Consider the following 138190-nt stretch of genomic DNA (forward strand, 5'->3'; position numbering starts at 1 on the left):
CTTAAAGTTGAGAAGCTAGAAGCTATCCTACTAAGACTGGGAACAAGGAAAAGAAGAGCCCTCTCACCACAGCCTCTCAACGTTGTACTGGATGTTCTAGCTAATGCAATAAGACAAATAATAATAATAAAGGCACACAGATTAAAAAGGAAGCCCTGTTGTTGTTCGAAGATAACAGTGTTCTATGTGGAGCCTGGATGCAATCTTCTTCCCCAAGGTCCTATCCTGAAAGGGAAACTCCATGCTGCATGCTGGGCAGACTGGATAGGACCAGAAGAATCGGCCCCTGTGGGATCCCAAGCTTTCCCTCTAGCCACAGTCACCTTTCTCTGCACATACCTGTGTTTCAGGTCAGCCAGACAGAACCCGCATGAAGCTGAAAGCAGAGTGGAAATGTGAAACCTGAAGTGGTGGGCAGCAAGGCCACAAGAAAGTGTGTGGGAGGTCAAGCCGCACACATTTTATATGAAGGAGGAAGGTCCTAAGCTCCACAGAGCCCCAGATGGTGTGGGTGAAGGGTCTGTGTGGGATGTAAACAATTGGGGCTAGGAGTGAGCAGAAAGCATGTAATGCAATGCACCATACAGTCCACCTGCCCAGGAAAGTCTCATGTGGTGGAAGTCAGAGATGTACAAACTGTTAGGGTTTTGCTTAGGGGTTCAAATTAAAAGGATACTGAGCTGTAAGGCTAGACAGGAACCACCTGTGAGACAAGAAGAGAGGCGCTGGGAACTTCAGGGACTGGCTCATTTCCTGCGACTCTCCATATTCTGGCTCCTCTGTGTCTATGGGGCCAAGGAGACATGCTACAGAAAAACACCCCCCCACACACACACACAAACATATATATGCTATTTGATTGCATTTAAATGTGATCATTCTTCAGAAAACACATGCTGCTTTGCTACTTCAGCTGTCACAAGATAATCATCTACACCTTTCTGAAACCTTGAAAGTGGCCTGGTGACCTAACTGAAAAACTGACAACACACATCACTGAAGGGAAACCAAAGCCTGGTGACAAAGAGGATAAATGTCAATGAATGTAAACTGGGCTACCACAGGAGCTGTGGTGATGATTTTCTTGCTGGCAATCAGGGCTGAGGGCCACACCTGTGTGATAAACACGGCTCAGACTGATCACTCTGATGTGCATAAACTTCAAACAGCCCCAGGGCTATCTTCCATGGCCTGTGGGTGGCTTCTCTCTCACCTCTGAGGCCTTATAGCTGCTGAGGGCTGGGCTGCCTTAGTTCTTCTCCACATGGCCTCTCTCACAAGAGGGGGCAGGACCTTCCCTACTGCAGGGCAGCTGGGGTCCCCAATGGCAAGTGCTTGTCAAACCTCTGCTTGCCTTGTTCTTGCTAATGTCCCATTGGCTAGAACAGGTCACATGGACAATTCTAGAGTCCCTGTGGGAAGGGGCTACACGGCAGGGGGAAGGCTGGGCAGCCTGGCTGTCTGTGGGCCCCAGGTACAGACTCCACACAGTGCTCTGAAGCAGAGCAGCAGACATTTGGAGAAGCACATGCCAATGCTCCTGCTGGTGGGACTCACACTGAGCATCTGTACACAGGATTTCACAACTAGGTATGTCCATTGCCATTGTCATGGTGTCTGTGGGTGGTCATTTTCTGCCACCCTATGCCAGGACTCCAGTGAGGCAGGGTCTGATTTAAAATGTCCCAGAGCACTGCCAATGCCTGGAGTTTCATCAATTTGGGGACACAGGAATCTACTTTGGTGGAGAGCGACAGATCTACTGTTGAGGTCCCCCTGTGGGAGCTGTTGCTTTGACACCCTGACATCTGGGACAGTGTACTGTTTGCTGTGTACAGCTTGGCCAATGCACAAATGGTGGTGCCGAGGTCACTGTCAGTAGCCTGGCTTGACCTCATTGATTGGGAAAGTGGGGGTGGCCTTGCAGGAATGAGTATTTAGAGGTGGGGCAATATTTCCCCATTCAACCTTCAAATCTGATCTTAATCTTTACTTTTCAGAGAAGTTCCCTAGACAAAGTTATTTTTAATGCACAGACATATCCTTTTCCTTTTATTTTAAATTGCATTGCTCTTACCAATTCAGTGTGTGCATTCCTGCTTGCTAATCAGCTCTGGGACAGAAGAATCATGAATTTACTCATCACAGTATCTCCAGGTCCTAGCACTATGGGGTTGAAATTGAAAATTAATGAGAGTTTTCCTTTTTTGCCTTCTACCACTTCTCCTTTCCCCCAAATCCCCCTTTATCTTTGAAACTGCTGACTAAGAAGCAAAAGGCTAATGACCTTGGTCTTCTGTGACCAGGCCCCAAGTAAGAACTGGGTTGAAGGGGCAGAGGCCACTGCATGTAGTATTTGGTAGAATGATGTAAACCCTGGCCTTTGACATCCTCATGTAACTCAAATGTCAGCTGGAGCCATACCATCCCTGAGAGTCAAATTACACGGGTTTAACCCCCGCCCCTCCCGATTCCTTGCATAAAGAAAATGCAACCAACTTCTGGATTTCAATGTGGCTTCTCGAAAGTTGGATATTTTGCTGGGTCCTGTCACATTCTGATTTCTTTCTTCCTGAATTTTTCTGCCGTCTTTCATATTGTAGCTGTTCCTTTCTTACTAAACTTAATACACCCAGAGAGTTTGAGCTCCTTTGCCTTACTTCTTGTAAGTAGCACTCATTCAAAGGCCATTACATACCTTATTAGAGGCTCAATGTCCCTGTATGGGAGTGGGAGTGGAGGAGTTATATAGAAAACAGCACAACTCAACAGACTATTAGATATCATTAGTCTTGAAGCCCTTTAGGACCCCTTTACCCAGGCCCCCAACTCAACCTGGTGGAAAAGCTGTCAACGGGTCTTCTTTTTGAACTGTCTTCAACCTCCTTGCTTCCATTCTGGCTCACCTCTTCACCTCTCCACTGCCCAAACAAATCTTGCCTTTTTTTTTTTTAAGTTCCAAGTAATTTCCTTTTAAAATTATTTTATTTTTTGAAGATTTTCCCAAGTTTATTGAGATGGAGTTGAAGTTCACTAAACCATACATATTTAATACATATAATTCTATTGGTTTTGACATATGCATGCCCATGAAACCACCAGCTCTCAAAGTACACTTTTACCACCCTCCCACCCTTCAGAGTTTCTTTGTGTTCTTTTTGATCCATTCCTCCCTCAAGCCCATCCCCAGGCAACCAGTGTCTAGACTCTCTATATAGATGTTAGTATGTATTTTTAATATATAGATCATGAATTATGTTCTCTATTTTTGCCTGGCTTCTCTCCCTCATTAGAATGATTCTGATATTCTTCAATGTTGTTGTTTGAGTTAATAGTTTACTGGTTTTTATTGCTAAGTAATATTCCATTGTATGATTATATTACAATTTGTTTATTCATTCATTTATGGTGTTAGTCTGTTTTATGTTACTATAATGAAATGTCAAAGAAAAGAGGTTTATTTAGCTCACGGTTTTGAAGGTTTAGGGTATAGTGATAGAACGATCTCATTTTAGGAGAAGTCCTGGCAGATGAAAAACAAAATGGTGAGACAGGGAGAAATCATGTCACAAGATTGTGAGGCAGAGCAAGAAGAGCCAGCTTTGTTCTTTTATTGAAAACTCTTTCAGGTCAACCAACTCAGCGTCCTATGGACATTCTAGGGACAATGACCTCCCCCACTCAGTCCCACCTCTTAAACATCCAACACCTCCCAGCATGACTACGCTGAGGTCTAAGCTCCCAACACATGAACCCTTGGGGGACAAACTTGGACCTTATCCAAACCATGACATCTTCTGGTGGATTTGAAGTGGTTGATTTTTTACTATAACAAATAAAGCTCCTATGAATATCCATGCATAAGACTTTGGGTTTCATGCTTTCAATGTTGTTACCTGTAAGTGTAATTGTGGGTTGTATGATTTGTGTACACTTAACTTTTTAAGAAATTGCTGAAGTGGTTTCCAAAGTGGTTGTATCCACTTACACTCCCACTGGCAATGTGTGACAGTTTCATTTGCTCCACACGCTCTGAGCATTTGATATGGTCTATGTATTTGATATGACCAACATTAGATATATTCATGTTAAAGTTAGTCATCTCAGGTGTGTGTGTGTGTGTGTGTGTGTGTATTTGATGCACCTCTGTTTAGTTACCTCTTGGCTTCATTTCTTTTTCTTGTTTATTCTCTCACTCTCTGTTTTTTCTTTTCTCTCTTGATTTTATTTCTAACGAAGGAAAGCATATGCTTAGATTTATGGAGGATAATACCAGATTATTGCTATTGTTCCAGGGAAATTATGAATATGTCCCTTCTTATTTCCAAATGTCCTGGCTTGGATAATAAAATATATGGTTTCTCTTCTTATGGCCCAACAGCCATGTCCCAGGCTGTTCAACACAGGGCTCATCAAGGCATTCTTCAGCTCAGTGACAATTATTCTTTCCTCTAAAAGGAGCTTTTCTGAAACTTTTTTTTTTTCCAGCTCACGTCAGGATTTCAGGGGATAGAGTTACTGTATGTAGCTTCACACTTGTATGGGAGGGTCTTGTGGGAGGTGAAGAGGGGGTATTCTTGCCAACATCCGAAATAGCTTGCTTGAGAATGAAACCAAAAGAAAAGAAGGTGGAGCCAGAGGTGGGGAGTCAGATCTTGCCTGAGGACTTTGAGCTGGATGCAGCCTAGCTTGAGGCTAAAATCTATTCCTTAACTTATCTCCAAGAAAGTAGGAAATCCCATCAATCACCCTCCCCTTCCCGCTTTTAAATCTAAGCTAATTTAACCTGGTTTTTGTCATTTGCAATTATTAGGGCCTTAATATCCCCAGCAGGAGAAGGTGCCTCAGCATTTTGCAAAACCTAGGTTGCCGCTCATTTCAATCTGAAATACCTTCTGCCTTCGGTGAGAATTACCCTTTCTTCTGATCTGATCCCTGGAATTCAGAGCAGAAGCAATTGGTCACATTGGTTGGGTAAAATCTATTTCTTCAGAGGACACTAACGGCCTAGGGTCAAAGTATTCAGTGGTATCTCCACATGGTTTGTTTAATCGAATACTCTAGCTCCAGGTATCCATTCTCATGCAGCAGGCTCTTTAATCTTTAACTAGATTATAATTTTGCAACCTGATTCAAAATCAGTTCTGAATTTGGGGATGCAGCTTGCATTTCCTAATAACAGAAACGTATCCTTATTTACTTAGAGTGCTAAATGTACAAAAGAGGAACACTGTTGTGTGCGACCCATGTAAACATACAGAGGAGAGGGCGCGAGACCTCTTTAGGGGCACAGAGAGATGGCTGTGGCATTACTGGATGGAGGACATCTTTCTGAGCAGAACCCAGGTAATACGCTAGTGGAAGAAAAGGAGGCAAGCAGGGTAGAAATTAAGATCCCAGTCAGTATCCTCTCTGAACGTTCTGCAGAACCGAACCAAGCCTGGACCCTAAGGGATGCCTCTCTCAATGGGAGTGTCCCGGCCTTGGTTCTCACGCCCCAAAGGCGGACGAAAAGCGGCCGGGCAGGTCTCGTCTCGGACAATAGAAAACAGCCTTTATCCAGCACAACCAGCCCTTCGTCCCGAGTGGAAAGGGAACCCTGGTACCCCAGCAGCAGAGGATAAGACAGTATTCCAGTGAGCTGCCCGCGCCGCTGCGGCGTAAGCCCCGCCCCCCAGAACATAAGTCCGGCCCCTGCCCCCCGGAGTCCGCCCCCGCGCGCCAGGGCCCCGCCCCTGTGCTCTAGGGTTCGCTCCCCGCCTCCTGGCGCTCAGGGCCGGTCCGGGGGCTCTATGGCTCCGCCTCTNCCGCGCGGGAGGAGGCGTGGTTATGCCCGCGGAGGCGCGGGCGGCGCAGCCGGGACTTTGGCTTTGACACAGACTGCGAGCGGCTGCTCTAGTGCTGGGGTCTGGACGCGCTCTGCGAATCCCGCGCCCGAGTTGGGTGCAGACTTTTTGCCTGGATAAACGCAACCGCGGCGACGCCGCAAGTCTTGGTGCAGTAGCAAGTCTTGGTGCAGCTTCAGCAGCCGGATTTCGCCACCCCTACCGCCGCCTGCGACCAACCCTGCAGCTCCTGCCTGCTCCGGGAGAGCGACGCTGAGAGTTTCTCCCGCAGAAAGACAGGGACGCGCGGACCAAGGCCCGGCCACTGCCCCGCACCCGCGTGGGCGCCAGGGCTGGAGGTAGGGGCCCGCGCTGTCCTTGGCCGGTCTCAGGCTTCCGAGCCGCAGGTGGAAGAGAGACGAACCCCCCTCCCCCCTGCAGAGCGGCCCAGAGATTGGGATCGCGACCGGAGGCGGGTCTGGTGAGGGTCCATAAACCTCTTCTCGGTGTCCGCACAGGCAAGCACAGAGTTCCTAAGTTGCAGGCGGCGCTGAGTGTCAGGCGCGGAGTCAGTCCATGTGGGGGCGACTAAAGTGAGGAGGCAGCCCTGGCTCTGCTAGAGTTGAAAGGCAGAGAGGTGTGATACCGATGCAGATAGCTCTCGAGAAAGGTGGCTTATAGCCTTTTGGATCGCGGTATGACAAAAAACCCAGGCGTCTCCGAGGAAAATCTGAATGGGCCATCCTTACTGTGCGTTTTCAGTTCACCTGCAGCCACTGGCCTGGAAATCTGGTAATGAACTCCAGCACTAGGTAAGGAGTGCTAATAGCAGATTGTCTCACTCAGTCAATTCATGTGTTAATTTCTTTTCTAGGTGGCCAAGTGAAAGATAATTTTGGACACTCTAGCCATGGAAGATTTGGCCTTTGTCTGCAGCAACCTCTTCGGCCCCTAAATTCTGCATTTTGTTCTTTTTGTGCTTATAAGGTCAACGGGGCATCTCCCCTAGCCAGAGTTCTGCAGTGGTGAGGCCTTCCTGGGCTCCCGATATTAGCTGGCCATGGGGAGTACCCTGGGTTGCCACCGCTCCATCCCCAGGGACCCCTCGGACCTGTCCCATAGCCGCAAGTTTAGCGCAGCCTGCAACTTCAGCAACATCCTGGTGAATCAGGAGCGGCTCAACATCAACACTGCTACAGAGGAGGAACTGATGACCCTCCCTGGGGTGACACGTGCTGTGGCTCGAAGCATCGTGGAATACCGAGAATACATTGGTGGCTTCAAGAAAGTGGAGGACCTAGCACTGGTCAGTGGTGTGGGTGCCACAAAACTGGAGCAGGTCAAGTTTGAGATCTGTGTGAGCAGCAAGGGTAGCTCTGCACAGCACTCTCCTAGCTCCTTGCGGAGGGACCTCCTGGCTGAGCAGCAGCCTCACCATCTAGCCACTACTGTGCCCCTCACACCACGTGTCAATATCAACACAGCCACCCCAGCTCAGCTCATGAGTGTGCGAGGCCTCACCGAGAAGATGGCCCTCAGTATTGTGGACTACCGCCGGGAACATGGCCCCTTTCGCAGTATTGAGGATCTGGTCAGGATGGATGGTATTAATGCTGCCTTCCTGGACAGGATACGACACCAGGTATTTGCTGAGAAGTCCAGGCCCCCCTCCACCCACACCAATGGGGGTCTGACCTTCACTGCCAAGCCTCACCCTAGCCCTACCTCACTGAGCCTGCAGAGTGAGGACTTGGACCTGCCACCAGGGGGGCCCACACAGATTATCTCCACTCGCCCCTCAGTAGAGGCCTTTGGAGGCACGAGGGATGGGCGGCCTGTGCTGAGGCTGGCCACCTGGAACTTGCAGGGCTGCTCTGTGGAGAAGGCCAACAACCCTGGAGTGCGAGAGGTGGTATGCATGACACTCCTGGAAAACAGGTGAGGACTGGAACCACCAAGGGGGCCAGGGGGCTGGGTGTGCAGACAGCTCGGACTGGCCTCATCTGTGGATGCAAATGAGTGGACTTTTGGGGAGGGGGCAAAAGTAAAAAGTCAGTGTATTTGATGCCCCCACCAATACTGTCACTTGAGGCTGAGCTCTCTTTCTGCTCCAGATTTTTCTGAATACAGCTGTCAAGGTTTATGGCTTATGTCTTGAGTGTGATACATCAGAGATGGATTCTTAATTTGCGGTACTTGGAGGTTATTAGTGGTGCTGCCTTTGAGAAGGTCTGTGACTCACAAAAGGCTTCATAGGGTTTATACTGAATCAGACACTCAACCTTGGAAACTGGTATACAGTTTTACATATGAGAAAGAACTAATTGGATTTTTCTTTTATTAATGGGAGGGAAACTCACATTTGTTCCATCACATGTACCTATTTGTGTGCACAAAATCATACAAAAGACCAGATACACACTGGCTGTATTTATCAAAAGGCTGTGAATGAATCACTCTTCATTCATTTTCTTATTTAACCCAAAGTTGTTTTTCAGTGTGTTACCTCTGTTGTCCCATTGCCAGAAAAGGCCAAACTGACATGTAAACTGACGTGTGTGTGTGTGTGTGTGTGTGTGAGAGAGAGAGAGAGAGAGAGAGAGAGAATATTGCCCAGATTTCCCTGTTTGAGCTGAAGAACAAACTCCTAGGATAGGCTGTTATCAGAGAGTGTTTACATCATTCACAACACTGTTCTCTGTAGGAGCTTCCATTAACTCCCTATAAAACAAAATCATATATTGTGGCAGGAGCTCCTGCTGTTAGTAAACAGTATGGTCTATAATATAATCGGTTTGGGGAAGGAAAGAAATATTTGTAATTGTCCCTTCTGGGTCAGAGATCCCCTGATTTGGTCTTGTGGGCTCTTGCCCTGCCAGTCACCAGAGGTGAATGTTAGTGGCTACTTGATGCCTTCTCTTGCATTGGGTGGTTGGTGAGGCTGGCAGTGTGACAGTTGGTGACATGAAGTGAGCTCTCAGCGGGAAATCACAGTGCATTGTGGCAGATCATCAGGACGAATTAGTGAGGAGAAAAACAGGTCACAGTGTTTCCCTGGCACCATCCCAGTGGGCACACACTCGTTGCTGATGAGAGAGAAACTGTGCACTGGGTCAGAGGACTGGACCAGAGGAGTCCTTGAGTGCTCTTCTTGCACTGCCTTGTCCCGTTTGGCACCCTAACAGAATCCTTTTGCAAAATATCTTGTACACAGGGGAAAACTGGACTCAGCCCTGGGAGATACTTCTCATGAGTGGCTTGATAATAGTTTGCGTCCTCAGACTATGGGCAGATGAATGGGAAAAGGGGAGGGAAGGGGAAGTGAGTGAGACAAACTCACAAAAGGCTTCATAGCCTTAGTGAGACAGCTGCCTAGTTCCTGTGAGTTTTCTTAAGGCTCAGTTTGGGGTGAAGAGATGATATGTCATGAGCTTTGTAATGTTTTGAACAACTAATTAAAAAAAAAAAAAAAGAGGGGATGAATCAGAATCTGAAGTTGCCTGGTGGAAATGACAGCCTGAGCAGTTCTTGCTCATTTATTTAGTGTTTTCATTCACGGGGCACCTGGACCAGCACTATCAGCTGCTACACATGCAAACTCTACATTTCTGTGTTTAACACCCCCTCCAGGTGTTTCTGATGTATACTAGTTCAAGAACCTCATACTAGGAGTTGGGCACTTGTTGTCCCTCTGGGGTTCTCTTGCCCCTCCCCCCTATACTGCCTTTTCTGGCAAGGCCAGTGATTTTTTTGTTTGGAGGTTTCCAGGTACTTCCCCCCCGCCCCGCCCCGCTTTGATTGTTTTGATCATCCCTATAGTTTATTCAATCCCATGATGTTCTTTCTGGCCATGGTTTGAAAAGCTTATTCAACGTCTAGGACTTACCAATGTGAAGGGTAGGAAATGGGAGGGTAAAACCTGGCATAGTGGTGTACGCCTGTAGTCCCAGCTACTTTGCAGTGTGGAGATGGGGCCTCTGGGAGATGCAGTGCTTGCTGGGGGTTCAATGTGGGGGCACTAACACCTCTTGTCCAAGGTGGAGTTGATGGGGTTTGTTTTGTTTCTCTCCTTTAAATTTCCTAAAGAGATGAGGACTTGTTGAAGACATCTAACTGCTGGTGTTCAAGCAAGAGTGCAGGAAAAGCTTACCCAAACCCAGCACACCTGTGAGCAGTGGGAAGGGTGGCCTGCACCTCCATTACTTCACACACATGGCCACGTGTGTTGTCCTGTCCAATGCATTCTGTGTTCTGGGCACTCCTAGCACATTGTGAGTGTCTGGTAAACATAAACAGGCTTAGGGCCTGATCTTCCCCAGAGCTGGGATGGACACATTTGCCTGTGTGACTGTCTTGAAGCACTTAAAAACTGTCACAGAATGGATCTCATATACTCAGTGTTCATCCTGATTCACAGAAGTCACTTACAATCCAGTTGTTCCCTTTATTAGTATGAGGAAACATATTTAGCATGAGCAAGAGTGAAGACAGGTAATTTTCTGGGTGTTTCTTATTTTTATACGTGTTCACATACGACAGAAGAGGTCCCTGCCTTCTGGATATGACTTTGTATTGTCTAACAGCTTTCACATTAATTTGATTTCCCGTAACTCCAGGAAGTAATACTTGCTCTTTATTAATGCTTCTCCATCTCTGGGTGAGGAAGTCAAAACCCAAGAAGTTGAATGGCTTGTCTCTGAGACACAGCTCACTAGTGACTCAGCTGGGACAAGGACCCAGGTTCTTTGTATCTTTATCCTGCCTTGTTTGGTTATCTCCCTCTCTGTTGAATAAAGGGCATTTGCCAAATTGTGTGCCAATCACAGTTTCTTAAATTGTGTCCATTAAAGCAGCCCTTGGGCAATTTTGGAAAGGAATAACAGACTTCTAAGTTTGCTTTCTGCAAGTTTGCATTAGTAGGTGCATTTTCTTAATGCTAAAGGGTCCCTGTATGGGATGGGAGTTGGAGTTCTTTCTTTTTTTTTAATGTTTATTTTTTAGTTTTAGGTGGACATAATACCTTTATTTATTTTATTTCTATGTGGTGCTGAGGATTGAACCCAGTGCCTCACGCATGCCAGGTGAGCCACATCCCCAGCCCTGAAGTTCTTTCTTGACCTCGAATGCTGGTGTTTTGGTGGATGGGCAAGTATGAGCTCCAAGAAACTGTTTTACACGTGAAACCTGAGGTAGGACAGCACAGAGCTAGATAATTATAGTCACCAGGAACCTTGAGGGACACCATTGCTAGTGTCACAGAACTGACAGGTTTCATCAGATTTCTTTTGCCAAACCTCAGTCTTAGGCAATGTTCTTCCTTGTTCAGCAAGACTGATAGAAGAATGCTTCTGCTAAATATCCTTGCAAAATGTGGTGATAGCCTATGTACAGAATGACGATCATTTCGTTTGTATTTATTTTTTGCTGAATAATCATGCTATTTTGGAAAAAACCCTTTGGTTACTGAAGGTATAAACCCTGGAGGAGCTGACAGATAATCTCCAAAAAGAATGAGGAGATTTAACATACAAGTTGCTTATTTTCCCCACAGCCTGCATCAGAAGGAAACTCCAATGTCAGAGTTGTTAGCCTTATAATGGTTTAAATCTGATTTCTTGCTGCGTCTGCACTATTGAAGTGCAAGGTGGATTAGTGCCTGGCAACATGCACTGATTGTGAAAAAAGAGATTTCACTTTATCAGAGTTGATTGTGGGATCAATCTTGACGCAACCCATCTTGTTATTTGGTTCATTCATTGAAAAATATGTATCAAATGCCTGCTATGCACATGTGTAAGCTAGATTCAGGGATCAGCTTGGCCCAGTTACTTAATACAATTAAGTAAATGTGGACCAGTCTGCATGGCTCAGCATCAAAACAGTCTGGTAAACCCAGACTTTGGAGGGCAAGTCACAGAGCATGATTGACATCTGGGTGTATTTTTCCCAAATGAATAACAGACTCATCCTGGGGATTGAAGGGTGTGTGGATGCAGCCAGATTAGAACATCTGGGGATAAAATGCGCAGCCATCCTCTTAAAGTAGAAATTATGAAATCCCTTTTGACAGCTCTGGAAACTGAGGCTCTGAGAGATTAAATAGTATCTGTGTCCTTCAGAAATGTAGATGTTGGAGTCAGTATTTGAAGCCAGGGCATGTTGATGTCAAAGCCAAGACTGGGTGTGTTTTTCCCATACTTTATGTCCTCCCATGTCCTGCCTCTGACCCTTGCCTGCCCATAGTCCACCCACTGTTTCCTCCCTGTCTTGGGTCTTAGGCTGGACAGGTATCAGGGTTTTTGGGGAAGGAGGCTTCACCTAACCCCTGGGACTGTCTCAGGCCCCTGGTGGCCTCTGCTCCTTTCCTGTTTTTGTTCCTCCAAGGATGGGGCTTGTGGCCAGGCACAGAGCAAATCCAAAGGGCGTCAAGGCTCCTCCACCCGGCCCTCTGCTGTGAGTCTGCAACCTTGGGCCCGACTCCAAGGTGGAGTTCCGGTTTTGTGAGCCAAGGAGTTCTGGGTCATTTCCAAAGAAAAAGGTGGTCAGCAACAAGAGAGCTGTGAATTCATAAGAGAGTGTTAGGGGAAGTTCCCATGTGGGCACCATTTGTAGTTTATTTTACTAAAGGGAAAGGAGTTACTTTTATGTTTTGAGAAAGTCAGGCCCATTTGGGGTCTGATTTCAAGGCTCTATGGGGTTTGATAGTGTTGATTCTCCCAGGAGATAGCTATTCCTGCCTGCCTCCATTCATTCAGAAGAGGTTTTGGAGCTTTTCTGGGTACCAGGTTCTGTGTCAGGCTCTGGTCATAAAGTGGAGAAGTGAATCTTGCTAAGGGGTGTGGAAGTGCAGACATAAGGCTCTGCTCCAAGGTTGGGTGACAAACAGGTTACAACAGATCAGTCTCTCCAGGTCAGTGCTAATGCTAAGGGTGATGGAGGCGAGTTGAAGAGAAGTATTTGGATAGATGGGGTTAAGGAAGGCCTCAGCTGCTTGTTAGTGCATGAGGAGCTAGGCATGGAAAAGAGTGGCCCACAGAGGAACCAGCAAGTGCAACAGCCTGAGGGTAGATGGCCAGAGTTCAAGAGTACAGGTGAGGCTTGGGAGGGGGGGTTGCAGAGGGAGGCGCGGCCAGATCAGGTGGGCCCTCTAAGGCTTTTATTTTAACCTCAGAAAGAGGCCACAGAGGTTGGAACCAGAGACCAGTGAAATTACGTCTTGCCAGGTTGCTCTAGGTGCTGGGGCCTGCATGGTGAGCCCTGGGAGTTAAGTGAAGAGGCAGTTGGAGGATTCCAGAGTAGTGACTGGGGAGAAGTGGATGGAGACAAGGGACTCTTGTAGAGGTAAAAACTGGAAACACTTGTTTGTATTTGGGATAATGTGAGGGTTAAGTGGGGAGCTTGCCGGAAATGCTCTGAGATTCCTAGAAGGCAGGCTCAGAGGCGTTTAAGAAATCCTGAGACTGACTCGCATTCTTCTGCATTGTGGCAACATGACACAGCTTGCTGTCCTCACCCTTCCCCCTGTGACTGCTGTTCTCCACCTTGGAGTCAGGTGTGGGGTCTCAGGTCCATAACAAGAGTAAGAGGCCCTGGTTTGTGTGCTGAGCAGATAGTGCATCTGACAAGGCCACATATGCTTTTTAGCATCAATAGCATATAGATGAGGGCATACTTGGGGATTTTATGTAACTATTTTTTTTTTTTTTTTTTTTGTACTGGAAATTGGACGCAGGGGTGTTTTACTGCTGAGCTACATCTCCAGGCTTTTTCTTTGTTTTAATTTTTTTTTTAAATTTTGAGACGGGATCTTGCTAAGTTACCCAGGCTGGCCTTGAACTTGCCATCCTCTTGTTTTATGTAATTTAAAAAATTTTTTTTTAGTTGTAAATGAACACAATGCCTTTATTTGTTTATTTTTATGTGGTGCTGAGGATCAAACCCAGTGCCTCACACATGTGAGGCAAGTGCTCTACAGCTGAGCCACAATCCTAGCCCCTTATGTAATTATATTTATTAGAAGGTATTTACATCAATTCAGTTGCTTATTGATTGAACATCTGCTTTGTGCTCTCTACCAGATGAGGTCAGAGGCACAGGGAGACCCCACTCCACCTTGTGGTCAGGGAGCTCACAGTTTCAGAAGGGGACCCACACTCCACAGGTACTTAACATGGTGATGCATGGGATGAGGGAGGAAGTGAATCTTGCTAAGGAGTCTGGAAGTGCAGACATCAGGTACTAGTTTGCTTGGCTCTGCAGGTATATAGATGCCTCAGCCTCAGGGGGAGGATGAGGAGAGAGAACCAAGTCAGGTGGTTGGGAGGGAGGTCAGGGTCTGAGAGACAGGATTGAATGCTGAAAGTCCACACTCGCTCTCCACCACACACACATTCAGCTGAGGAGCAGAAGATAGTAGATTATAATTTATAGTACTCACACAAGGGCACAGAAGGCTCCGGAATCAGGATATGAATACCTCACCTGTGAAGCAAAGTGGTTTATCTCAGAATTCCTTAACAGTCTCTGCCAGTAGCAAATACAGTGATGCATTTCATGAAAATTTGATTTGCTCATCATAGACATCCTGTGTGTTGTAATGGATAGCAAGGTGAAATTCCACATCCGTGACACCTCACATCAAAACATCCAGGAGATGCCACAAAAATGCCTTGCTCTCTGACAGCCTGTTGGTCCTCATGAAGTACTTGGAATTCTTTGCAGCTCACTGGCCCTATTCCACACCACTGTGCATAGGCCTGTTTCTGGACCAGGATTGTTAGTGTGGTGGTTTGATTGACAGCTGGCAAACAGTTGCCAAACATGTGGACTCTAGTGGCTAGGAACCCCGTGGAGGTGTCCTCAGAGTAAACATGTCATTATAAAAAGAAATATGGAATCCTTCTTCCAAGCTCCTTGGTAAAGAAACCCTGGATTTGTTTTACTGGCTACAGTTCTCCAACTAATGTTAATTTGTTGCTTGTTTCCAACCAGACCTTGTTTCCTGAGGATTCTATTTTGGTTCAGCCATTACCAGATTAAGCTGTTAAGCTGGGCCTTCAATTGTTTTATCTAGAAGCTGCTATGAGCTCCTATAATGGAGTGCTTTGCTGAAGGAACCTTGTTCCTGTGGCCACATTTGGCTATTCTAGGGACCTACAATCTTGTTTGCTCACCACCAAACTGGAGGGTCAAATTGGTACTTTGTCTTTCTCAGTTTCTGCTAAATAAAAAATGTGTCTTTTAAAGCAGTGGCTGGTTGGGGGAGGGTCTCAGGTGAATTGTTTAAAATATTGATCTAATATCCCATTCAAAGAAAAATTCTTTGGAATGTATTCTCCATTAATCAAATTCAGTCTTGTATTTAAAAAAATTTTAAATTTATTTATTTTTTAGCGATCCCTGAATGAGGGAAAAATAAAAATATGCATGGCCTCAAAGTACCAGTGATTGGCTTTTGGTCTTGGATTTTTGGCTTTAGGTCTCTGGTGTTAGGTTGTGGGCCTGGGGCTGGTTCCTTCCTTTCCTTCCTTTAGATCATCCTATCATTTGACTGGTCAGTTTGTTTTATTTTGTTCTACAGAGTGATCCCCAGTCATTTAAAATTGGAGGTCTCATTTTAAATAGCAGAATACTTCATGTCCCTCTCTCCTGGAGGGTGGTTGGGCTTATAGTGTCCATTTGGTTGTACTAGTTGGTACTAAGAACAAAACACTAATAGTTAACACAGGTCGTTGCTGTGACTGAGATCCAGGGCTAAGCAGCTTGAGCTGTGGCAGTGTCATTGTTCTTGCTTTACACAGAAGGGACAGCCCACAGAAGCTGGGGAACTTTACGCAGGTGGAGCCTGGACTGCAGTTCAAGCTGTTAGTCTCCAGAGCTTGATGATGAAAAGCTTCTCTGAGTCCAACAGAGTTCTTTCTTCTGCATGTTTGCATTTTACTTCTCACCCAACCAGCTCACTGGACTAGACATGTCTTAACCAACTTTAGAGATGAGTTCCCAAGGATATTAATATATATAACAATATCCTCAGGTATGGGTGCGCTAGTGTGTGTTTCTTCAAAGTGGAGCAAAGATATTTGCAAAGCAAACTGAGTGCAGGATACTGAATTTTTTATGGCTTTTCAGTCTTACAGTTTTCTTGACCACACCCATTTTGATAGCAATTTCTCATACAACTTGCTTTTATAGATGTTTTCCAAGCGTCATCTTCATCTTCTTAGGAAAAGCTTCTCTTCTTAGGTTTCCAGCTCATCAATTGCTTCACATTTTAGTAAAATGTATAGCTGAATTCATAATCTGGGGACAGACGCAGTTGACTTGCGGTAACTGATTATAATGTCAAGAATTCATTAGCACATTATCTCAATTTTTCCTAAAAACACCTCTATCAAGTTTTACAAGTAAAAAATACAAAGTAGCAATGAGCTTTTATTTTGACTCAACACCTCTACTAGTCAGCATTTTCTTTAGTGATGTGGGTGGACTGCTTACAGAACCCATGAATAACTGTGAACTGGGAGGGATTTAAAGAGGAGGCTGATAAGAAACATTTTTGAGTTTTCAACTCCACGCTTTCCAAAAAATATTCTGAATTGAATTTTAAAGTTTGTTGATTTTTTTTTTTTTTTTTGGTACCTGGGATTGAATTCAGGGACACTCAACCACTGAGCCACATCCCCAGCCCTATTTTGTATTTTATTTAGAGACAGGGTCTCACTGAGTTGCTCAGCACCTCACCATTGCTGAGGCTGGCTTTGGACTCGCCCATTCTCCTGCCTCAACCTCCTGAGCCACTGGGATTACAGGTGTGTGCCACTGTGCCTGGCTAAAGTTCTCCATCCATGTGAGACTGCACAGGAGACTGTACGTAGTATTACAGAACACTCGTGTTGAACTCAGCTGCAAGACAGATAATTTAGAACCTGGTATTATGTTATTGTCAAGGCTTCCCATATTTATGATAAAAATGAGAGTAGTGGACTTTTGACATGGAAAAAAGTTGTTTTTGCCTTTCAAACTTTGGGGTAAATGTAATTGAACAGAATCTGTGATTATATGATGTGGTTTGAAATGTTCCATTTGCAACCACTTGTCGATGAAAATCTGGAATTTCTTGTCATTGGTCAACCAGAGCAAGACACAGAAATAAACTGGATGGTAAGAGACAAGACCTCAAAATCGTCCGTAATCCCTCACTTCAAATACAGTGTTTGTGGTCATCAAAACAGCTGTGGTATTTTGGTTGATGGATTCTGCTGATAAAGGTTATATACTTAAATGTATACCTTTCTTCCATATCACATGAGTTTCTTCCAACCCTGAGCCTTTTTCCATTAAAAGGGAAAATGACCACTATTTCTATCAAGTATTTTTGAATTCTGGGAAGGAAGAGGTATTGTCCCTGTAGATAAGATGCATGTTAGTTTGCTGGGACTCCCATCAAAAGTATCACAGACTGGGTGAATTAAAATACAGGAATTTATTGTCTCACAGTTCTGGAGGCTGGATCCAAGGTGAAGGTATCAGCAGGAGTGGTGTTTTTCTGAGGGCCTTTCCCTGCCATCAGAAAAACTACCATCTCCCTGTGTCTTCACGCCTACATCCAAACTTCCTCTTCTTATAAGAACACCAGTCAAATTAGATTAGGGCCACCCTGACAGCCTCATTTTATTTTAATTACCTCTTTAAAGATCCCTTTTCCAAAAACAGGTGCATTATGAGGTATTGGGGGTTAGAACTTAAACATATGAATTTTGGAGGGACACAATTTAGCCTATAGGAAAATGATTTAGTGAACACTGTGTAGGGCGTTCCTTCTTGGCTGTTTGTGAGGAACATTGCTCCTCTGAGATTTTCCTGGAGAGATGATTTTAAGGTGTTCATGTCCCATTTTTTGTTCGTTTGTTTGTTTGGTACTAGGAATCAAACCCAGGGGCGCTTAACCCCAGCCCTTTTTGTTTTATATTTTGAGACAAGAGTTTTACTAAGTTGCTTAGGACCTTGCTAAGCAAGGCTGGCCGTGAATTTGCAATCCTCCTGCCTCAGCCTCCCAAGTTGGTGGGCTTAAAGAGGTGAGCCAGTGCACCCAGCTTCATGTCCCGGTTTGAAGACTAAAGAAAGCTGCCTTTAAGTTACTGGAGTGACACTGATCTGAAGAACAGCTCTCTTGTGGAAACACAGCAGGTAAGGCCAGGCTCTTACTTAGGAGCTGGCTTCAGGTTCCCCCGGCACTTCTCTCCTTCAAACTTGCCAGTCCTGGGTTTGACTCCTGAAACTATAGCAGGGACGCCAGGCCTTGGCACCGCCCCTTCCCTCAGGCACAGCCTCCCTTTGCCAAGGCTTTCTTTGGCTACAGGTAATGTTGACATAGGAGTCTGCCAAACGCTGGGCACCACTTTCAGGTAGGGATTTAGTGCCCGTCCACTGTGCATAACGTAGTGCCCTTCAGAATTGCTGGGGAGAGGTGAGACTCAGATGGCAGTCAGGATGCTGGCTCGACTCTTGCTTTCCTTGACTTCTGCTGTGAAGCACCAGCTAGGGCCTCCCTTGTCCTGTCGATTTCTTTCCCTTCTGTCACGGTCACTGTTGTCATTGCCCATCAGTGCTGTCTGCCCTCCTAGACAGAAGGTTTCACGAGGGCAGGGTCCTGTCTGTACAGCATGGTTTCTGCACAGGAATCTTGGGAATTTGTGGGGAGGATATAGGACTGCTCACGTTTACTGTACTTTGCCTCAAGCGCTGTTGCTAAGCCTTTTCTGTTATTTAAGTAACTTCCTCCTCACTCTGCCCCCTTGAGGTGGGTGAAATAGCTCTACTTGACACACAAGGAAACTTAAAAGAATTGAAGTAAACTCACAGGGGCTCACCTGGTTGGTGAGTGTGGAGCAGAATTACCCCAAGCCCGAACACTTTTAGATACAGAGGTAGTGAATCCATGAACCTGGAATGGGAGAGGAGTCAAAGAAAGGGAACCAATTCTAAAACTAGAAAGCAAGAAGGGGCATGGTGAACTGGGGGAAAGGACCCTGTCTCTTGGAGGTCCTGCGCCCTGCTGTGGTGCTTACCCCGGCATTTGATGAAATCATTTGGTTCTGTCATCTAGTGAAGTCTGGCTGAGCCATGCAACAACTGGATATTTCAATATTGAAATATGGTTTCCATGCCCTACAGATCACCCCCTTCACAGTGTAAAATGGGGTGTTTTTAGTGTATTCAACTATTAGCACTGATTCTAGAACATTTTTATCAGTGCAAAAGAAACTCTGTACCTATTGGTAGTCACTTTTTACCCCCAGCTCTGGGCAACCATGAGTGTCTCTCTCTCTCTCTCTCTCTCTCTCTCTCTCTCTCTCTCTGGACTTGACTATTCTGGATATTTCATATAAGTGGAATTATGCAATACATGGCCTTTTGTGTTGGACTTCTTTCAGTTAGCATGATGTTTTCAAGCCTCTTCCACATTGTAAAGCATGTGTGAATATTTCTTTTACTTTCTTCATGGCTGATGTACCACATTTTCTTTATTCATTCATCAGTTGGTGGATATTAGCGTTATTTCTACTTTTTGGCTGTTAGGAATAATGCTGCCATGAACATTCATTTACCTCTTTTTATAGGGACATGTATTTACATTTTCCTTGAATATATACCTAGGAGGGGTCATATGAGAATTCTGCATTCAGCATCTTGAAGGACTGCTAGACTGTTTTCCAGAGCAGCTGTACCATTTTACATTCCCATTGGCAGTATATGAAGGCTCCTATTTCTCCACAGCCTTGCCAACACTTGTTATTATCTATCTTTTTGATTATAGCCATTTATTGCATGTGAAGTGGTATATCATTTGGAATTTGAATTTCATTTCTCTAATAACTGGTAATTTTTGCATCTTGTTGTGTTTTTATTGGCTGTTATTTCTCTTTGTTGGAGAAATTTTTACACAGATCTGAGTGGACTGTTTTCAAACCTGTTTCCAAGTTGAAGAAAAGAGACATGATCCTTGTGCTGACTCGATCCCTCTTGCCCTGTAGTCATGGAATCATTATACCAGGACATTACCTCCATAGGTAATAGGAAAAATTGCCCACCATCCTACAGAAAGAAACCCTTATTTGGGAAGGAGCCTGGAAAATTCCATGTGAGGTGCTCTATGATTCTGACTGAAGCATGATGTGAATAAGGCTTTAAGCAGGGTCCATGAGAAATGCTCTGGGTCTTCTGATGTTCACACTCAAGTTATGTGTTTTGGATGGAAGTTGATCACTTTTTATCTGAAGCTAAAATGTAATCGACAGCAGGCCAAGATTCGCAATGAGAAGTGAACTTTGGAAATTGTATCATAGTCTTTGCAAATCACAGGCCCCTGGGTCAGGAAAGAACTCAAAGAAGCACCTGTTACAGGACACTGCCAAGGCCATCACAGACAGATGAAATCACACGTGCAATGTTGATTTCCCTATTCTTTTGAGCCCCAGCTGTGGAGAGTGAGTCATTGCACTCTTCATTTCAAGGCACCCTGTCATTGGCCAGTGCAATATTTTTTAAATGTCTTTTCTTCTTCACCCACCTCCCATAGATTCCCATTGGAAAGTGTTAGATATATGACCCTGGACATGTCATTGGAAAACATGGTGTTTCTAATCTACAAAAATGTTGTGTTCTTAACATTTCCAACAAGTTTTGGCTTTTGACAGTGGCTTGCTCAGAAGAACTAAGTTCATGCTGGGCATCTACCACATTGACCCACCCAGCCCTCTGAATAGAGATCCAGTCTAGTTATAGTAGTTCTTGTTACCAGAGTGCTCTTCTCCCCTTCCTGTGTGTCTTTTATGTCTTAGTCTGTATTCTGCTGCTATAGCAGAATCCCTGAGACTAGTAGTTTATAATAAACAGAATAGGTTTGCATCATGGTTCTGGAGCTGGGAAGCCCAAGCAAATGGCACCAGCATCTGGCAAAGGCCTTTGTGCTGCATCATCTCATGGCAGAAGGTGGAAAAGCAAGAGAGAAAGGAACTTGCTTTTATACCAACCTTGTTCTCTCTATAATAATCTACTCCCATAATAACAACATTAATCCATTCATAAAGGCAGGATCCTCATGACCTAATCACCTCTTATTAGGCCCCACCTCCCAGCACCATTTCATTGGGGATGAAGTTTCCAACTTTGGAGGACAGTTTCACATCATACCACTTTATCTGTAATTTAGTCCCATTTTCCAAACCCTTTCCTTGTGATAAAACCAGTCGGTCAGAACCTCTTGGGGGTTCTCTTATATATTTGGTGACTTCAATTCAAATCCCTTCCATCTCTCATTCTTACCCTAATTAATTTTAGTTCATTTTTTCTTTTCCCACATTTCACATATTAAAAGGCATGACTCAGTTTTCGTGGCTGCACTCTGAAGTTCAGATTGTCCAGCTACATTCTTTTTTTTTTTTTTAATATTTTTTAGTTATCAATGGATCTTTTATTTTACTAATTTATATGTGGTGCTGAGGATCGAATCCAGGGCCTTACACATGCCAAGCAAGCACTCTACCACTGAGCTATATCTCCAGCCCCTGTCCAGGTACATTCTTGCATGAGAAGATCTGTGAACACAAGTAGACCTAGTAGAAAAGCCAAAATATATGTTGCCAACTGAAGACAACCCTCCCCTCCTATGAATGTTTAAATTCAAAGTTAATTTTATTTGTGCAAAACAATTCTAGCATTGAGTCAGATTTTGTCACAGATAAACTTTGAGATCAGCAACCTTGGAATTATCTTTCATAGTTCAAACACCATTGATCGAGTCTTGTTTTTATAGATCTTTTTTGCTTCTCACATGTCCATGGATTCGTACATGTCTGACCATAGACATATGCTTGTACTTGTCTCCACCCACAGAGTGTCTGAGTATGTGTGTTATAAATATACCCATCTTTTAAAATAGATCTTTATCTTTAATGTTAATTGCATCTTCCACTTTCTCAGTGTGTAAGAAGGGTTGGGAAGACCCATCTATAGTTGTCTGTATACTTCCTTCTGGCTAATTATTTGTGAATTCTTATCTATAGTTGGTTTTAGCCAAGCCCACTGGTTCCTGGCATCTGATTTAATCTAAAAGTGACCCAGGTGACAATTAGAAGTGTCTCTTATTCTCACCAGGCTTCTAAATGATCTGGTGGCTGAAAAAAATAAGGCCAGGTGCCTTTTGAACACATAATTCAAGGACAAACTGTGAAATTCATTTTTGGTGCTGTTAGTAGGGGCTATAGGTTTTTGTATGAAATGTTTAAAACATACAAAAAGTATAAATAATACTTCAGTCCTTTTCCCACTTTTGTCCATGCATTTTACTTTCTTGGGGACTCAGTGCCCTTCTATAGCACTGGGATTCTTTTAGATTCCTTTCTGTGCTTGGAAAAATTTCCTTCCTTATGGGATTCGATGGGCAGCAGCATCTACCATCCCTTGGGAAAGAATGCAAGATTCACCTTCCCAGCATCCTTTGCAGCAAGGACCCAGGATCCACAGTTTGATATATCACTGTTAATCTCTGATTGAGGGTCAGTGTCACCAAAAGCACAGGGCCTATGGGAACAAGCTGCACAGGATTAGGTCCTTGAGGCAGCAGACACTATGTGGCTATGTGGTACTATGACTATGACTATGTGGTACCCAGGGCTGGTGCTGTTGTTGTACAGGCTACAGCATCATGTACTGGACATTACAGCTTGTGAATCCTAACTAGACCAGTTCTGGGAGTGTTTGCATCTTGTTCCTGATTGGCCACCCCTCGCTCCTCAATATCCTTTTAACTAAGTTCTTTTCTGCATTAGTTCACCAGTGTTGACTTCTGTTTCTTGCAATTAAGAATCTTGATGATATATCCTGATATACAGGCCCTGGACCACTGACTTTAAAACTCTTTTTAGCCAAGCAATCCTTTCCTTAAAGGAAATCTTATGGGGAAGCACAACTCGGGAAGCTGATAAGAAGTGCCGCTCTGGGTTGGGGCATGGGAGGAACCAGCAATAGGTAAGCCATGGGTAAAATCCATTGTCCTGGACATTTTGTGATTTGAGTCAAGGACAACTTCCCTGTTCCTGTTACCAGGTCCTATTTTCTTCCAGGCAGTCCCTGGACAAACACTGGGTAATGTTTACTGCTGGTTCTTCACCAGTTTGCATTTTTAGGGCTCTTTGTATGCTGTTCATTTCCTCCAAGACTTCTGGTAGCTTACACTGGGCAAACGCTTATATACCTTCCCACATTCAGACCCTGCACAAGTGTGGCTACCTGGATTGAAGAGATCCAATGTTACTGTGCACTGTGCTGCACACCTGTAAACCCAGCTACTTGGGGGACTCAGGCAGGAGGATCTCAAGTTTGAGACCAGCCTAGGTAACTTAGCAAGACCCTCTTGCAAAATCAAATTTTAAAAAGGACTGGGGATATACTGAGCCCAGTGGTAGAATTTGCTTAGCATGTGCAAGGCCCTTGGTTTGATCCCTAGCACTGAAAAAAAAAAAAAAAAAAAAAAGTGTTCTATGTCTCAGTCCATTTCTATGATTTAAAAAAAACTCTCACAGCCACCTAATCAGCACATGCTGCCATTTGTCCTCATGTGTAGAAGAACGTGCTGCATGGCAGCTCTCTCAGCCTCACCACTATTGACATATGTTTTTTTTTAAGTTTTCATTTTGAGATAATTGTAGATTCACATTCTGTTGACATTTTGGGCCAGGCCATTCTTGGCTGCGGAGGCTGGCCTGTGTTTTGCAGGATGTTTAATGAGTCTCTGGTCCCTACTCACTACACGTCACCAGGACCCCTTTTCCACAACTAGAAATGTCTCCAGACATTGCCATGTGAATGTCCCTTTGGGGGCAGATAACCCTGGTTGAAAGCGACTTCTCCAGAGCCATTTTAAAGGTACATAAAGTGGTATACCAGTGTGGGGACCATACCTTGGCCAAACTGATTGTCCCTGGCTAGAAGAAGCTTTGGGCCCTGGGGCCTCAGCCGGACAAGGAAGCAGGTGAGGTCAGGGGACTGAGCTGGGATTTTAGAATACTCATGGGCACGTGATCATAGTGGGGCCTTGGAGGCAGTAGGCCTTGGGTCTACCTTTTAGCCATGGAATCTATGACATGGATGGAACTAAGTGACGTGGGTGGAGTAGAGTGAAGAGATCGGGAAGTGAGACCTAAGAAACTTTCAGCTGTCCCGGTCCCTCACTGAGATTCACTGAGTAAAGAAAGAACTTGGGAACTACAAAAAAGATTTATGTCACTTGCGATCAGGGTGAGTCCAGGTTGGGGATGGTGGATAGCAGAGAGGGTAAGAAAAGGGCCCGAGGGACAGAAGATTCCTAAAGAAGCCTCTTTAGGAATCTAAAAGGTGGGGGCTGAGGACTGTTTAATGCACTTGGAAGATAGCAGTCCCTTCAGGAGTGACCTGAAAATAATCATATCCCTCTGAGAAAGAGCAAAGTTTGGAGAACAGAAGGAGTAGGATTTCTTAACCCTGTGTTGCAAATTTTAGGATACCAAACTAGGTTTCATGGAAGCCTGGTGAATTCAACATGTTCTCAGGGATGATGGGTGCCCGAATAGGATTATTTCTCTTCAGATGCTCTGAGGAATCACTAGTACAATTATGAACAGAAAAGTACTAGCAGGGTTTGAGATACTCACTTATTAGTGGTGATTAATACTCAAGTATGACTTCTGTGTGATTATCATTTTTCTTGGTAATGTTCCCCATAAAAGTGAAAGCTTTAATGGGAATAAATTGTTATTTTTTTTTACATCCATCAAAACATCTGAAATTTAAAAGATACTATATTTGATGTTAATATCATGCTAATTTGGTATATGTTTGACTCTTATTATAAATACAATCTAAAATAAACTGCTTATGCCAAAATGCAGAACGCCTCATTTTCAGTGAGGAAAAAGAGGTGGGAGGGAAATAGCATATGGTATGAAGTAGTACATGCTAAAAATAAAGCTGCCTGTTTCTCCTCAAGTATCTCCTAGGTACTTTGGATGTCTTTGATGGAAAGAAAAATAATAAAGCCAAACAAGAAGCAACACATTTTGACGTCAAACATTATCACATATGTTTTTAGAGACAGAAATGGTTCAGGGGTGAGAACAGGGATCAATTGAAAGTGGGCAAAGGAAGCTTGTGGGATGATGTTGGTTGTACAGCTATAAATTCACTAAAAACCATTGAATTCTATGATATGTAAATTTTACCTTGCTAGAGCCATGAGAGAGTTGTTGTTGTATGCTTTAAATGACATCTTGTTGGGCATCTTAGCAGTTTTTAGGTCTGGTCATTCCATCATTTCCTCTGAACTAGCATCTGACTTAAGGCAAGTTGTTTAAGGCCCAGGGACTTCCTCTTCTGGAAACAGTGGCAGTGATAGTGTACCTCTCTCAAAAGCCTCTTGTGTCAACTAATGGAATTAATAAGTGCCAAGCATCTGCCACATACTCAGCTCCTAGTTTTACCACCACCAGCAGCACCAGCACCTCCGTAGTCACTATTCATTGCAGGTCAAGACGCGCTTTGCTGCCAAGCCTCACCTGTCCACATGCTACCTTCAGGGTAGGGCTTCCAAAATGAAAGCCTCTTCTCTCTGAAAGCATTGCTTCAGCTGGGTCTCCATATGCTGTAGGTGAGTCCAGACGCCCCGTGCTGATAGGAAGGCCCTCCCCAGCATCAGGAGCCACCTCTGTCTCTTCACCAGCAGCTTCCTCCAGCCATCTCAGCCCTCGGTGCTCCTGCCAGGCAGAAATTCTCCCAGTGCTTCATCTCCTCCCTCCCTTCATTCTCCCAAGCTCTTCCTCAAGGCATCAGCATTGTGTGGCTCCTGGGGGCATTTCCTAAGAGCCTGTGTTACCCACCCTCAATTTTGTCCCCTATCAAGTCCTGTGGATTTTTAATTACCTTAATTTCTCATGTTCACCACCAAGAGCCCCATGAGGAAGTGTGCTCTCTCCTGCCCTGTGCTGGATGTAGCTTCCAGGGGTGGCTGGCACAGGGTCAGCAGCCTGGGAGGTATCCTATCTACCTCTGAAGTGATGAGCTGCCTTCTAGTTTCAATTGCCCCAGGGACATGTCTTCATCCCAGGGCACATTCTCTCAATTCAGAAAAACCTAAAAGTCTACAACCCTTTCTGTCTGGGGTGGGGGGGCTCTCCGTTCATGAGAAAACTCCTTTTTGACTTCCAGTGGTTTGACTTAATCTGGAAAAGTGATTGTGGCATTTGCAGTAAGCCACGGGGAAGATGTTTTCTGCTTCCATGTGTAGAATCCGACAGTCCTCGTTAGAAACACTTTCTTTGCTTGGGAAAAGAGAGATTTCCTAGGAACCAGCCATTAATCTACAAACCAACTTTTTTTTGTGGAGACTATATTTTTTCCATACCTGTATTGGAATGAATCAGTATTCCGGTTCTAAGATAAGGGTATGGTGGTTTACCTCCCTGCCTGCTTATCAGCCTTTCCCTCCCCACCACTGTTGGATCCAGAGGCAACAGTGGGCTTCTGTTTGTGTGTTATATCTCATCTTTAAATAGCTGCATTTTATAATGTGCAAAATGTTGCTTTAGTGCTTCGTTATGATTTCTCAGCAAGTAATACCTACCTGCATTAGGGCTGCGTGTTCAAGTGCTGTAGGGATGGTTGAGCAGTGAGGTGCTGTTTGAAAATTAGGAACATCAAAAAAAAAAAAAGAAAATTAGGAACATCATAATGATTACATAGAAACTTATCCATATGCAGTGGCTGGCAGACTTTAGAAATCAGCAGAAGGTTTTCCTTGAAGGACATTATAGGTAAAAAATCTAGAATGTGCACAGTACACCCACAGATGGAAGAAGGTGTGCTCAGAACCAAGGGACTGGGCCCCCCAGCCTCCCCCTTCAGTAGATTCCACCCTGTTTCTGAAGTATCATCACCTCAGGAGCTATTGCCCCAAGATGCCCCTCTCCTGGCCTGGGAGGCCCCGGGTGCAGTTTCACCCAGAGCTTCTGGTGAATGCTGAGAGCAGCAGGTTGAGAAGGGCTCCTCCCTAGGCCCCAGTGAGCGTTGGTCCCAGACATTGACCCAAGGGACTTGGATATAGGAATTATGTACAGCAATAGGAAAAAAATCTGCGAAGATATTTTTTTTTTCTACCAAGATTAATTAATAAAGGGATCAGGTCATTGGATGTTCAAAAAATTCTGTGGCATCTGGAGCACACGAAGGGGTAACTCATCCAGGTAGCAGGCGCCACAGTCTCCTGATGCCTCATTTATCTTTGTCAGTAGCTAATGTCTGATCCCATTGTACCCTTTCTACCTGGCTTGATTGAGGTGAGCAGGGGAAGGCCAAGGGGGACAGGACAGCAGCTATCCTCTCTCTCTCTCTCTTTCATGTTCTGCCTTTTGTTTCATTCCCCATTCTGGGGGGCAGTGGAGAAAAGGGTGCAGCTTGTCTCCTTTACTCCTTCCCAGAAATCAGGGCCTGACCTGAACCATTGGAATATTGGAGGTTCTGTGGCTATACCCATCAGTGTACCTTGTTCTAGACCCAGGAATTGGGCAGGAGACACTTTTTTAGATAGATTTAAGACACACATGAGGTGTGAGTGCCCCCAACACAATCCCCAGGTTGGGAAGTTTGAGGGTGTTCACTCCTTAGAACAATTGGCCACATAAATTCTTAGAGTCTTTGTGCATCTGTCAGGCTACCTCATTAAGGCCAGCTCATCCTCAGATCTCAATTAAAAATCCCTTCCTCTGGGAAGCTGTTCTTAATCCTGGACCTCTCAGGTTCCTTCCCTACCATGTGCCCCTGGGACTGCAGGTATCAGTCATAAGTATGCCCAGTTTCAACCAAATCTGTTTCCTGCTCTGCAATCTAGCCCCTGCCACCCTTCATCATGCATGTGGACTCACGTTGCAGGTTGCCCCTTACTCAGTCCTCTCTTCCCATCTCCTACCTTCTCTGCAGCTCTTGAGTGATCTGGACTGTTAAGGCCTATTAATTCCATTCCCCCCATCACTTTCAGCATCATATCCTAAAGTCTGGTTGGATAAATTGCTGAATTTATAGGTATTATTTGGAGTGCTTTCTTGGTGCAGATTCCTGAGCTGGCCTGAGAACCTCTGCATCTGACCTCTGTGGGTGGGCCTGGGAAATGTGCACGTGACAGGCTCCCTTTGATGCTGTTGTCACCAGAAGTTTGAGGACACATGGGGCTTGTCCATCAGGTGGTTATTAGTCTCCTGTCCATGTGCCCTCCATCTCGCAGTCCCACCCCAGACAATTCACCCCCTATACCTCACTTCCTTATTCCCAAGGTGACACCTCTGTGCCCTTCCCACACTTGAAGGGTTGTGCTGTTAGGTGACTGTTCCTGGCTGCAACTCCTTCCTGTGTCCCATGCTCACCTACACATTTTGGCAACTATTGAATCCAAATAGTTGGTAAGTTGCTCAAGATGAATGATTACGATTAAATCTTTCCACTCCTAACATTTAGTACACCCTGGAAAACAGGAGGCATAAAAAAATGTTTTGAGTTGATTTTGCAAGTGAAAGACTGCCAGAGTGAGAAGCACCTTGCTTGTCTGTATCCTGGGGACCCTCATGCTCCTGTCCCAATGTAGTGGAAAAATGTGGGTAAATGAGGTTATAAATGTGTAGGAGATGAATAAATGTGGCAACAGAGTTCGTAAATGTCTGGATTTTGTCTCAGCTCCAAAACGTTTTAGCACCATGGAGCAGGAGGTTAAATAGAGCTTCAGGCGTCCTTCTTCATAGAATTGTTCAGTGCATTCATTTTTGCATCCCATATGCTCATTTGTTCTTTCTTCAACTCTTTATTCATCACTGTTCACCAAGAGGAGGAGAAGAAAGGTCAGGATGATGGAACAGCCTTTCCTCATCTGTTACTCTTTTTCCAACAACGCTAACAACAACAGAATAATAAAGATTCCTAAGACTTCCATTGTCCCCAGTTCCCATCTCATATTTCTCATGGTTGACTAATGACAAAAATAAAGGTGATCAATAAAATAGGATCCTATGGGGGATTAAAATCTATACTATGCTTCTGGGAGTTTATCTTCCAAACAAGTGCAGATAAGGTTACATGTGGCAGTGTTGTTCTTGGAAACCGTCTGTGTGTTCTCTAAAACAAACTGCGGTGCAGACACATGGGAACATTCTCTCTCAGAAGAGAGAGAAGGCCCATGTGGGAAGGTCCCCACTCTGTATTGTTGAGAGGAGAAAGCAAGGTAAAAAATAAATATGTATCTTATACACATTTTTGTGTAAGAAAGGGATAGAAGTATAAGAAAGTATATTTGTTTTGCCAGGCCATTAAGAGATGCTGGGTAGATATCAGCCAATAAAATGACCAGTCTATGGTAGGCAAGAGAGGGCAGGCACTGAATTTCTCAGTGTCTCTCTTCATAGCATCTTGATTTTTTTTTTAACTGTATGAGTATATTGCCTTTCAAAAAAACTATTCACAAAAATAATACCTAAAATATGGTTTTAAAATATAAAGTTATGCAAATGGACTGGCGATTCTTTTGTCATGAGAACCCCACCACTCACCTGCAGCCTTTGCCCTGCCTGAGTTCCCATAGCTTTCACAAACCTTTCCTTTCGTCTTTACGAGGAGGCCCAAAGCCTGTTACCGCTTTCTGCTTTTGCTGTGTGGATGTTGTCAAAACATAGCCTATCCATGTGTCTGCTTCACACCTGATGGGGGAACAGCTTTGCTCTGAATAACTATTGTGTTTCTGTTTGTTTTCCTCAAACTGTGAAATTTTTCCTTAATTGTGTACCTTTCTACTTTGGATGCTCAAAACACAGATTTCTATTATCCCAGTAGGGATAGACTATATATTCTTTTTTTTAATATTTATTTTTTAGTTGTAGTTGGACACAATACCTTTATTTTATTTATTTATTTTTATGTGGTGCTGAGGATCAAACCCAGGGCCTCCCATGTGCTAGGCGAATGCTCTACTGCTAAGCTACAACCCCAGCCCATAGACTACATATTTATATATATATATATATATTTTAGTTGTAGTTGGACACAATATGTTTATTTTGTTTGTTTATTTTTATGTGGTGCTGAGGATTGAACCAGGGCCTCGCATTTGCTAGGCAAGCGTTCTACTGCTGAACCACAACCCCAGCCCTGTCTGTATATTCTTTTTTTTTTAAGTTGTTAATGGACCTTTATTTATTTATATGTGGTGCTGATAATTGAACCCAGTGCCTCACCCATGCTAGGCAAGTGCTCTACCACTGAGCCACAACCCCAGCCCCTGACTATGTATTCTTGATGGTCTTTCTTCTTGGCCAATCCTCCTAATCTATCCAGATTATTCCTGGCCCTTTTAAAAAAAAATATGTGTTATATTTAATTATATTTTCTCACAAACAGGTGCAAATTCTCTGTGGAATGAGGCTCAGTATAAACAAAGAAGCAAACTGTGTCTTAGGTCCTTCTGTACCTGATTTTTTTTTCTTTTAACTTTTCTAGTACAAGGCTCAACTGACCTCTTCTGCCAAGGGCCAGATGCTACATACTTTAGACTTTTTTGGCCATGTTTCACATGGGCCATTCCATCTCCTGCAGTAGCTCAATTCACTGTTGTAGAGAAATGCAGCCCCAGGCAGTAAATCAGTGAATGTGGCTGTGTCCAACAAAATTTTATGTGCACTAACATTTGAATTTCATGTAATTTTCTCATGTTATGAAATATGCATTTTTCTTTTGATGTTTTTTCAACCATTAAAAAGTATTCAGACTGTTCTTATATTACAAGCTATACCAGAAACAGGCACTGGATGTCTGCTCTGCTGCTGCCTGAGCTGGAACACTATTGCGTTTGAATGCTTCTGAGAAAGAGGCAGCTGAGACAGTGCTTGACCCAGAATCCAGCCTCACCAAGTGACAGTCAGGATTCACATGCAATCACTCATCTGCATGGGAATGTCAGACTGGGGACTCTACAAGCAGGAGACATCTCAGGAACAAGTCTCAGTTTCTTTCTTCGCCTGCAGATTTTCAGTGCCTTAGTGTGGGGCATGAGACTCCTCACAGTTCTTTCATAACCAGGCGGCAAATTGCTGACTCCCTTTGCTTTTGAAAGAAGCATCTTTCTTAAATGAGTTAATCCAAACTGTCATAAACTGGCCATCCACGGTCGTCCCAGCTACTTGGGAGGCTGAGGTGGGAAGATCACTTGAGCCTAGGAGTTCAAGGCCAGCCTGGGCAACATAGCCAGACGTCATCTGAAAACAACTATCATGAAATATGTGTAAGATATAAAGAACTAATAGTGCAGTGAACAACCCATGTGGCCGCCACCCACATACACTGCTGCTTTGAAGTTCTTTTTATGTTCTCCCGATCCAGCGGAGAGCCAGTTGCGGGAAATCTGTGCTCATCATTTCCTTGCTTTTTGGGAGAGTTTCACACAAAGACGCATTGGTGTGCTTCATATAACCGCATCAACGCTCCTGGAACTCCTCAGCAGCTTGCTTTTTGTTTCACTCAGTCACGTTCCTGAGGTTCCTCCTTGCTGTTGCACTCAGCTATCATTTATTTAATTTCATTGCAGTACTATATTCCATTGTGTCGGTGTATCACAATTTGCCCAGCCATCCTACTGTCAAAGACATTTCGATTATTCTAGATTTTTGATATTATAAGCAGAACTGCCATGAACATTCTCTTGTGGTTCTTTTGGTGCATGTGGACACAGAGTTCTCTCGGGAATAGATTGGAAGTAGAATAGCCATCTTTTGCATTTTTTTTTTCTCATTAGTTGAGCTAGCATCCTTGTGCCAGACAGGATTTACCAGTGGTTGGTGAGCGTGGGATTCCCAGATCCTTTGCCTGAACTTCTGTCACAGTGGCCATCATATCACTACCCTAGAAAGATGCTGCCCTTTCCAGCTCATGCATCCTAAATTGGAGAGAGCTCTGTAAGGTAAGGAAAATCACACCTGTGCATCTGTTCCTGGTTCCTGAGCATCCTTTCCAGGTCACTTCATGTCCTTTGTGTTGGTGGCAATGTGTTTGTCATGTCATTAGGCTCTGCAAGGATTATGTGTTCTATTATCAAGTTTCTTTTAAGCTCCATACAGTGCCCTTACCTTGGCATAATAGTGTGCAGCATAAATCAGACTATCCCTTTACAAACTGGTGAAAGGGACCATTTAACACTGGAACAAGTGTAACTGACTGTTATTCACATACATGTATTTGAAGTTCATTTACCTTTACCTTTTTTTTGTCCTAGAGTCTATGTTTCTTTGGGGTGGGGTGTGCTTTGTTTTCGTCTTTGTCTTTTTTTTTGGGGGGGGGCAGGGTTAGTTTCTTCCTGGTATTTGTAGAAAGCCAGCAATGTGCCATCTTAGCTGTGCATTCCCCAGAGATCCAGCTGCTGAGCGGCACAGACCTTGGTACTCGGTCTGCTGGACCCCTGTCTGGGCTGACTCCCCTGGGAGTGCCATACCCCTTCTTCCTGCCTTTGTGCTCCCTACTCCTCACACTCTACCTTCCCCAGAGTTCATGATAAAGACTAGGAATGGCCAGTGAGGAAAGAGTTTTGGGGCAGATTCTTGCAAGTTTACCCTAAGTGGAGTCAGCCTAAAGTCCCAAGAGTGATTCACAGAGGGAAAGGCAGAGTCCATTTCTCTGGCCCCAGCTCTAGACCTTCAGTGGGAGTTCAGAGGTTCTGTCAGCCACCTTCCAGGACAGCAAAAGTGCATCGCTGCTTCCTCCTGTGTAGGCAGATTGTGAAAATAAGCAGCAGCCTGACGGAAGGCCCGAGAGCTGTTTATTCTTCCCCTTGCTACTAAATCGAACTTTCTGCACTGATCTCAGTAAAAAATAGAATGACTCAAGGCATGCAATCAGAATAATTCAAAATAAATGTACAGTTGAGGGTGCATGTGTGCATACTTGTGTGGGTGGAAGAATAGGCCAGGTCATCAATGTGACTAGGGTATATGCAAAGCTTGATTAAAATTTAGTAAGATAACCATTCTTTCAGGAGTCTTACAGAGTGCTTTCAGAAATGTTGAACACCAAGCTGTTTCACCACGAAACGTATTTCTTCAATTCAGATTTGCTCATATGCTGTTATGATCATGAATATGGAAAAGATGTGAGTATGAGTGGAAGTCAAGTATTTCCCAGCATGTTAATGTTTTGCAGTGGTGCACAAATCCACAGATTCTACAAGCTGAGGAACAGCACGGGACCCATCCACCTTGTTCTTTTTTGGCTCATTTTGGGCCATGTGTTCTGTCCCGGAAGTGATTTTGCATGGTTCTCTTTGAGCTCTGTGCATTTTTCCCATAACATTTTGCATGTTGCAACAACAGTCTCAACTCCTGCTTACCTCCCTTTTGGTCAGGCCACCTTTCACTTGTCAAAACTTAAAGTGACTCTACTGCCTTAATTTTCAACGTTTTAAAGTTGTAGTAAACTATACCTACCCCAAAGTTTACCATTTGGACCATTTTTTAAGTGCACAGAATCATTAAGTGATTTCACATTGTTGAATATCCATCTCTAGAACTTTCTCTTCATCTCCCAAATTAAAACTCTGTGCCCATTAAACAATAACCCCTATTCTCCCTCGCAGCTCTTAATAGCCCCATTCTACTTTTTTGTCAGTTTGAATTGGATTATGCCATGTCCTGTATACTTGGAATTATATAGGGTTTGTCCTTTTGTGTTTGGCTTATTTTGCTTACTATAATGTTCTCAAGATTCATCCATGTTGTAACATATGTCAGAATACTCTTTCGTTTTAAGGCCAAATCATGCTCCATTTTACAGATACTGCAAATCGTTTATCTCTTCATACATCTGTAGACTCTTGAGTTGCTTCCACCTTTGACTCTTGTGAATACTGCCGCTATGGACATAGGTCTAAAAATTAATAGTCCCTGTAAATCCTATATCTTTATTTATTAATAATTAAACTCATTTGTGTGGGTGTGTGGGTGTGTAGTACTGGGGATGAAACTCAGGTGTACTCTACTAATGAGCCACATCTCCAGCCCTGTTTTGTATTTTATGTAGAGACAGAGTCTCACTGAGTTGCCTAGTGCCTCATCATTGCTTAGGCTGGCTTTGAACTCGGGATCCTCCTTGCCTCAGCCTCTTGAGCCACTGGGATTCCAGGCATGCACCACTGTGCGCCTGGCTTCCCAGACCTTTTTAAAATTTTACTTTGAGACAGGGTCTTGTTGAGCTGCTGAGGTTGGCCTTGAATTTATAAGCCTCCTGCCTCAGCTTCCTGAGTCACTGGGATTATAGACTTGTGCCACCAGGCCCAGTAATTGAGCTCATTTTTAACTGAATTTATATTCTTGAAAGTTGTACTTGTTACTTTCTCTGTTAACTCTCTGGGTGCAAATTTGTGTCAGATTTTCAGTAGTCAAAATGTGTGTCTTATCTGTCTCTTTTCCTTCCTAAGCTCTGTTATTTTTACTACAGGATTTTTGAACATGTACTTTTTTGGTTATCAATATAGCAAGAATGATTGTATTTAATGTTGACACCAGAGATGGGTAGAGAGAGACACCTCCTTCCTTACTAATCAGTCAGCTATACTAATGTAGTGTAATCAGTCATTGCTTGTGTCTGGCTCCTTCTGGCCCTAGGCTGGGGTCAGTTTAGAAGGTGTGGTTGTGACCTTCGATTCCTGCAGGGCTGTCAGACAGTAGCACACTGGAGCCTGCCGTGTTGTGACTGCCTAAGACCTGCAGGCTGGATGGCTGTCATCCGGGTCCTGCATGGATTACTGTGTGTTAGAAGGAGGGTCCAGTGACCCTAAAAGGTTATGAATCAAATTAAATTCAACAACAAGATTTCAACTGGGGCCCTTACTTCACTCTGGTGAGACCTCCAGTAAATAGGGGATGAGGGTATTCTTTTTTTGTATCCTTTTCTTCTACTTCTGGTTCCTGGTCTTCTGCTGAAATGAGAGGTATGCATTTAAAAACCACTGAACTCTGAAATATATAAGTTGCTAATTATAGATAGATATTTAGAATATGGGTAGATGAATGCTTATGAAATCCATTGGTTACATATAAAGCTTTATTATGAAAATGTGGTATTACTACGGATTGATATGATTTCATATCTGGGGGTGCTTTATTTCAATTTAATAGTGAATTTTGATTTCCATATTTAAAACAAAATACCTGTTTAATGCTCAACTAATTGAGTCACTTAAGTGAGTTCAGATGTTGTTGTTAAATTTAATTATTGATTCATAACCTTTTGGGTCACTGGACTCTCTTGACAGATGCAGTAGAAATCTTGAATGGTCTGATTTGGCAGCCAAATCCAGATGAACCCTCTTGCCCTTCACCCTGGCTTTTGCAGGGTGAATCAGACCCTGTCCCTTTTAGCAGCCCCATAGGACAAGACACACCTGAGTTTAGCCACTGCAAGGGCTGTGAAAAGAGACCCACTTGGCATCTGTCCTGACACGGGCTGGTGCTCAAACATTATTTGCTGATTGGTTAATTTATGGAAATTTCAAGAGGACTGCTGTCTTTAATTCTGAAGGATGAGACCTTTGTCTACATTGAAAAAATGGATTTTTAAAAAATATCAAATCCAATAATTAAAAAAGAACTACTATTTCTCTAAATACAATAGATATTTAATAAGAAATGTGCATTTAACAAGAACATATTTCTGATTTATAATAATATAACTGTAAGCAAACTACAAAGTCTCATGTTCATCTGCACAAACCTGCAGAAAGACTAATACCACTGTTGGTCTTCGCTTAATTTAAAAACTAAACTGAGCCAAACCAAAGAATGTCAGTCTGTAGAGAGGTAGAGTAAAGCTGCCTCTTCATCAGATAGGTAGAACCTGAAGCTATTAACTCAACAAGGGTTTCTTGTGTATGGGGGCAGGGATAGTAGATATTTTTCTGAAATGTTGATTAATAATGTATTTTATAATAGAAAATAAAATATACCTGTGTCCCTCTTTTTTAAAAAATGTCAAATCCTAGAGGAAAAAAAAAAGAAATCAGTGAATTGTTTTATTTTGTCTTTATAGCAATACTGATATTATTCAATGTTCAGCAGCTATGGTGTGACCGATCAAATTTCTTCATGTTTTCCATGGACATAAGTTTTCTTAAGTCTTTTTGATGCTCTTTGACTGTATTATATTTTCTAGGGTGAATACTGTTGAATATGAGGATCTTGAAATCCAGTCAGGAAGTGTTTTTATCGAGCACCTGCATTGGGTACATACCTGGGCTAGGTGTAGGTGTTCTGGGGATAGAAGAAAGTACATGACCCTGTCACTGCCCCAAGGGAACCAAGAAAGAAGGCCTGAAAGGCACAAATGACCTTTGCTGAGGGTGTTTACACTGGCCAAAGGAGAGGCCTGCCCCAAGCCCTATGCCAGGTACTTGCTGTGCCTGACATGTTAGGCAGATTACTTAACCTTGCTGTGCCTCAGTTTTCCCACTTTCAAAGTGAAAATAACATGAATTTGATGATAAATATGCAAGAAATGCAGAGAAGGCTCCTTTAGTGTGGTTCCCAGCACATACAAAGGACAAGATAAAATGGTAACCATTTATTTTTTAGCTTGGGCAGAGTCTTGATTTGCCTCCCGTGTCTTATCTTCCACTCTCATTTCTAATAATTAGACAAAAATCAATATAATCTAACCAAGTAACGATTCCCATTTGGCTTTTCAGAGGCTGCACACTTTACCCTTAGGCACAAATCCCCTCATGAAGGTGGGACGATGGGAGTGACCAGCGCCTGGGGTGGCTGTGGAGGACTTGGGGAAACACCTGGTGATGTCCACTGGCTCCCTTTGTTCCTATGGATTTATTTTAGTCCCTGATACCAAATAGAAACCTGGAACTCAAAAATAACCCTCATCTGAGTATCTATTGTGAAACAGGTGGCTCTTACAAAGTGAGAGGTAGAGGGGGGATAAAGCTTGCAGCCGGTTATCCTGGGGATCCGCAGGATCTTTCTTTTCTTTCTTAGTTCTGTCCTGAGGTTGGCTTCAGCATGATTGGCAGCCACCACACCCTGTGGGCTCCCACTTCCTCATTCTGGTCTCTTACCCGCCGTCTTCTTTAAGTCATTATCGGTCACTGACCTCTTCCATAGAAAAATGCTCAAGAGGTCTCTGAACTCCAAATGACTTCTGTGATTGTTTTTGCTCAGGAACTTTAGAGTCCCCATCCTTGGGCCAGGTGGTAGAAAAGCAAATGGGGCTTGGAAGTGACCATGTGGGTACCAGGTAATGAGGTGCCCATGATTTCTGCCAAGGAAACGTACTGAGAAGCATTGGTTTGTGCGAGGTCTCATCATCTTGGTTGCTGGTCCTAAAATTGAACATGTGGTTGGAGTAAGAAGGGAGGGAGTTGGTAGGACAGGAGACGGGGTCCTAAGTCACCTTAAGTCATCCCAAGATCTGGGTGGCTTTTGCTTGGATCAGTGTTTCATCCCTGAAGCCTTCCGGCCACAGCTGTCTGGTAGCATAGGAGAGAGGTGCATAGAGGGAGAGGAGAGGAAAGGAGAACAGGCTTGGAGGTGGGGTGGGGGGACAGGGGCAAACTCTGCAGTCACTAGTGATGCCACCCTTGTCCTGGTGGCTCAGAAGCAACTGCCACCCTGACTGCCACGTCTTACTCCTATGTCCAAGATGAAAACTGGGACTGACTGGAACTAAGCAGTTTGTTTCCCCTCTCCCTAAAGCAGTGAGATTAGGAGTGACTAGGTGATGTTCCTAACTGCCTGGTCCTGATTGAGCCATCCCAGTGACACAGATCTGTAGCATTTTAGATTAAAACCAAAGGCAGGCTCGTCCCTGTCCTTTGCAACCCTGGGGGTTTGATTGTACACATTGTGTTCTAAGAAGATGCTCTTTTGTGTTAGCCCTTGGTGGGGGGTGTCAGCAGAGGCTTAACATGGGGACAGCTTGTGACCAAGGTCTACATGCTTTTCTGATTTGACAGTCTGGGATCCTGAGGCTGTTTGGTGCCCTTGAGTTTGAAGAGACAAGTTTGGGATGCTGAGACTCAGGTTGCCAGAATCCTCCAGATCAAACCCCTTTATCTTCCTGTGCTTCACACAGGCATGTGGAGACCTGAGTCAAATTTAAAAGCAGGCACTGGGCACCCAAGCCTTGCCTTCACCCTTTTCTAAAAGGGGAACACGTGAGCTTTGCATTGCAGATGCGATTTTTATTTTTAAACACTGAGAGTGATGGCGTGTGAGCAATGACGCATCTGCTGCCAGCTAATCTGTATTGTATAAAAACACACAAACCACAAATTATTTTTAAAAGGGAAGAAAGCAAAAGAACAGATGCAGCAAACTCCTCCTGTCACGTGAATGGAGGGAAAAACTCCTCCAGAGGCATTTCTGACTAGCAGCAAAGGGAAGACCAACTTGGGTGGACAAGCAAGAAGCTGACACTGAGGCTTCTGACACAGAGGCTTCTCTCTCTGGGTGTGCATATTTCTTCTTTGCCCATTTTTCCTCTTCTGAATGAATTGTTAACAATTTCATATGCATACTGAGAAGTACAGCAATCAGAAGTGTGTGGCATGCAGTATTAGGGCACAGCAAACCAGCCTGTAACTCAAGCAGGAGAACTTTACCTGTTGTTCACTCACATGTAGAAGTTCTAAAAGAATCCATCTCAGAGAAGTAGAGAGTCACCAGAATAGTAGTCACAAGAGGCTGGGGAGAGTAGCAGGTGGGAAGGAGAGGGAGGTTCATGTGACAGGTGCCAAATTAGAGTTAGGAGGAATAAGTTCAGATGTTCTACAGCCCTGTCGGATGAGGATAATTTATAACAATGTGTTATAATATTTTATAAAGAGCTAAAAGAGTTCAAAGCTTCTCAACATAATGATGAATGTTTGAGGGGGAAATGATAAATATTCTGATTTGATCATTACTCATTATGTATATGTATCAAGTTATTACACTGGATGCTATAAATATGTACTACTATTATATGCCAGTTAAACAAAAAGAACCTTACCCATTGAAGGACTGTATCTCAATGCTAAGTAATACTGGGCAAATAGTTCTGGGTTATGAAAGTCATTGCTTAGTATATAACTCAACTCTACATAATTTTTTAAAGTGAGACTAAAATCTAAGAAGTGATGGTAATGGCACTCTGAACCATGATTAGAACTAAATTGTATTTTCATGAATGAGATCAGACACCTTCTGGATCCAGAAATGCAAAGTGTCAGTGTGGGATGCCTCCTTCTGTCTTCCACCCCTAGTCAAGGGGACTGGTTGTCTGCACATTCTGTGTGCAGGTGAGTTTTTCCCCCGATGCTCCTTGTTAAAAGGCTCCTGCTGGAGCAACAGGCTGGTTCATTTTGCACTAATATCATATATTGCACACTTCTCTGTGTTTTTCTTCTGGGTGGGACTCAGGTCACTAGATGTAGCAACATGGGAAAGGGTGGAACAGCCCAGGCGAGACAGTTCTCTGTTCTCCCCAGGGTGACTCAGCTGGACCCTGGTGGTCCTCAGCCTGAGTCTGCACCAAAGAAACTCCTAGTAAGCAGAGAAATCAAATGGGGCACAGTGGGTGTGTCACGATGGGGGTACGGGTTCCTTGGACATTTGCAACAGGGATACTGACCTAATCTTGGGTGGGTGTGGTGTTGGAAAGAGTCCCAGAAGAATTGATGCTAAATGCTAAGACTAGCACTGCCAACCAGCAGAAGTTAGACAAGAAGAAAGCCCAGAGAATGGAGATGCAGAGCAGGAGAGTACACAGACTCCTGGAGCAGGAGACAGCATTGCATTTAGAGCAATGAGGCAGGGCACAGTGTGGCTGGAGAAGAGAGGATGCCTAGGGAAGACCAGAGGCAGGCGTGCTGGACAGGAAGAGAGGGGCCACTTCAGACTGGCCCTGGGGACAACCCAGAAGTGCAGGGTTCCTCTGAGGGCAGAGGGAAGTGGTGGAAAGCATGAAGGAGACTCTGGATTCTTCACTTTCATGTGCTGATGAGTGGTCCGCTGAGGAGGCACCTTTCTGAACTCCACAAGGAGTTGCATTACTAGTTACCTCAAAGCAATGATGGGCTTCTTGGAGGGACATTGAGACCTGGTAGACTCTGAGCTAAAAAGGAGAGAAGAGGGAGGTGCCTGATTTAATCCAGGAGCCGCCCTGATCCGGTGTGCCAGATCAGAACTAGGCTCAGTGGATGGATGGACCATTGCGGTCTGTGCCACTCACTTACCCACTTCTAATCAGGAAGGGTGGGGTCTGAAAAAATGCTTCTTCTCCTAACAGTTTGAAAAAGAATCCGAGAAAGCCATCAGAGAAGGCCTGATACCTTTATGGAGTGAATTTGCCTCAACCTTCCAATTTTGTTTGAGAACTCTGACAAACCAGAGAAAGATACTGCAGGATCTCACTTTTTGTGTGGAATCTAAGCAAGTTAAATTCATGGAAGCAGAGAGAAGAATGGTGGTTGCCAGAGTCTGCATGGGAGGAGAGATTAGGGAGATGTTGGTCAAAGGACACAAAATCCTCAAGGTGCAGGGAGCTGGCCACAGCGAGGGTGGGACTGCAGAGGAGGTCCAAGGAGAGCCTTTCCTATCTCCTTCATTTCACTCTTCTAGCTGGACCGAGCTGCCTCAGACCCATTGTAGCAAGGGTGGTCCTCACCTGCTGTTTCTCCTGTGGGGATCCAGCCACGGAGTTGACCTGGTTTTCCGGTGTGAGGACTGTCTTGATGAGAAGAATTTTCTAGGAAGGAAGATTGAAAAATTGTTGTTATTACCTATCCCCCTTTAGGATTGTAAATTGCCTGATTGACGGCGCGGTCCTGAGAGGGAGAGAGAACGGAACTGGCTGAGAGATGGTGTGTGTGGGATGGCAGAGGCATGATGTCTGTGAGAAGTGAAGTCTTCTGAAACTCCCAGGTCTTCCTTCCTGGGTGTTCTTGACAGGCATGTGGTCCCAAGCACCCGAGGCACTTCTCTGGAGACTTTGGGGGCAACAGTGAGATGGGGAACATAGACTGCTGTTGACCAGGCCTAGCTTCAGATTCCCATATTTTCTCTCCTGGCTGCATGATGACATTATTGTGGTTTGGATATAAGGGGTTCCTCAAAGGCATTTATGTTAATACAGGAGTGTGAAATGATTCGGTTGTAAGAGATATAATCTAATCATCCATCCTAGTTTGAATGGGCTGACTAGGTAGTAATTAGGGTAGGAGGGGTGTGGCTGGAGGAGGGCATTCCCTGGAGGGGTGCATCTTCCCTGTGGCCCCATCCCCCCGCCCTCTCTTTCTGCTTGTCTCCTGCTCTGAACTAAGTCGCTTTCCTCAGCTGCACCCTTGTGCCACAATGTGCCACCTCACTCACGTTAGGCCCAGAGCAATGGAGTCAGCCATCTGTGAACTGAGACCTCTGAAACCTTGAGTCCCAAATAAGCTTTTCCTCTTTTAAGTTGCCCTTGTTAGGTATTTTGGTCACTGCAATGAAAAGCTGATTAACACAGTCATCCTGTCTGAATTTTAACTGCTTCTTCCCTAAAATGGGGATAACACCCCCTGGCTTTACAACTCAGGCACAGGGCAGGTCACCTTCAAAGGCTTCAGTGCATTTGGCAGTGAGAGAGGTGGAAACAATTCCCTGGGGACAGGGTATCAAGTGGAGGGGCTGTGGACACAGACTTGGAGAAGCTCAAAACTTATCAGGTGACTAATGTGCTCCGTCTCCCCCCCTGCCCCACAGAATCCTCACAAGAACCAGCCAGTGCTTGCGTCATGGAGTGCCTGGCCCTAGTAAGCATGTTATAAATGAGAGCCATTATTTATCACCTTGTAAATTCTGAATTCTTCCTGTGCCTTCCTAAGATCGATGACTTTCTCTTGTATCACATTTCTTTAAGCATAACCCATTTGGTTCCAGTTAAAGAGCCCCAATATGGAAAGAAAGGCTTATTTTAAAGGAATCAACACCCTCACCTTTAAGTTTTCTGGCAAGGCAACTACAGGCTACTGAATTTGCCCTTCACAACATTCCTGCTGGGAGGTTGACACAGAGGACTTTGGTCTTTTTTGTGTGTGTGTGTGTGTGTGTGTGTGTGTTTTGTTTTTCTTGCCTCTGATATGACCTGTGGTTATTGTTGCAGACATTTGCCAGAGTTCTGCAAATGATTTGTTATCCCAGATTTCTGTTAGCAAACCTGTAACCAGAATTCTCTCAAGTTCTGTCTCTACTGATAGGCCCAGTGGCCCAGCAGAGGCTCTTAAACATGAGCATGCAGCAGAATCACCCATTCAGATACTTGAATAGTCTCCATGTATCTCCTTCATCTCGAAGGAATTTCATCACAAAAGTGTCCCAGTGAGGACACCTGACTAGTAGACACTACCTTAACAGGTGGACAGAATTAACATAGTGGGACATACTACACTGCCCTGGGAATTGCACAGTCTCACCTCTGGGATATTTTTACCAAAAATGCATAATTGAAATTATGCATGGAACCCAGGAGCACTCTATCACTGAGGGGGGCATTTTTTTCATTTTTTATTTTGAGACATGGTATCGCTCAATTACCCAGGTTGGCCTGGAACTTGCAATCCTCCTGCCTCAGACTACTGAGTAGCTGATATTACAGGTGTGCCACCACACCCAGTTCTTGTAATCAGAATTTAATCATGAATAAACAATCATGAAAGTCGAGAGAGATTTTTTTCAAATAACTGGTAGGGACTCTTCCTATATGTCAAGGTCATGAAAGATGAGGAGATGCAGCAACCAAGTGTGCTGTGGGATTCTGGATTGGATCCTGGGCCACAAAAAGTTGGTGAAATGTGGACATAGGGGATAGAGTCATCAGTACCGTGTCTCTGATGATTCCCTAATGCTGATCCTCATACTGTTTCACGAGATGGTAACCTTTGGAGAAGCTGGGTGAAGGGTTCTGGAATTATTTTCACATGAGGGTGTCAGAGAAAAGTATTAAGGGTTTGGTATCAGAAAGGTCTTGTTGGGGTTCAAATCTTGCATTTACACAGTACTAGCTGAGTGACAGGGTCAGGGTCTATTACTTGTTTGAGCCTCCTTTCTTCATTTGAAAAGGGGTAACTTTCCACCTCTTGGTTTTGTTATGACGGTTAACAGGTGTTGGTATATCCCACAGTATGTGACTTTCCCCTGCTGCAGGTATAAACCATCAGTTTATCATCTTTTTCCACCGGCTGACCTTTCCTGTGTCCTGTCCCTGGTCTCTGCCAACCCTGCCATATACCCTCTCCTATGGTATTTTCAGAAACCTACATGTACGTTGGCCTTTGAGGTCTAAAAAGATGATTTTATAGATGAGAGACTCTCTGAATCTTGCTAGATGAAGCCTGTGAGGTGGAGTTGAGCCCTGCCTGGTCCATCCTGGTCTTTTTGCCATCTCTGGCTTACTTTAGGATTCTCATTCAAACTTTGGCCCTTGGACTGGCACCATCAGTACCATTGAGAGTTGTAGGAGAGAGAGACTTTCAGGTCCTAACCCAGAGCCAGGGATTTAGACTGTGCAGTCTTCCTAGATTCCCCAGGTGGTTCGTGATTTAAATTTGAGAAGTCCTCCACCGATGGACTTGACATAGAAGTGGGGTCCAAGATGAGAGAACAGTTTGCCTTCTTGTTGTGTGCCTCTGCAGTGGAGAGCTGAACCAGAGTCGGTATGAGAGCCGGGATTGTGATTGTGAGTTAGAAAGGTCTTCAGGATTTGCATCATTCCATCTACATCGTTGGCTGGGATTCCCTCCTCTAGAGACTTCAGGGGCCCAAGATCCTTCCAATAGCCTTGAATTTCAACCAGGGCCCATGATGGGGTTGCCTGACAAGGGTCTTACCCAGGAAGGGCTGCTTCCTCCCTGGGAGGACTTGGGTTTCTTTCCCTGTTTACTAGCCTATGCCAAGCATGCCTGGTGCCTCCTGCAGTTAATATTTGCTGCCAGTTCAGCTTGTAACCAGGATTATCACCTGGTTCTGAGGGTGATGGGGCTGGCATCCAGGTGCTATAAGGTATCCACAGGAAATGAACAGCACAGATTGCTGATACATGGCAAGACTTAGTAACTCTCAGCTTGATTCAGGTGCTGAACAGGCTGTTTTTTAAACTAAACTAATGTTTCTTGGAGGACTCAGTCTGCCTAAGCACTGAGCCATGTGCTTTATGTACCATGACTTCTACAAGGTGGATCCACCATTTGACCCATTTGATGGCCCCGAACCTTGGACCTTAGGAAGATTAATGGGGACCAAGTTTATGTAGCTTGTATATGGACCTGGGATTTGAACTCAGAATCCCTGAGTCCAGAGCCTAGCCCTTCAACCCTATGCTGTACTGAACCCACTTCCCTCCTGGCATCTGAAGCAGGATGGGCAAGCTTATGCTTCCTCAAGGAGGTAGATGCAGGCTTCTTCCTGCATCTGCATCTGTACTTGACCTGAGTGACCACGATCACTCTTGACATGTTGGGGACAACTGTTGGGTTCTGGATTTGGGTCCTTGGTTCCCAAAGAAGGAAGCGTTTGGGACCAGGAGACTTGGGGGCAGAACACCCTCTTTTTATATGGTTAGTGGTCCTCATCATGGTACAGCTCTTAGTGGCAGGCCAGGCTGGTGTCCAGGCCTCTCACAGTAGCTTTGAAATGTGGCTCTTGTGACACAGAGAGGATGTGGCTTAGAAAGCACCATAGGCAGCAGCTAATGCCATGTAGTCACCATTCCTGTTCTGTGGTGGTCAGTTTCTGTTCTTCCCTTTCTAATAAATAAGCAGAGGAAAGCAGAAGACCACCAGAAGCTCTAAATTCATACCCAACCAGTTTGGTTATCCTTTCCCAGGACTCCAGTGTGGGAGGGGCTGGTGTTTTTGAAACTGGTTCCCCTTTGGACCCCGTGAAGGGCTTGGAGGTAGTTAGCTGTAATAGAAAAACTGTATCACCATTTTTCAAAGCTGCCACATGGGAGTAATGGTGGGACAGGAGCATGGCAATAAAAATAGACCTCAGGCCCTCATCTGCAAGAGCTAAAGGGCACCACCCGGTTGGCATGATGATAATTAGGCAGCAGGCCCAAAGTTGCCATTCTCTCACTTTTTAATTAGAAAGAGTATCATAAAAAGAAGACATTTTACTGTGATAGTTTAGAGGACTCAGAAAAGCAATGCTTAAAGAAAACATCCTCCTCTTGGTGCCTCAGCAAAGGCACTTCTGAGTTTCTAGTTCCTTTGTTCATGCTTATTTATACAGAATCGGAATCATGCTGATGTACGTTTCTACTAACCACCATTTTTACACAGTCATATTTCAGTCTTTCCCTAGGTCATCAAGTGTCCTTTTTAGTAACATTTAAAATGTTCACATTGTATAAAGGCATTATAGTTTATCCATGCACAACAACAATGATGATGATAAGGGTAGTGGTTGATGATGGTGATGATGAGTCACTCTTGTGTAGAACTTGCTGTGTGCCAGGCACTATTCTAAGATTTTATATATAAACTCACTTTAATATTGCACAGCCCTAAGAGATAGATACTGTTGTTTGACATTTAGTTCTTTTCTTAACAACTTTTTAAAAATTCTATTATGAAGATACCCACCCCCTCCCCTTTGATGCTGGGGATTGAACCCAATGCCTTGAGAATGCTAGATAGGTGATCTACCCCTGAGCTAAACCCCCCGGGGATATCTTTATGCACACTTATTTTCCCATAGGTTGATACTTAAAAAAGTAAAAAAAATACTTAAAAAATGTACAGGTTTTAAAGCTTTGATCCAAGTTTTAATATTGTCCTGTAGAATAAGTCCCCATTTCCTAACTTACCTTCGTTCCTTTTGTTTGACCTGGAAGTGGCCTTGTAGCACTCAGAGGTAAGAGGGTGGCTATCTGGTATCTGCTGAGTGTGGGAGTTTTGACTTAGAATGTTGGAGGCGGGCAGGTCTTTAGGCCTTGCTCACCCACATGGCTCACTTTGGCCTTTACTATCTTGTAATGTTGGTTAAATTCAGTCCCTGGATTCGGTGATAACCAATTAGACTGACAGTTGCTTGTGGGCAACAACTACTTTTCATGTCTTCTCATGGCTCAATGTCATACATAGGGCATTTGTTCTGCAAGTGGTTGGGCAGAGAGGAAGAGAATAATGTCAGTAAATGGATTTTGGAAGGGGCAGAATCTGACTACCCTGCACCCAAACCCCTCTGCAGAAAGCCCACTGGGTTGCATGGGCAAGGGTCATTTGCTCACCTAAGTGAAACACTGACCTCAATTCAATGTGTCCCCATGCAATTCAGGGCTGTCTGGGCTTCCAGAGTCTTTGTGGCTGCTCCTGGAACACACAGAATCATAGCAGAGTCAGTCTTCAGGCATGCAGAACCTGATAGACAAACAGGGCTCAGACTGCAGAGCTCAAGGCTGCCCCTCTTTGGATACACCTGCCCCTCCTCCCCAGTATCCAGGAGTCCCTGAAGTTTCTGAAGTGGCTAGAAATTACTGTGTGTCAGTGTTCTTTTTTTTTAACAGATGAGCTTTGGGGTAGTGTGGCAGATAATCTGTTGATGATTTCTTGAGTACCAGCTCCATGATTGACACTGGGGGTATAGGAATGAATAAATCATGATTCTTGCCCTCCACGACCTGGTGAGGAAAGCCATCCTGTAATTATTATAAGATAGAGTGAAAGTTTAGCTGTTTCTATGAAGGGCAGTGGCCCAAGCTCGTTTCTGTCCTTCACTGTGGTTATCCACCCCCATCCAACCACGCTGATTCTCAGTCGGGGGGAGGGTATGCTTGGAGGCTGGTTCTCCGGGCAGTGTAAGATAGACACAGCAAGGGAGGACCAGCAGCTGATAATAAGACGAATGCACATCACCTTTCATTCAGAACAAAAAGCTGGGGTCAAGGTCCTGGAGGTGTGGTGGTATGAGCTTCTTGTCACTTGCTCTCTTTGTATTATGGGAATTTTCTTCACAGGGATAATGTCATGTATTATTTATATAAATAAAATAATTTAACAGACAATCAGCAGAAGAACATCATGGCTCTTTGTCTCCAGGCGCTCCAAAGATGACTCCTTTCAAAATTGCATCATGTCTAAGTTATTGCAACTTGATTATTTTGCGAGGGGGAAGACTTGCTCCATATTTGACATGAGAGTGGTCTGTAAAATATTTCTGGCTTCTCTTGAGCTTTGTGAGGGTTTCTAGTTTCCTTGCCCATTCAGCCCTCAGGTTTTGAATCCCAGTACTGTGTGGGGAAGGGTAAAAGCATGATCTGAAGGGCGATCTAACTAACTGAGCTATGGCTTAGAAGCCTGGCATGTGATTCTTTTCCTGCAAATGAAGTGGCATTAAATTTCAAATTATGTATTTAACTTTTGAAGTTGGTAAGAAACTCCCAAGTGAGCGGGACAAAAATTATGTAGAGGTGGGGGAGAGTAGTCATATAAACCAGGTCTCTGGCTATTTTTAAAGCTTTGGTGCCTCCGCAAAACAGTATTTTCTGCAAAGAGGGGACAAGAGTAGCAAAGTTTGGCACAGACAAAACCCCTTAGAAACTCTCTCCTGGACTCCGGGGTAATGGGGCCACTGGTCTAAATAAGGGCAGGAGTCTGCCGAGTACAGGCGGCTCTGGCTGCCAGGATGGCTGAATTGGGGCTGAATTGAGGCCACTCTGTCTTCCATTTACACACTGGCCCTGTGTGCATTCAGGCCCCAAGTGACATGGAGGCCCCGTCCCGTGCCAGTCAGACATCCCCAGCTCTGCCCACAAAAGACCAAGTGATCACCCAGCTATATCCCTGATCAGTGTGATACTGACTAAAAAATGGCATTTTATCATAAAAATACTAAGAAATGAGTGAATCCCCTTGGGCTCCAGGGCTAGGTCAGAAAGAATAATGCTTGGTAGACTCTCTGTACAAGTATGTCTAGCTGAAATATATATATGAGCCAGATATGCAACTTAAACTTTTCTGGTAGCACATTTTAAAAAGATGAGAAGAAACAAGTGACACTAATTTTAATATTTGTATATCACGTCACATATCCAAATGTGAGCATTTATGCACATAATGTAAAATAAAGTGAAGGAAATGTTTTACATCCTTTTTGTGTATCCTTTGTAACCTTTCGTGTATTTTCCCTTGATTCATAACACATCTCAATTCAGACCTGCCACGTTTCAAATACCCAGAAGCCATGGGCAGCTTCCATGTTGGACAGAGCAGTTCTAGAAGGTGTGTCGCTCGGCACCTTATGGAGTGAGATGGGGAAGCTGTGAGGAAGCTGTCTGCATCTGTGGGATCCACACATCATTTGATGTGAGGTCCTAAAAGCATTCATCTGCCCCCCCCAAAAAAAAAAACAAAAAAAAAAAACCAGGAAACAAATTTCAACCCTTAATAAGTTTCGATAATAATTTCTACATTTTTCGTAGGATTTTTCTATTTGCAGGACAACTTGAGTATTTCTTTTAAAACTCTTGAGACAGGCAGACAAGTACCATCCCTTTGACAAACATTGAGGGTCTGCTAACCGTAGGCTCTGATTCACATACACCACTTGTGTTCTTGGAGCTCGGACTCTAGTGGAAGAGGAAAAGGCATCATCTTGTAAGATAGTAGTGGGGACCTGGTGGAGCTGTGGAAACACAAGAAAAAGGGCTTCACCTGCCTAAGACAGGAGGGCAGGGTCTTCTGAGAAGGGTGCTCTGCATAGAAGATACAGAATGAGAAACCTGTGCTAGGCAGGGAAGTGGGGTCATGCATCCTGGATGTGGTCCATGGGCGTGCAAACTTTTGAACTAGGCATGTCCATTTCTTAAGACACATGGGCCACATGCTTGAAATCCTACCAGGTGTTCACAGGAGAGAGGTCAGGAATCTAGGCTGGCCACCCTGGGGCAGCTCTTCATTGGAAAAAGGGGCTTGTTGGGTGAGGTCTTTAGGAAGGGGAAGGTGTGAGAGGGGCACAGTCCTGGCCCCTACTGATCAGGCAACCTCAATTCCGGGATCTTTTGCCGCTTATAGCCACCAGTTTTTGATTTTGAAATCTGAAATAATTTGCATGCACTTCTGCAATATCATTTTGAAGTTCAGTAAGGATGCATGCTTTAAGAGCCATTTGTAAAATGTTTCTATTATATTTATCCAGAAGTCTTGGGGGAGAAAACCCCACATTTTGGACCTATATATATAGGCTTTCCCTCTGGTAACTTCAGAGCTCCAGAGAGGGAGCTGGGCTCTTGCCTTCTGTCCATACAAGGCCTGTGGCCACCATCGGGGCAGAATAGAGACAGTGTCTGCCTGAGATCTGCTGCCCTCCAGGAATGGCGTGCCTCCCTATGCTCAGCAGTTTTTATTTTTATCTCATCAGTGTGTTCCTCCTTTTGAAGTGTGAATCCTAGTGACCCAAATGAGCTGTCTGTCTGGGCCTGGGCCAGCCCGACTAGGGTTACTTGAGTTCAGAGGTGATCCTGGATTGGGATGCTGGTTCCCTGTGTGGCTGAGTGGAGGCCTCAGAGGGCAGGAGCAGAGGTGACCTGCCAGACTGACAAGTTCTCCAATTGGGAAGATTTTATGCTAAAAATAAACTGGGGATGTAGTCTCCCTCCTGTATCCCATGCCTAGCAGCCCTTTAAAAAGGCTAAGTTAGGTTTGTATAAGTTAGATGATAATATTTGGAAACGCAGAATTAAGCATATTTATCGCTCTGTTTCTGGCAAGGTAGGATTCAGGACACGTGGCTTTGATGTTTGCCACTGTGAGGCACTTCTGAGATTTCACCTGTGCTGGTGCATCTGAAGAGCATGATAGAGCATGGTTGGATACTCAGTAGTCAGGCATGGGGGCCTGCCTTTTCCCTGGAATTGAGAGGTCAGCAATGGCTGCCCACTGCCTCAGGGGATAGTGTGGTAGAGTTTTAGAAACTGGAAGGGTGGCCCTACTCCACCCTTCTGCTGGTTGATGCCTGAAATGCCCCTGAGGGAAGAAAAAGAGCATTTGTGGGTCTCTACACTATACCAGGAACTGTCCTGTGCTTTACCTCATGAGAGGCAGTTTTCCATAAGGTAGTGGTTGTCCACGTGTGGTTCCTGGACCAGTCGCTTCAGCATCACCTGGGAGTTAATGCACATGTTAGGAATATACGTTTTTAGGCTCCACCCTAATCCTATGAGGGGTGTGTGTGTGTGTGTGTGTGTGTGTGTCTTTATTTTCTTTTTTGGTACTGGGGATTGAACCCAGGAACACTTCACCACTAAACTACATCTCCATTCCTTTTAATTTTTTTTAATTGTGAGACAGGGTCTTGCTAAGTTGCTGAGATTGGTCTTGAACTTACGATCCTCCTACCTCAGCTTCCTCTGGAGTCACTGAGATTATAGACATGGGCTACTGCACCTGGCAAGACCTTAGGATGTTTTAATAAGTCCCCATCCTCACCTCAGGTGATTCTGATGTGCAAGAAAGCTTGGTGACTCCTCTCAGGGGAAGAAAACAGCCCTGGGCTTATGCTGCTCAAGTCTCAGATACATGACCTCGGGCATGTTGGGCAATTGTTGGTTCTATGCCTCAGCGATCTCTGTAGACTGGAGGTGATAACAGTGCATACCTCACAGGTTGTGTGGGATCATGTTAAGTCATATTTGTTAAAACTACAATAGTGGTGAGATAACACAAGTTCTTGTTCTCAAAGTCATTCCGCTTTGATCCTTGTCTGTTTGACTTCACGGCTGTTTATTCATTATATCATGCTGATTGTTCCTTAGAAACCTAATTGACTTAGCTGTTAAGGCATCTACTTCTGCAAAAATAATATAGGCTCCTCTGTAGGCACAGGCTAGCAAGGACGTTATCTTTCTCTTTGCCAGCTCTGGTTCTTGTGTGGAGGCTGCCTGGAGAAGGATTTTTTACAGCCAAGCCCAAGTGTGGCATATGTGCGCCATTATTGATGTCTCTTGTGGATGACCTCATGTTCTCCCTGCATGTTGTTGGCTGCTGTCTGCTTAGGGTGGATTTCTGATCCTTTCTTGTTATTGGACTCAATGGGAGGCTGCTAAGGGTCACTGCTGGGTACCACAGCCTAGGAATCATGTGCACTGCTATGTTTTGGTGGATGAGCACAACACTGCATGTGGATTGTGGGCAACATCTGGCCCAGTCGTCAGTGTGCTTCCCGTCCAGTGGGCTGTGTGGATGCCTCTGGCCACAGTCAAGAGCCAGGTGAGAATCTGGATGTTGAGAGTCTTGGCCTTATCATGAATTTCAGGAACTTTTAGCCCCATTTTGCAGATATGGAAAGTAAGACCAAAAAAATCAAGTGTTAATTTCCAGCACACTTTACAGTCCTAGCCGGTGAAGCTTTTATCTGATGACATATTCATGTCCGTATGCTTCTGGAAGCTGGAGTAGGAGCAGATGGAATTTGTTTGGAGCTGTTTCCCTGTGTCTCCCTCTTGGTTACTTCCACTCCTGTGACCAGAGTGCCGCCCTGGGCCGCCCTTCCTCTGCATCCTGAACCTCTTTCTCTTCCCAGAAGGCAGCCTTCCAGTGTTCCTGCCCCCTACCAGACCTCAAGTGAGCAGCCAAGGCCCACTGGGCACCAGGCTCTGGGTAGACGTTGTCTCTGACCCTCTAACTCTGTCATAGCAACTGTGGCCTCATGTGCCAGTTCCAAGATTCCAGTTCAGGCTTTGGGAGGATGGGCAGAGAAAGCTTGTGGGCTCAACGTCACTGAAGGGTAACCTCCTTGGGAAAGGAGCCCTGCCCAGCCCTGTTCACTGCATGTCTGTGTGTCCGGTGGTGGTGGAGCATCACTAATAACAAAGGGACCCTTTGCCCTGTTTGTCTTGCTTCTTCCCTCCTAGTCTGGAGGGACATGTGCAGTCTCCTGCCACAGCCTATCTTAGTATATCACCAGCCTTAGTCACCCCCGTATGCTCATCCTCAACATTACCATTTCTGACGACATATTCATCTCCCTTTCCTTCCACCTCTTCCTCCTATCTCGTGGCCTCATCTGTGTGATTGCGTCTGGTCCCCGTTAAGTTGTATTGATAACAACCAGCACACTCGTGATCTTCCCCACCCCCACCATTTGGCCCCATCCTCCCTCTGTCCTGTCACCCAACAGTTTCATATCCAAATATGTGGCAGTGGTTAGGCTTTTCCTCATGCCTGGTTGAATTGCCTGCTGTGGCTCTTGGGGCCTTGTTGTCCCACATCCTCTTGGGATTTCCTGGGTGAAGTCACACACGGCCTTCAGTATTACTGGATGGACAGGACTGGTCTCTCCCACTACAAGAGGCATTGCTTCTAGGAAGCAGAATCTCTGCACCTTCCTGAGGGACTTTCTCAGGAAGTAGTTGGTCCTCAGAATATATCTGAAGTGACACCTAAGGGCACCATCCTTGGGACGCTCTCTGGGGTCTTGCCGTGAGGACATGATTGCCAGTTCCCTTGTAGCCAGTATCAGAGACACCATGGAGAAGCTTCACATGGGCTCTCTCCCTGATCTGAGAAGACTGAGAGGGTCACTGCCGCAATCTTCAAAGAGGAGAAGAGATTGGACCCTGACTGATGTGTGCTTTCAGCCTCCTGAGGAGGGCTTCTAGAAGCTCCAGAGGCCAACCCAGCATACCTAGGCTGCCTATCAGTGTGAAGGTCCTTCTTGGTTGAAAGAAGGGAGGAGACCAAGTCTCATCCAGGGCCGTCTTTCCCGATATATCAGTGTGCTTGGGTTTCCTTAACAAGGCACCACAGATGAGGGGGCTGACACAACAGAAGCTTCTCTTCCCACAGTTATAGAGACTAGAAGCCCCAGATCAAGATGCTGGCAGGGCTGGTTTCTTCTAAGGCCTCTCTCCTGGGTTGTAGAAGCTGTCGCTCCTTGTTCTGTCCTCACTAGTCTTTCCTCTGTACTGTCTGTGTCTAGATTTCCTCTTCTTAAAAGGATGCCAGTCATGTTGGATTAGGACCATCCTAATGGCCTCATTTTAATTCCATTACTTCTTTCAAGACCTTCTATCCAAATACAGGTGCATCCTAAGATACTGGGGGCTAGAACTTCACAGATGCGTTTTCGGAGGACAGAATTTACCTCAAAATACCTGGCCCGGGATTATTCACTTGGGTCTTTGAGAAAAGGGAACCTTGCTCTGTGTGGCCCTAAAGGTTACTGGGATAACTGAGTTTACTCAGTGCAGAGGAGAGGAAAAGCCCCCTCAGAGGGATGAATAAGGGTGGGTAGAGATAGGAAGGGCACTGAGCCAGTTTGGATGTCCCCTCCCATGGGCAACAAGTGTTTACAAAGTGGAGAGGGAGCTGGCAGTGTGGGGTGGGTGGCAGGAGAGTGGAGGGAAGGATACGTGACATGGAAGGCGCCTGACAGAGTCTGCCACACAGAGAAGGTGTTCAGTAAATGCTCTCACTTGTTCAATATTTGTTTCCCACTAGAAAGAGGAGCAGACAAAGACAGAAGTGCTTTGCTTGAGTTACCTCTGTATCCTTCATGCCTAGACCTGTGCCTGGCATATGCTGTGGCTCAATGAATGTTCATTGAATGAATACAGGAAAGCATGAGGGCATAAACATAAGTCCACAGTAACTAAAGTAGCAATTAATGTTCAAGTGGGGATAGATGCAGGGCACAGAGTATGTCAACCCTAGCATTTATGAGGATTTAAAATATGATGACAGACATCACAATTAAGTAGGGAGAAGGAATGGATAATTCATTAAATGACTGATGCAAAGTAAGTAGATCCTTTCCTTGCAATGTATATTTTAAAAATTCCAATTAGACATCCCAAACCAAACCAGCAGAAGAAACTTAAGAAAACATATAGGAATATCTTCTTTTCTTGGGAAGAGTTGGTTTTTTGAGCACAAAATGCTGGGGAAAATGTTAGAAAGAATAAAGAGCAAGCTGTATAACCAATGTGATCCTGCAATCTGGACACATGGAAAAATGAGAATTCAGACCCTATTTGAATCAAATGTATGATATGTCAAGATCATTGTATTGTCTTGAGCAACTAATAAAAAAAAGAGCAGTAGATGGGACTGCTTTTTATTAACACATATAAATTGTACAGATTCTTGGTTTTCACGCTGACATTTCCGTACATGAACTGATCCATATCATGCATTGAAAACGACTGCTCCTTCTCTCCTCTCTTCTCTCCCCACCACCATCCCCTTCCCATTCACTGATAGGATCAGACTGAGTTTTAAAAGCAACTCTTGCCTATCACAAGCATTAGAAACAAAATTTAAAGTCAATGTAGAAAAGTTGCTTCAAGTGACAGGAAAGTTGTTTAAGATCTTTACTATAAAACATGTCTATCTCGAGAGAAAAAATAAGCCAAAGGAAAGATAGAGATCTTGCACAGCAGAATTACAAGTAGCCAAGTAATATAGGAGAAATGTTTAACTTGTTGGGAATCAAAGAAATGCAAAGGGAAATGTGATAACACTTTTCACCTATCCTGACAGGAGTTGTATGAGGAAGGGCACGTCCCCAAGTTGCTGGAGGGAGGACAGCTGGAAATAGCTTTTCTGGCACACAATTGAAGGAGGCTTAACTATGTACAAATCTTTTGAGATAGTAAGTGCAACTCTGGAAATCCAGTTCAAGGAAGTATCAGAAATGCATTCAGTCTATGTGCCAAGCTATCTATTAGATGTACACCTAGAAACTCGTGGTGGTGGCGGGGGACCTTCAATACCCATCAATAAAGAAAATAGTGAAGTATGGTGCATATACATAGAAAATGTCATTTAACCTTTAAAAATTTTAAAGAATATTTAAAGTAGCACTCCTCTATTCTTACATGCATTTTTTTATTTTATATGTTTGGAATCTTTTTTTATTTAACAATTTGTTCTAATCAGTTATACATGACAGCAAAATGCTCTCCGATTCATTATACACAAATGGAGCACAATTTTTCACTTCTCTGGTTGTGCATGAAATAGAGTGACACCATTTGCACAATCATACATGTACCTAGGGTAATGATGACTGTCTTATTCCACCATCTTTCCTACCCCCCATGCCCTTACCCCACCTTCTGGCCCATTCAGAGTTCCTCCACTCATGTCATGCCCCCCCTCCATTATGGATTAGCATCCACATATCAGAGAAAACATTAAGCCTTTTTTGGGGGTTGGCTTACTTCCCTTAGCATGATATTCTCTAACTCCATCCATTTACCTGCAAATGCCATGATTTTATTCTATTTTATTGCTGAGTTATATTCTATAGTGTATATATACCACAGTTTCCATTCATCTATTGAAGGGCATCTAAGTTGGTTCCATAGTTTAGCTATTGTGAATTGTGCTGCTATAAACAATGATGTTGCTGTGTCCCTGTAATATGCTGTTTTTAAGACCTTTGGATATAGACCAAGGAGTGGGATAGTTTGGTCAAATGGTTGTTCCATTCCAAATTTTCTAAGGAATCTCCATACTGCTTTCCAAATTGGTTACACCAATTTGTAGTCCCACCAACAATGTATGAGTGTGCCTTTTTCCCCACATCCTTGCCAACACTTATTGTTGCTTGTATTCTTGATAACTGCCATTTTGACTGAAGTGAGATGAATTCTTAGAGTAGTTTTGATTTGCATTTCTCTAATTACTAAAGATGTTGAACATTTTTTCCTATATTTGTTGATTGATTGTATATCTTTTGAGTAGTGCCTGTTCAGTTCCTTAGCCCATATATTGATTGGGTTGTTTTTTTTTTTTTTTTGTTTTTTGGTGTTAAGTTTTTTGAGTTCTTTATATATTCTGGAGATTAGTGCTCTGGCGTGTGTGGCAAAAATTTGCTCTCTTCACCTCATTGATTGTTTCTTTTGCTGAGAAGAAGCTTTTTAGTTTGAATTCATCCAATTTACTGATTCTTGATCTTATCTCTTGCACTTTCCCTTTCATGTTCAAAACACTAGAAAAACTAGGGATAGTAACATACCTCAACATAGTAAAAGCTATCTATGCTAAACTCAAGTACAACATCATTCTAAATGGGGAAAAATAGGAAGCATTCCCTCTAAAAACTGGAACAAGACAGGGATGCCCTCTGTCACCACTTCTATTCAACATAGTTCTTGAAACTCTAGCCAGAGTCTAATTGTAGACAGGCAAAAGCAATTAAAAGGATACAAATAGGAAAAGAAGAACTCAAACTATCATTATTTGCTGCTGACATGATTCTCTATTTATAGGATCCAAAAAATCCACCAGAAAACTTCTCAAATTAAAAAATGAATTCAACAAAGTAGCACGATATAAAATCAGTACCCATAAATCAAATGCATTTCTATACTTCAGTGATGAATCCTCTGAAAGAGAAATTAGGAAAACTATCCCATTCACAATAATGTCAAAAAAATAAAATACTTGGAATCAGTATAATGAAAGATGTGAAAGACCTCTACAATGAAAACTACAGAACACTAAAGAAAGAAATTAAGAAGACCTTAGAAGATGGAAAGATCTCCCATGCTCCTAGAAGGCAGAATTAATATTGTCAAAATCTTCTACTACCCAGAGCACCATTCAGATTCAATGCAATTCCAATTAAAATCCCAATGTAATTTCTTATAGAAATAGAAAAAGCAATCATGAAATTTATTTGGAAAAATAAGAGACCCAGAATAGCCAAAACAGTCTTCATCAAGAAGAGTGAAGCAGACCTACAAAGCTATAGTAACAAAAACGGCATGGTATTGGCACCAAACTAGACTTGTAGACCAATGGTACAGAATAGAGAACACAGGGACAAACCCACATAAATACAGTTATCTTATATTAGACAAGGGCACCAAAAACACACATTGGAGAAAAGATAGCCTCTCCAACAAATGGTTCTGAGAAAACTGAAAATCCATATGCAGCAAAATAAATCTAAACCCCTATCTCTCAAAACTCAATCCAAAATGGATCAAGGATATAGGAATTAGACAAGATACCCTATGCCTAATAGAAGAAAAAGTAGGCCCAAATCTTCATCATGTTGGATTAGGCCCCGACGTCCTTAATAATGCAGTACTTGTTAACCTCTATTGCATCATACTTGCTAAAGTCCCATTAGCTAAAACAGGTCACATGACCAGGCCCCAGACTCAGTGAAACTAGAGGGAGCAGCCAGTGTAACCATCTCCTTCATAATCCATGGCTTAATTGTAAGTCATACACACAAGACACACAAACACACACACACACACATACATGTGGAAACATACCAGTATGGTCTCACTGGTTATTCTGTAATGTATTATTCTGTGTATTTCAAAATATCTTATAATGAGTGTATGTGTGTATTTTGGGGCTGGAGGGGTACCGGGGATTGAACTCAGGGATGCTTAACCACTGAGCCATATCCCCAGACCCTTTTGTATTTCATTTGGAGGCAGAGTCTCAGTAATTGCATAGGGCCTCAATAAGTTGCTGAGACTGGCTTTGAATTCATCCTTTTTCCTCAGCCTCCCAAGCTGCTGGGATTGTAGGCATACACCACCCCACCCAGCTATGAGCAAGTATTTTATTATAATAAACGAAAAGTATAAGAAAGTATGGCTCTGAGTTTGGAAAACTCAATATATGATAATAGATGGATTCAGAGGGATTGGATAGATGGAATCAACTGGGGTGGTAGCTTTTTAGATGTGGCATATGAGATGGGGAGTAGGTGGGATCAATAATAATGTGCCTTGATTGGTGTATCCAAGATGGAGAAAAAGGATGTGGGCAACTTTGTTTGGTAAAGTCTCATTTAATCTGTTGAGTTTGAAGTTCCTCTGAGACAGTGTGGTTGGAAATCCAGCAGATGTTGGAAATCCAGAGCTAGAATTCAAAGTAGGAGTAGGGGCTGGAGAAAAATGTTTTTTTGAATCCTTGATAGTCATTATGAGGAAAAAAAAAAAAAAAAGCATGCTTGCCCAGGGAGTAGTACTGGAAGGGGAAGGAAAAAGGGGCAGAAGATAAAGCCCTTGGTTCACTAAATTTAAAGCCCTGGCAAAAGAAAGGCTAGGTTATTTCCAATTCCAGATATGGCTTCAGTGTGACTATAGTCACAGTGCTGTCTCTGACCTCAGTTCCACTTAGGTCCCCCATCCTACACCATCTCAGCACCCATGCTACTCATTTGGATCACTTGGCATGTTTGTAATTCCACAACCATTTATGTGAGTGGTTGCCTGATGGATGTATTCTCTACCAGACTGTCAGCTCCACAAGAACAGAGAGAGGGTCTTTTTCTCTATTGTTGATCGTTGTTGTCCAGCATGGTAGTTGGCATGGGTTTTCTGGGAGGATGAGTGAATGAAATGTGCAGCAAACAAACCAAGGAAGTAGGGTGGATAGGGAGCCTCCATCAGGATGGAAAAGGAGGATTCAGAGATGTCAGGGGCCCAGTTCACAGTTTCAGAGAGTTTCAAGGAACGAGTAGGTACCAGTGCCTGCCAATGGCTAGATGTTGAGAAAAATGAGCTCCAGGAAGATCTAAAAAGAAAAAAACTGTTTTAGAGTAGGGATGGAAGCAGGTCCTGGGGAAAAGGAACATGATCAATCTGTCAAGAGCATACGTTGGCCGATAGGTCTTGGAAAAAAAGGAGTAGAAACTCTTCTGAGTAGGAGAACCTGCAAAGAAGATTGGGAAAATATATAAGGAGAAGGCAGTTGCATTACCAACTGGACATCATGGCTCAAGGTCAGCTGGGTTGACTACTTTCAAGTTGTGAATTGAATTTTTCAGAGTACCCCTAGGAAATGGACATCTTATTTGAAAAATCAAATTGTGCTCACCCATCCTGTCTCCTTCCCCCAAAGCTACTGGGTTCCCCCCCACTCCCCAGAAAGCCTATCAGTGTTGCCCCTTCCCATCAACAAGGTGAGGAAAATCTTCCATTAGAGCATATCAGGTTGCCTGTGCTGAAATCTTCATTAAAATGGCATTATTATGCACTAATTAGATGAGTTTCAAACCATGGTTCTTATTCTGGCAGCGTTCACCTCCTCTGGGACATTTTTAGACATGCAAATCCTCAGGACTTACCTTGGACCTACTTAAGATGACGGCTCTGGGGCTGGGGCCCAGCAATTGGTTGTAACATCATTCTGCAAGTGATATTCACCAAACCTGGAGAGCCACCCTCCTGACTTCAAAAATAATCAAGCAGCTGCTGTAAACTAACTAGCTCTGGCTGACATTTTTTGCAGGAGCCTCTGAGCCAGGGTGGATGTTTCCTCCTGCTTCATTCTTGGAAATGCTTTTGAAGTTATCCACTTAAAACCTGCTTTGGAATTCCCTGAGCTGGAAGAACTGGACTGATAAAATTAGAGGCCCCCATCATATGACTGCTCCATTTTACGGGGTCAGCAGGTTCTGCTGGGATCCCAGGCAGCTTTCCAGCCTGCCTCTGATCTGCACACAAGGTTCTGAGCCAGCAGGGGACTCCTGGGCCCCCTGAATTTGGTATTTTAAATTGTAGGCTGCAAAGGACCACAGAGTCCTGAATTGCAGCTTGGAGGATAAGGTTTCACATGGGGCAGCTGCAATTCATAGTAGTGGCGGTGGTATCTGGGACCTATGGCTTTGAAGACAGGGTGAGATGGCTGTTGCCTAATGAAAACCAGACCCAGGCCCACCAGCAGCTGCCCTCACAGTGACTCTGCACCCCCACAGTGAGGGCCAAGGTACCACACTGAGTCATCAATCCCCTAAATGCACCTTTGGGTTCCTCAGGAGATAAAAGCCAGCTTGGTGGGGATATCTGCTGTTGCTTTGCAGGGGCTTGACCTCTTAGCTGTAGCTCTCAGTATGTTCACCCAGCAGCAGAAGCTAATTGCCAGAGAGGTAGGCGGTATTTTCCTGTTTGTAATGCAGAGGCATAGATAACCAGAGGCCAAACAGATCCCCTTATAGGAAGCTAACTCCAGAAACCAAAGGTTGGAATTCCACAGACAAACAAGGCTCACAATGCACAGTAGGTGCCCCTTGGACCCTGAAGCAAATGCTTACTGGCATTTTGAAAGCCTGTCCATGTGGTGTTTTGGGGACCTTGCTGCCTGGGATTTTTGTTCCAGCCTGTTTAACACTGTTGAGCACAGTGTTGTGGTTAGATCCTAAGGAGCAAGGGCCATTCTCCTTCCCTTGATACGTTCCTAGGTGGCAAGTGAGAGCTGTTAAGTGCCTGCCATGTATCTGGGGATCTCCCTGTCTCCTTTGACAAAACCTCTGGGCTTCCCTGCAGACCACAGACATGTGTCCAAGACAACTACATTTTTTCCATCTTACACACTTCTGTGGGTATGTCTTCCTCTGCTGCTGAAGCCAGAGGAAGGACAGGAACCAATGAGCAAATCTTTCCAAATACTTGCTCTCCCCTCCCTCCAGTGAGTAGGGTTTTAATCATATTTATTCCAGCTGGTGGCCCCTATGCAAGACTTTCTGGGCAAAATATTGATAGTAGTTTCTCATCAAGAATATTTAGATACCTAAGCCAAGTGCGGTTAGTGCATGCTGTAATCCCAGTGATTCAGAAGGCTGAAGCAGGAGGATTGCAAAGCCAACCTCAGTAACTTAGCAAGACCCTTTCTCAAAACAAAGTTAAAAACGGGTGGGGGTGTAGCTCAGTGATGGCCTGCCCCTGGGTTCAATCTCCAGTACCACAAAAAAAAAAAAAAAATCTTAAAATCCCATAATTCTGTTCTCCTATATCCAGAGAAATATATCTCATTAATAATGGAAAGGAAGGAAAGAAGAGGTCAAGGATTTCCGCTCAGCTGCAGAGGTTCTATAACAGTACTTCATGGCAATTTAAAAATAATGTACATATGATTCTAATTTTTTTAAATGTGTATATTCATTTTAGGAAGGTCTAGGATATATAACGAGACTTTAATGAAGTTCCTAGATAGCAAGATTACATCTGATGTTTCTTTTATTTTTTTTCTATATTTCCTAAATTTTCTGCAATAAAAAGAAAGAGAAAGAAAAGAAAATGTGCCTTGTAAATGACTTCTTTTTAAAAGATTCCTGTGAAATATGACCTCATAACTGCTGCTTCAAACAACTCTCAGCCCAGAGATCCTAACAGGCTGGTTTATATTACAGGGAGTGAAGGAGGTTTGCTTTTTGCTGATTAACGAGGCCAATGCCTCTGACAAAAGCCAGGGGTGAATTTTGCCTGGCCTAAAAGGAAGAGAAGCCTTGCAAAGAGGTGAAGGGTCAGTGTTGAAAGCCAGATGAAGAATGTTGACTGTGGCGTCAATTTGGATTCACAGACCCGTACTCTGTTAGCTAACTTTAATTCCTAGTATTCTCTGAAAGCAGAAATCTCTTTCCACTTGCATGTCCCGATAATTGCTCTTATTCTTTCCCAGAAAAATAAAACCTGTAATGAAAATCTTAAGACGGTGGCTAAAAGTAGTTAAAAAGAGCTGTCTTGAGCCCAGCTGGGCATAAAGGACACCGCGGTTGTTGGGAAGAACAGGTCTATTTGATGTGTGCTGGGAGTAGTAGTTTAGCAGCGTTCTGTGTGAAAAACATAGTACCTCCTTCCTGCCTGAAAATAGGAGATCAGATGTTAAGCTGGGCTTTAGAAATAGTCATGCCATGGTGTCTTGACAGGCTGGGGATGGAAACATGAGCACAGGGAAGAGGAGGGGAGGGAAAGGGGAGGAGGGTGATTTTATCCAGATTGGAAGGGACCTGGATTCATGAAAGCTGAAGGATAGAGCCTGAGGAAAGTGCCTAGAGGAGAAGCCTTCGTGCCAGGTCTTGACCAGCCTGAAGGTGGGATTTCAAGTTTGTGTCAGGGAGTCTACACAGCAGTTCATCAAAAAACAGGAGGACTGACTTGGGGGCCAGCTTTTGTGTACAATGTCAGGCACCAAATCACTGCGCTGCAGCTTACTTTGAAATGCATCCCCCCCAAATAAGATGGATTGATCTGGGGTTAGACGGATAGCTGTGTGAAAGAGCAAGTCAAGCAAAATGCTCAGCACAGGATGTAGGCTGTGGACCTCTGGTTGTTTGTGGTACACTTTCCTGATGGTTTGAAATTTTTCATAATTAATGTTGGGATCACAAAGAGAGGACAGGGATGGGATGTAGCTCAGTGGCAAAGCATCTGCGTTGCATTCACAAAGCCCTGGGTTCAACCCCCAATTCCAAAAAAAGACAAAAAAAAAAAGAAAAAAGAACCCTAATAATAATAATGATAATAATAATAATAAGATGATGATGATGATGATGATGATGATGATTAAAAAGAGAGGACAACTAGATGGCAAAGCCTAAACTCATGGACATTTACAGGGGTGGTGGGACCTAGGTTACAGGGAATCCTAAATTCAAAACGGTGGAGACCAAAATTAGCCCCCAAACCCCTAATTATTGGCCTGATAACTGACCTGCAGGCATTTAAAAAGTGTGCATGTGTGCTGCTCACTCCCATCCTCACAGCACTACGTTCACAATGAGGAAATACATAAAACACAAAAGGCTGCGTGTTTGAGGGAAGCCTAATCAATAGAAAGGGAAGATGGGAAACAAGATAGGATTGGCCCCTAGAAGTACATGCCACAAGGTTCTAAACAAGTTGCTAAAAGAAAGTGTTATGGTTTAGATGTGAGGTGTCCCCCAAAAGCTCCTGTAAGAGGCAATGCAAGAATTTTCAGAGGTGAAATGATTAGATTATGAGAGGTGTAACCTAACCTTGGATTAGCCCACCAATATGGATTAATTGGGCTATAGGGAGGTAGGGAGTGTCAGAAGGGAGTAGGTCATTGCAGGGTGTGCCTTTGGGGTTTACCTTTTGTCCCTGGTGAGTGGAGCTCTCCCTGCTTCCTGATTGCCACGTCCTGAGATGTGTTCCTCTGCCCCGCCCTTCCACCATGATGTTCTGCCTCATCTCAGGCCCAGAGCTTTGACACTGGCTGACCATGGGCTGAACGTCTGAAGCCATGAGCCAAAATAAACTTTTGTCCTCAAAATTGTTCTTGTCAGGTCTTTTGGTCATAGCAGTGAAAAAGTCGACTGAAACAGAAGGCCACGAAAGGTGGAAGCCCAGTGGAGAACAGAACAGTGGCTGTCTTTACCTGTCACCAGCTGAGGTGGTAGAGAACCCAGTACTGTTCTCACAAAAGATGCAAAAGCCAATTCGCTCTGGTTGTTTCTTATCCTTCCCCCAGTGAAAACCAGGGAGTAATAAAAAAGCAATTTAGGAAGAGCAACAGGAAAGGAAGGTGGCAACAGTTATTTTTTTCCTGAAGAGAAATGTCTTTGGATGATATTTGCTGCATTTTCTGAGTGTATTGGGCAGATGGTTCCTTCTTGGGTAAAAGCACCCTGAAAACATGGAGGGGGGAGGGTCTCAAGTTCTTAGAAGTACTTGGTGTAAGGAGGGAAAATGGTATTAATTGGAGAGTCCCCATGGTTTTGAAGGATATCTGGGCTCATATCATCATAACCGTTTGGATTAAGAAAGACCAAAAAAAGAACCCCATGGAAGTTCTGCAGCTCTCTTTCTTGCGAGTTTGATGTGACACCGGGGAGGAAGTTTGAGATGAAAGAAAGAGGTGCCAGTTGGAGTCCTGAGCCCCAGGCTTTGTTCTTACTAGGTTGCCCTGCTGTCCTTGCATCCAAAGCAGAGCTAATGACAGCAACTCCATCTGATGTCATGCAGAGAACAAGAGAGTGCTTGTGAAGCATGTGGCTCAGTGTGTCAGATGGAGATGGAGAAAAATGCTTTCTTCCTCCTCTTTTCACCATGATATCCAATTTAACAGCTACACTGAATTCTTAAATTGTCTGCTAGGCACTGTGTGTAGTCCCCTCCCTCGCCTTACTACTGAGCCCAGAGATGGTGTGGCTGGTCCACTGGGCACAGAGCTTGCTTCACAAGGATCACTGGGTCCCTGGGGCTTGGTGTGGGCTCTTAAGTTTGAGGGTCTTCATACTGTTCTCCCTTTTCCTTGCAGAGGAGATGGTGAATATACTATAAGACAAAACTGCCCCGGGCATCATTTCATGCCTTTGTGTCCCCCAAATCATGCAAATGATGGTTAGAACTCAGAGAAAAACTGGGCCTCTGATTTTATCATTTGGGGAGGGTTGGGGAGGGGGAGAGAGAGAAGGGGGAAAAAAGACAGAATGTGAGTGTACACAGCTGTGACAGGAGCCATTTGTCTGTGCTTTAATAATTATATCCACTTCATAAGGTTGAGACCTGTTGGCTTTGCTTTTGCTTGGCAAGGTGTGCTGTAAGAAGCTACCCATATCCTCTGCCTAGATTTTTTTTCCCATATTTTTATCGGTGCATTATAATTGTACATAATGGTGCAATTTGTTGCTACATATCCATACATGCACACAATGTAACAGTATCCTTTGGCCAATATCATCCCCCACTATTTCTCCTTTTTCTTCCCACCTCTCTCCCACTGGCCCCCCCCCCTTTTTTTTTTTTACTCTGCAGGCCTTCCTTTGATTTTTATGAGATCTCCACCCCTCCACCATCTTTCTTTCCCTTTTTCCTCTCTGGCTTCCACATTTGAGAGAAAACATATGACCCTTGACTTTTTGAGTTTGGCTTATCTTGTTCAACATAAAGATTTCAAGTTTCATCCATTTTCCTACAAAAGACATAATTTCATTCTTTCTTATAGCTGAATAAGACTCCATTGTGTATATACTACATTTTCCTTATATATTCATCTATTAATGAACACCTAGGCTGCTTCCATAGTTGGGCTATTATGAATTATGGTGCTACAAACATGGGCATGTCATATCACTATAGCATGATGACTTTGATTCTTTTTTTAAAAAATTTTTTTTAGTTGTATGTGGACACAATACCTTTTTATTTTTATTTATGTGGTGCTGATGATCGAACCCAGGGCTCTGCTGAGCCCCAGCCCCAGCCCCAACTTTAATTCTTTATCTACCTCGATTTTAATCTCATTATTTCTCCATCTCCTCTCCTGACCACTTCTCACCCACTGGATCCTGACATCCACCACTCTCTGGAACTGCTTTCTCTGGGAATACCAGCCTTTAATTCCCTTTAATTCTGCAAAATCTGAATTGTTGTCTCGCCCTCCCCTGAGCCTTGTGCTCTAGGTCTTCCTCCACCTTCCTGGCACTTCCTTTGCCATTCCCTGATAGGCTCCTGTTCCTCTTCCCAGCTCTGAAATGGTGATGGCCTAGGGCTTCTGTCCTTGGTTGTCCTCTCTCTCTGCTCATCCTCCTGAGTAATCCATCCCCTTCAAGCACCATCCTCCTGATGTCCAAATCTAGAGCTTAGAACTGCTGGGCTACAGCCAGTTACTGGTTCACACTCCATTCAAAGACGCCAGGTCTTGAGCACCATGTGTCTAAGACCTAACTCGCCATCTCTGCCCCGCTTTGCTCCTAAGCAGATGGTCACTCCAGCCCCTAGTTTCACAAGCTGGAAACTGAGGTGAGATTTCTCTCACTTCCTCATATCCATTCATTCATAAAACCCTACCAGCTGCTCATCATGTTTAGAAATAACCCAAGGCTATTTTCCTGACCAAGCCTTAACCTTTTCTAACAGGGACCATCTTGGGTCTCACTGTCTCCAGTATTGTCATCCCCAATGCCAGTTCATTCTTCACACCAATGGCTATTATTGGATATCTTCTGCCCTAAATCATTGATGGTCATGCCTTGCCCTGCAAATTCAGTTCAAACTCCCCAGTGTGGCTTACCAGATTCTCTGAACAGGCCTGCCCCTTCCTGCTTCTGCAGTGTAATCTTCCAGCTTCTTCCCCCTGGCCCTCTTGGGTCAGTGTATAGTCCATGAGTGGGCTGTGCTCACCCTCTGCCATGGCTTCCAAGCTCGTTCTGTTCCTGTTACCCTACCTAGAACACTCCTGTCCGCTCTGCCTTGCAGGTCTATAGTTGTCAGCTCAGGAGTCTTGCCACAGTCTGGCTGGGCACAATTCAGGAGCCACTTGTCAAAAGAAACGAACTTTATTTTTAGAACCACACACCACACCACACAGCTCCTCAGGAAAAACCCTCAGAGCCCAACTGCCACCACCGGCTTCCCACAAGCCTCTCCACCTCCCCTACTCCTCCTGCTCTTGAGGCCGATTGGCTGGGTCGCCTGGGCGGAGCCAAAAAAAGTTCCCCAGTGAGCAGCTCAGGGGTCTGAAAGGGCGGGGAAACAGCCCAATGAGCATCACCGCAGAGGAGCCAATCAGTTGGCAACTAGAAGTTTGCTGGGGCCGCTGTGAGCCAATCATCAGCTGGCAGCTGAAAGTTTGCTGGCAGCTGGAAGTTTGCTGGGGCCCCTTTCAGCTGTGGCTCTCAACAGAGTCTCTTCCCAAGGAACTGTCCAGTTTTGGATAGTGTCCTTCCAGCAGCCACAGAGCAGTGCTTGACCTTTGAGGGTGCTCATCCTGTGGCTGATGTACTTGCCTGGTTCTTCTGTTAGACTTGGATGCCTGAAGTCAAAGGCAATATTTGCTCATCAGCACCCAGTAGAGCCTGGTGTGTAATATGTAATCCTTAAGTATTTTATCCATGAGATGATAAATGGATCCATTGTAGAGCATTTATTACTTATTACATACTGTTACATCTCATGTATTATACTGTCACATAATAAATGCAGTAGAAAGTTAAGAGCTGGAATCCTCAGAGAAAGGGAGGTAGAGTGAGTTCTTGACTCTAGTCCCCTTTAGGTTATCATCTGTCCTGGATGATAACCAAGCACAAGTCTTTAGAGTTGGGAGTGTAGCCCTTACACATTTTGTAGTCCCTATAGAGATCTCTTGTGTGCGTTCTCTCAGGAATCACTAAAGTTCATCAGTCAGCAGCCCCAAGCCACCCAGTCTGCAGGGACGTCACCTAGCTTGTCTCTTCTACACCATGACTTTTCTTCACCATCAGTGTGTGCCTGGCATTGTCCCCGTCATCAATTCTAATTCTTTTATAAGCCTCACACTGCCAGATACTACACTACTAAACAAGACATCTGCCCTCAAGCACCTTGCCTTCTTGAAAGTTTGTTAGCAAGCCAATTGCATGCATTCTGTGTGTTTCTGGGTGCTGTCCATCTTAACTTCAGAACTTGCCCTTGAAGTTGTTTCTTTTTCTAAATACATCACTGCTATCAGCTGCTTTTGTACGATTTGCCTCTCTTCTCAAAGTGGCATGCAGAAAAAGAAATTGCAGTTTATTGCAGCTTTCATCTGATGGGGCTCTGCTGCTTTCAGAAGATGCTGACCAAGCACCATGCCACCAACAAACATATCCCCATTGGTCTATGTTGGAACCTAGGAGATTCTCAGCAAGACACATATCCCCTGTCTTGTAGGGCATGATGTAACGTGGGACATGTTGCATCAGAAAAGAGGAAATTTAACTTGCTGGCTGCTACCTACCCGCTTCCCAGTCCTGGGGCCACATGTGGCTAAGAGAGCACCTAGCGATTAGCCAGAAGGCATTGCCATGGGTTGTGATGAAGAATCGGACCACCTCTAGGATAGGCTCAGAACCCTTCTGCCCTCATGGACAGCTCAGATAGCTCGCGTCTCCCATTACTGCCTGTAGGATGGGTATAGATGTAAATTCTCCCCACCCTGCTAACCTTACTCTGATTGGTTCCTGTACATTATATTAGCTCTTTGTTTTTTCTCAATAAATGAGATCCTGCTTTGACTATTCTCCCTGGCGCGTCTGATTGTCCTCCTCCAGGGAGGGCTGGGTGTGGGCGGCCAGGCGACCTTTACCTTTCTTCGCCCATCCTGGTTGGGGCATGCTCCCCCAATCTCTCTCACAGGTCAGGAGGGAAGGGGGGGGGGGCTAAAAACCCCAACACTGTCTCACTCCTGCCTGGTACCCAAGCAACACTGTAGCTCCTCTCAGCTCTTTGAGGGCAGAGATGATGAATGGCACAGCTTCTAAACTGTAAAGAGGTATTCAATATATGTTTGTGAAATTAGCAGAAGGAGGAAGGGAAATTAGGGAGGGACAGAACTGAAAGTGAGATATCATTCTCTTCCAGGGCAAGAAGTTAGATAATGTCAAATAGAAGATTTGGTAAATAGGTTGGTGCTTCTTTATACGTATGAAATTTCTTCCCAGAGAGTACCTGATGTGCTAGAAGAATCTGATAACTGAAATAAGTATCCCAAATTTGAAGAGTGTCCAGTAAGGTTGGAAATAACATTAGGATAGTTACATAACAGGACATTTGAGAATGCTCTAAGGGCTGCATCTCTCAGGAGGAAGAGGCACAACATGCTGAAGAGACCCAAGGAAATGAGCAGCAGTAGCAGCTGCTCTTATTAACACAATGGTTCCTGTTTTGAAACTCAAACTATTAGAATTGAGCATCTTGTATTCTGTCTCTCTTGCCCCTAATGCTGTCCCATCTAAGTTCTAATATTTCTATTTTTTCCACCTTCCCTTACTCCCTTACATTAATACTATTTAGTGTCAATTTTTGGAGATGTTAAATGAGGTTTAGCTCACGGGCCATTTTCAGTAGATTAGTTTTAGCTCCCTGGAGTTGAATTGAGAAGTGTTCTGAAGTTGAATTTAAGTACAGTGTGGGAAATTTCCATGGGAAGAGGTGGAAAGGGCTGGAGAGTCACAGTGTACGTGCCAAGTGTTTGCCATCTCTGTTCTAGAGCCCAGTAGAATGAGGAGAGCAGGAGGTGGTAGCTTTCATCTTTTTACCTAAATGAGTCAGCTAGCAGCTTGGGAGGTTGAAATAGGAGGATGGCGAGTTCAAAGCCAGCCTCAGCAACTTAGGAAGGCTCTAAGCAACTCAGTGAGATTGTCTCTAAATAAAATACAAAAAAAAGGGCTGGGGATGTAGCACCCCTGGGTTCAATCCCTGATACCAAAAAAAAAAAAGTCAATTTCATTTTCATTCAGAAATTCAGAAAACATTGGCTTTCAGATCATGTTCTACAGTGGCTGGAGAGTTAAAAAGCTGAACAGTACCTCAACCCTCAACCTTTTCTCAAGCCTGTTGATATCTTTTTTTTTTTTTTTTTTTTTAATTTTATGGGGTTCTGAGGTTCGAACCCAGGGCCTTGCAGGGCCTTGCACATCCTAGCCGAGCACTCTACCACTGAGCCACAACCCAGCCCAAGCCTGTTGATATCTAATACTAAATCAGACCTCATGACTGTAGAACGGGCAGGAATAAGAGACTGTTTTGAAAGTCCTTCCACTGTCAGTATTTTCCAGTGGTTATTTCAGAGGCATTTTAAGCTTCTGAAACTTGAGCTCAACTAGATACTCCCAACTTAGCATCTAAGTTGCCATCCAAATTGCTAACTTGGAATCTTAGATTTGTATATTGGGAATCAGAATGTGCTGGGGAGTGGCCAATGGCTTTGACCTGCCGCTAGGCATATTTCATTAATGACTGTCATGCAACTGCACATAGCGGCTTTTCCAAGGATGAATCCATCCAGTCATCTTATTTGAAGCATTCTTTGTCAGAGAAACCAAAGTGTAGTCTGTGTTTTTTACCCACCCTGGAAATGTCTGAGCTGGAATATGGGAGCTTTGAAAGCAATTTGGCCCTTAGGCCTCTGGGCCCCATCAGTCAGTAAACAGTCCTTGAGCTGCTCTCCATGTGCCGGTTATAGGCACTGCAGAGGTAATTATGTGTTTAAGAATGTCTAAGCCAGGCGCAGTGGTGCACACCTGTAATCCCAATGGCTCGGGAGGCAGAGGTGGGAGGATCGTGAGTTCAAGCCAGTCTCAGTAACTTAATGAGGCCTTAAGCAACTCAGTGAGATCCTGTCTCTAAATAAAATACAAAAAAGGACTGGGATGTTGCTCAGTGGTTAACTACCCCTGGGTTCAGTCCCTGGTACCAAAAAAAAAAGAATGTCTGAGCCCCATCCACTAGGAGCTTTTACACTTGAGAGGAGACAGACAAAAGCATCCCAACAAATAAATACTGCAAAGATACCAGTAAGTAGACCCAGAAAAATACAATGTGAACAGGGTACTCTTTACCTTGGGAATTCAGGAAGGCTCCCTGGAGGAGACGGCATTCACATTTCATCTAGAATGAGATCCTGAGATGGAGTTTGTGTTATGAAGCTCTTGGGGAAGGCCCTTCCAAGCCAGAGAAACAATGAAACCAAACCTGTCCAGTGGAAAGAAGGAAAGCTGGTGTGGTTGGAGTAAGGGAATGCCCTGAGACCTGTCCATTACCCCTGATGTTCGCTAAATCTTGGTTGTTGGTAGTGGCTTCTTATAAGCCTTGAGAACATTTATTGCACTTCCTGGAGCTGCTTTCAAATAACCCAGTGCATTTGATTAGATGCACTTGCTTAGTTGTCCAAAGAGAGGGTGAAGAATTCTGGAAGTCAAGGTGAACCTTCCAATGGCATAACCCTGTGGAGGGAGCCAAGTGGAACAGGTGGAGAACATCTCTGCTCTTCAGAGCCTGTGCAGGTGGTGAGAGTGCGGGCTACAGTGACCAGTCACCCCAGCACATTAACCAGGTGGAGAAGGAGCCACATCACCATCAGCAACTGACCTACTCCTTAGAAAATCTCCTTGAACACTTGTGCTTCTACCTGTGTGCTGAGGCTAGTGCAGCCCTTCCCTGCAGCCTTAGCCATTTGCTCATTGGATACATGAACCCTTCAAAGCAGCATGTCCAAAAAAAGGGAATATACCTTCCCTATAAAATCCACCTCTGAATTCTTTCTTTCCAACTGCTGGCTGCAGTCTAGGCTCAGGCCTCTAGCTTGGGAACTGACAAGTTGTCTCTCTCCCCTGAATGACTTGATAGATCCCTCTGTGGACAGCCTTCAATCCAGCTCCCTCCCCAGGCAAAGCTGTTTTGGTTTGTCCTTTTCAAGTGCTTGCTTTCACCTCTTTCAACTCCTCCAACCTCTATGGGGCCAGGCTCCTCTGTGCATCTGTGCACACACCTGACACACCACACATCATATCCTGATTTGACTGTAGCTTCAAAGAGGCTGTGAGCACCTTGCAGGCAGGGGCATGTCAGAAAACCATCGTCCATGCTCAGCCACTATACACAGTACGGCTCCAGCAGTGTTGCTGAGTTGCTGAGTAGGTCCTCTTTGTATGTAGTGATTTTATCTATTTTCTCATTATCATCAAAGGCACACCAAGTGAAAATGGGTACTGAATATGGGTAGCTGTTTTCTTCTTCATAATCATCTAAATTTATTCAAATTCCTTGCATGAAGCAGCTAAAGTTACTTTTAGAATGTTTTGTGGAGAAATGTATATAACATCAAATTTTCCATTTTTCAGCGTATGGTTCAGTAGCGTTAGCACATTCACACTGTGTGTAGCCACCACCACCCTCTGTCTCCTGCACTTGCTCATCCCAAACTGAAATTCCACTCACATTACATAGTAACTCCCTATTCCCCAGATGGTCCCATTCTCATTTCTGCCTCTATCAGCTTGACCACTCTGGGTCCCTCATGTAAGTGGAATCATGCATCGTCTATATTTTTGTGACTGGCATGTTTCACTTAGCATAATATCTTCAGTGTTCTTCTATGTTGTAGCAGGTATTTAGAATTTCCTTCCTTTTTAAGGTTGAATGACCTATTCCAGTGAATGAATACACCACATTTTGTTATCTGTTGATGGATGTTGGAGCTGCTTCTACCTTTTGGTTATTCTGAATACTGCTGCCATGAACATTGGTGTGCAAATATATTTTCAAGTGCTTGCTTTCAACTCTTGGGGAATATCTGAAAGTAGAATTGCTGGATGATTTAGTAAAAATTACCTGTAAAATTTAGAAGCATTTTTTACTATTTTTGGAGTAGTGGTTTTAATTTAAACTAAAGGTCACTGTAAGATGAGAGGTGACAAAAATGCAGGCTGAAATTCCACACTTCTGTTCTCGCAACTTGTGTGATGATGCTTGGTGATATAACATGATTTGTTTTCAAGTGTGGTTTTGATTTTTTTTTTCTTACAGCATCAAGCTTCTAGCTGTGCAAGAACTACTTGACAAAGAGGCCCTGGAAAAGGTAAATATTTTGTTCTTCCTGTCCCATCTTCAGAAACTGCAGAGTGCCACACATGGGGAAAAGTCTGCCTGCTCCCAGTCACCAGAGACAGCACTTATGGCAAAGGTGGTCCATTATTTTGTATTCTGGATAGTGAGGTGTACACAACTGTAACCAGAACTCTCCACATTGCTCATACTTTGTTCACACTTACTGATGCAGCCTTGCTAGTTTCTCCAGGGTTGTGTGAAGGCAGGGGTTTGGCCTGCAACAGGGTGGGACACACTATGGAAAGGCCTTCTGGGGTTCACAGCACCATGAGCCAGAGGTCTCCCACCAGCCAGGTTCTGAGCTCATCCCTTCCTGCCGCTCTGCTTAGCATTTTCTCTCATCTGGGTATGTGGCTGATGGAATTGAGGCCTGGCAATGTTCAGTAACTTGCCCAAAGCAAATGAACTAAATGGAAAAGTAATGATTTGAATCCCGTAGTTTCATTTCCCAAACCAGTGCTTTTCTATTTAGCAGGCAAGTTTATAAGTTTGTATCCCTAAATTTTAGGCTATCTCTGAGGATTGGGAAACAATACTATTGCCATGAACATTGGGGTATAGATATCTTTTCAGGTGCCTGCTCTCAACCCTTGGGGAATATACCTGAAAGTGGATTAACCCACCCCCAAATTGATGTTTCACTATCCCCTGAAGAGACATCCAGTGTGTCTCTGTTTTCTATGTTCAGGTCAAGTCCAAAACAAGACCCTTTCCTAGTTGTGGGTTCAAGTTCTGCATGAGAGTTGGGGAGACTATGCAAAGCAGGCGGGGCAGGTGCTGGGGAGGACAGGCCCCCACATTGCCACACCTTGGGCTGCAACTTATACCTACTCACCTGGGGTAGCTCAGGACTCTTCCTGTAGGCATAACTATTGGTATTAATTGGAATAGTTATGCTCACATAAAAGCAAATGGTTAGAGAGATAAGTACCCAAACAATATGATTTTATTTTGGGGAATTTAAAAATGGTTTAGATCAGTGGCCAGTCTGTTAGCACTAAAGTGAATAATTTCTTTAAAATAAGCACCAAGCAGTGCTGAGGGGGAGGGAAGGGTCTGAGCTCTGGTGTTGTATTTAATATCCCCTCAGCCTCATTTCCAACCTGGGTCAAACTGGGATAGTGTTGCTGTCTAGCCTCAGAGAGGCGAGAGGAGAACTAAATGAGTTAATGTAGTGAAAGGGCTTTCTAAATACCAAAAGCACTCTACTCATATTAATTCTTAATTACTTGTATTAATTCTTAATATGCATTCAGCCATTAAACCACACTAGGCCTGGCTATAAAAGCTATTAGCCAAACAATAGCACTGGATATAGACAGTAGATTAGACAAAGGTATTATATCAATGCCAACTTCTCCTTAATTTGATAATTTGCTTGTGATCATATAAGGGATTGGTTTTGTCTTTGAGAATGATAGCTGATGTATTTAGGAATAAAGGAATATGAAGTTTAAAACTTGTTCTCAAAAAAAATTCTGAAAAAAAATAGTGATCTATTTAAGAGAAAGATCGGCATAATAATAAAGCAAATGAGACAAATTGTAAACAATGGAGCTTTCAGGGCGAAGGGGTATATGAAAGTTTTAGGTATGTTCTTGAAACTTCGAGTTGACTCTTTCTCCTCCACCCCCCCTTTTTTTTTCTTCATTATGGTCACTACAGTTATTTGTGTTATTCCTCAAAATAAATAAATAAAATCCAAAAACCTGGTAACTGTGGAGCCCCAGTGCTAAGTTTAGCAGTATAATAAAAATACACATACCAAAAATATAACTTAGGCTTTTGAGTTGTGTTACTGTCAGTGTAGAGAGGCCACATAGCCAAGCCATGGTGACTAACTGCATACACAATCTAACAGTGAAATGGGGCCAGATTGCTGTGGTTGGCAGAGGAGCCAGGTATATTACCCTGAGAATTCCTTGTAGAGGCTACCATGGCTTGGGACCAAGGCCTGCCTCCGTAATGGATGGGTTATCTTGGGTTATTTATCCTCTCTGAGCCTTAGGTTCCCAGTCAGAAAAAATGGAAATCATAATCCCCAATTCACAGAGGTTTTGAGAGGGTTAATTGGATAGTCCATGTGAAGATCTTAAGCCCTGTACCCAGCACTCAGTGATCCCCAAAAGTTAGCTGCTGTACATACTCTTCCTCCTCCCCCTCTTCTTCTGCCTCCTGTCTTCTTCTTCTCAACAAGTCTGATGATGAGTTTGTGTTGTTTCTCATCTCAGTAGATGAGCAGCAGAAAGCTGATCTTAATGTGCACAGGAGCAAACTGAGAGCCAGGTGCACTCAGTTTCCTTCTTTCCCCTCTGTGCATTGGTTCATTTATTCTTTCATGCAGTAGGCATTTGTTGATATTTCAGTGTGCCAGTAGAAAACATTTCTAGAAAAGTCCAGAAGCAACCAGGCATCACGAGTTTGGTGGCCAGTTGCATTTGGGGTAACACATGATATATTGCCTGCAATCGTACTATTTTTTGCAGTAAGATTGGGCCAGTTAATATGCTGAAATAAGATATGTTCCCTGAGCGCCTCATCACTGACAGATTCCCTTCCACTGAGAAGTTGTTTTTTTTTTTTAAACTACAAAGTTCTGCTACTCAAAGTGTGGCCCACAGACCAGCAGCGTTGGAAACCTGTTAGAAATGCAGAATCTCAGCTCCCATCCTAGATCCCCAGAATCAGACCACATTCTAAAAAGACTTCAGGTGACTTGCGTGCACTGAAGTCCAAGAACATTGCTGCAGGATCATTGATTATCAACATCATGACTGTTTACTAGTTTATAATAGTCAGAGCCCAGAAGTCATTTTTTTTTTCTTTATGGTCAATTAAGCTCCCTTTTTATGGCATCAAAATAGAGGTAGACACCATCATTCTAATTCTAAGAACCTTGTTTTTGTTTGTTTGTTTTTAATCTTTGACTTGCCTGATGCTTCTTTTCACTAGGAACATAGTCTTTATTTAATTTAGCAGGTAAAGCCTGCAAGAAGGCCCCAACACACACAGCCTGCAGACCTCAGACCTCTTTGTCTTGTAGCTGGGTGTCAAATGGCAACCCACTTTTGGGTTGTGTAGTTACTAAACTCCAGAGACCCTATAATGATGGAACTGGACAGTTCTAGACCCAACAGTCAGGAGTGTGGAGGTCTCCCTCTTGTAAGATGGGAGCGATTCTGAAGGGGTCCTTTCCCTCATAGGCATGAGTAGGTTAGATCTGAACAGTAAAGGATTTAAATGAGAGAAGACATAATATCAAACACTAAAAAGAAGCAGCAGTGTTTGGAGGTCTCACAGAGAGTAGTTTTTCTCACTGCTATCAGGCATTACTGTGATCTTAGTATTTTGGCTGCCCCCAGCCGCGTGCCTGAGTTGCACTTTCCCTGGTGGTTCTCGGAGGAGAGCCTTTCCATTTTTAGAAGCGCTGAGGTTTTCCTGCTTTGTACAGAACCCAGAGCCAGTTTACTCCCAGCCTCACCTCTGTTTGGCAGTGGGACCTGGCAGAGGACATTCTTCTGAGGCTCAGGCCCCCTTTCCTCATCTATAAGACCCTTTTCTATGGTTCCCTTCCATTCAAACTCTGGGGCTTCATTTTATATGATCCTTGCTCACATGACAAAGGGGATATTTGGGCTTTTTGTACTCTTGTCTTCTAGGTTTTTCTGAGATTGACACCTACTTGAAAAGCTGCCTGTGTGATCCACGCTTGTTGGGGGCACAGGCCACCTATCTCATACCTATTGCCTGTCCTGCCCAAACCCCCAATCCCCCCATGTTCTAGGCCATGACTCAGCCATTAATCCCAAGTCAACTGAGTTCAGAGCATGAACTTCTAGAACTGGCTCTGAGGGTGCACAGCTGGGGGTGACTCCAGCTCAGCTGCCCCTTGCAAGGGATCTACTGGGCTAGTTACCCACCAACCTCAGTTTCTTTTCAGCTTCTTTACCCTTGTGGTCCTTATTGGGTTTGAGGGCTTTTCTGTTTCATCTGTTCTACTCACCATCAAAGCAGGCTTTCTAGGAAGACGTAAATGGTGAACATATGACCGGTGAGCCCAGGACATAGGCCAGTAGGGCTCTGGTTTTTACCTCTTACTGTGTGTCTTAACTTAGGGGCAGTAGATTGGGGAGAAGGCTTGGAACACCTAGCAGGTCAAATCTCTGGATTTCTCTTCTCCACCAACATGGCACAGAGCAAGTTCCCAAACTAGTGACAGTGATTTACTGAAAAAATAAGTCATAAACCAAGCAATTAGCAACCTAAGTTTCTCTGTCAGTTTCTTATTTCAAAAAAATTGTTAGAACTGTGAGCAGGGCATCTAATAGATATAAATACCAGGCATGTAACCTCTCTCAGAGAAAGTGTTTTGGATTAAGATGTGCTTTTTTTGTCACATTTCCATCAGGTCCCAAGAGCAAGGACTTACTTTGAGAAGGATGCACGTCATGCAGCCTGTGTGCTCTTTGCTTTGAGAGTGGGACCTTTTTGTTTTTCTGAACTTAAGTCACAGGGACTTGTTTCCCAGGCTTTAAAAACAGGCTCATCTAATCCTTTAAACATGGCATTGCATGGAAGGAAATAAAAATATTGGTACAGCTTGATTTAGAAAGATCGTTTTTCAATGACCCTTTCAAATGGCTTCCTGCAAAGCTGCAGACAATAGTTTGGCCAAGTCACTCCAGCTAGAGGTCACCCTCACCCTGGCAGGACCAAAGGGTGGGCCACCAGCTGACCCAACCTAGACCAACGCCTGTCTGAAAAGCTGCCTGTGTAAGCCAGGCTTCCTGGAGACACAGTCCACCCAGCTCACCATGGTTGCCTGTTCAGCCTCACCCCACCCCAGCACCCCCAGGCCACAACTCAGCTCACAAAGTTAACTGAGTTCATGCTTCATCTTCTAGAACTGGGCTGTGGGGTATGCTGCTGGGTTCAAATCCAGCTCTGCTGCTTGCTCAAGAAGGGGATTGTCAGGCAAGTTACCAACAACTTCAGTTTCTTTTCAACATGCAGGGTCCCAATCCCATATCATTGAGATTATTTATGAGAATTAAGTGAAATAATAAATAAAGAGATTGTATACATAGTAAGCACCAGAGTGACAGTACCTGATACCCTCCCAAGTGCTGTCAGTAAGCTGAACCTCTGGTTTTCATTCATAATCAACATCATTGGTACCTCCTCCTCCTCTCTTGAGAAGCCCAATTTGAGATTGATTGTTGTCATCAGAAGATGTTAAAGAAAAAGTTACATAGTGGTGCATGCCTGTAATCCCAACAGCTCGGAAGGATAAGGCAGGAGGATCACAAGTTCAAAACCAGCCCCAGTGACTTAATAAGGCCCTAAGCGACTAGGTGAGACCTTATCTCTAAATAAAATATAAAAAAGGGCTGGGAATGTGGCCGGATAGTTAAGCACTCCTGGTTTCAATCCCTTGTACCCCCCCACCAAAAAAAGAGAGAAAGTTACATCCCCACTTCATTCATATGCCAAACTGTGTGTGTCTGTGCATCCCCTCGTCTGCTGCCACTAGATATTTTTCTTAGTATTTCAGCTTTGGAGTCAGCAGTTGTGTCTAGTTTTCCTGCAGGTGGAGCAGATGATCTTCAAGACCCCTCTTAGGTAAAGTAAATATTTATTTTCCCAGCAAGCCTGGGACTAGAAAAATTTGAACTTGCTGCATTACCCAGGGTCTTTTCCAGCCAAACCTTTGTGGTGAGCCACACTGGAATTAGAGGTTTAGTCCTCAGGGAATTTTCAGCAGGAAATGGGGGGGGGGGCGGGATAAACCATTTTGACATAGATATATGCGACTATCCTAATGATGCTAAACGCTCATGGCTGTCATTGGTGGTGGTGTTTCAGAATATATATGCATAAACCAAGCTTTTGTAGCATGCCTTCAGAGTGGTTTTTATTGCAATTTCGATTTCCAATTACTTTTGTTTGTGTGATAATCCAGTACCTGCTCTGTGCCTAAGTTATAGTCTATTCCAAGGGGGATAAAATTATAAAATACTTTACATTTGAATGACATTCAAAGAATTCCAAAGTGTCTGAAGTGACTGAGACTCACTATCCAAGGCAATCCTGTTTTGTAGATGGGATGAACTGCTTTATAATTATGAAGGATGGAAAGGCAGAGGTAAAACTGTGGTAGAACTGAGTGAAAATATTCAAGGCAATCCTGTTTTGTAGACAGGATGCTGAGGCCATGGGAACTGAAGTGCCTCTCTCCCACTAGGTCCTCAGCAGGTGTGCTAATAAACCAGGACCTACCCTAGTGGGCTAGGTTCCATATCTGGACTCTCTTCAGTATAGCCCCTACCTCTCTTCCATGATCTCATTTAACCTGGACATCAGGCTTAGAAGGCTTTGTGAACAACACTATCGCCACATTTTCTAGGGATGGCAGCAGGTCCAGAGGGTCAGTCCCTGTGCCAGGTGATGCAGAACTGAAACCCAGATCTTCTAACAACATGACCTGAGGCAAAACAGATGGGTGGTTGGTGTTTGTCTGCATAGGCACCATTTGGTCTCAGAGAATGTGGGCTTGGGGTTGGAGAGAGGGAAGTAAGGGTTTGGGGTTGTAGATATGGACATTGTCTGGGGAACATGCAAAGTAAAGGAATGAGCAGTGGTTTGAGGACTGCCTGGAGCCCACTGATCAAGCAAGAGGTCTATGAGCTGATGAGGAATGTCAGGAAAGGACAGAAAACATGGACTGGATGCACCTTTTACTGACTCTCCAAGTCCAAAGAAATTGCTTTAATTTTATAAAAAAAAATTTAAAATTCTGTTTGGAAAACACAATGTGCCCTTTAAAAATATCAGCATGAGATTCTTCAGGTCCCTTAGTTTGTTTTCTCCCCTACACTAAGTCCTTCATGTAGTTGGAGCTTAATTGGAAGGTCATCTTGAGTGGTCAGCATTCAGTGTCGGTAGAGTGGTTTTGTTTTCTCAGCGGGTTGAGCTGGACCAGTGTCTGATCATGATTGAACTCATTGCCATCCCTTTCCTGCCTAAATCTTTTGTCAGCAGGAAGCTGGCTACTTTGCTTGAAAGGACCAGTGAGCAGAAATAGGGGCCCCACTGGGGACCTCAAGCTGTGCAGCATGGAGTCTGACTCAGGCTCCCCTTGGCCACTGCACTGCATGCCAGCTCCACTTTCCAACCTGTACTCTTGGTATCCACCCATGCACCTTGCTGCCTGGCAGGGGAGCCTCTGGAATTATGGGCCAGGTTCCACAGTTCATTTAAAAGGGGAGAGGGAGCTGGAGAGGTAGCTCAGTGGTAGAGCACTTGCCTCACAGGCAGAATCCCTGGGTTTAGTCACCAGTACTGCAAAAAAAAAAAAAAAAAAAATTAAAGTTGTATTTTCTCCTTATTCTTTGAAAGTCATCTCAAGATACCATGTATATATTTAGGGGATCCTCCTACCTTTCCCTTTTTCGTGAAAAGGTTTTATTTGAAGTGAGAAAAAAGGAGAGTTCCCAAATAGAAGTTCTACATCCTCTTTAGCTTTATGAGTTGTCAAAGATAAGCAAATTAAATAATGAGGTTCATTTAAAAATTCATTATTTAAAAACATGATGTGTGGGCTGTGAATCTAGTTCAGTGGTAGGATTCTTGCCTAGCATGTGTGAGGTTCTGGGTTCAATTTGCAAAAAAAAAAAAAATTAAGTAAAAAAATAAAAATATGATGTGTAATGCTAAAATTATGTAAGCCCAGTGTCCCCATTCACTGCTGATGATGTGAGACTATCCTTCAGTAAGCTCTTGAACCCTGGGATTCATTAGTCCTCAAGACACCCCTACCCTTTGGCCAGGATCCCATTTCTGGGAGTGTATCTTAAGGAAATGATTCTTAGAAATGGAAAAATAATAAGCATGTTATAACATGCTTTATAATTATAAAGGATGGAAAGGCAGAGGTAAAAATGGGGTAGATCGACCTGGGGAACTGAGAGAAGGGGGAACTTGTCTTGGGACCAGTGAGTGGTTCATGGCTTAGGTGTCAGAAAAGAATTTCAGCCAAAGGCATAGACAGAGGTTATTTAGGAAGTAGATACGTATACAGAGGAAAATGGGGGCACTCTCAAGAAAGAATGCCTTCAAAATAAAGCAAAGAATATACATTTAAGAGGGAGAGATGGGAACTTGTAGGTGTGGGCTGTTAATATTTATAGATGGATGGCTGCAAGGGGCTGGACTAGGGGCAGGATGGGGCTACACAATTTTGCACTAGTTTTTCCTGTGCTTGTGCAGTGGCCTTTGGGTTACAAGGGCATGGTCAGGGTGCAGGCCCAAGGATCAGGAGTTGTTCATGTGTGCTTTCTGCATTTCAGTGGCTGATGGGCATCTCCTTTCAGACTTAGTGTATCTTTTTTTTTTTTTTTTAATTCATGATTTAAAAACATGATGTGTGGGCTGTGGTACTAGGGATTAAAGCCAAGCTACATCTCCAGGCTTCTTCAATTTTTATTTTGAGACAGGGCCTCCCTAAATTGCTGAGGCTGGCCCCAAACTTGCAGTGCTCCTCCTTCAGCCTCCCAAGTCATTGGGATGATAGGCATGCACCACTGCACCTGTCTGAGACAAACTATATCTCTTTTATCCCAAATTTCTATCTCAAGAAGTACTGCAAAAACAAACAACAACAATAACAGTAACAAAAACTGGGGAAAAAAGAGAAAACATTTTGTGAGGAAGAGAACCCTAAACTAATGTTCTCATTTCATCAGGGAAATTTGGGGGGAAAAAAAACCCCAATAAAACATAATTAGTGGTAACTTTTCTATTTTCAGTTTTATCATTGACTAATATTTCTGGATTGGGCTTTTTAAGACCCCTTTGGCAGCTGTAGCTAGAAGAGCAGGAGGAAGGAACAGGGGAAGGGAGACTCTCAAGGTCCACAGGGTGAGTGGTACACCCTCTCAGAGATGGAGCTGCCCTATCAGTAGCCCAGAATCCTCTACAGGGGGTCTTTCTAGGTCCGAAACCTATGGCAGATCTATCAGCTAAATATAACCTACAGCTTAGTTTTTATAAATAAACTTTTATTGGAATTCAAATGTACACATTCGTTTAACTTACTCTCTGAGACTACTTTCATGCTGCAAGGACAGAGTAAGGTAGTTGTGACAGAGATGGTATGGCCCACAAAACTCAAATTATGTGTTATCACAAGCAAGAGTTTGCTCACTCTTGTTCTAGACCAATGGTGCTCCTTCTGGTATCAGGTAAGAGCCCTGTGCCCTCATCACAGAAAATTGCCCGTACGTATCTTTGCACACAGTTGAATTTCCATATTCAGGAGTTCCCAGACTTCTTGAAGCTTCCCTGCAGAGGGCTCAGATTCATATCTCTGGGGCCTGGTGAAGGTGGGATTCATTGCTCTACCCTGGAAATTTCTTTCGTCTTCAAAATGGAGGAAGTATTTCTAATAGTGGAATACATCAACCCTCACCAGTGAGATACAGGCCCAGATCAGGAGGAAAGCCATTTTTCTGGCCAGATTTTAGTCCGGTTTTAGATGGCACTGTATCCCGTTGGCACAGAAACAACACCTCTTCACTTCCTTCTCTGCGGCTTCTGGGATAGTCCCCTACTGGTTAGCTTAAGGGATTTGTCTGGTTTCTGGAGCGTCTGTGCGCTTCTCTCTTTCTAGAACCATTTCCTTCATTGGTAGCAGCAGGCATGTTTAGGTCTCCCTAACCCTGAAATATGCCAACAGTTGCCCTGCTTTCTTCTTTGCTACTGTCTTGTTTGTCCTCTTCCCTCTCCTGGTGGTTTTATTAAATGCAAGAACCCACCCTGCACAGCAGCCTTCATTCCTCCTCAGCTCTCCTCAGTTCTTAGGAGCCTGGGCCCTTTCCTACTTAATCTAATAAATCACAGCTCATCTTTGGCCAATTTCTAACATAACTCAAAAGTATTTTAATTCACAAAATTTCCTTTCTATTATCAAAACCGTTATGAAATGATTTTATATAGAATTAAAAATTTTATGCAATTTTAATCATATAGGAGTTTATTATAAACAAATTACATGTACTTTTTTGGTAATTTCTGTACACCTATTTCTGTCTTTTTTTTTAATGAAAAACTATTGGCTTAAGGTTGAAAAATACTTTTAAAAATTTTGAAGCCACTTAGATACAGCAATAAGAATTTAGGAGTGAGAAAAGGAAGTAAATCCTGCCTGGATCTTGTCTTATGGAGACCAACCTACCCCGTGGGGAGTCTGCCTTAGCTGCCATCTCTTACTCGTGATGGTTGTATGTTGGTGATAGTCCTCTTATGTTATTTTTTCCCAGTTCTTTTTAAAAAGGCTTTTATTTTGTGTTAGTCTCCTAATCGATTCTGGATTTATAGAGGAAAAGAACAGAAATCTCATATACACGGGGACCACAAAAGCAACACAGAGTCCAAAGGCCAGCCCCACAGAAAAGTCATTTCAATCAGGCCTCAAGGTCAAGAGCCTTGCCTTTCGGCAGTTTTTCAGGTCTAAATGCTTACAGAGCTGGGTTTATTTTGGCTGTGAGAAACTGCCCCCTCCATGTTTTATTGAGACTCCTATTACCAACCAGAGAGTCTTGCTGGCCTCTCCTGGTGGCACATAAACGATTAGCTGATTTTGTGACTTGTCAAACCTCTGGTTTAAGCACAGTGTGTCTGTTAAAACTTTTCCTGTGCTGGCTTTTTCTCCTTGAGATGCCCTCTTTCCTCCTGGAGGATATCTGCAGTTTCCAGATCGCATGATAGCAGAGTAGTTTATAACAGAATAACCTTCTTTCAATAATAATATCAACTCTGGGTAAAATGCATTCAAGTAATTGACATCATTAAAGTGCAGACAAAGCAGGCAGAAACTAAAGGGGCTTCAACCTTTGAAGGAAGGAACCAACACTGGGTAAGATCCATGCCACTGCAGCTTTTTCTGAATGCACTCCCCAGCCTGTGTGGACAGCCACCGCTCAGGCACACAGTGGAGGTCTCTGAGGGGATAGCATGCATTTTCTCCCTTTTTTTCCTTGGTCAGTCTATTTAAAGGTTTCTCTGATTTTATTGACCTTTTCAAAGGACTTTGGATTTTACTGTTGTTCTCTATTATTTTTTTATTTTATTTTTTTTATTATTAGTTGTTCAAAACATTACATAGTTCTTGACATATCATATTTCATACATTTGATTCAAGCGGATTATGAACTCCCATTTTTACCCTATATACATATTGCAGATTCACATCGGTTACACATCCACTTTTTTACCTACTGCCATACTAGTGTCTGTTGTATTCTGCTGCCTTTCCTATCCTCTACTATCCCCCCTCCCCTNNNNCCGTCTGATAGAAGAAAAAGTTGGCTCCGATCTACATATTGTGGGGTCGGGCTCCAAATTCCTTAATAGGACACCCATAGCACAAGAGTTAATAACAAGAATCAACAAATGGGACTTACTTAAACTAAAAAGTTTTTTTTCAGCAAGAGAAACAATAAGAGAGGTGAATAGGGAGCCTACATCCTGGGAACAAATTTTTACTCCTCACACTTCAGATAGAGCCCTAATATCCAGAGTATACAAAGAACTCAAAAAATTAAACAGTAAGATAACAAATAACCCAATCAACAAATGGGCCAAGGACCTGAACAGACACTTCTCAGAGGAGGACATACAATCAATCAACAAGTACATGAAAAAATGCTCACCATCTCTAGCAGTCAGAGAAATGCAAATCAAAACCACCCTAAGATACCATCTCACTCCAGTAAGATTGGCAGCCATTGTGAAGTCAAACAACAACAAGTGCTGGCGAGGATGTGGGGAAAAGGGTACACTTGTACATTGCTGGTGGGACTGCAAATTGGTGCGGCCAATTTGGAAAGCAGTATGGAGATTCCTGGGAAAGCTGGGAATGGAACCACCATTTGACCCAGCTATTCCCCTTCTTGGACTATTCCCTAAAGACCTTAAAAGAGGTCAGGGGCACTGCTACAACAATGTTCATAGCAGCACAATTCACAATACCTAGACTGTGGAACCAATCTATTATTTTTTTAATCCTCTAATTTAAATCCTCCAATTTTTATTGTTTTTTTTTTCCTTCTTCCTGTTTTGAATTTAGTTTGATCTTGTTTTTCCAGTGTCCTAAGGTGAAAGCTTAGGCTATTGCTTTGAGACCTTTCCTCTTTAGTACTGTATAGAAGGTCTACAGCCATAAATTTACCTCTGGACACTGCTTTAGCAGAATTCTGTAAATTCTGGCATGTTGCATTTTTACTTTTATTCATCTCAGAGTGTGTTTAGAGTTCGCTTGTGATTTCCATTTGACTCATTGGTTATTTTCAAGTGTGTTATTCAATTTCCACATATGTATAAATTCAGCTCATTTCTTTCTCTTCATGATTTGTGATTTCATTCCATTTTATTGTGATCAGAGAACCTAATTTCTTTGAATTTAGTCCTCGTGAATGCTTTGAGGTTTATTTTGTGACCTAGCATATGATCTATCAAGAAGAAGCTCCATTTGCACTGAGGAAGGTCAGAAAGTGTGGATTCTGCTATTTTGGGGCGCTCTGTAGAATGTCTGTAGGTCTAATTGGTCTATGTTATTAGTCAAGTACTTTATGTCCTTATTGATCTTCTGTCTGGTTGTTCTATCCATTATAAAAAGTGGATATTGACGTCTCATTGTTGAATTGTTTGTTTCTTCCTCTTTAAGTAGTTTGAGTCACAGTTTTTAGACACATATATATTTATGATGTCTATGCCTTTCTGATTGATGGTTCCTTTTATTATATTGACCCCACGTCATCTCTGGTACTAAACAGTGTATGTGTGAGCACATGCATGTGCCCAGTAGTAGGGATTGATCTCAAGGACATTCTACAACTGAGCTATGTCCCCAGCCTCACCCCACCCACTGTTTTTTTGATTTTTTAATTTTGAGACAGGATCTTGCTAAGTTGCCAAGGCTGGCCTCAAATTTTCAATCCTCCTGCCTCAGCCATCTGAATAGCTAGAATTATAGTCATGTGCCACTGTGCCCAGACAGTTTTTGTTTTAAAGTCTTTTTTCTGATGATATTAGTATGGTCACCCCAGCTCTCTTATGGTTGCTCTTGGCTTGCTGTTTTCCATCTTACTACTTGCAACACTTGTGTCTTTGACTCTTAGGTGTGTCTCTTGTACACAGCATATAGTTGCATCTTGTTTTCTATCTAGTTTATAGTCTTTGCCTTTTTATTGGATTGTTTCATCCATTCACATTTAGTGCTCTTACTGCTGTAGTTGAATTTATGGATGCCATCCTAACTTTTATTTTGTGCCTTACATCCTTTTTGTTCCTCATTACTGCTGTCTTTTGCATTAACTGAATTTTTCCAGTGTAGCATTTTAATTTCTTTAATGACTTTTTCCACTACATATTCTAGAGTTATTTTCCAAATGTTTTTTTTTTCCAGGATTTACCCTGTGTATCATAACTAACAAATTTATACTAACATGTCAAATTTCTACTATTGCAGATTTATATTAACGTAATTCCAGTAAGGAATATCATTAGTACTACAGACCCTTGTTCCTTTTTATTATTATTGTGTATATTATATCTATATATGTTACTAAGTCATACATTATTATAATTATTATTTTTATATTTTATGTATTTTAAAGAAAATGATCAAGTATATATTTATAGGATTAGGTATATTATTCATCTTATTTATTACTTCTAATTTCCTTGCAGGTTGAAGTTGCCACTTATTGTGATTTCCTTACTCTGTTTCATCTTTACTTCCTAATTCCCCACCCACACACATACACAATGCTGGGGATCAAACCCACGACCTTAAGCATGCTGAACAAGCACTCACATTGAGCTACATCATACCCCTATAATTGCTTTTTAAATTAATTAAGAGAATAAAGGATAAGAAATGACTTTGTAGCATCTTTTATAATTACCCTTATCAGTGCTGTTCATTTTTTCATAAGGATTAAAAATGGTCTGAGGTCCTTGCCTTCATCCTGAAGAACTTTCTTTAGTATTTCTCATCAGTCAGGTCGGTTAGTAACAGATGCTCTCAGTTTTTGTTTGTCTAGGAATGTGTTTCAACTTTGTTTTTGGAAGATGGTTTTCCTGGATATAAAATTGGTTGACTGGTTTTATTCAGTACTTTGAAGGTTTGTTTGACTGCCTCTGGCCTCCATTATTTCTGATGACAACTCACCAGTTAATCTTATTGGGAACACACGACTGTTGACAGCTGCATGTATCCCTGACAGGGGCATGTGTTCCAGCTTTGGGACATGAAGAAAACATGAATCACTGTTAAAAATTCAATCGGTGAAAAGCCCCATTACTGCCTCTGGAGGTCACCATGTTGACCAACTGGCATTTTTTTACCAATTGGATTTCTTAACTGTGATTTATGCTTCCTTCATGTTCCAAAGCTGGTCCAATATTGGTGACATAGCTTCCTTTGCTTGAGGAGACTTAAAAGACATTATCTGCATAAGTCCAGCAAACATTTCACATGGTTTTAAGAAAATGAAGATATCATGCTATTTTAGAAAGACCAAGAAGGTCTTTGTAGTAAGCAAACCTTGAATTTGACTCTCAAATAATAGGTCACGAAATCAGTTTTCTTTAGTACTTGCATATGTGCGCCTGTGTATACACATGGGTAAGTGAATGAGTGGGTGGATGGATGGGTGAGTAGGTAGCAGGGAGACAAATAGAATATACCAGGTTGCCATATAAAAATATATTTGTGGTTATGAGTCATCACCAAAAGTGTTTGAAAACTGCTGTCTTTGTTCATTTGTTGACTTGGAGGAGGGCCTGCTCTGGAATTTTCCCAGCACTAGAAGCCCTCTTCTTGTTTTGGGGTATATCCTAAGCACTCTTCTTTCCTACCTTGTTAATTTTTTCACTGTATTTTTACTTCTTAAAATGTTCCCAGGTTATTGCTGTCCCTTCAGAATTGTTACCTGTAGCCACCACCTCCAACAAGTACCCAGCCAGTGGTGGTGGAGGGAGTTACATAGGGTTTCCTGTTGTTTTCATTCTACCTTCAAATGCCTCTCTTATCAGGAAATGCTAACAATGAGTTGATACTGAAAGAACTTTTAATTCACTTTTTTACAGAATTCTAAGACTTTTCATGAATGATTCATCCATTCATTCATTTCTGGAGAGCATGACTTTGTATTCAACAAAGTTTGGGTTGGTCAGTCATTTAAAATGAAACAAAAGGGCTGGCAGGTTGAAAACGTTTTTTGCTGAGTTGCTAAACGCATTTACAAAGGATGTTCTCAGCAGGTAAAATTATCCCGATTGAGCTGTTCATTAAAATTGCTTCAGCAGAAATAATTCAGTGGAGAGTCCTGACAGATCGTCGACTATGCATTTAAAATGAGTAATTCCTGCAGCTGATAAAATATTTTTATTAGCCTTCAGGAGACATTCAAATGATGAGTTTGGCCCTTCACAGGATTCTAAGCTCCTGGACAAACATCCAACCTGGCTTCTGAGGTTTTGGTCTATCTGTGTAGAAATTCAGAAAAGTATACTGACACTTCCAGTGAGCAGGATCCAAGACCCCCTTCCAGGTCCTGGACTTGTTTTTCCTATCACACCCCAGGTGTGCTGCTGCTCACTCCTGCCTGTGTCCCAAGCCTGTTCAACATGCAGAATTGTTTAGTTTGGGGAAGAAAAGAAATCTAAGAAGCACCCCACCTGTGCATTACTCTAAAGTCGCCCTCGTGCTTTATCTGATAATGGCTCTCTACACAAATGGACAATCAAGAGATCTCTTTAAGTGCCTCCATGGATGCCCTGTTGAGTCACAGAGCACCTTCCCCATGTGTCTAGCTATGAGGATCCTCAAGGATCAAAAGTCCCCAGGATGAATGCAAGAGCCCCAGTATCTACACTGCAAAGGATTGTACCTAGAAGGGAAGGTGACGAGTTCTGGGGTTTAGTCTGAATCCCCAACATTTATACCAGTCTCTGGGGGAGCAGTAAAGCCTTTCCCTTCAATTACAGATTGTAGGACTGTAATTTATATCATAGCAAATCTCCTCTGAGATTCAGGCAGGCTTTGTCTTCCCTTCCTCTCTTCACTTGGCGGAAACCCCTGGTGAAGAATAAATTGCTACCTATCGATTGCGCATCTGGTTTTCCTTTGCCCACACATCCTTGTTACGCACTCAGTTTGTATGAATATGTTTGTGAATAATGAGAACGGTATAACAACTGCTTTTTATGCATTTCAGGATGTGGCAGGGACATATTAGATGTTTCAATGCTTATTTAGTAACTTCACTTAACAGCATTTTTATGAAAAAGATTTAAATACATGTTTGTGCTTGTGTGTGCATGTGTATGTGTGTGTGTGTGTGTGTGTGTGTGTGTGTGTGAGAGAGAGAGAGAGAGAAAGAGAGAGAGAGAGAAAGGGAGGGGAGGAAGGAAAAGATGGAGATAGTATGTGTCTTCTACATGGAAAAAGTTCATACAAATTGATATTTATTATTGTTAGACAAGTGAAATTTCTAGAATATTGGAAAGCAGGGAGAAAAATTAAAACATGCAAAATTGTGATCGGTCTTGCTGATTTCATTTTGTCTCAGTCCCTCATTTATATTGTAAACCTTCCACAGCACAAGTTGGATCCTATTACTCCCTCCTTAGATAGCCATCCCTCAGTATCTGCTGGGGATTTGTTCCAAGAATCCAGCCCCTCAGGATACCACATCAGCAGATGCTCAAGTCCCATATATAAAATGCATAGTATTTCATCTAACCTACTCACCTCCGCCTGTGTACTTTAAATCATCTCTAGGCCACTGATGATACCTAATACAATGTGAATGCTATGTAAATAGCTGCTGTTCTGTATTGTTCAGAGAATAACGACAAGAAAAAAGTCCGTGCATGTTCAGTACAGACACGAATGTTTTTCTGAATATTTTTTATCTACACTTGGTTGAATTCATGAATGCAGACACGGAACCCATGGATGCAGGGGGCCAACTGTAGCTGTTTTAGAGGGAAGCCAAGTGGCATAATGGAATCACGTAGCTGTCAGTTTGGGTCTTGGCTCTGCCATCTACCCTCTGGGTGATCTTGAACCTCTTACTTAACTCTTCCAGTCAATGGAGGATGATAATGCCTTCCTTGCAGAGCCATATTATGGATCCCGTCCTACAGTGTGAATTTGGCCTGCAGTGCTTGGCCTGTGGTAAAATTTCCAATAAATGAGAACCACTGTGATTCAGGTTCCTTAATGTAAAGTGGCTCCCTCTACTCTACTGGCACTGCCATGATGTTCGTGATATGGGCTTTGGCCCAGAATTCAGCTTGATTTTTGTAACCCCACTCTTCTCTTTTCTGTCCTGGTGGCTTTCAGCCTACGCACAGCCTGTATGCCAGAAGGGTCCCCAAAAGCCTATGAAACTAACATCAGGCCGCTGGGCTACTTTTACGTGCCTCTGGTCAAAAATTTTTTGGGAAGGGAGTTTGACTGAATGATAGTGTGAGAATCTGGCTCTCCATTTTTCCCATTAGCCCAGAAAGTTGAGAACCATTGAGTCTGAGGACATTCTCCAAAAATGAGAACGCTATTTTATGAACTGCCACCTCTGCTGCTTGCTGCCTTGAAGTGTCTGGGAGTGAAAAATCGCAGGCCTCACCAGTCCTTGCTGCCCACACAGAAAAGAACAATCAAGCTTATGGGGTTTGCTTGGAAAAAAAAATAGGAAACATGCAGGCTCTAAAGTAGGATTTAGCATAATGCAAATTCAAATAAAATAAGTCATGAATCAGTAATTCTTTCACCCACAGCTTGGAAGTTTTTATTTTTATGATTATTGCTGAGGAAATAGGCCACATAAACACCATTTAGACGAGCTGAAGGATGGCATTTTGTAAGAAAAATGGCAACCAGAGCAATTTCCCTGAGGGTTCATAAGTGCTAATTCTGTTTAATGTGACAGTTCCTAAATAACTCTGGGCTCTTCACAGAAACACGTGTGGGTTGTCCCAGGAGCTCTGCAATCTAGAGCGAGTCAAGGAGTGAACTAGTCTTCAGCGGGTACAGAGGGAGAAAATGTGCCCAGGGGGTTTAAAAAATATGTGGGTATTCAACTAAGAGGAAGGATGGGGAGCTAATATAAACTGCCAGCTTCTTTTACTCCTAAGTAATTGTCTTTGAATTGAAGTACCTAAGTAATCATTAGTACCCGCCTCCTTTTCTTTTTTTTTTTTTTGGTTGCATGTCTCTCTCCCCATCTTCCTTTCCCGCCCCTCCACTTTCAGTTGCCTTATCTAAATTTCAAAGCCTCAGATAACAATTTTTTGAATTAATTGTATCATAGGGTGGTTTGTTTGGGATTAGAGGCAGTCTTTCCCCTCCATCCATTTTACCTATTCTTTGAGCCTGTTCACCTGACAACATCCAAAAGGGAAGAAGACGTGTGCCTGGCTGGGTCTTGTAATTTGTCTTGGGACAGGAGTGATCATCATCCCACACGTTTGGGTCACAGCCCTTTTTGCTCACAAGTTAACGTGTTGTAACTTAGGTGGCTGACTATTCCTGCTGAATCGGGGGCTCAGCATTTCAGTGTGAAGTACCAAACGAAGCTCTGCCTTCTCAACCTTCATTTGTGTTCCTCAGGCGGACTCAAAACCTTAAATCCCAGATGCTTACACACAGTAAGTGGTGGGGAGAATAGAAGTTCATTGGATTAGACAAAGGGGAATGAAGGGAAGGGAGGGAGTAGAATGAATTGAACATCACTTCCCTACTTTCGTGTATGAATACACAACCGGTGAAACTCCACATCATGTTCCACCAGAAGAATGGGATCCTAATTAGAATAAGTTATGCTCCGTGTATGCGTAATATGTGAAAGGACACTCTACTGTCATGTATATCTAAGAAGAACAAATAAAAAACTGGGCTGGGGATGTGGCTCAAGTGGTAGCACGCTCGCCTGGCATGCACGGGGCGTTGGGTTCGATCCTAAGCACCACATACAAATAAAATAAAGATGTTGTGTCCACCGAAAACTGAAAAATAAATATTAAAAAAGTTCATTCTCTCTCTCTCTGTCTCTCTCTCTCTCTCTCTCTCTCTCTTAAAAAAATAAAATAAAATAAATAAATAAATAAAAAACTTAGAATCCATGCGATGGCATGTTTGGTGCAAACCACGAATGGCCATCCCCGTATTTTTGCTCTGATGCAGGGTTCGCTTCCCTCTGCCTGCAACTTTCCTGTGCTTTCCGAAAATAGCCACAAAATCCTCCAGAATTCATGGCTATTTTCAGACCTGCTTCTACTTAGAATAATTAGCTTCAATCATTACTCACAAGTTTGGTGCCTAATTGGGAAAGAAGTACTTATTTTATTTGCCCTAAAACTGTCTCTTTTTTTTTTTTTAAGTTTCAAAGGGCCAGTATTCCAAGAATTACGGAGCCCAGGGCTGCTCTCCTAGGTGTGCAGCTACAGCTTGGGGTAGCCCCGGTGCACGCAAGTCCTCAGTGCATGTTGAGTGCAAAGGTGGTTCCTCTGCTTCCCCTTCAGCACCGAACCCACCACTGAACTCACTCACTATATTTTGAGGTACAATTCATGCAACATGAATTAGCTGTTTTAAAGTGGACGATTCATTGACCTTCAGAGGCCACAGTGATATGCACCCATCACCTCTAACTAGTTCCAGGAACATTTCATCATCCAGAAAACGAACCCCACACTCACCAAGTAATCACTCTCACCCGCTCTCCCCACAGTGCAGTGGCTGCGGTCTGGATTCTCTCCCCACAGAGGTCTCTGTTCTGAGTGTTTTGTACAAATGGATTCATGTGACATGAAGCCTTTCATGTCTGGCTTTTTTCACATGATGTAATGTTTCCAAGACTCGTCTGAGCTGTGGCATGCATCAGTATTTCATTTATTATGGCTGAATACTGTTCCCCTGTATGGGAGGCATTTGTCTGCTAATGACATTGGGTTGTTTTCATCTCTTGGCTGTTGGGAATAGTGCTGCTACAAACAACTGTTTACAAGTATTTACTTGAATAAATATATTTTTTACTTCTTTTGAGCCAAGTCACCTTTATCCCCTGCTAGCTCTCAAAAGTGCCCCCTGCTCTCCTCTTGGTCCAGCTACCTTCATCTCTTCTGTACTACCCAGATGCAGTGTTCGTGACCATCCTGGACCTTCTCCAGCCTGCACTCTATACTGCAGCCCCTCCGCATTTTCAAAATGCAGGTCCTTGCTCACACTCTTCAGTGGTTCTAGGATGGCTCATGGATAAGGGACAAACTTTTCTTTGGATACAGAGACTTGCATGGCTAGACAAGCTCATCTCACTATTCTTTCCTCTCACCATATCTGCTGCAGCCAAACTAGCTTCTCTGTCCTCCAACAACTTTGCCCACCACAGGCCTTTGCCATTCCTGATGCCTGTAATATTCTTCCCTCCTCTTTGCCTAATTAAGTTCTCTTACCCTTGATTTCTGAGCTTAAACATCAGCTCTTTGGAGAAGCCTTCCCCAACAAAGTCAGCCCCCACCCCACGGTCCTGGATGCCCACAGGCTCCTTGAGCCAGTTCTTTGCAGCACAAGTCCCAATTGCACTTTTATATTCGGGTGGTTATGTTAGTAACCACCCCCATGGCCTTCATTTCCAGACTAAGCTCAGGTTGGGCAGGGAACAATGTCTCTTTCCTAAATCATTGTAGTTCTAGAACTGCTATGGACCAGTGTCTGTGTCCCTCAGACTTCATATATTGAAGCCCCCTAAGCTGCATGGTGAGGCTATTTAGAGGCAGAGCCTTTGGGAAGCACTTAGGTGATGCAAGTGCAGCCCTCATGCACGGAGTCAGTGCCCTTGGAAGATGATTTCTCTGTTCACCAAGTGAGGACACAGCAAGAAGGCAGCCATCTACACACCAGGAAGAGGACCCTCGGCAGGAGCAGAATCAGCTGGCATCTTGATCTTGAACTTACAGCCTCCCACACTGTGAGAAACAGATGTTTATGACTTAAGCCACACAGTCTGTGGTATTTGTTAGAGCAACTCACACTGACTGTGACAAAAACCCCACCCAGGATGGCCACGTAGTCATTGTTTGTTTTATTGAATGGTTGGCAAATCTGTTCTCCTTCTCACGAGAGAATATCACCAGCTACTTTCTCATCCCTCCCTCCATGCCCGTAGTGCTTTATTTTAGAGGGCGCTGCCTGCCTGGCTCCTATCCCCAACCTCAGCTCTTGCCTACTTCCTCCAGTAGAACAACAGGAAGGCTTGCTGCACACCGGGCTCTGTGCCTGGGTCCCTTGCTTTGGAAGTGTCAGTCTCTTGAGACAAGAACCACTCTTTTCCCCTACTCCAAATGCAGAAACTGAGGCCTGGAGCAGGTGAGTTATTTGCCCAAAGTGAGAACTCAGTCATGGGCCGAGGCTGTAGTGCCTAATATGCACAAGGCCCTATAAATTATCCTGATCTGTATTTGTAGGATATTAGCCTCAAAAAAAAAAAAAGGAAAAAAAATTGCTGTCAAAGTCTGGATTCCCAGTTAGGATTAAGTCTTCGCATCTGAAAACTATGAGAGAAGAAAAGACTTCTGGGAACTTTCCTAAAGGCCAGGAATACATAGTGAAGCTGACACTGGTGATGCTGGTGACAGGTGGAAGTGTAGCATCCCTCATGAGCACTTGTGTATCCCTTGTCCCTAACCTTGCTTCAGTCTCCATGAAGTCTCCAACTCCCTCTCACTCTCAGATCTAGAACTGCCCTTGCCAAAAAAAAAAAAAAAAGTTTAGCTGTCTTTAAGGTTGTCTCTTTTGGTCCTCCCTTTGCTTTTTGTAACCATCCTATTCAGAAGCCATATGATCGATGTCTTTGGGAACATTGGAGAGGTTCACAGCCAGTAGCCGCCAGTAACAGGAGGACCTGTGGGTGCCACTTCCCTTGGTTCTGTAGAAGCAACCAATAATTAGCTGACTTGGGGGCTGAGGAAATGGCTTCTTGTTTGCTTTTTGTCTTCATCTGCATGATAAGAGTGCTTAAACAAGGAGGAGCACTCATCCAGAATTCCCATCCAGAATTCCTTTCTGGTGCCGGTGGAAAGAGCATGCTGAGGAGCTGCCCCAGAGGTGGCCCACAGTGAGGAAGGAGCTGGAAGCTTGTGGCTTCTCTGGCCAAACAAGGATGGGGCCTGAGCTTTTAAAACAGGGGTCCCTTACGTGCTGTGAACCCTGAGCCATGTAGACGGGAATAGGCATAGGCTGCCAGTCCTCGACCCTACCGGGGAGAAGTCTGTCCATGTGTTGACCTCCCTGTGAGAACCATCGTGGGGGTGCATGACTTAGGCATTAGTGACAAAACTGAATACCAGGGCGGTGATGGAGCAGGTTTTATCTCCAGCAACCTACAGGTTGGAATGTGTGGTGCACGCACACTTGCGCACCCTTCCACCACACAAGCCCGCCCGTGTCATTTGTGACCTCTGAGAGTGCATTTGCACGTTAGAGTGGACCAAACTTGAGTGGTTTTCGTCCTAGGTGGCCCATATGTTGGCACTTGCTGGCTGTGACTGACCGGCCATGTTACCCTTTTTGTCCCAGTTTCCTCAGGTGCCAAGTGGGCATGTCATTGCCTACCTCAGAGTTGCCGTCAGGTCTGCACGTGAATGTGTGGAAGTGCCTGCCACGTGTTTGGCACCTCACGAATGCCAGTCCCCTTTCCCTCCTCAGTCCGCCTCCCTCAGTCTATTTTTGTTTAATTTTTTGTTTTTAGTTCCATGTGACAGTAGAATGTATTTTGACATATTATACATACATGGGTTGAGGGGACCCTGAGGAAGGCTGGTGCAGGCTTTGAGGGGCCCTTGTTTTGGAGTTCTGAGCCTTTGGAAAGTTGATCCAGTGTCTTATAAATGCCATCAGCTACTTCATGGAGTTCACAGGGCAACCATCATGGAGAAGGAGGGAGAAAGGAGTTCTAACGTTTGTGAGAATCTTGTCCGTCCCCTCCGCTTGCCCTCTTTTCTCCACCCTCTCCTCCCAGAGTTCTAGAATGATACTATTTCAGAACTGGACAGGGCCTTGGATGAGGTCATCACCTTTCTCCCTTCACTTTACCGATGGGGAGACCGAGGCCCAGTGGTGTTCAGGGATGTCCCCAGGGTCCTGGGAGCTCTCCCTGGCTCTTCTCCTTCCATTCCGTAATGTGGCCCTCTGAGGAAACTGCTGAAGCGACAAGAAAACAAGCCCAGTTTTTCTTTCTCTAGTGGAAAAGGCGAGTAACTCACTGGGACTCTGAGTAGCGAGGATGAATGCCCTCCACTTCTCCCTTCATGGGCTCCTGGACTTCTGGGCATGGCTCCTAGAGGAGGCATTGTTGTGTGATGGCTTCAGAGTGGCCCAGGAGCCCCAAGGCGCCTTGCTCTCGTTCCCACTTTGGACCAAGCTGCCCTCCCCACCCCCTCTAGGATGTGCTGAGTGTCTCCCTAAGTTGTTTGCATTTGAGCAAAGGTGGCTGCACCTGGTCCTGGCTCTGTGGAAACACAGCTCTTCTCTGAAGCGCTTAAGCCAGTGAGCAGTCTTCCTGCTCCATAAGGTTGAGGGGGTGAGGGTGGTGTAGCTCCGTCGCAGAGCACGTGCTCAGCATGCTCAAGGCTCTGGGTTCCAGCACCAAACAAATAAAGAGAAAGAGAGAAAAGACTGAGGGAGGAAGGAGGTGGGAATGCTCTGCATTCTCTGCGGAGCCCCATCTCTGTGGAGAGACTTGTCGGGGCCTTTAAGGCTGACAAGCAGAACTGGGAAAAGTATACACAGCCTTGCAAAACATCGACATTTTGGTATTTTAAATATCCTGGGAACACTTTGTAATCAGCTTACTTGTTATATGTAGGCGGCCAATCATGGTTATTATTTAATTTACAGTAAATAAATAACTAGACTTTTACATTGTTCAGTTTTCTCAGAGAGTACATGGTCACTTCTTTTTATTTATTTATTTATTTTGATACAAGGGATTAAACCCAATGTACTTTACCTCTGAGCTACACCCCAGTCCTTTTTTAAAATTTTTTTATTCTGAGGAGACAGGGTCTTCATGGGCTGTAACATTCCTTAAGTTGCTAAGTGTCTCCCTAAGTTGCCGAGGCTGGCCTTGAACTTCTGATCCTCCTGCCTCACATTCTGGAGTTGCTAGAATTGCAAGCATTTGCCACCATGCTTGCATGGACACTTTTTGTTGTGTGATGGCTTCAGAGTGGCCCAGGAGCCCCAAGGTGCCTTGCTTTCATTCCCACTTTGGACCAAGCTGCCCTCTCCACTTCTGGGATGTGTACCTATGTTTGCATTTGAGCAAAGATGGCTGCACCTGGTCCTGGCTCTGTGGAAACACAGCTCTTCTCTGAAGCACTTAAACCAGTGAGCAGTCTTCTTGCTCCATAAGGTTGAGGGAGGGAGTGTGGTGTAGCTCAGTTGCACACGCGTGCGTGCTTGTGTGTGTGTGTGTGTGTGTGTGTGATGTAACATTGTTTATCTATTGCTGTTTTTAAATTGGAGCTTTATATACATAAAGGTAGAATTCACTGTGCTATATTCATTAGTGTACATAGTGTAATTTTGTCTATTTTATTCCATATTCCTTCCTTTTCCTCTCCTTCCTCGCTCCCTGTCAATCTCCTTCCTCTCCTCCACCAACCTTCCCTCTTTTTGTGGGATCTGTCCCCCCACCCCTTTTTCCATACTTCTCTCTAACTCGCGCATATGGGAGAAAACATTTTACCCTTGACTTTCTGAGTCTGACTTATTTCACTTAGCACGATGTTCCATCCATTTACTAGCAAATGTCACAGTTTCATTCTTCTTTATAGCTGGGTAAAACTCCATCATCACTCACTTTTTAATGACCTTTAACCATTCCCAACTTGCCCTCCATGTGAGACTCACTGGTTTCTCACATGGGCTGTAACATTCCTATGCTTGAAGGTCCTTAGGAGCACAATCCTTTGTTTAGCATTAACATTTCTAAACATCTCTCTTCCCCCCCTCCCCCCCACCGCCTGAGGTCCTATGTATTCAAGTGAAAGTTCAGTCTCTTGACCTTGCATGACTGAAGACAGGGCTGCTTCTCTTTGTGATGGCAATATATCTTTATAAGGAAAACTCACCTGGGCTTCTTTATCCACCAAAAATAGACTGTGTTTTTAGTAGCCACCACAGGGAGCAGGGAGGAAATTGGTCGTTAACATATGGGAAACTCATTGTCAAAGGGAAGTCACGTCCAGAATCAGGAAAGCAAGTGAAACACCAACCCAGGGAAGCAACTTCATCTGGGAATTTGACTTCACCCCAAGAGTTCAAAGTGAAAACATACCCTCCCCACCCATCCAGGAAGCAGGATAAAGTGGCCATTTGGTGTGGTCTTTAAAATGCCTACCAGGGCTTCTGATGTTCTGTCTCCAATTAACAGTGCAGTCTCTGTTAGCAGCTCATCTTTGCAAATTGCTCACGGAACCTGGGTTTGGTTTTAATGTGACTGGAAAGGGAAGTTTAAAGGGCATCTGAGCCTGGTGGTTAGTGGATAAGCCACCCAGTGAAGTTGGAACACCTTTTTATTTTCATTTCCCCATCGGAGATGGGTTATTCTTTTCAAAAAGCAGGAAGAATTCAAAGTAAAGAAAAAAGTCAAAAGTCCATGGGCACACACACACACAAAAAATCCGCTGATTTTAATCTTTAGAGCCCTTTTGTCACTGCAGAGATAAGCTGTCAGCTGATTCAGGGCAGACCCATGATGCAGGAAGTTCTGAGGTCATGACCAAAGTAGTTTTGTCTTTTAGGAGTAGGCATTTCCAAATGCCAGCACATGGGCACCTTGTAGATTGCTGCTATGATGTCTGACTTTGAGGCTCCTTGTTGTCAAACCCGGAGGTGGGGTGTGGTCCAGGGATCTTCATCAGTCACTTTTTGATCTCTGGTTGTGTTAGTCAGGTTTCCATTACTGTGACAAAATAACTAAGATTGTTAACTTTTAGGGAGGAAAGGTTTCTTTTGGCTTACTGTTTCAAAGGTATCTTGGCCCATTATCTTTGGACCTATAGCAATATGGTTCATCATGGCAGGAAACCTGTGGTTAGAAGTGTTCAATTCATAGTGACTGGGAAGCAAAGGGAGAAAGAAGGGGCCATGATCCTAATGTCCATTTCAAGAACACACCCTCAGTGACCTAACTTTCTCCCAGTAGGCCCACATCTTAAAGATTCCACCACCTCCCCATACACCATCAGCCAGGGATCAAGCCTATGGGGGACATTTTATATCCAAGTGTTAGTACGGTCAACCTTCTGACCAGCTGGTTGTTGGGTAGGTGCCAAAGAACAAGAGTTTTACCCCTACCCCAACCCCACATTTGGTCTGACTCCAGAGAAACAAGTCAAGTTTGTGGTAGTTCTTGTAACTTATTTTGGGAGAGAGAAGCAAAAGTGGAATTCCCAAGGAACAATTTCCCATTGAATTATTCACTCATCAAATAGCCATTGCATGCCTATTGTGCACCCACCTCCACCAGGGGCATGTTATCTCCCAGGATTATCTGCAAAGAGCCATAAGTCAGATGCTTTCAAAGTGTGGGCTGTGAAAGCTAAAGAGTATTCGTTTTGAATAATAAAACTATCTTTCAAAATCACAGGTATTAAAAACTAGGAAGGCAGAGCTCCAAATGAACAATCCTCTGCTTGTCTGAGCTTCTCAAACTTGTTTAGAATTGCTTAGGGAACTTGTACCAAGTATATATCTTGGCAGTAACCTCCGAAATTGAGTCAGTCAGTCAGGTATAATAGGATCTGCTAATCCATCCACTGTTTTAAAATCAAGAGCCAGCTTAATTCTGATAAAAAGAGGCAGTAAGTTAGCCACAGGTTTGAGAAGTACAAGTAGGGCTGTGGCCATTTTCAGGATGTATAGATCAGAATTACCCGAGAGACTCTTTCAAATAACACAGTCCCCCTGCCATCCCAGCCATTTTGACCTTTCTGCCCTGGCGAGCCACTTGTACCCATAAGAGTATTATATCCTTCTTTTAGTTATGTGAGTGAAACAGAAAATTTGACAACCAGCTGATCACAATAAAATGGTTTAAGACAAAGAGTTCAGATTGGGAGCTCTCAGAGGATGGTTTTGTTTTCCTTTGAAATGTTTGGGAGAAGGGACCTAAGGATTCAGTAGAGGTGGGCTGGCTGGCCCCAACCCCTTAGAACCTACCATGCTCTACCTTTTACATCCGCATGGACAGGAGGTGATGCAGCCCGTAGCAGAGCTACTCTCAGAACCCCCCTCAGACTTATCAGCTGTGTAATCTTGACTTGAAGCCCATGCTTGCACTTAACTTTCTGTGCAGCACTCTGCTCATGAATAGCTGGTAACTATGGACCGTGAGATCCAGGAGAGATGATATGCTCAATAGCATCTGCCTCAGGGCCTACCAACAGGAAGGCTCTCCAGAAGACTTCTGGAAGCTTCACAAGCTCATAAATTCCCCCAGGGGCTCCTGTGAGCCTGCAGACTCTGATGTGTCTAGTCTCCAGCAGGCTTGGAGTTTTACATTTCTAGCAGGCTCCCTGGTGAGGTCTTTGCTGCTGGTCCATGGACCACACTTTGAGTAGCAAGGAACTAAAACACACTTCCCTCTTTGGGTTTGCTGTGAACTATTAGTACAAACAGTAACTCAGTTAAGAAACTAGAAGGTTTTTTCCCACTCCTAGAAATAGAAGAAAGTACCTACCTCTTACTCAATTCTGATCAAGGAAATTAGGGCATAGAAAGCTTTTGGGCATCAGCACTTACCTTCCTGGTCTCTTAAGTTATTAGTTGTTCCTAGTAATAGGTCTCTGATGTGGACTGAGAGAGAGTATCAAGAGCAAGGCTCCAGATGTGCAAAATTAAGATGGCCCATAGGGTCAGGGATTTTGTCTTCTTAGAGTTTCTTGAGTTTAGCAGTGAGCAATATAGTATGGGATACAAAATAAAGAAAAATGTAGTGTCTTTCATTCATTATGTTTTAGTCACTTTTTTCACTGCTGCAACTAAAAGACCCCACCAGAACAACTGTAGAGGAGGAAAGATTTATTTAGGGGCTATGGTTTCAGAGGTCTCAGTCCACAGACAACAGGCTCCATTCTTTGGGGATGAAGGTGAGGCCAAACATCACAAGAAGGGTGTGGTGGAGGGAAGCAGCTTCATTGGTGGTCAGGAAGCAGAGAGAGACTCCACTGGCCAGATACAAATACATACTCCAAAGCCATGCCCCAATTGCTACCTCCTCTAGCCACACCCACCACTTCAGTTACCCCTCAGTTAATCCCTACCAGGGGATTAAATCACGGATTCGGTTAAGACTCTCTCAACCCAATCATTTCTCCTCTGAACCTTCCTGCATCATCTTACATGTGAGCTTTTGGGGGACACCTCACATCCAAACCGTAACACATTGTATCAACTTTTTAACTTCAGAATCATCTAGCAAGACTGTTACATGCGGATTGCTGAGTCCCACCCCAGTCTTTAAGTAGATCTGGGATGGGGCCTACTTAAAGAATTTACATTTTTAACAAGTGCCCCATGACACTGGTGATCTCACATTGACTAGCCCAGCCTCATCTTTGAGAGCGGTGAGAGTTGGCCTGGGCCACCTCTTTCCCATCAAAGTGGTGTTGCCAGGAAGGGGAGTAAGTTTGGCCTAGGATCAGGTATTTGAATGTCCTGGGGGGGTTAGGAGAGATTAGATTTCTCAGCAGGAAGAACCATCCTGTTGGCACTGCTGGCTGTCTATAGACAGTGTGTCCCATACAACAGTGTTCCCAGAGGTAGGGGCTTTCTAACCTACCTGGTTGGCTAATCATCCTGGTGGGGCTTTTTTTTTCTGGTGCATATTATAAAGAACAGTGGGTTTTGTTGTGGCATACTTATCTATGCATGCAACAATTCTATCAGTTCTACTTCCCAGTACCTTCCTTTGCCCACCCCTCTCCCCTTCCCCCTGATGGTGGGGCTTTTTAAAAATAGAGCCTCCCCATGTGTCCTCAGATTCAGATGACCAGTCAGGCTCAGGACCTCTTGTGAAGAGAATGGTAGAGCACCAGGTGGCAATGGAATGCTGCTGCCCTTCTTAATGATTCTTGGAGTCAGTTCTGCTGGTCACCCAGCAAGCAAGGAAATCAAATCCTTTGTAAAGTACATTTCCTCACTGGATTCCTAAAGTTATAGTACATAATTCTGGCTGTGTTTTCCAGTGTTTCATTCCCCAACAGAGAATGGCTTCCAGCCAGGAGCATCCAGCCAAGGGGATTTCATCCAGGGTGCTCCCCTGAACCCCAGTCAGGAATGACACTGTCCACAGCCACTCTGCACCAGACATTCTTGAGAGTGAAACTTGTGATAAAAGACATAGATGACCAAATTCCAAAGAGGACATTCCCCAGACACTCAGTAAGCATAGAGCTTAAAGCCTGCAAAGAGATTAAAATTGAGGTAGCAGTTGAGATAAGAGACCCTTTGTTTTTCATGCACAGATGTGAAGACTAGTCTCCCATCAAGTTTTCTAATCACCAGCAAATGAGTGTCATGCCTGTACCAGGTGTGGTTTATAAAAGGTGACCAGGCACAGTCCCTGCCCTGATGGAGTCTACTGTTGGAGAAGGCAAATACTAAATGACTCACGAGGAAAGCAGCTCTGTCTAAAGCAGACCTCCCAGCATGCTCCCTCCCCTTGCCCATTTTCATTTTCTTCATAGCACCTATTACTGGGACAGTGACTGGCCAAGTCCTTGCTTATGCCTCATAGTCCTTCTTACAGAGTAGAAAATGTGGGCACAAAGACCAGGCCTTTCACCTTGGTCTCATCCAGCCCCCCGGCACCCAGCAGGGTGTGAGAGCAGGTCCCTGCAGCTGAGGCCCAGAGGGGACTGCCAGGAGGCTGCTAGCCAATGGCTATCACTAGCACTGCCAAAATCTAGGATGGATACATATGAGGGCCCTGGACAGCCACAGTGATTCTCAAACCTCGGCTTATATAAAGATCGCCTAGAGGGCTCGTTACCACAGGGACTGCTAGGCCTCCACCCTGGAATTTCTAGTCCAAAATATCTAGGATGAGGCCAGAGAGCTTACAGCAAGTTCCCGGGTGATGCTGATGCTACCAGTCCCAGGACCACACTTCAGCGTGGCCCCGTCCTACCTAGTGGATAGAAGGAAATAGATTAGATGGCAGAGAGGCAGGAAGGCTCCTTAGAAACCATACCAGTGGCCAGGGGAGAGGAGATGGGCTCAGAAAGGGGACTGTAGACCGAGGGGGAGCACCACAGTCAGATACAAGTAGAATCCCACATTCTGTGAGGGATAGGACACAAGGGAGGAGAGGGATGAATCAGAGCAGCGGGGAGCGTGGGAGTGCCATGAATAGATAGGGGCAAAAGTTGGGGAGGGGACGGAGGTGTCCCTTTGGGACATGCTGTTTAGAAGTTCTGAGGAGACCTTCAGATGGAAATGTTAAAGGGGTCGTTGGAAGTACAGTTCAAAACTTAGGGAAAGCTGAACCACAGCTGTAGATTTGGGGTCTTTCAGATAGAGGTGTAAGCTGATTCAGGGTTGGGATAAATGAGCTTGATGAAGAGCAGCTCATTGGAGCAAGAGTTCAGAGGGAAGGTAGGAGATACCATCACTTGTAGGTCGTGCAGAGAAGGATGTGAGTGGAGTGTTCAGAGGTGGCAAGGGACAAGAAAGTGTCTGCCACCAGGGAGGGGCAATATCAGTTATTGGAATATCTCAAAAACTGGGCCCAAATCTGACAGATTCCAGGGCCCCCTCAAATGAACCAGCCTCAAGAGAATGTATCAGAGGAGCTAGTCCAGCTGATGTGAAGTCGGTAGCTTTCCTCCTTCTCATCCCACTTTGTAAAAAAGTAAAATTTTACTTTGCCTCAGTGATAAAGTCACTTTATGGTTCGCACGCCACCTTGTAGAACCTGCATAGCCAAAAAGTCTTTCCATTCATATTCATGGGGCATCATCCATGCATGACAGAAGAAAACCAAGGCAAAGACCCCACTGTGGTGGCGCAGGCCTATAATCCCAGTGACTGGGGAGGCTGAGACAGGAGGATCGCAAGCTTGACAACTTGGACTCGTCTCAAAATAAAAAATAAAATGGACTGGGGAATATAGCTCAGTGATAGAGCACCCTTGGGTTCAATCCCCAGTGCCAGGAGAAAAAAAAAAAAGAATACCAAGGTGAACAATATGGGGGTTCATGATTAAGCTGAGGGTCATTTGTCGCCCTCTGTAAGCTAATTCTGGGGAGAAAATTATCTTTTTTTCCCTTTTGGATTTTACCCTGATCTAGATCTTCCTGGGGACCTTGAATCCACTGGGTTTGCAAGCATTAAAAGGATTCTCACAGCTCTTTCTGAACTGTTTAGGCAAGAATTAAGGTTACGGTGAGAATCGATTTCTGTGAACTGAGTCTCCAGGTGATAATTTGGAGTTTCACAGGTGGACGGTTTGCTTTTTAATATGTGATGCTTATTTAATTGTCTGCATCTTTGTGAGCTCTGGGTTTTGTTTTGTTAACTTTTTATTTATTTATTTTTTCAGTTGATAGGTAACACCGTGAACCCTGGTCTTTGAGAATACAGAGATGAAGTTTAACAAGTCTCTGAATGATTTGTGGTTATTCAGAATCGCAGCATCCTGCCCCTGAGGCTGCCGCTGTGAGCACTCACTAATTTCTGCTCTGTCTTTGCAGTTCTGTGCGGAGCTAAACCAGCCCATCCTGCCCAACATCCGCAAGTGGAAGGGGCCTCGGGGCTGCTGGAAGTCTGTTGTTGCTGAGAATCCCTCAAGTCCACTCCAGAAGGTACCCTCTCCTGTAAAACCTGGCCTTTGTTTTCACTTTATGGAAACCTACTTTTTTCTCCAAAGATGTTTGAAGATTTCCTTTGCCAGTAGGAAGATTTTCCTTTTCCTTTGATGCAATTTCTACCCAGTTTTTCAGTCTTTGCCATTTCTTTCTTTTTAAAAAATATTTTATTAGTTGTTAATGGACCTTTATTTATTTATATGTGGTGCTGAGAATTATTTATAATGTGGTGCTGAGAATTGAACCCAGTACCTCACACATGCTAAGCAAGTACCACTGAGCCACAACCTCAGCCCCATCTTTTTTTTAAGGATAGAATTTTTTTTATTCTAATTAGTTATACATGACAGCAGAATGCATTTCAATTTATTGTACACAAATGGAGCGCAGCTTTTCATTTCTCCAATTGTACATGATATAGAGTCACATCATTCATGCAATCATACATGTACCTAGGGTAATGATGCCCATGTTATTCCACCATCTTTCCTACCCACATGCCCTCCCCCTCCCCTCAATCCCCTCTGTTCAATTCAAAGTTCCGCCATACTTCCAATGCTCCCTCCCCTGATATGGATCAACATCTACTTATCAGAGAAAACATTTGGCCTTTGGTTTTTTGGGATTGGCTTACTTTGCTTAGCATGATATTCTCCATCCATTTACCTGCTAATGTCAATGTTTTATTCACTTTTAAAGCTGAGTAATATTCCATTGGGTGTATATGCCACAGTTTCTTTATCCATTCATCCATTGAAGGGCATCTAGGTTGCTTCCACAGTTTAGCTATTGTGAATTGAGCTGCTATAAACATGGAAGTGGCTACGTCACTGTAGCATACTGATTTTACTACTAATTTTAAGTCCTTTGATATGAACCAAGGAGTGGTATAGCTGGGTCAAATGGTTGTTTCATTCCAAGTTTTCTAAGGAATCTCTATATTGTTTTCCAGAGTGGTTGGGCCAATTTGAATTCCCACCAGCAATGTCTCAGTGTACTTTTTTCCCTATACCCTCACCGACACTTATTGTTGCTAGTATCCTTGCCATTCTGACTGGCGTGAGAATGAAATCTTTTGATTTGTATCTCTCTAATTACTAGAGATGTTGAACATTTTTTCATATATTTGTTGATAAATTGTATATCTTCTTCTGAGTAGTGTCTGTTCACTTTGCCATTCATTTCTCATGCCCTGGTTCTCATTTTATGTTCAGATCAGGAATGGTCTCCTTCCCAGATGGAAATGGGAGGTTAGAATTTAGGGAGGAAAAACCCTGTCCAGGACCAAGGCAGCAAATGAGTGTTTCTGTCCATTGCCCTTATAATCCCTAGCCACCATTCCTCTGCCACATCTGTGGAGAGCCCATTATTCATTGACTGAAAACTTGAGATTCACCTTAGTTCATACATGAAGTATTTGCTTTCAGTAGTGGGAATTATGAACATATAAATGCTTTATTGAAATATTTTGCAGATTTTTACTTTTTATCAGTAACATTCATATAATTATGGATAAATCTCTGTCTATAGACATTTTTGTTCTTACATATTATATTCAAGCCCACTTTTATTCATCTTGAAATGATTAGCATCAGTGGGGTATTAGATTTTCAAAAAGATTCCTGATAATTACTCATGATTTGAAAAACATATGATTTTATAATTCTCCCATAAATGTAGATGTTACTTTTTGTCACTGGTATACCTAGTGTGCTTGTAAACACATGTGAATTGCACTTGTGTGATTGATATTTACAACTTGGGCTCTTAAATCCTAAATGTATTCTGGATTGAAAGTGTCTAACCATTTATTTTTATTGGTCATAAGCTTCTATTTATTGCTGTTGAAAATAGGCCCCTATTCTTTACAGCTACCACTACAAAAAAAAAAAATGCATCTAAGTTTCATTTCTCTGGGCTCAACATGGGGTGGAAACAGCAGCTGACCATGAGTCAGCGCTCTTCCCAGCAGGCCGACATGCAGCTGGAGTGGTATGCATCTAGTCCCAATGGCCTTAGCCCAGGGTTCTCCCCTCCGTTCACACAGAAGTGATAAGAACTCCATCTGTTTCCTATCAAAATAGCACTTTACATGTATGTGGGTGTTTGGGGGTCCATGAGGCTCTTCGAGTCCACTCCACACACTTTCTTCATTCATTTAACAGCTCGCTCATGAAAGGTGAGTTACTCTGTGCCGGGCCCTATGTTCTGTGCCATATGTAAATTGGTGAGAAAAACAGACCCTGAGACCCAGCTCTGTCCATGTTTACTCTTTACAGAACCTAATAATGATCCCAGCCCTTCCTTCAGGAAGCTCACAGTCTGTTGGAAGGACAAGAGAGGCATCCTGCTCCAAGTGGGAGAGTCAAGGCCTTTGAGCAACAGAATGCAGTTGCAGAAAGAACTGAGTTCCAACCACTTATCTCTCTCTGTCTCTATTCCTTCAACTGTACAATGGGAGCAATAGCCCCTTTCTTAGCCCACAGCATGAGACCTGGTTCTTAAAAGATAGCGTACACTGGAACTTTAGAATGCTTCAGTAGCCGAGCACAGGCCAGGTCCCAGGGATGTGAATGCCCAATAGTAGAGTAAGAGCCGTGCCTGTTGTGAGCTGCAGCTGCAGTGTCAGGTCTAGCCAGTCATGGAGTATTGTTGGCCAGAATGGTCTAGTCCCCCAGATTCATTTTCATGTGAAATTTATTGAATTTTAAGTATGAACAGATAATCCAAAAGGATGTTTTAAAATGTGCGACTGAATGAGTCCAACAAAACATACCTGCAGGTCATGAATGAACAGTCTCTAGACAAGTGTGAGAAAGTCACAGCAGCAGCTGCCAGATCTCCAAAGTCTAAAATATGTCCAGGTGTCTTCTGCTCAGTTCTCTCCAGTCCTTGCCTCATAGCTGGAGGGGCAGTTTACACATGAGAAAGTAGAGACCTCAGAAGAAACAATTTGCCCCCAAGCCAGAGTATCACCAGGTAGTCAGGTGGTAGTCAGACTTCAGCCTGGTGAGCTATACCTTTGTGGGAAAATCTGTGCTCCTCCATGGCTGTTCTCAGCCACCCGTATCAGGAGGTTGGGAAAGGCACCCAGGAAGGGGTCAAAAGCCACTGGTAGAGAGAGTAGTGTGTATAGAAACGTGGGGGTAGGAAAGGCCCAGGGCTGCTGGGATCACATTGAGTAGGTGTGAGAGGTAGTATTGAAGAGGAAGGTGCAGAGTCCCCCATAAGGGCACCAGGGATCCCTGGAAGTTTTCAGGCAGGAGGTTTCCTTTGGCTGCACGGCTGGAAGAATAGTTTATGGGGAGACGGGCTTATCCGCAAAGCCAACAGGGTGATCGTATTGACCCGCTCTACACCTGAGGAAACAGAGGCTTAGACCAGCAGAGTGGCTTACCAGGGATGCAGAGGGACTGCGGCCCAGGTCTTCAAATTCTCAAACCACTCTTCTCCAGTAGGTAGGCAAGGAGATCCTGACAATCTGGAAGTTCCCCTGCTGGGCCCCCTCCTCCCTCCCACCTCCTAAAGCATACACATTCAAGTGAGGTGTGGACCTGAGCTAAAGTTGGGGACTCTCAGTGGCTGCCCAGGAAGATGACCGTGCAGGATCACTTCCTCTCCTTTTACAACTTAAAGGAGTAGTGACAAGCATAGCCGGCCTGTCTGATGACACTGATGGCTCCCGGGCCACAGGCACTGAAGAAGTGTCCTGATGACCAACAGAGCCTGCAGAGGCTGGGGTGGGCTGTGCTGTGGAGTTAGGCCTTTCTTCTTTCCAGCAATACCCGAGGGGCAGTGGCAGACACAGGCAGATTCAGAGCAGCCTTTCCAACTTCCAGAGGCGGCAGGGGGTTAGCTCCTGACTCTGCCCACAACACCCCAAAATCTGTCTGCCTCACCCACCAGCCTCAGCACCTCTGTCCTAGGCTTCAGACCTCTGTATGCTTCCCTGTTCCTCTGCAGAGGGGCCTGGACCAGTTCCAAACCATCACAACTGTTAGCTCTGACCTCCGTTGACCCAGCAAATATCCAAGCACTTACTAGGTGCCAGTCCCCATTTGTGGTAAGCAGCAACTAATCAATAAGCCAAACACATCCCTTGCAGTCTTATTTTTGATTCTCAGCATTGCCATTTAGGGCTGTGGGATTAAGAGAAGTTACTTAACCCATCTGAGCAGCAATATCCTCATCTGGCAAATGAGGGTATGAGTTACTGCCTCAAAGCATGTGATGATGTAAAAGATCTCTCTGCCTGGTCAGGATTTCCCCTACCTCCCTCCAGAAGGGAAGAACAGAGGCCACACTGACTGTATGCAAAACTCTGAAATTGGCAGTGTATGAAACTATTTTGAAGAGTGAGCTGTGGCTTTGGTGGTATGCTTTTTGTTACAGAAACAATTCCTGTGTGTGTGAGTGATCTCCTGGAGCGGGACCCTGTTGTTCTCTCAGTCTATCTGGTCCCTCGGACATCTTTCCCCTGTGCTGGGCTCTTTTCCTTGTGCTGGGATGCACCTTATGGACTTAGAACTGGGCACCAAGACTGTGTCCTTCTTTGCTGCAGGGGGCCGGGTTCTCAGGATTCCTGTGGGATGCAACAGCCGGTGTGGAGCTGAGAGATGCTGCGTCACAGGAGAGCTCGCCCAGCAATGGACATGGGAAGCCCACGGGCCCTAGCCCATACCTCGCGAGGTTCAAGGTACCCTCTTCATGTCATCTGCACAGCCAGCTCCTTGTAAAAAGGAAAACAAAAAGTTTCTTTTGTAAAACCAAGCAAGAGGAGCCTTGTGTTCAGCTCTTTGCCTTGATTTGGTTCTCTCAGAGTTGGGTCAACACCTGCTCCTAGGGCTTCCTTGGCAGGTGACCTTGCCCAGTGCATACATGAAAGGGATCTGGAGGGACTCTCAGCCCTGATAACTCTGACACCTGGGCAAGGAGGAAGAGAAGCCCTGCCACACACACCTGCAGTCCCAACTACTCAGAAGGCTGAGGCTGAGGATCTCATGAGCCTGGAAGTTCAAGGCCAACCTAGGGAGACCCCCATCTCAAATTAAAAAAAAAAAAAAGAAGAAGAAGGTGATCATATAGCCAGTTCCCAAACCCAACACATCAGAAGCACCTAGGAACATTTTCTTAAAATCACAGATTTTTGAGACCTTATCCCAGTCAGAATTTCTAGAATAGGGCCTGGGACTGTCTATTTTTCAAAAGCACCTTGAGCAGTTCTTCTGCTGCCTGGCTCTGGCTACTAAAGCCCTGCATTTGGCAGTGGCTGGGTTGGGGGTTACAGAGCTGCTCTCAGCTGCTTCTCAGGCCTCATATCCTTATTACCAAGGAGAGTTGTCTGGAGGAGATCCATAGGAGCTCTGGGTGGAAGCACCAGAGTAGCCCTGTGGCTGGCATCTCCAGATGCGCCCAGCCCTCAAGGGAGCCTCTGTCTCACAGAGTCAGGGAGCAGCTACACAGATTGGTCTGAGTGTCATCCTGAATCCACCTGGATGCCCTTGGGAAATATTAATAGACAGCAAAATGCCTAGAAACTGGGCAGCAAGAGGGAAGAGAAGCCAGGAGCTCAGACAGTTCCCCACACTGGCAGTGAATGGAACTTATCTTCATGGCACTTAACTGTGAAACCCCAGGATGGGCAGAGTGGTCCCTCACTATAGAGCCCAGCAAGCCCATCCCTTGCTGGGCCTGGAGACTCCCTTCATTCTGTGTGCTCCATAGCAGTTCTGAAGCCTGGGAGCCACCCCTAACCCCAGCATAGTTTATCTCTGGCCAGAGCCCCCTGTGTTGGAGGTTACAAGGCCACCCATGCCCTCTCACATTTGTACCTACAGAAGCGGGGCAGTGCTCACACACCAGAGTATCTGCTGTGGTCCCCATCAGCACCTCTCACTCCCCTGCCTGTGGTATTGATGGTGTTCTGTCTGCACAGACACACCTGCGGTGCTGATGTGTGAGTCAGCCAGATTTGGTCTTTACAACCTCCTAATACCACATGGGGCCACTTTTTTTACTTCGAGTGGCTGTTCTGGCTTTGGCCAAGCAGGGCAGCAGTCAGAACCAGCTAGTGTCATTAAAAGGCAAGTGGTTATTAATAGGCCAATAAGAAAATTCCATGGTGTCATGATCAGTGGGCCTAAATCCTCTAAAGTGGTACCCTCGCCAGGCACTTGACCTCTTGAATGTGACTTTAGGTCATATTCTAGGACAGGCTTGTGGTCTGTTACAGAGAGGAACTTATCCCTTCAGGCAGTACGTCCCAGCCCTGGCCTCAGGGTGGTTTCTCTGTTAGTTAGGGCCACAGCTGCAAAGCTGTCAGCCCAGATGGGTGGTGGTTGCAAACCGGGATCATATCTGCAAAACAAGACTGTCTACTCCATTCCATGGGGACTCCCCCTACCCCTTCCTTTCTTGTTAGTGTTTAATGTTTGTTGCTATGACAAATGGAAGGGCAGGATTGCCCAACTCTGAGGAGCTGAGCAATACTGCGATGGCCCAGAAGATAAACTGGCCTTATATGTACATGACTGCCAACCGCAGAAGCTAAACAGGGGGGTGCAGGACTGGGGTGCACATCCTCTGTAGCTCAGCTTCTGTGAGCTTTGGGGGTTCACATGTGTAAAATCGTGTGAAAGTGAACATCAGGACAGAGTGGGCCCCAGAGGGACAAGCATTCAAAGGGGATTGAGTGGGTTATGTGTGGAGTTGGGGAAGAAACAGAACCCACAGTGGATCCTAGCAGGGGAGCCTCCACGTTTGTTCACAACCACTTGCTGAAGGTACCTCCTCCTCTATGGTGACTTAGGAGGAAAAAATAAAACCTGACACTTCCAGATAGATCTAATTTTTCAGACTCTAGGGAGGAGTAAGGGTGGGATATTGGAGGGGATATTGGAGGGTGGACTGGTAAAGCAAAATTGGTCTTGTTCCTGTAGGTTTGTGCTTTGAACAGTCCCCCGGGGTATGAGCTGGCCTGCGTGGCCAGCCGTGTGCATGGAGCTGTTGTAACTGATATAGCAGACGTGGGCGTCTAAGCCTTTCCCTGTTACCTTGTTCCCTGATGCCCAGGTGGGAAGTAATGACTTGACCCTCGTTAATCTTCACCTGGCGGCACTGGCCCTCCCCGGGGGAGAGAATCCAAGCAAGAACCACAGTGACGGCCACCGGTTGGCCAGCTTTGCACAGACCCTGCAGGAAACCCTGAAAGGTAGGAAATGGTCTCAGTGACTGGGATCCACTTCTGCAGGGCAGGCAGCAGGAGCCTCTGCCAAGCTCGATCTCTCTCTCTGAAAAGAGCATCATGGGCACAGGGGATGAACACACCCCTGTGTCTCATGGAATCCCACTGACCCAGTGTGTGGTCCCATCTTTGTCTCTGTGGTTCTAGGGTGTAGGACCAAGGCATTGGCTTTTTGGCTTTTCAGCCTTTCTTGGATGGAAAGAATTAAGGGAAACAAATAAAAATATAATACCATCCATCCCTATGGTGACTCATCCTAGGTCCAGCTGCCTCAGACACCCACTCTGGGGTGTAAGTGCAGATCTGTACTCACTCTTGTGGAAGAGTGACCGGAGGTGACAAGGGGAAATGGCACACCCCTGTGAGTGGCAGATTGAGTTTTTTCCCTGATGAGATGCAGATCATGATCTCAGATCCTTTAAGTCACCATGGGAGTTCAGACACACCACCAAACTGCTTCGAACTCCATCTGGTGAGGGAAGGGATAGTCCTCGCCTCCCGGCAGTATGCAGAAGGGAAGTATAAGAACGGAGGAGGATTTCAGGATACACAAATTGACTCTAAAACACCGCAAGGTTTAAAGAAGGCTGAAAAGAGCAGGGCCTCAGGAGAAAGGACACCCTTTATCTCTAGCCGCTACCTGCTGACACAGGTTTCCTGCATTGGGTTGACCCGAAGGGAAAGTCCACATGGCTGTAAAGATGGCAATAAGTTCAATGTGGCTCGATTTTTCAGAACAGCAGCCTTCTATCACGGAAGATGTGCAGCTGGAGACTTGGAAGTCTCTATTTTTGAATCTTGAACAATATTTTCTAGCTTTCTAAGACTTCTGCTTGATAAATTGCCCTGTTTCCTTTTTTAAAAAAAAATATTTTTTTAGTTGTAGTTGAACGCAATACCTTTATTTTATTATTTATTTTTATGTGGTGCTGAGGATCGAACCCAGCACCTCGGACGTGCTAGGCAAGCAGTCTACAGGTGAGCCCCAGCCCCAAATTGCTCTATTTCTTAAATGAAGGATTCAATAAAGATTCAGCTATGAAAATATTTCAAACATTGAGCTTACATTTTAAAAGTATTTTTTTCTATTGTAATAAAATACACAGATTGTAAAATGCCATTTTGATCAGTTTTAAGTGTGCAGTTCAGTGGCATTAGGTGCACTTACACTGTAGTGGAGACACGACACCATCCACCTCCAAAACTTCATTATCTTCCCCAGCTGAAACTCTATCCATTAAATGCTAACTCCCCATCTCTTCTTCCTCCCTCCTTCAGCCCCTGGAGACCACCATGCTGCTTTCTCTCTATGAATTTGACTGCATCCACTCATCTGTAGGGGGCACTGCTTCCACCTGGGGACTGTTGTGAATAGCACCACTACAAACACGCTTACACCAGCTTACGTTTTGAACCAGGACCTGCTCTGATCGGGAGGTCAGATTCGATTAGCAAAGTCCACTTCTCCTTAGGTGATGAGTCCTCAGGCTAAGAACAAGCAGAAGAGATGTTTACGCTGAGATGCCCCATCCAGGAAGTAGCTGCTGCGTAGGAAACTGTTCACCCACAGTTGGTCTTTCCCCTGAGAATGACTTGATAGCATTTTATATCTGTGGACATCTCCATTGTTCTCCATCTTAGACTATTCTTTACATGGAAGCTAAAAGGAAAGATGTCAGTTCCTAATTTCTCTGATAGCCTTAAGCAGTCACCATTTTTTCTCAGATATCCAGGGAGGGATCAGGTTTTTGTCAGGAAACAGGTAGGTTATTGTTCCAAACTGCCAAGGGACTGTTGACCCACAGCCTGGCTTGGCCTTGACCTGTCCATTTAGGGACAGTGACTTGTACTCCCTGTGTCCCCTACTTGTTAACTAATATCCAGTTAATTGTTAATGGGTAACACTTCAGAGCCAGGGATTCAGGAAGTGCCACAGCCTGTCTGGGCACAACAAGGGTGAATCAATGAACAGAAGGGTTCAGCTCCAACAAAGATAAAGACTGCATTTCCCACAGCAAACAGAAATGATTCCATTTGCCAAGTCCAGGCCTTTCCGCCTTTATCTGGAATGTGCTCCTGGTTGACCCCAGCAGGTCGTGTGCCAGTGCTCTGATGAGATCATCTTCTTTCAGACTGGACCAGGGCTGGGAAACAGGGTCTCCCTCTGTGAACTCAGCAAGCGAGGAACAGGGTGCAGAGTCAAGGTTGGCATCTGATAGGGTGTACCTCAGTGGAGACCCATTCCAGTGGTGGTCACTGGCGCTTTATAAGTCTAGGGGATCTAGACTTATAAAGGAAATCAGCCCCCCGCATTCTCCCCTTACCTCTGGGAACTAAAGAAACAAACCACTAGGCCCCCACCACCCACTCCAGGCTGATGGATGTCAAGGAGGCCAATCTGGGTTTCTGCAAGCCTGCAAGAACTGCCTCCTTTGCATTACCCACACAGATTTAGCTGCAAGAATAATCCAGATGAACCCGTCCAAAGACAGAACCTTTGTTTTCACTCCCAAGTCACACACAACTGGTTGGTTGACCCTTGACACCAGCCTCTTCCTGCTTTCAGTACTATCTTTTTGGGTGGTACCAGGGATTGAAACCAGGAGTGCTTTACCACTGAGCTACTTCCCCAGCCCTTTCTATTTTTATTTTGAGACAGGCTCTTGCTAAATTGCTTAGGGCCTCTCTAAGTTGCTGAGCCTGGCCTTGAACTTGTGATCCTCCTGCCTCAGTCTCCTGAATCACTGTGACAACTGGCATGCACCACCATGTCCAGCTAGAATTGTTTTTCTAACCAGTATTTTTAGGTATCCCAATGAAAATCTCCCTCATTCCACAGGAACCTTCTGCCTCCATCTTCCATAACTGTCATTTTTCTTTGAAAATCAATAAATGCAGCATTTATCTGTTCTTTCAGAATCAAGCTGCACTTTAGTTTTGAGGTATTCCTAGGGCCCATTCTGATCAATACGCATGTGATCAACACTTATGTGATCAACGTGTGCTTCTCTCGCTGGTGCCGCAAGCACTGTTCTAAGCTCACATTCTGGTAGCTCCTCAGTCCTCACTCTGTGAAGAGCCCTGGATTAGAAGACTGGCTCTGTGATCTTTGGCAAACTGTTCAGCTTCTCAGATGCTGAGCTTCCTACCTGCAGAGAGGACAGGGTAATAATGGCACCCACCCCATGGGGTTGTGACAGTTAAATGGCAGGCTGTCCAGGAAGAGGTCAGCACAGAGCCCAGCACACAAGAAGGACTCAGGGACTGGTCATTAATGCTGGCTAAGAACAAGTTATTCTCAAATGGCTTTCCTGTTGAAAGTTGGTACTTATGTCTCTAGACAGCCTGGGCTCACTCTGTTTTGAGTGTTCAGGTTACTGTGATCTAGGGCCTCACAGTGGAGCCACAGGGGAGGCACATGCCTGTCGCTTTGTTCTTGGCATCCTCTAGAGGAGAGAGTCATCTGCAGTGCACGAGTACCCTCTGGTGGTATCTTCTGTCATTTCACTTGGAATTTCTTGCCCCGTAGACATTACTGAAGCGTATTCATACCGAAGAAAAAGATTTACTGCACGTCTCAGATATTTTTATGATTTGACTTAAGAACTAAGGGTAGCTCTTAGAGATTCCCTTAAATCCTGCCTTTCAAATTGTTACATAAATGCCACTCCCTGGGTCATGTGTCTTCCCTGAAGTGAACCCTTGACCAGAAGGGTCAGGCAGAGTCCATGGGAATCCCTGGCTGCATTTCATTGTTCTTTCAGAAGTCCTATTCGCTTTGCTTCTTGGTAAATACTTCAGAACTATTCCACTTCCTGTAGGAGTATATCATTCTGTGGGAGAAATGTCTCACTCTCAAGAGAAAATCTTTATCCTCTGGCCTTGATATTACTCTGTAGTCTTAAACTCCAGCAGAAATTAATTATTTGTATGTAACACTCTTGTTAATCTGGTTCAGGAGACTCAGGCAAGGAGACCTGAGGGCATGTGAGAGGCCCCATGCCAACCACTTTCTAACCATTTGCAGTAGCAACCAACAGGAAGTGAACAATTCTCTCCATTTTTTCAACTAAAAGTTTGCCTGAGGCCAAGGAGCTGAGAGGTGGCAAAAGCTCAGATGCCATCTCAGAGTCATTCAGCTGTTTTCTCTAGAATTGGGGCCAGGAGCCAGTGTTTCCAGATAATCTGCTCTGTAGGGTTTTGATTCATTTTCAGTAACTCTCTGTGGTTACTCTTCCGCCTTTGTTAATTTGGATTAATAAAGTGAAACAAAGACTTAAGGAGAATGGAGACAAAAGAATCACTGCTCCTCTTAGAGAATATGACTCTCGGTTTATTAAACTGAAAATAAATAATCCCAGCAAAAGAATTATGAAAACTGGCTAGTTCAAAAAAAATGAGAGAAGAAAAATGAATTTTTTGATATGTTATCAATAATCCCATTGAAAAATATAAAGAGCAAAAGCACACATTCATAATAAAATAAAAGATCACATTCATAATAAAAATTTAAAATATCAAATACTTGGAGATATGGTGATAAAATAAGGATAACTATAAAACTACTAAAGAACACTTAAAAGGACTTGAATCAATAAGCATGTTGTTCTCGGGTGGGAAGACTCCATAATTCAAGAAATCCATCTGTTTCATATCTTTGTGTGTGTTTACTGCACCAGGTTTCAGCTGTGCCCTGGGAGTGGTTCCCAAGCCTGCTGCACACATAACCCCTGAGAGCTGTAGGAAACACTGAGGACCAGGCCACCAGAGAGTACACCAGCATCTCCATGCCCCTAGGACCCCTGATTTCTGGGGGTGAAACTCGGGCATTAATATTTTTTGGAACCCACATTGTCCCAAGGGCTTTTTAGAGAGTCTCCCTCCTACTTCAATTAGAGCAGCTCCATTTGTACCCATTTACTTTGCAGGCTTCCTACAGGGTTTCATTTGAGAACAGGAATTTCCGGTTTAAAAAAAATCACACACACACACACACACACATACACATATGGGACAGAGGTTATAGCTCAGTGGAAGAGTCTTTGTCTGGCACATGTGAGGTCCTGATTTTGATTCCCACTACCACAAAAATGAATAGATAGATAGATAGATAGATAGATAGCCAGCCAGCCAGCCAGCCAGGTTTGGTGGTGCACGCCTGTAATTCCAGTGGCTTGGGAGGCTGAGGCAGAAGAATAGCAAATTCAAGGCCAATCTTAGCAATCTAGTGAGGCACTAAGCAACTTAGTGAGACCTTGTCTCAAAAAATAAAAAGTGCAGAGGATGTGGCTCAGTGATAAAAAACCCTCTGGATTCAACCCCCAGCATCTAAATAAATAAATAAAATAATAAGGAAAAAAATGTTTGAAAACTACTGATTTGAAGCAGATCCATCTCTAGGATATACTGATAAGCAGAAAAATTAGGTGAGATCTGATAGATGACATTGCTATGATTTTTGTGAAAATAGATGAACTTGTCTGTTCATTTATATGTAGAATAGTAGGAGGCATAGGAACAAGGAACAGTGTTCTCTGGCCAGCTAAGAATAAGAACATTAAATGAAGTTGACATTGGTTTACTAAAAAAATCAAATTTTAATTTTCAAATCACATTAGCTATCAACATTCCAGTAATTTTAATGAAGGGTTATTAAAATGTATTATAGTACCAGCTCAAGAATAGATGCACAGGAGGGGAGAAAGCTTAGAAACAGATACATGATGCTCAAGATGTTTAAATGACAGGTTGGAAGAAAGAAAGGATTCTTCAAGAAATGACACTGTCAGAGCGGTCAGTTGTTTGTGGGAAAAATAAAAGTAAATTCTAAGCAGGGTAAAGAACAAAACATTAGAGATGATGTTATAAAAAATTCAGTGAATATATATATATATTTTGGGGGGGGGGTACCAGGGATTGAACTCAGGAGCACTCAACCACTGAGCCACACCCCCAGCCCTATTTTGTATTTTATTTAGAGACAGGGTCTCACTGAGTTGCTTAGTGCCTCACTTTTGCTGAGGCTGGCTTTGAACTCGAGATTCTCCAATCTCAGCCTCCCGAGCCACTGTGATTAAAGGCATACACCACTGTGCCTGGCTCTAGGAAAATTTTGTTAGATAGTAGTGCATAAAAAAATTACACACCTGTGCTTAGTTGATGTGCTTCAGCTGGTCATAGACCAAATGAAAAGGCAAGTGAAGACCAGAGAAAGAAAACAGCTCTGAGATATAATATATGAAGAGTTCATGTAGGTCAATAAATAAGCCTCTAGTACCGTATACAAAGAAGAGACATGATGAGCCAGCCAGCACCCAGATCTCAGTTTCCAACACCATTCTCAGATAAGGGCTCCTGAAGAAGGGCTTCAAGGACAGGATGATCCTGGCGCATCTTGGCCACTCGGGAAAGATGAAAGTGCCCACACCAAACCTATGGTGGGTATGTGTCAAAAGGAAACTGGAGCCAACAGAAAGAGCTCCCGAAGATAGAAGCTAGAAAAAATGAAGCAACAAAGTAACATATTAGTGGTTTATAACTCATTGTATAAAATAAATAAATATTCAGGAGTCCATACTGATACAGATGATTGAATAAATTAATAAATGATGTAATCCCAGTGGCTTGGGAGGCTGAGCCAGAAGGATTGAGAGTTCAAAGCCAGCCTCAGCAAAAGCGAGGTGCTAAGCAATTCAGTGAGACCCTGTCTCTAAATAAAATATAAAATAGGGATGGGGATGTGGCTCAGTGGTTGAATGCCTCTGGGTTCAATTCCTGATACCGCCCCCCCAAATTAAAAAATAAATCACAAAGGAGGTAAATCTCCTGCACAGCCGAATTTCATATAATTTACATAGAGACGGGCAACCCCAAGGAGAGGAAAAGTGACTACCAATAGAAAGAGGCTTCCATTTTCACGTACCAAGCTAATTTTCTTCAGTGGGGATACTCAATGTTGATAAAGGATGCAGAGAGGGGAACTTTCTTACCTTGCTGGGAGGGTTGACACCGGAGCAGCCTTTGGAAACTAGGCTGGCACAGTCTCTCCAGTGTCTGGACTGGTGGCCATGTTGTTTTTCTGTCCTGGATTAAGGACAGAAAGCAGGGATACAGATATTTGAATGAGTTTCTCATTTCAGCATTATTTACAGCTTTGGGAATAGCCTTAGAAGTTATCCGCAGCAGGAGAATTATAAATCATGTCCATCACCATGGGTGATGGATGCCGTAGCTGCTCATTGAAGGCCAAGGAGGGACCCAAACTTTCCCCTGGTCCGGTGATCTGATTTAATTAATCCTCAGGCAGATAGAGCACAACTGCCAATCAGGGAGTAGCATTGCTTACCTCTCCAGCCTCATCTTGAGCATCTGGCTTCTTGACACCCTAGATGGTAGACGCATCCAGCTATTCTAGGTACTGCCCCCAACACATACACATGAAACCAGGCAGTTCCCCGGCTCCCTGCCCTTGTGCGGGTTCCAGCTCACCTTGCTGCCCTGAGTACTCCTGCACATACTCTAAGACCCAAGTGAGCCATCACCACCTCCAGGGAGCTCCCTGACCCCCCTTCCTTGTGCTATATTCTCTGTGCTTCTGGTTTGATACTCAACCTCCACTCTTGTCTGTCTGTCCATTAGATTGTGAGCTCCTCGAGGGCAGGAGTGTGTTTTATTCATCTCTGAATCACCCGCACAGTAGGACCTGAGAAGGTGCTCTGTAAATGTCTGTTGGGCTTTTGTTAAACATGTGGGCAAGACCCTAAGGCCTTTTTCCACCATTGGATTCGAATAGGGGTGGTTTCTGTGTTACCTCTCCTCTCCAAATTAACCTCCTCTATAAAGTTCGGGGGCAGCAGTTGCACAAAACATTTAGAAAAATAGGGAGAATGAGAAACCTGCTGTAGTCCTCACCCTGGAGAGTCAGCACAATCCCATTTCAAGCGACTGAGGTCAAGGTCGAGTTTTGCTTTCTACTTGCTCCTTAATTCCTAATTTTCTTCCTTCCACTTATAGGAGAAAAAGATGTCATTATTTTAGGGGATTTTGGCCAAGGACCAGATAGCAGTGACTATGATATCCTGAGGAGGGAAAAATTCTACCACCTGATCCCTGCCCACACCTTCACCAACATCAGCACCAAGAATCCTCAAGGCTCCAAGTCTCTGGACAACATCTGGATCAGCAAAAGCTTGAAGAAGGTGTTCACAGGTAGGGGAGGACTTCCTCATGCTTCCCCATGTTGAACAATGCAGTGCTATCTTGCCTCCTCTGCGGAATTTATGGGGTGAGAAGGGGTCACCATTTAGGTAGTGACCATATAAGTATCATTCATTTGGAGACACTTTTAAGCATGAAGGGGTGTGGCACACAATTAAAAGGTGCCGGACTGATCTCAGGCAAACCTCATTATAGATCATCCCTGTAAATTAGCAGAGTTTGACTAATTCCCAGATGAGCTGATAACTTACCTGAACTTTAAGGACACTTAGTCATTCAACAAACATTTGTCAAATGTTCAGACACTGTTGTGGATGGGACTCCCCAACATGCTGTTATCCGGTGAGCAGCCTCAGGAGGAAAAAAGTGCTCAGTGCTTCACAAGCAGCAGGGTGTGGTGGGTCATCTCTTTTCTCAGGAAAAACAACCATTCTCCCCAACTATAGCCTGCTGAGTCAAGAGACAACTAGTCAGCAAAAAGGAGGGACAGAGGGAGGGTGTGTGTGTGAGTGTGTGTGGGTGTGTGTGTGTGTGTGTGTGTGTGTTGCTGGGGATTAAACCAAGGTCTAGGCAAGCTGTCTGCCCCTGAGCTGCACCCTAAGCCTTATAGTAGGATCTTTTGATGAAAGACTAAAACAGTGGTTCTGAACCCTCCCTAGACATTTACCAAGTCTCCAGATGCCTATTATGCTTCACTAAGAAATTTTAAAATAATAAAAGTAGCAATGCCTGGGTCCCCCATGAGTCTTAACATGCAACCAGGACTGAGAGACCCTGGGGACTGGAATTTCTAGCCCGGGGGACAGGCACTCAGCTCTTGGAGGCGGACTCTTAGGGATCCCTCCGCTGACACATGGGCCGCTCTGACCTTGCACCTGCCGGCCTGATTCCTTGGTCTCTTCCCTCTCCCTTCAGGTTACTGGGCTGTGGTGAGAGAAGGTCTCACGAACCCTTGGATTCCAGATAACTGGTCCTGGGGCGGAGTGGCTTCTGAACATTGCCCCGTGCTTGCTGAGTTTTACACAGAAAAAGACTGGAGCAAGAAGGAAGGTCCTCGGAATGGCAATGGGGTCACCTTGGAGCGGAGTGAAGCCAACATTAAGCATGAGCGATGATGACCCCTAACTTGATTTTTTCGCCCCCCCTGACCCAGCTGGACACAGGCCAGGAGTTGGCCCTTCCTGGTGACAGTGCAGGCCCTTTCCGTCTTCATCTGAGGAATGATGGGCCGTGGCCCGCTGTTTCCCTCGGGGACATTTAGGACCTCTCCTGGTGGGTGGGGGAGCATGTTGGGCCCTTGCTGCACCAGGCGGGCACAGCAGCAGCCCACAAAGGTCTGAGATGTCTCCCCGGATGCACTGAGCTCAGCAGCGTGGGGCTGTCACTGCTGGTCGCTTGGCCATGTGAGAACAGCCTCAGAACTGAAAAGCCCAAGCCCTGGCTGAGCCATACCAGAGCGCTGATCTCTGACCTACCAGTATGTGATGTTCCGGCTGCAAATTGCAGAAAGCTTTTAACTGTGATTGAGCACTCTTCTCAAATATTTTGAGTGGTGATTTTTAGTTTGTTTTGAAAAAATAAACAGATTAACCTGCCTGGCTGCAGTGAGAGCGTGGGACAGGTTTCCCTGCTGCGTGTTTTGTCACCTTCCTCTGATCCTCTCCTTGGAGCTGTGGCCCACCCTACCCCCTTTACTCTCCACCCTAGACCTGCAGGGGTGCCTCTCCCACCCTGTCACCTGGCCTTGGCATGCTGCAAAACCTTTCTTTTATCCCCCTCCCTTCCCCAAGCTCCTTCTCAGTCCTGACTCCTTTGCCGGACTAAGAGGTCTTGAGCACCCCTTGGGCTTCTGGGCACTTCCCTATGAGAGGAGAATTCTATCCCAAGGACATCTCCTCCTCCCTCCTTCCCACCCACTCATTCTCCATCAGATTCCTGGCCCAGAGCCTCCCCTTCATTGATTGCTGTGAATATACAATTGGGTTTCATATCCACAGATTCAGAGGACCTTGGGTTGAAAATACTCTAAAAAGAAATGACAGCCCAACACAGTGGGGGCACACCTGTAATCCCAGGAACTCAGCAGGCTGAGGCAGTGTCGGGGGTTGCTGAGCCGTACCCTTAGCCTTGAACAATGAAGGTGTGGAACTGGCTTCCACCGCTGGAGGCCAGCGCTCCTTTCTCTGCCAGCTGCCACGTGCACCCAGAGCTTCCCCAGTCCATCCTACTCTGTCTGATCTGCCCACTTGGAATCCCTCTTAGGCAGTGTCATGTGGGTGCTCCTGTGGGTGCCCAGCTAGAGCCCAGGATCCTTGAGCGGGGGTGGCAGCCTTGCCTGAGTCCCTCTGTTCAGGAGCCATCTGCCTTGACACTCGACTAAATCAGGGTCTCTCCAGGTGAATTGGGCTGGCACTAAATAAACAGACACAGAAAGTACCTTTTTCTTGGGATTCAGTGACAAAGGAGGCAAAAGAGACAGGCAAAAAAAAAAAAAAAAAAGCATTCCTGAAACCCTATTTATCAGGGGGAAGACACTGGAGAAAGTTCCACCCAAATAAGGCAAAGAATTGGGTTTCAGGGGGATGTAGCCCACTCCCAGAGCTTAATTCCTTGCCTAGCGAAGGGAGGTCCACCTGCTTTGGCTCTGCCAGCAGAAGCCATTTTCACACCTTCATTGCTGAAGGCCAAGGGTATGTACGTGCTCAACTCCTGTTCATGGAACCGACAAGGCAGGAGGTTGTAGGTTAGATGCCAGCCTCAGCAGCTTAGTGAGACCCTGTCTCATATATAAAAAGGGTTGGGGATGTGGCTGGGGAATGCCCCTGGGTTCAATTCCTAGAACCACAAAAAAGAAAAGAAAAAAATCATGTCTGTACTGAACATATACAGAAAACACATAGACTTTTTCCCCTGAACAGTACAGTACACAGCTATTTACAGAGCACTTACACTATATTAGGCATTATAAGTCATCTAGAGATGATGGTAGCTACATACACTGAAGCAGTGGGAGGATCACTTGAATCCAAGAATTCAAAACCAGCCTGGGCAACACAGACCTATCTCAAAAAATAATAAAGTACATGGGAGGGTGCGTGTGTGTGATATGTAAATACTGCTCCATTTAATGTAAGGGACCTGAGCGTCCATGGAGTCTGGCATCCTTGGTGGCGGGGGGAGAGATGCTGGAATCAGTCCCTTGTAGTCACTGAGGGATGACTGTTGATTCAGGACACACAGGAAGTGAAACCTGATGTCTCAAGGAGGGAGGGTCCTTCTGTGGTTGGGTCCCCTCAGGCATTTCATCATGGTGTCCCAGTGGCACCAGGATAATAATGCCCATTTCACACCTGCCAAAGATCACTGTTATGGGTTGTATGTGAGGTGTCCCCTGAAAGCTCATGTGTGAAACAACACAAGAGGGCCAGAAGGGGAAATGATCAGGTAGGGAGAGCCTTAAACGAATCAGTGAATTGCTCCCTGATGGGATTAACTGAGTGGTGACTAGAGACAGGTGGGTTGAGCTGGAGGAGGTGGGGCATTGGGGGTGTGACTTTGGGGTATATATTTGTATCTGACAAGTGGAGACCTCCCTCTCCCCCCACCCCTCTCTCTCTCTCTCTCTCTCTCTCTCTCTGCTTCCTAATCTTCATATGAGCTGGTTCCCTCTGCCACACTCTCTACCATGATGTTCTGCCTCACTTCAAGCCCCTAGCCCTGAGGAATGGAGCCGGCCTTCTATAGACTAAGACCTCTGAAAGTGGGAGCACGCAGATAAACTTGTCTTCCCTAAAATTGTTCTGGTCAGATCTTTTAGCCACAGCAGAAAAACAAAACAAAACAACAACAATAATAATAATAAAAAAAAAAACCTGACTGAAACAGTCACATTAATAGTAAATAGATAGGATCCAAACTCTGATGTTCTGAGTTGAAAACCCATGGTCACATATCAACTTTATGTTTAACATTAACGTAAAAGTATAAAAATAGTGAAAAGCCAAGTCATGAATTTAGATTGCTTAGGTCACCCCAGTTTCCCATGGAAGCTAAGGGTTTATTCCTCTTTGCACACTGAACATTTTGTGTGGACCAGGACTGAATCCACCTGTCACTAAACTGATGGGCTGTGACAAGGGCCTATCTTCTACCAAAGGCCACTGGATCCCAAGTTGTATCACTCATCTCGAGCTCAGGAAGGAAGCCATCTTCTAGGGGCTCAGAAGGTAATAGCTGTGCCCATCTGGGGTGGGGGGTGTGGCTCTCCAGGGGGAGGGTGAGCAACTTCTGTCTGTCAAGTCGAACCTTGAAGGAAAGCAAGTCAACATTCAAAGCCCTGAGAGCTGAAAAGGATGCTGCCCAGCCAGGCACATCCTTGGGTGTCTCATCTAAAAGTAAAACCTCCTTCACCAATCAGGTGCCCCAAATCCTTTTAGCCAGGTGGCTGTTTGCACCAAAGCTGGGGACATTAAAGTTTTCTTATTAAGTGTGTATGTGGGTCCAATCAAGTGACCTTTGGGAGAATTAATCCACTTTGAGCTGAATGACAGCCATGCCTCACTGGCCTATTTGCTTCTAACGTGGGCAGGTCACCGGGAGGTGTGCCTGCAGGGCAGCTGTTCATGTTTGGGACAAGCCCACTTGGTTTTTGCTTTTTTGGTTATGGTTTTGATTTTTGCTTTGTTGTTGTTATTAATAAACAATATTTGTTTTTAATAAACTGTGTTTTTAAGAGCAGTTTCAGGTTTTCAGGAGAAGTAGGAACTAAGGACACTTTCCCCTCTTGCTATTATTGGCTGTTACTGCACTAACATTGCCATATTAACTTACTCCATAATTTACATTAAGGTTCACTCACTGTGTTGTGTATCTTGTGGGGTTTTGACAAATGTACAGATGCTTCTCGATTACACCAGGGTTACAACCCAGTAAACCCATGGTAAGTTTAAGATATTCAATAAAAAATAAAAATTAAATATTTATTAAATAAAAAATTTAACATAACCCACCGAACGTCACAGCTTGGCCTTGTCCCCCCCTTAAATGTGCTGAGAACACTTGCATTAGCCAACAGTTGGACAGAATCTTCTAACACAAAGCCTATTTTATAATAAAGTATGGTATCTCTTGTGCAATTTACTGATCACCTATATCCAAAAAACTGCTGGCAAAATTGTACAGAGTTGTGATCCTCAGGGCATGATCCCATGTCTCTCACCCAGGAAAAGAGCAAAACTCTGATTGCATGTTTCTTTCACACCCTCATAAAGTAGAATAATGTTAACCCAGTGTAAGTTGGGACTGGTTGTATGATGGCATATGTCACATGATAGTATTATACAGAAGAGTTTGACTGCTGTAAAAATCCTCTATGCTCTGCCAGTTCATTTCCCGTCCCCCCTTCCCTTCTCACTGTCCCCATAGTTTTACCTTTCCTGGAGGGTCATGTAGTTGGAATCTTACACTGTGTCCTTTTCAAGTGACTTCTTCACTTAGCAACATGCATGGGTTCTCCATTCATTTGTGTGCGTGTGTGTGTGTGTGTGTGTGTGTGTGGCCTGAGAGCTCCTTTTTCTCACTGAATTATATTCCACGGTGTGGAATTGATCTGCTCTTCTTTGCATGGCTTCTAAACCCCTGCTCTTCTCCAGTGGCCTCACCCCTTCCCAGTATACAGTTGGTGGCATTTCTGTTTCCTTTCCCTCTGCATTCTTTTCTTCCTTCTCCAGTTTTCTGAGAAGGGACCTATCTGAAGGACTTTGTGGGAGAAGCCAAGGGAAGTCTCTGGGTTTGGAGAAATTGGATTTGGAGAAGTGAAGGGCTTAGGTGCTGGGGCAGCTCTTAAAGCCTCACTGGCACCAGGTCGCGGAGCCTCCTTTCTGGGCTCTCCATCACAGTGCACTGCAGGCAGCCTGAGCCCCTCCCTTCCTGCCCACAGTCCGGGACAGATCTGAGATAGCGTCAGCTCCCCATTCTGTGTGCAGGAGGCAGTTGGCAATTGGCAGCAGCTCACAGCCATCGCTACAGTGCTTACTGGCACCAGCTGGGACTTTCTCTGCCAACCGTTTCAGCAAGAATGACTTGAGGGCAGCCTCCTGGGCCTCAAGTAACTGGCCCACAAGGTGGCTCCCTCACTGCCACTCTAGGGATGACCTTGGAAGCAGAGATGAGTGTGGCTTCTGTTGGGTGCTGCACTCTTCTGAAGCCAGGGGATGCCACCTTCTGCTTTGTGTTTCTTTGGTTCTGATGGTTGGGTCTCTCCTCTGGGGCAGACCCCATCCCACCAGGAGTGGGCAAGAACCCCAGCACCTGTGTTTTCAGTTCCAGGGTCTCTGTGGCTGCACAATGTGCGTTAAGTCCCCACCACCCATGAAAAGCAGTGGAGGTGAGCGCTTCTCACCTGAGACTGCCACAGTGTTTGTTCTCAATGGACAGGAATTAATGACTTAAGTACCACTCACTTGATCTGAGTGCCCTTTTTCAAATAATCTTTGCCCACGCTTATGCATGCTTTACTATTCTAGGTAATTTATATTTGACCCAAGGAATTTACAAATCTTAATTGCTTTTATTTGGGATTTGCAACAGTGCAGACCCCAGACGGTTCAAAACACCCTGCCCCACCATACTGAGAGCAGGCTACATTTAGAGCCAGGAAAAAGGAAGTGATATACAGAAAACGGAAGTGAGGTAAAGACAGCCTGGTTAGTTACAGCTCAAGTCTATCTTATATGAACATGGTTTGAACAGTTGGCTCCTTGTGATGGCCTGAGACTCAGCTGCGTGTTACAGTAGGAGATTATAGTCTGTTCATACATCAAGTTAGACTGCAGTTCACTAGGTACAGAGTCTTTAGGCCAAACTTAAAATATGTACAGGGACTGTTTTATTATTATTATTATTATTATTATTATTGTACTGGGTTTGAATAAGGGCTATTCCACTAAGTTACATCCCTAGCCCTTTTAAATTTTTTATCTATATTTTGAGAAAGGGTCTAAATTGCCCATGGTGGCCTCAAACTTGTGATCCTCCTGTCTCAGCTTCCTGATGAGTACCTGGGATTACAACTATGTACTACCATCACAGTTTACATCAGTAGCTTTAAGCCAAACAACCCAATTTAACATACTTTTTTCAAAATTTTTTTTAGTTGTTGATGGACCTTTATTTTAATTATTTGTATGTGGTGCTGAGAATCGAACCCAGTGCCTCACATATGCTAGGCAAGTACTCTACCACTGAGTCACAATCCCAGCCCCCAATTTAACATACTTTTAAAGTGCTTTAATCCTCAGACGAGTCCAATAAAGCTGGTACTATTATCTTTCTTCTTCTATTCCTTTATATAGATGAGACATGGAGAAGTTTGCCAGGCTAGGGCCACATAGCTAGAGATGGCAGAGCTGATTGGCAGCTGGAATTTTGGCAACCAAAATTGCATTTTAACCACCACCATGCTCTGTGCCAAGGCTGAGTGCTTCTGCTTCACCTTAGTTGGACATAGATTCTTACACGTCCCAGGGGTTGGCACTTTTCCTCTGAGGACCCCAGGAATGGGGTTGTGCTTGGCCCCACTGGTCTTGCAGTTAGCTGGTCTGGCTTCTGTCAACTCTGCTGCATCCTAGCTGCCAGCTCTGCAGGTCCAGATCAACTGGCCAAGTCTGTTTACTTGTCTATTAAATGAGAACAAAGCCCATCTCAGAGGCTTGTGAAAAAAAACATCTGTTAGTGCAATATCTGAAGGAAGCCGTCTGTTTCAAATGACAGATCACAGGGTCTCACGAAGCAGTAGCATTGTTAACAATTATTTTAATTGCTTATTTTTTAGTGTTTAAATATCATCTCCAGAGTCTCTCTATTCCTTTCAACCCAAGTGTGCTCTATGGTTCCCCAACGTTGTGTGCCCTATACTTTCACGGTCAAGTTGGGCCTTTAGAAGGAAGGGTTCCTAACCCAATGGTACCTGTCACATTTCACTGAAGAAGACCTGAAGATCTCTGAGGGTCAAAGACTGCTGATCCAGGCTCCCAGAAGTTGCTGGCAGAGAAGCTCAGCAGGCAATTCAAATAATCTTCCAGGGACAGCACATACATGAATCTTCAATTAATTTTGAAAACAGTGGAGAGCAACCACTGGGTGAATGATAGCAGGTGAAGGAGGCACAGTCAACATTCCCTCAGGTGTCACTGGATCAGCATGTCTAGGTGTTCCAAGGAGCATCTGTACAGCACCTTGCATGAGCACATATTCTGTGATAGGAGTTGGGAGGGACCTGAGGAAGGGTGGGCTGTGCATCATCAGGGAATAGGTCAATGTGCTCTGAGGGAAATCATCCAGGAAAGGATTTGAAATGACACATGCATGCCTTGTCAGGACCCACCACTCTATCTCCAACTGAAAAACACCCAGAATGCGACAGGCTTTGTCAAGCGAATGTTTGCTGATGAAGGGTGGGGCTGGGGTGAATGGACAAGGGCAATAGCCAAGCAGAGTTGTGAGGATACAAACACAGACACATGTTCCTGCATGCACACCATACATTAATGTGTGATGCTTTTTTGATGACATTTTAGTGGCCAGTCCCTATTTTAAGACTGTCTGCTGATGAGGGCTAGATTGGTGTCTACCCAGCTTCTGGAGAATGAATGACTGCATTCCAGGCTGCCTTGAGCTTGATTTCTACTTAGGCCTCCTCAGTGAAGGAAGGAGTACTTGGATGATTTCATTTGAAATGTTGAAAATACGGACCAATCCAGCTCAGTCTGACCTGAAGATGTGATTTCTGAAGTGGTTTGGATAGAGCCATCCCCTGGATCTGAAGAGTGACAGGTGGGTGTAGAAATTGCTCTCTGGAGAGAAGCTGCAGAGTGATAGACCCAACCTGATCTTTTCTTAAAATTGGGAGCAATCTCGCCACAAAACCATGAAAAGCTAATTTCGGCTTTACTATAAATTACTGCAAATTCTGAACCTGCTTGGAATGCCTGCCCGTGCCTTGAACTCACCCATGCCTGGCTCTCTGACCAGATAGCAGCCCTCTCTGAAACTTTAGTGACACCTCATAAATATTGGCCTTCCCTGGCCAGACAGCGACCCTCTCTGAGGCTCTAATGGTCCTCATAAATTCTGATGTTGGGGCCAGCAAAAAATGTAAACTACCATTAGTGTGATGCTTGTCAGAGTTCTGTTATCTGTAACCCCCCTTTGTGTAACTTTCGGGGCTGTAAAGCTGGGCTTCAGGAAAGCTGGGGGGCTGTCTTGTTCCCGCCGTTTTGGGAGGGAAAGGCAGCCCGGCCGGTCGAAATAATAAGCTTGCTTTAATTTGATTTTAATTGGAGTCAGTGGTCTTTTCTTACATCCTGGTCTAACACAGAGCACCTTCATTCAGAGATCTGGGGACCAGGCAGAGGCTGGACCCTTCCTTCCCGGGAAGTTCATGAGCAGTATCATCTCTATCCTGCTCCTGCTGCTGAGATGCAGCCTACTAATTAGAATCAAGTAAATAAGGGAAACCAGGGGAGGAAACAGGGAGATAGTGAGAGAGCATGGGGGAGGGGGGAGAGAGATCTGAAGCCAGAGCATCCATCCTTCAGTTACCCAGTCAACAAGTATTTACTGAAGGCCCAATATGTGCCAGATACATCACAAGATCATCCCTTTTGTGGTAAAACTTATAGTTTAGCAAGGGAGACAGAAGTAGTTATTCATAGCAACTCACTGCTATGAATAATGTTATTAAAAAGTTATTAAAACATAATGACAGTTATTAAAACACCATTTGAAAAAGCTACATGGACTGTCCCCCCCAAAACTCATGTTGAAGTTTATTTGCCACTGTAACAGCATTAAGAAGTGGGCCCTTTAAGAGGTGCGTAGGTCATGAGGGCGCCACCCTCATGGATTAAGCCTGCAATTGTGAGAGTGAGCTCCTGATAAAAGGTTGCATTTGGCTCTTTTTTTCTTGTGCGCACTTCCTTGCCATGCCCTGTGATGCTGTCTGCCCTTGTTTTCCCAAGCAGGCTCTCACCAGATGGCCCCCTTGAACTTGAACTTCCCAGCCTCCAGAACTATACAGCAAGCATTTTGGAGAGGAGAAAAAGTTCTCTACAGGACTTACAGAGAAACATCCAAGCAGAGGTGGGCTGGGAGTTGGCTGATCCTTGCTCATGGGAGATTATTATTATTATTATTATTAGTTGTAGTTGGACACAACCCCTTTATTTTATTGATTTACTTATTTTTATGTGGTGCTGGTGATCAAACCCAGCACTTCACTCGTGCTAGGCGAGCGCTCTACCGCTGAGCTACAATCCTAGCCTCTCATGGGAGCTGATTATTAAACTCTTGGAAATTTTTCCAGCCAGTTGTTAAATTAGTGGTAGTGTGACTATGCCTTTAGTGGAAATGTTTTCCTCTGAGAGCCAGTTGTTAGCACATCACTGAATCCAGAGATTGGTTCTTAAGGGTGAAATGTGAGATCTAGTTTTTATCCCAGTGATGATGCTCCTCCATGATTAAGATGCCCTAAGTATCAAGACACTTCTGGAAAAACATGGCCCCTATGATTATACTTGCAAAATCTCAAAACAAAGTACTAAGATCATAATGAGTGAAAAGCTTCAATTTTCTAATTAAATCCTGCAATATTTAAAGCATGGATGTTGGCTGAGTGCAGTGACACATGCCTGTTATCCTTGCTACCCAGGAGGTTGAGGTAGCAGGATCACAAGTTCAAGGCCAGAATCAGTATTTAGTAATAACATGTTCCATGAAATAAAAAGGATGGGGAGATTTAGCTCAGTGATAAAACACCCCTGTGTTTAATCTCTAATACCAAAAATAAAAAAATGAATAAAGCCTGGATGCTGTCATTTTAAAACTAAAACAGGTTCTTTTATCTGTAGTTAGCTCAGACTTTATTGTCCTCCTAGGACCCTGTCATTGTTAACACTGAGCTTTTGCTTGTGCATTTCCTCCTGCCTAAAACCTATCCACTGAAGTCCATGCATCCCTGAAGCTCTGCCCAAGTCCTATCCCACCCCTGGATCTATTCCAACCTCACCAGACCCCCATGCTGCCTTTGGATTCTGGTTGTCCCAGCTATTCAGAGGATTTCTTCAGCACTTATTTCCTCAATGTTTTGACTTGCCACTATAACATCTGGTGGAGGTACACCCATCGTTTTTAGTAGCAAAAGAGGGACATTTGCCAATGTCTGGAGACATTTTTGGTTGTGTCACATGAAAGTGGTATTGTTATTAGCAGCTGTTGGGAAGAGACCAGGGTGCGGCAAAACATCACACAAGACAGACTCCCCCTCCCAACGATCCAGCCCTGATGTCAGTATTGCTGAGGTGCAGAAACCCTGAGGTACACTCAGTGATGGCATCCTAGTGCCACTTGACCCCAGCAGAAGCAAGCACAGAGCAAAGCAAAGACCTCCAACTGTTAGAGGCAAGTGTGGCTTTACCCACCCCAGGGTTTATTCAAAAACACATTTCTTCTACCATGATAACCCCTTGTTCCCTCCTCCCTCATTCTTCCTCCAAACCCTGACTGAAATTAGAAGTAAATATAAGTTACATAAATTGATGGGTACAGACTGTCATGGTTTGAATATAAAGTACCTCCCCAAAGCTTCTGTGTTAATGCAGCAGGTGAAATTATTAGATTATGAGACCTGTAAACTAATTGGAGGATTAATCAATTTGATGAATTAATAATAATAATAATCATAATAATAATAAAATGAGTGGTTGCCAGGCACCGTGATGCACATCTATAATCCCAGTGACTCTGGAGGCTGAGGCAGGAAGATTGCAATTGGAGGCCAGTCTGAGCAACTTAGCAAGACCCTGTCTCAAAAGATTTAAAAAAGGGGTGGGCATGTAGCTCAGTGGTAAAGACCCCCTGGGTTCAATTCCTAGGAAAGGAAGGAAGGAAGGAAGAAACTGTATGATAAAAAAATAAAATACTGGTAGGCAGGTGGGGCATGGCTAGAGAAGGTAGGTCACTGAGGACTGGAAGGTTCTTTTGGCCTCTGAAGTCCCATCCCCCATCTCTCTGCTTCCTGGCTGCTATCAGCTGAGTACCTTTCCTCTATCACACCTTTCCACCATGATGTTCTGCCTTTCCTTAGGACCAAAGCAATGGAGCCAGCTGACTATAGGCTGACCCTTTGAAACCATGAGCCCCCCCAAATTTTCCTCCTCTCTAAAGTTGTTATTGTCAGGTATTATGGTCCCAGTGTCAAAAAGCTAACATGGATTTCAATAATGAGTTGTCAGGGGGAGCTGGTGAGGTCGGGGGTACGTCATCTTCTTGAGTATTGTGGGGCTTCCATACCTTTCTAGAAATGCATCCTGTGATCCTCCTGTAGTCAAAGTGAACCATTTTCTCTATCTGGTCACCACCAAGCAGCTTTATTTCTGTCCCTAATTAACCTAGCTGTTCGGCCATACAGAATGCAGGGTCATTTTTTCTGCATAGAAGCTAGACCTGGCTGGTAAATCATTGCTTGGGTTCTGTCTTCATAATTAAGGATAGTTCCTTGTCATTGGTAGTAGGTTCTCTATTTAACAGTCATAGGGCACAGAGACTAACCTTCATATCAGACATTAGACTAGGAGCTGGACCAGGATCCTAGGGGACACCTTCCAGGCCAGGCCTTAACCCTTAGTTGTGTGGGTATCCTGAGAAGGGGCCAGTGGTAAGCCCAGCAGAGAGGAAGCCCAAGGGCTCAGAGCAGCAGCTTTTAGCAACAGCACTAAAGGATTTCAACAAGTTGTCCATAGGCACAGCCATGCCAATGTTGCCCCTGCCAGTCTTGCTTTAGGAAGATGGATAGGAGAGGCCCATTCTCAGGGAGCTCCAAGACAGACAAGGAGACAGACACAGACAGCATCCCCCAATAATGCATGGAAGGGACAAGGCAGAATGAGAGTAAGGACCCAACAAAAGATAGCAGCCCCACATGTAGGACCACCCTGTTAAGGTCAGGGCAGGCAAATGCTTTCCTAGGAAGGACCATTGTTGATTGCCCCCCCCCCCAGTTCTGCAGATGAATGTAGGTATGACTCAAACCTCAAGTGAACAGTGAAAGCAAATTAAAATTTTTCAAATAAGGAATTTATCAACCTCCAAAATTTTTTTATAACCAAAAATTATAATTAGATTATTGAAGGCTTGCTTATTAGGTACCAAGAATTGTACTAGAAACTTTAGGAATATTTCTTATGTAGTTTTCCAGACAATCCAGTGAGATCTGTCTCTTGTTTTTTTTTTTTTTTTTTTTTGGGTACCAGAGATTTAACCCAAGGATGTTTAACCATTGAGCAACATCCCTATTTATTTATTTATTTATTTATTTATTTATTTATTTATTATTCATTCATTTATTTATTTATTTTGAGACAGGGTCTCACTAAGTTTCCTAAGACTTTTCTAAGTTTCTGAGGTCAGCCTTGAATTTACTGTCCTCCTGCCTCAGCCTCCCAAGTCGCTAGGGTTACAGGTGTATTACCATAACAAGAGATCCACCTTAATAACAAGGGTGCTATATATCAGAGATGTTCAACTGATTGGAAACCAGAAACTGGATGAAAAGGTTAAACCTGAATCCATACTGGCAAATCCAAAGCCAGCATTAATAATCAAAGAAGTAATAATAATTTATAATGAACACATTCATGCAGAATTAAACTAATTAGCACTAAACCAAATTGAGAAAAAAAAAAAAGGACTCAAGTGATTTCCCTTTTGCCTAGAGTCTTCTAGAACCATCCTTCCCCAAGGGATGGTGATATTCCACCTCTTCCTACCGCATCTCTCCTCTCTGAATTGTCTTGAGAAAGACACATGGACCCAGGTCTCCTTCCAACAGAACTGGGGGTTTTTGCTTTTCCTTGTTATTAGTTATTAGTACAGCCACTTGCTTTGCCCAGGCAACTCCTTTTCTAGATCAGTAAAGGGGACCTTTCCCATATTCCTGGGCCATCCAGTCTTGGGTATCTGGGCTATTTCCTTAGTGGGATCAGAGAGATGCCACAAATCCTCCTAGGCAGCAGCAGTTGGAAGACTGATGGTGACTTAGCATCCTGCACCCTGGTGGGTAAGCCTTGGGTTCATGGCTGGTGGCCTCTAGGAGCAGCCCCTGTGGGAAAGTAGAGACCAATTGGGCAGCACTAAGGATAGCTCTGCTGGTTCAGTAGCAGGAGACAGTGGAGGGACTTCAGCCTCCCAGAGGGCAGTAAGAACTGAGTGAGGCTGTTTAACAGGTATCACTGCTCAGCTAACAGTGGGGACATTTAGCCCTCAAAAGTCTCAGGTCCCAACAGAGCATCATGGCGCAGGAATGGCTGAGCTCCCGGGGCTTCTGAGCTCTTCCCAGCTGCAGGCCTGGCTTTTCCAGCCTTGCTCTGCCCTTCCTTTAGCCCAGAAGGCAGGGGTTTCACAAAACTTACAGAGCTAAACATGCAAGTTTTCTAGAAGCTCTAAGAGTATGGCCTGTCTCTTTCTCTTCCTCTACATGATAAATCCAAGTGCACTGAGAAGAACTTGAAATCCAAAGGATCATTCACACTCACAGATGAGGTAGTTGCCGAAGCTGGACCAAGGCAATATAAGGGCTCATTTATCCTTCTGTCTACTGTGCGAGTGTTTGAAATGCTCCATGATCACAACAAATTAAACACCTACTTAATAAAAGGCCCAAGTCATACAAGGCTAGATCTACAAAAAAGACATTTATACTCCTTAATAAAATAAATACTTTTCACTGTAGACTAAGAGTGCTGAGATTCTCACAGTAGACATGATGAGTGGACTCCGTCTGTGACACTTTGCCTTTATGTCACTCCCTGGAGTAGTATTTTGCTAGGAAAGACTCACTAAAGGTAATAAAGTGTTAAATTCTAGAATGTGGAAGTTAAAATGTGTGTGTGTGTGTGCGTGTGTGTGTGTGTGGGTGGGTGAATTAAAACTCCAAGAGAAAAGAGAAGTTAAGTCTATTTTAAAGTCTTGGTTTTGTTTTTTTTTTATGGTTTAGATGTGAGGTGTCCCCCAAAGCTCATGTGTGAGACAATGCAAGAAGGCTTAGAGGTGAAATGATTGGGTTGTGAGAGCCTTAACCCAATCAGTGAATGTATCCCCTAATAAGGATTAACTGAGTGGTAACTGACAGCCTGTAGGGTGTGGCTGGAGGAGGTGGGGCAATGGGGGTGTGCCTTTAGGGTACTTATTGTATCTGTCAAGTAGAGTCTGTTTTCCAATCACCATGTGACTGCTTCCCTCTGTTACACTCTTCTACCATGATGTTCTGTCTCACCTCAAGCCCTGAAGAATGGAGTAGCCTTCTAGAGACTAAGACCTTTGTAACTGTGAGCCCCTAAATAAACTTTTCCTCCTCTAAAATTGTTCTTGTCAGGTCTTTTGTTCACAACAGTGAAAAAACTGACTACAAGAGTTTTCTTTTTCTTTTTCTTTTTTTTTTTTTTTTTTTTTGCAGTTCTGGGGATTGAACCCAAGACACTGGCAAGCATTCTACCGCTGACCTATATCCCTGATTCCCCTTGGGTTGCTTTTTTTCAGTCATGCAATGTTCACCCACCAGCCTAGGCCTGGGAGTGGGGTCCTGGTGGCATAGGAAGACCCCTGCCTTCCAAGGTCATTACTTAGTGGTTCTGGGTTGGCATGACTCCAATATGGTGCTCCTGCAGTTGCCAGGGCCTAGATGTGGATCCTGTTGACCAGTCTGGGGTGGGATCCTCCTATATTTACTCTCTCCTCTTGGTAATAACTTTTCTCTGAAGACGTAGATAGGAGAGAGGCAACTGGAAACTTCTGTCTTCCAGTTCAGAAAAGCCTCTCCTAGAAGCAGGCAAAACGATTCAGTCCCATATTTTCCATTATTTGTGAGAAAATTAAGGACTTCCTAATGAGCTCAAACTGTGAAGCTTCAGGCTGGTGACGCTTGGAGGTGATACCTGGAGAGCCACCCCAGCCCTCAGTCCAGTGTCTTCTTTCCTGCTGTGGCCACAAAGCTGCTTCTAGGATGCTTATTCTTTAATGTTCCTGCTCTTAGAATAGCTGGACCCAGGCTGCAGCAGGAAAATCAGCACTACCATAGGCTCATAGAGTTATGGCCAGGCCTGATTGTGTATGTCTATAAACCCAGTGACTAGGGAGACTGAGACAAGATTGCAAGTGCAAGGCCAGCCTCAGCAATTTAGTGAGCCCCTCAGCAACTTAGTTAGACTCTGTCTTGGAATAAAAAATAGAAAAAGGTCTGGGGGTATAGCTCAATGATAAAGTACCCCTTAGTTCAGTCTCCAGTAGAATAAATAAATAAACAAATAAGTAAATAATAAAGCTGAGTTATGTGACCTGCAAAGTAGAGTTTACTCATCCTCAGCTGGCAGAGGATCAGTTGGGAACCTTCCTGCCTGGCCCCAAATGGCTGAGGCTGGCAGATCTTGCTTCTTTGGAGGACCCTAAAGTAGTTCAGGACAAGAAGAAGTCCAGAATGAGGACCAGAGGTGGACAGCAAGCAAGGAGCCCCCTTCTGTCTGTCTAGGGTGATCAACCCAGTTCTATCTTCTACCTGACAACTAGCCTTTCCCAGTTGATAGGCCCTAGGAATATTTAGTCTCCCCCAGAGAAAAATCCCAGCCCTACCCATGGTGGCAAGGCTAGATCTACAAACACTCATATTCCAGAGCTGAAGTCAGATACAGAGAAATGGAGAACAGGTCGATTTAGTAGAGGGTGAGAGGGAACCAGAAAGAACTGGAAGGAACAGGAAAGAAACAGGAGTTTGCTGATTATCTGCTCACCAACACACCTGGAGGGACAGCTCAAAAGCAAGCTAACCTTACATCCACCCCATTGTACAGAAAATGAAACCAAAATTCATAGAGTTAAGTGCCTGGGCCTCCCAGTATATGGCAAAACCAGGATCCCAGCTCAGCTCTGACACCAGACACCTTATTGTAAGGGGAGAAATACACAACTAAAAGATTTCACAGCAAACATATAAAGTGCTATGTGGATCAGAGGAGGGAGAGAGTATGTTTAGATGGGGGGGGGGGGATCCAAGAAGCCTTCATGGAAAGGAGTTCCTTGAGTAGACTTGGGGTCGGGGATGCAGAGGGTAAGCAGGAGATGACACCTTCACCAGAGAAATGTGAGGGCAAAGGTGTGCAGGGAAGCGTGAGTGGAGCTCACTCTGGCAAGAGTTTGGGATGAGTTGTCAGTCAAACGGGACTGAAGGTCAGATCTTAAAAGGCAGCTAAGAATCTTGGAGATTGCTCTGTAAACTCCAGGGAGCTCTTGCAGGCTCCTGCAGGGACACAAATCAGTTATAGGAAGAGAACTGCTGCTGCGGTGCTCGAGAAGCCCTAAGGAAGGAGACAGGGATGGGCGATGGTTAGTGGTTAATAGGTTTCTGTTACAGCTTCCCTCTGCTAAGGTCTTAGTAGAGTGGTGGGCTGGGGGTAGGGGTGGGTTAGTCACTCTGGTCACAGAGAGAGGGATGAGAGGCTGGAGAGCACGTGCAGATGCGCTAGGGGGGCAGAATTAGTGGCACAGACATATGGGTTCAAATCTTGACTCTGCCATGATCAGCTTCAGGTTTCTAAGAACTTGATCTTAAGTTAAAAAAAAAATTAAGGGGAGAAGATGCTGAGCTCTGTTTTGGACAGGTTGAGCTTCGGTTTCTGAGAGTCAGGTACCCAGGCTCTTGGGAGCAGGTAGAGAAACCTGCCCTTCCAGAGTCTTCCATAATTTGTCTGCAGCATCAAGGCTGGGAAACCACTCCAGGAGAACACATATAAGACCCCTGAGTACTTGGGGTTGTCAGGCTTTCCTCCCAGCCAGACTGCACACATCTAGAGAAGCGGGAGAAGTCTCACCCCCTCCTAAAGATAATAATCATGTTAATTAGGATGGTAATGATGATTTATTGAGGGCCAAATCACATCCCCCAAGAGCATATGCTGAAAGCCTGTTATGGTTAGATCTGGTGTCCCCCAAAAGCTCATGTGTAAGAATGCAAGGAGTGTTGGAGGAGAAATGATTGGGTTATAGCTTTAGCTTAAGCAGTGAATTAATCCCTGATGGGATTAACTGAGTGGTAACTGGAACAGGTGGGGTATGGCTAGAGGAAGTGGTTTATTGGGGGTATGACTATGGGGTATATATTTTGTATCTGAGCGTAGAGTCTCTCTCTACTTTCGGATCATCATGTGAGCTGGTTCCCTCTGCCACACTCTTCCACCATGATGGTTAGCCTCACCTGCAGCCCCTGGAGAATGGAGCTGACTTATATTGTCTGAGAACTCTGAATCATGAGCCATTAAATAAACTTCTCCTCCTCTACAATTGTTCTGGTTGTGTCTTTTAGTTACAGCAGTGAAAAAGTTGACTCTATACAAAGTCTAATTGGAAAGTACTCCCTTCAAGGGATGGCTAACAGCCCAACTATGTGTCAAATTTATGTTAACAAAGTAATCCAGCCACTTAGAAATCAAAATCCTGAACTACAAATATTTCACTATATGGATGATGTATAATTAGCACACAAAGATAAAAACACATTGCTAGAATGTTATGCCACACTTACAAACTTATTAAAAAATTATAATCTAGAGATAGCAATAGATAAAGTACAATTAAATTTTCCAATTAATTATTTAGGAGTTCTATTATCCTCAACCATGGTCCGTCCACCAAAAATTCAAATACGAGTAGATCAACTCAAATCACTTAA

General features: G+C 44.3%; 1 protein-coding gene across 3 annotated transcripts; it reads left to right on the forward strand.

The window, feature by feature from the left end:
• The first annotated feature begins 5831 nt into the window (after positions 1–5831).
• On the forward strand, positions 5832–121016 carry Eepd1 (endonuclease/exonuclease/phosphatase family domain containing 1). Of its 3 annotated transcripts, none has more exons than XM_015490221.2 (8): positions 5832–6184; positions 6700–7763; positions 71937–71988; positions 103848–103958; positions 108523–108657; positions 111033–111171; positions 119218–119412; positions 120337–121016. In XM_015490221.2, the coding sequence occupies exons 2-8, from the start codon at positions 6886–6888 to the stop codon at positions 120534–120536; spliced, it is 1710 nt and encodes a 569-aa protein (XP_015345707.1). In that variant the 5' UTR covers positions 5832–6184; positions 6700–6885; the 3' UTR covers positions 120537–121016. The 3 variants fall into 3 exon arrangements, with proteins under 3 accessions (XP_015345707.1, XP_015345708.1, XP_015345709.1); XM_015490222.2 differs by lacking the exon at positions 5832–6184 and adding an exon at positions 6288–6306; XM_015490223.2 differs by lacking the exon at positions 5832–6184 and adding an exon at positions 6326–6617.
• The last annotated feature ends 17174 nt before the right edge of the window (positions 121017–138190 follow it).

This window comes from Marmota marmota, unplaced genomic scaffold, assembly GCF_001458135.2.
Source record: "Marmota marmota marmota unplaced genomic scaffold, marMar, whole genome shotgun sequence".
Classification (NCBI taxonomy): domain Eukaryota; kingdom Metazoa; phylum Chordata; class Mammalia; order Rodentia; family Sciuridae; genus Marmota; species Marmota marmota.

Excerpts from the sequence above, each read along its gene's own strand:
- Eepd1 (XM_015490221.2), top strand. The coding sequence starts at position 6,886 with ATGGGGAGTACCCTGGGTTGCCACCGCTCCATCCCCAGGGACCCCTCG. Across the intron at positions 111,172-119,217 it reads CCTGCAGGAAACCCTGAAAG|GAGAAAAAGATGTCATTATT; the intron begins GTAGGAAATGGT and ends TTCCACTTATAG. Across the intron at positions 119,413-120,336 it reads CTTGAAGAAGGTGTTCACAG|GTTACTGGGCTGTGGTGAGA; the intron begins GTAGGGGAGGAC and ends CTCTCCCTTCAG.